We start from the raw sequence: 134,805 nt of genomic DNA on the forward strand, positions 1-134,805 counted from the left end.
ATCAAGTGCAAAGCGGAGCCGGCAACTGTCAAATTATGCCTGTTCATGGCAGCCATTGGCTGAACAATATTGTCAATAACTTGTACAGCCATTGACCGTAGGTTTCCGCAGTGGATGAGCATAGTTTGGCAGCCATCCACATAGTGTGTTTTTACATTTAGGGTGGGCCTCTACTCAGAGGCATAACTTGAAGCTCCCGGGCCCCGATGCAAAACCTAGAACAGGGCCCCCAACTATAATGCTTTACTCATAGTACTGGGTTCCCTATATGGAGAAGAGAGGCCTTATGGGCCCCCTAAGGCTCCTGGGCCAGGGTGCAACCGCATCCCCTGCATCCTCTATAGTTACGCCCCTGCCTCTACTCATGCCCCAGTGCTGTGTGCTTGTCCCCAGGAAAAAATTTGTCAGCCAGCTCCTGGTTCTGATCAGCAATGAGAATAACAAATCTAACACTTACAGTACACTGCACCTTTACTATTCAATGCCATGACAATGTTTGAACGCAGTGCCGTACCAGAGTAAAACATCCTTTGAAATTGCTGATTCAGTAATTTTGTCTCTCTAAAGAAGCACAGCAAACTGTTACATTTCCTCATAGGGGCTTCAGATTTTCCATAGTAAAAGTTTTAAAAAAATCTAACTATTTTTTTATAGCTTGACCTAAATTTTCAGTCACATGAATTTCTAATTTGCATGGTGTAAAGAAGTTATATGATTAGCATATTTTGCATTAAAGCTTTTACAAATTCTATCTATGCCTGTTCCATATCCATACTAATAACTTCTCAATCATGCCTGAAAATACCACCAAATAAACTGAAGAGTCAATATATTATAATCCACATATATAAACCTTCCATTCTGTGAAACATTTCACATGCTGATACTCCAAGCCAGAGGCGTAACTTGGAGATTCGGGGCCCCACTGCAAAACCTGTAACAGGGTCCCCAACTATAATGCTTTATTCATAGTACTAGGCTCCCTGTATGGAGAAGAGAGGCCTTATGGGCCCCTTAAGGCTCCTGGGCCCGTGTGCAACCACATCCCCTATAGTTACGCCCCTGCTACAAGCACGTCAAATATTCTACAGCCACAGAGTTGTGCTGCAGCATATGCACAAGCTCCCTTTATGTTTTACATACAGTATGAATCTACATATAAAAGTATAGTATGTTTGTTAATACATTGCATAATGGTGGTTTTACAGCTGTACATATATAATTATATTCAGGAGATACCCAGGTTATACCACCATGGTCGATATCACACATACAAAGGGAGATAAATAATGTATACCAGCAGTACATGTATATTTAATACAGAAGATACCCAGGTTATACCAGCATGGTCCATATCACACATACACAGGAAGATGTATAACTTATACCAGCAGTACATATATAATTACATACAGAAGATACCCAGGTTATACCAGCATGGTCCATATTTCACATACACAGGGAGATGTATAACTCATACCAGCAGTACATATATAATTACATACAGAAGATACCCAGGTTATACCAGCATGGTCCATATCACACATACACAGGAAGATGTATAACTTATACCAGCAGTACATATATAATTACATACAGGAGATACCCAGGTTATACCAGCATGGTCTATATCACACATACACAGGAAGATGTATAACTTATACCAGCAGTACATATATAATTACATACAGAAGATACCCAGGTTATACCAGCATGGTCCATACCTCACATACACAGGGAGATGTATAACTCATACCAGCAGTACATATATAATTACATACAGAAGATACCCAGGTTATACCAGCATGGTCCATATCACACATACACAGGAAGATGTATAACTTATACCAGCAGTACATATATAATTACATACAGAAGATACCCAGGTTATACCAGCATGGTCCATATTTCACATACACAGGGAGATGTATAACTCATACCAGCAGTACATATATAATTACATACAGAAGATACCCAGGTTATACCAGCATGGTCCATATCACACATACACAGGAAGATGTATAACTTATACCAGCAGTACATATATAATTACATACAGGAGATACCCAGGTTATACCAGCATGGTCTATATCACACATACACAGGAAGATGTATAACTTATACCAGCAGTACATATATAATTACATACAGAAGATACCCAGGTTATACCAGCATGGTCCATACCTCACATACACAGGGAGATGTATAACTCATACCAGCAGTACATATATAATTACATACAGAAGATACCCAGGTTATACCAGCATGGTCCATATTACACATACACAGGGAGATGTATAACTCATACCAGCAGTACATATATAATTACATACAGAAGATACCCAGGTTATACCAGCATGGTCCATATCACACATACACAGGGAGATGTATAACTCATACCAGCAGTACATATATAATTACATACAGAAGATACCCAGCTTATACCAGCATGGTCCATATCACACATACACAGGGAGATGTATAACTTATACCAGCAGTACATATATAATTACATATAGAAGATACCCAGGTTATACCAGCATGGTCCATATTACACATACACAGGGAGATGTATAACTTATACCAGCAGTATATATATAATTACATGCAGAAGATACCCAGGTTATACCGGCATGGTCCATATCACTATATACAGTGAGATGTATGAACCTGTAGAGACCGAATGGGGGAACTTGCGTTCTCACATAATGAGCTTTTCAATGCACATTATGGCTTGGAATCAGGGTCAGCTCATCGTAAAGCTAAAGTAGCCGACTTGGAAGACAGAACTTGCTATAACAATATCAAGTATCAGAGGTTCCCTGAAATAGTGGCTACATCTGAATTACCGCAATACCTGCAAAACCTCATGAATACGCTACTGCCTTCACGTTCCCGGCAGGACTCTATTACAGACAGAGGGCATAGTCTCCCCAGCCCGAGACACCTGGTGGGACATGTACCAAGAGATGTTTTGGCTTATGTTTATTGCTTCCATATGAAGGAGAGGCTAATGGAAGTAGCTAGGAAGAAAGGACAACTCCCTACACCGTATCAGTCAATATCTCTGTATGCAGATCTGTCTGCAGTCATTTTATAGCAAAGGAGGGAGTTTCCTCCCATCACCACAACAGATAGAGATATGTTATGTACCAGTTTTATCTTATGGCTTGCTTTAGCGTATGGGCGATACATTTTAATTGGTAGCTATATAAGCTTATTTATTTGTTAACATGGTGATTAAAGGTGATTAAAGTGCCCACAAAAGATTTATATGGGAAAATCTTAAAATGTTATGCTCAGATTTTTTTTCTGTGTACAAGAAACGCATAGCATTTCCAAAGATGCTTTTTGAACAAAACATCCAAATTCCTACTATATTCCTTTGGCACGTCTCTTCCAAGCCCAGTGGAGTTTTAATAGCAATGAAGAACTTATTCCAACTTCGTCAAGAGAAATACAGATACTCAAGGTAGATATGTTATATTAACCTGCTCTATAAATAATGTGGTCTATACAACTAGCCTCGATTTACGCTCTAACTAAGAACCAGATAGGCTTTGTCCACAAGATTGTATGTATTATCTCGAAATGTAAGCAAGAAAAATGTTAATGTCTCAGACACCTTTATGGATACAATTCAAAAATATGCAGCTACACTCAAACTCTAGGTAACATTTGCTGGAAAGAGGAGCTGTCTGACAGATGGAGGGCATTACATAGCTCTAAAAGAGACTACTCCTTCCATTCATGTGTTCATGACAACTACTCAAGGATTGACATGTCTAATACTGACAAAGAGCCTATCTCGACTTCTATCTCAAGACTCAAGTATAGAAATCATTAGGTGGTCTAACCATGCTGCTATTTCCCTCACAATAGAAAAACAGAATAACCAACCCCCCCAACATACCCATGGCGAAGTAATGATTATTTACAGTCTTATTCTAAGCATAGGGATTGTTTGGAGAGGGATTTGAAAGAATATTTTACAAGGAATGCCCCCTTGGTCACTGGAATGCACATAAATCATACATAAGGGGATTGTTCATCAGGTGAGGACATCAAGTTCAAAAGGAAAGAAATAAACTACTGCAAACCCTGATAGAAGAAAAGCAAAACCCTTGAAACGCAAAGTAAATTAAAACAGTCATTACAATAAGTAGAATTGCTTTTCCATTATAGACAAAAGCTCCGCAGTTGGCTACTTCAAGACTATGAAAGAAAACCAAGACAGTATTATTCACAAAACAATAAGGCTAGAAAAGTTGTCAGCCTCACGTCTCAAGGTTCAACATCTCGAATCCCATACTTGCTGGATCATACTAATAAAGGGAAACTAATTAACCCTATGGATATAGCGAATAGATTAAGAGATTATTATTCGTCCCTGTGCAATGTAAAGGATGATCCTTTTGTGCATCTGAGCACATCAAATAGTATTCAGGCTTTCTTATGTAATATTCATTTTCCTACATTATCGGAAGTTGAATTCTGTTGATTCCCCAATCCCGAAACAGAAATAATGGACAGCATTAGTTCACTACCATCTGGGAAATCACCAGGTTCAGATGGGCTAATAAATGCTTATTATAAGACTTTCCAAGACATCTTGTCCCCACATATGTGCACAGTGTTTCAACTAGCTGTAATAGAGGGGTCTTTTCCTAAGCCGGCTTTTATAGTTACCCTCCCCAAACTGGGTAAGAACCGGGATATCCCCCAGAATTTCAGGCCCATTTCATTTTTAAACTCTGACATTAAAATATATGCAAAAATATAAGCCTCTAGGCTCGCTCCTATCCTGCCACAAGCCCCTGACAATACTAGAAGAGTCATGATTCTATCTTAACCCATTACACAGAAACTATGAAATTTCCATCGGTCCTCTTCTTGCTGAATGTCGTTTGACTGTATTAACTGGTTGTATGTCTTCTTGGTCCTAAGTAAAGTGGGCTTTAAGGGAGCCATTGTCAGAGTTATCTCAGCATTGAATTATGACCCCTCAGCCATTGTGTTTGCAAATGGTGTTCTTTCAGAGGATTTTATCAATAGCAATGGCACCCATCAGGGGTGTCCATTATCACCCTTAACTTTTATTCTATTGCTAGAACTGCACAATCCCTGAGAGATAACACCTCAATTAAGGGAATGTGGATTAGGGACCGAACTCACTGTATTTTGCGATATGCCAATGACGTTATTTTGACAATGGCTGATGCTATCTCTTCTTTGGAAGAGGTATTGGAAGTGATTTAAAAAGTTTGAAAATCTTTCCTACTATAAACTTAATACACGAAAGTTACAGATTTTACCTTTAAGCATTTCTAACAATTAATTATACCATCTGCAGGGCAAATATCCTTTTTACTGGCAACATGAAGGCATCCAATACTTGATTGTAATTAGGCTTTACAATAACTGCCTCAAGTAAAAATCTCTACAAATATAATTTTGAGCCTATGTTAAAATCCATGCAGGCAGAATCTGAAAAATTGCCAAAAGTTGCGATATACCGGTTGGGTAGGATCGCAGCTTTTAAAACGGCATTGCTCCCAAAACTGTTATACTTTTTCAGAACCCTCCCTATTGAAGTACCAAAGTGCTTTTTAGTTGCTATGAAACAAACTGTATCAGCCTTTGTTTTGGTAAATCCTAAACTCCGTCTAGCATATAAACTACTCTCAAAAGGCAAACAAGTGGGAGGATTTGGTATGCCGTATGTCTATAACTATTACCTGGCCACACATATCTCTCAACTAGCACCCTGGTGGATGATTGAGACCCAAAAACATTGGGTTCATATAAAAAAATTCTCTGGCACATCCCATTTCAATCGAATCTATACTTGTGATCCCTCTACAGGATCTTCCCCTGCCCTTATGCCTTCCACGTGACATGTTTTACTTTATATGGTAATAACTTTGGAATACTATTATTACTATTATATCATGTGATTTTGATATTGCTTTTGTGGCAAATTTTACTTGATATCCATGGTAAATACTAATGGGTATTTTTTGATTTTATTTAGAAAAAAATCATAAAATGTTTAGAAAATTTGGAAAAATTCATTTTTTTAAATTTGACATTTTCTACTCATAATACAGATAGTTATTCTACACAAAATAGTTAATAAATAACATTTACTATTGGGAAGACTTGCATATTAACACACAGCCCCATTATGCTCTCCCCAGGGGTTATGTTCCGATAGAACTATTCTATCATGTTGGTCCCATTTGAACACCTTTAACTCAATTTCCTTGGGTATCCTTACTCTTGCACAAATATTAGAGGGCGATTCTCTCCTACAGTATGGAAAGTTGACTGTCTAAGGGGTATTTCTATAAACACTTGCAGAAACCTTTTAGCTACTCGTGAACTTTCAACACTTAGGGGTAACTCAAATGTTTTTAGGATATTCTCAGAAGGAACTAAAGGGCTAATACCAATGTATACCTTGTTAGATGATTATGTGGGTTTTCAAAAAGTATACCCTCTAAAGAGTGTAAGAGCGAGAGTTGGATGAAGAGTTTAGTGATCAGGAGTGGAAACAAGCCTTTCAATAAACACATAAAGTGCTTCAATATAGCTCTTATGTAGAAACCGCTATGAAAATTGCCTTGCGATGGTATTACACTCCAGAATACATAAGTTAGATTTATCCTAACTCTATGCCTGAGTGTTGGAGGGGCTATGGATATAGGGGACAGTTATTTCTCATTTTGTGGGAATGCCTAGCCCTTCTACAGTACTGGCATTTTATCGTTCAACTACTATCCTCCATTTTTGGCCATAACGAAAATTCCTTCCCTAGAATTCCACTGAAGTTTAGAATATTGGAGGGTTTAGCATTATTGCTTTCCAATGTGGTGATGATTAGACATTAAACCAATCTTGAATCTCCCAGCTTAGAAGTTGTTGCATTATTTTAAAATAGTCTTTTAAATACTTGATGCTGATTCTTAGGTTTTCCTTTGTATTCCTCATTCCAAATTATTCCTATGTCATTCATTTTGCGATTCTTGTGTATGATATATGCCTTATTTACTTTTGTATATGCAATCCACTTGTTTTTAAAAATAATTTATTATAAACCATTGATAGAAAAATTGAAAATCTGCAAAAAAAATAAATTTCACATGCACTTTAGTTTTTGTGAAGCAACAAAAGGGTTAACAAACTTCATAAATATAGTTTTGAATACTTTGAAAGGTGCAGTTTTTATAATGGGGTAATTTATAGGGGGGTTTCTAATACACAAAACTGAACTGGTCCCTGAAAAAACTGAGTTTGGGAATATTCTTCAAATTTGATAAAATGCTGCTATACTTATAAGCCTTGCAACATCCAGAACAAATAAAAAGGAAGGATAAAAAATGATGCTGTTATAACGTGGATATACGGTAAATGTTCTTTATTAATTATTTAGTGTGAGATAACTATCTGTGTAATGAACAGAAAATGTTTAATTAAAAAAAATTGGCCTTAGTCACATAGGCCTAAACTGGCTTGGAGTGGCAAGTGGTTAAGCTTCCTAAAGGTACCGTTACACTGGATAACTGGATTTCTTGCAAAACAACAGTCATATAGTGTAAACATGGCCACCGACAGGGTGATAAGCGAAAAGTCGCTGGTCATTTCATCTCAGCTTACCAGAAAAATGGTCACTGGTTTTCAAAAGTCATCTGGTGTTAAGTCAAGGTTGTTGGTCAATTGTTGGTAATTGAACAATTTGCAAAGAATTTGCATGGAGATACCCTGCATGTATGATACCTCGGCAAATAACTAACAAACAATCATTACTCTGTGTAAAAACACGTTAATCGCTGTCATTTGTACGCTTGATTGACTTTTCTGAGCAGCTATGTGAACAATAATTGCTCAGTGTAAAGGTACGTTAAAACACTAATAGTGCTTCCATAGTAATAACTAATAGAACCATTTTGGGAAAACAAACAATTCTGTCATAATTTGATTTTTTTCTACCTCATTTACTTATGAGGGTCAGCAATGGGAGCACAAAGGGAGACCCCCTCCTTATGTTTTTCTCACATAGTTGATGTGGTCACTATTGGCAGAATCATCTAATGGGGTTAAATGGCTAAGATTTGAGTTGTCTCAGTCTTTGTTGTGGGAGGCCTCAATTACAATTTTACATCCTTCAGTCGATGCTGACGGCACAGAAACTGTGCCTGTGCTATCACTATGACATACATCTATGGTGCTAGTCCTTAAGAGCAGGCTTCCAGTGCAATAAAGTATGGTGTGGGGCAAAGGGTTGCGAATGAAACAGGAAAACGGAATCTCCGGCGCCGATGTGAAACCACCCTAATTTGAGAAAATAGATCTGGTAGATTAAAAACTAGCCCAGAGATTGTTATTACATTGTGTCACTCAGGAGTGAGTGTGAAGCACATTCACATTATTACTGTGTGCTCGGACTGTGCCTTTGATGATATGATCTACTAGGCAGATGTTTAGGGCATTGGAGTATGCTTCCACTGCATGGAGGAACATCCCTTCAGTGCATTGAGTGAGAGACGCCAGCCTGGCTACTGAAGCGGTCAGTAGGGAGCATGCTTTCCGTGTGGAGTGTGCACTGAAGCACAATGTGCAGCCAGATTCTGGTCTTTACATAAGTTCCTCCATTCAATAACCAATGAGAAATTTCCCTTACTACCTGGAAAAGTGCTCATTGGTTAATGCAGTCTCAGGTCACAGTCATAACCTATTACTGAGCCTGCAGTAACCAATAAGTGTGTTCCTCTGCGGTGATGGAAAGCGCTCCTGGTTTAGGGAGTGGTGCCCCAGCGGTCTTCATACAGAGACACAGTTGATCACACAGGCAAGTGATCAGCTGTGTTTTTGTGGGGCTGGGGCCACAACTTGTTGCAGCGAAGGCCACAGGTTCTACACCCCGACTCTAGAATTTCACTAATTAAAGTTCTCAATATTAAAATTGTTGAAAAGAAAAATATAAACAGACAAAAAAAAAAAAAATCACAGAGAGCGGCCATATACTTACCAATGTGCTAATAATACAAGAGGGCAGGTACAAAACTCAACATGCAGATAGCCAAACTGCTCAATGGAGAAGCAAGGCACCGATGTAAGCCACTCAACTTCCATATACTGAGGGGGTGGTTGCTTAGTACTATTCTTGCATAAAAAAGGCATATACAGGGTGTCAGGCCACATGGTACGTGTAGTGCATCCTGCAGGCTTACATCCTATTAGTGACACCATATTTTAATCCAGTGGGCTGCCCTGCACCTCATAGGTGAACCACACTGGCACCCTGGGCTCCCGCAGCATTCAAGACCATACTGCATGTTACTAATAAATACAAGGTATTGTTTAATATTTTGGCCAAAATACACACGATTGTATACAATAGGTTGTAAGCCTGCATGCTGCACTACACGTACCATGTGGCCTGGCACCCTGTATATGCTTTTTTTTGTGGCGTTTGTACCTGCCCTTTTGTATCAGTACATATATCAGTAAGTTCTCAGTCTCTGCCGTACAAAACAGTTCCCAGCTCAGAGACCTCCTGGAGTCGGAGAAAAAGTATGGTGCTAGTCAGGCTAGATTTTGGAAGAGTTGACAGTGCAAGCAAGGCAGCAGGCAGAGCACAAACAGCACCAACTCTGCCCACATGGAACACCCTGGCTAGTGCCAGGTGTCTCAAAAACAGGAGCGTACATGTGCCACAGCCCTGCCATTAGGGTCAGTTATACAATTTAAAGGGGTTTGGCATCGGCAGTTGGCTGAGCAGTCAGGTGGTAAGGTCCACCGGGGATCTGCCCGGTCAGGCAGATTGCTAGTCCAGCCTTGTTCCTAATGAATCTTTAGAGTATCTCCTCAGTATTCAGATAACTGACAGAACCCGTCTCATTCTCTTTTCATTCTTATTCTCATCAATGTAATGTGCTTGCCTCTTTGTCAGGAATGAATAGACATCATTATTCAACATGGATATCGTTCCGCAGAAACCTTTTCACATAGTATGCATGTTAACAAAATCTTCCAGATGTTTCAATGTATTTTCCTATTACAATCCACCGCGTTCCAACACACAAATCCCCTTGTTACCATGTCCTATCTGTCCTCATTTATCTTGCCACTTGAATTTCCTTCTTCTTTAGCTGCAGAATCATTTCTTGTACTGCGCTTAGCATGCTATCCGTGCCGGGCATAGCAAGTCACCGAGTACGAGACAGAGCGCTGCTGATTTGCATTATAAGAAATTAACCTACTTTCTCCAGGCATGTTAAAGGCATACGGAAGGCTTTTTATTTTCTTGTTAAATTGCACATTTCATCACTTGACTTCATTTCTTACAAAACAATGCTGGTTTTAGACATCCGAGTGTGTGCAAAGGGTCAGTGCTTAATGGGTTTAGGCCAGAGTTTGTGACCCAGACCTCACTCTAGGATGGTGTAGACAATAACCCAGACACAGCAGGGTTCATAGCTGCACTATGAAGCAAATGGGCAGAGTGGTTACAGTCTCTATCAGAGCAGCAGCATGTGGTTACACATATTTACAAAGGCAGTTTGGCGGTTAAATTTCTTTAACCCATTAGGGACGCGGCCCTTTTTTTTCTCCAATTTTCGTTTTTTCCTCCCCTCTTTTAATAAATCATAACTTTTTTTTTTCCATCCATCGACATAGACTTGTTTTTTTCCGGTAGGAGTTGCATTTTTCAAATGGAACTATTTCATGTACTGTATAATGCACTGAAAAACCTTTAAAAAAATCTAAGTGGAGTGAAATGGAAAAAAAAATGAAAATCCGCCATTTTTGGTTGCATCTTGTTTCTATGGCATATACACGGCAACAAAAATGACGTAATAACTTTATTCTGTGGATCAGTACAATTACTACGATACCAAATTTTTTTCTAGCTGTAGTACTTTTAGTTTTTTTTTAAATATATTAAATTTTTTAATATTTTTCCATCGACAGGATGTGAGACTACATCCTGTAGTTTTTATTGGTACAATTTTGGAGTACATATAACACTTTTTATTGTCTTTTTTCTTGAAGACAGGGTGAGCAAAAAAAAAACGCAATTCTGGCGTTTATTTTTTTTTTCTGCTGACGTTCATTGGGCAGGATAAATAATGTGTTACTTTGATAGATCGGACTTTTACGGACACAGGGATATAAAATAGGTTTTGGGGTTTTATTATTTAGATTCTTTTATTATAAATATGGCAAAAGTTTTTGTTTTTATTTTTATTACCTTTTATTTTTTTTTTATAAAACTTTTTAAAACAAATTTTGACATTTTTTTTAGTCCCCAGGGGGGACAAGAACTTGCGGTAGTTTGATCGCTTCTGCAGTAAGATGTAATGCCATAGCATTACATTATACCGCGATCCGACATGCAATCTATCAAGCCATGCCACAGGCATGGCTTAATAGGCAATCTGCAATGGCAGCTCAGGAGGCTTTTAGAAGTCCCCCGACAACCTGTGATCTTAAGAATTGACAGCAGCATTTAAAGGGCTAACAGCTCTGATCAGCAGCACTGCTTATCGGAGCTGTTGTGGGTGGGTGTCATCTGTAAGAAACAGACAGCACTTATTGTACGAAGCAGAATTAACACCCGATCAGCCTCCATACATACCCCAAATCTCCAGGACGTAAATGTATGTCCTGTAATGTTATGGGGTTAAAGAGTCGATTACTGCTAGCAACAGCAACAGAGTCTTTATATCACAGCACCTTGCTCAAACTCCAATCTGGTTTTGCCTCAGTAGACAGTCTCTCTATCACGAGCGTGTCAGGCAATTTTCCCCTTAGCAGAATTCAATTTAGCTTTTTTGTTTTCAGCATGGCTCGTCTCATACCAGCAGTACAACCCCCCCCCCCCCCCCCCCCCCCAGTATACACTCTCATTCAGGGCGTCTCTGCCCACAGGTGTTCATACGTCAGCACACTATCTAGTCAGCACAGAACAGATCACACTTATAGGGCTTCTTCTGTAGATCATCCAAGGATTCTGTGGGCAGTGGTCCACAACTACTTGCAGGTTTCCTGACAGGTGTGACTCACACTATCTCTCTTTCAGGACTGGTCTCTCACCATTTACAGGTCCAGGGACACTTCTCATGGACGTACAGAATGCCCAATTTAACTACAGTCTCAGAGCCTTCTTTCTTAGCTCCCTGTAGGCTAATTGGGGTGTTGCAGCAACTATTTATGCACAATTTTTTTTTAGGCTGGCGCCCTGTAAGAAACCTCCTTATATAACATGCACCTAGTCATGAGGCTGTGTAGAGCAATCTAAGTCCAACCAAATACCCAGCCAGGATGCTCGCCCAATACATTAAAGGTACAGTTTACAAACATCCTAATCATGATCGCAGTGTACAATATACATTTCTCCACTGACAACCTCCAAATAAAGTGCATATTAGGGCAGTAGGGACATTATTAGCACTGATTACAATGTGAATAGCAACACAATTGTAAATATGCCAACAATCAACTATTCAAAGTTCAAAGATACAGTGATGGGCGTTGGCCTACTGACAGTCCACATCAGCTAAAAACCTACTTTCATGTCTTTGGTCAACAGGTTTTATATATATGATTTGGGTATATCTAAATGTATGTATGTATATACTGTAACTACAGTAATATGAGTGTTAGTCTACATAACGTCATCTGAAAATATCAGTCAACATTAACGAATACAAGTGATTAAAATTGGTTTATTTGTATAATGCAGACAGTCAGACATAATGGACCCCGATTCCCTAATCAGAAAGCTACTTCTTTTCCTACTCTCAGTACACTTGATTTATTGTTGCTGGAATAACTTATTCATGATGACTTTGTTTTGCATATTATGTAATTAAGTCTCTTGAACAATTAATAAAAACCCATTGAAACATAAAATAATTAAAACTCTGTAGTTATTTGCTGTAATTCATGAGATGGAAAGTTTTGTAGCAGAGAATTTTGTTCAAAATGTGTAGGAGTCAATAAGTGCATGAAAATAGTGCAAATGGAGCAACTAAATAGAATGTAGGCTGCGCCCTTCAGCAACCAGCTGTGGTCTGTCAGGGAGCCTTGCAACAAGCGGTTGACCCCTCAATGACTATCTACGTGCCTTTTTATGGTGGCTGTTAAGGGGCTTAATTTTGATGCATAGGCCTTTTTATGGCGCTGTATCAGAAGCGTGGCACGGGTCTCCCATGCCAAGGGGAGCAGGGGCCTGCCCTGCTGTGTCTCTACATTAGTTTTGACAGTGGCCATCAGGGAAAGTCAGGTGACCCCTACAGACAATCACAGGCTGCAGTGTCACATTTCCAAACCCCTGGCATCATCGCACTCAGGATGTGAGCGTTGTTGCCAGGAAAATGGGAAGTACAGCTCTATTTGTTATTTTACTACTGAAATTCCTAATTAAAGGGAAGTTGCTATGAACTTGGTGGAGTCTTGAACTTGGAAAACAATTTAGCCTTGGACTATTGGATAAATGGTCAAAAAATGTGAACTGCAGTTGAATATTTCCAAATATAAAATAATGTTCTTGTAGAGAAAAAATCCTTGGATTGATCATCATTGTATCGGCTTATCTGTGTTATCCAGGACTTCAGAGTAGAAGGGGTACTGATTCTGACAGTTTGAAAACGAGTCCAGCAGCAGAGAAGGCAAGTGGTAGGTTCAGCTGCACAGCAAGAGGTATAACCAGAAGAAAGAGGGAGATTGTGATCCTGCTGTATAGAATAGCCCACATCTGGAATACTTGGTTCAGTTCTGGAGATCTCATCTATAGAAAGACACGGATAAAATAGAACGAGTCCAAATATGAGCTATAAAAATGCTGGAAGGTCTCAAGAACAAAACGTCTTAGGAAAGACTTAAAGAGCTTAATTTGTACAACCTGGAGAAGAGAAGGAAAAAGGGGGACATGATCGAAAGTTTTAAATATAGTACAGATATAAATAAGGTTCAGGAGGGAAGAGTTTTCATTAGGAAGCTAAACACTAGAACAAGGGGGCACAATCTGAGAATAGTTGGAGGAAGATCAGTAGCAATATTTTTAATAAGAGAGTAGTAGATAATTGGAAAATGGTGTAATCATTGCTATTGAAAAAAAACGTTGCCTGTCCAGTGAAGCTCAGTGATATCCAGCAGGTCAATGTTGAGCTGTTCCATTTCATTTTTTAGGATTTCCAATTTGCCCGTGTTCATGCCATGGACGTTCCACGTGCCGATGTTGTGAATCTTTGAGAAACACAAATGAAACCTTTCACTTGGAGCTGCATCAGCAGACCGGCGTCCAAATGGCTTTGTCCTGCCTGCATCATTAATGCCCAAGTTAGTCGAGTTTTGTTCTTGTTCTTCCCTGTTGGCTTGATGGGTGCCTTCCAGCACCATATTTGGACTGGTTTGGTTTTAATCCATAAAAAGTATTTTAGCAGTGGTAGTAGAGTAGTTTGCCATTACTTTCCCCACCCCTCCCCATTTATCCGGGCTTGGGACCGGTGTGCAGCTGTTGCCAACAACACGTAGAGTCGGTCCAAGATTTAATCTTCCTTTGATTCAAAATCGATTGCAACAGGCAATCTGGACCAGAGAATAAGAGACCAATTACACTTGGTAGGATTGCAATGCAAAAAAAGGAAGATATTTGGAAAAGCAAGGATGTTAGCGTTGCAACAAAAAACAGACTGGTCAATGCAATCGTCTTTCCCATAACGATGTATGGTTGTGAAAGTTGGACACTCAAGGAAACAGACAGAAGGAAAATTGATGCGTTTGAGCTATGGTGCTGGACTGCCATGACAATGAAAAAGGTAGTGTTAGATTGCGTCAAACCGGAAATATCACTAGAGGGCAAAATCATCAAACAGCGGCTCTCGTTTTTTGGCCACGTGATGTGGGCGAACTCACTGGAAACAGTACTGATGCTCGGCAAGGTCAGTGGGAAGAGAATATTAACAAAGAACAAGATGGCTAGATACAATCAAGGCCACCATGAACATGTCAATCACGGAACTGAAAGAAGCCGTGAAAGAAAGGAATGCATGGAGAACATTGATCCATAGAGTGACCGAAGGTCGGATGCGACTGAACGGATAATCATCATCTTCAGATACTTGGAACAAACTGCCATCAGACATGTTTGGAGAATGTGACGATTACGATCCAGCAGATAATGTAAACCTGCAGCGATTTATATAATGTACTGCCTCCATCTTTGCAGATTGAATCCCTTCTTCCTCTCTAATGCTTAAATGTATTTTGACTGAGGAGTGATTATCTTATCACATTTTCAGTATTCACCTCCTTCTCAATTATGTGAACCCTGCTGGATAAATCAAGACAACCAAATTAAAAGAGCATAGCTAATTAAATCATTTTAACACTCATGACATTGAGATATCGATGCACTAGACTCATAAAAGCAGCGATGTGTGCAATTGCTTGACTGTTAGTGAGGAAAAAGTTATGGACAATCTTATGATGTATGCAGAAGAGAGTCGAACTGTAAACCTAGCCTGAAAATTAGATGAGGTGCAGGAGCACCACTTGTATGACAGGCTTATTGAATGGTTGCAGCATCAGGATCATTACTGTAGCTTGCTTACATTTAGGACGGAGTTTCAATCATTCAAGGCATTTCGAAGGTTCCGTAGCAGATCCAGCTGAAAATACCAAAAGAAAAGGCGCTTTTTCATCCATCCCAAAACCGGGCAGCGGGGCGGAATGCGGGCGGATGCCATTATAGTCAATGGGGTCCGACCGGTGCTGTTCAGTTCCATTTAGACCTTTCGACCGCGAAGATTCCCCTGAATGGAGCAGGAAAGTGGAATCCCAGCGCAGGTGTGAAAGTAGTCTTATATGAGTTTGTTAAAAAAAAAATGTAAAGACTTGCACGTTGTATATATTTTGTGACTACGGTATAATGCAATGCAGTTATAATGAACATGTTGTAGATATCACTTCTTATTGGTTGATGTTTTTCTGCCTCACTACATTTCTGCTCTTGCATTCAAACTAATTGTCACCTTTAGCTTGCAGGGTATTTGACATGGTGATAGGGCTGATTATAACTGTTTGTGTCTTTCTATCTCGAGCCAGCCTTATAAATATAAGCAGACAATTACAAGACTGTAAAAATCCTCCTGGGAGAAAACCACCTGCAGAGATGTCTCTTACTGCTTGACTGATTTCAGGAAGCAGAATCAATATTTTTACAATGGTCTGAAAACAAAAACCAGCTCTGGCAATTCAGCTTTTCTATACAACACAACAGGTGTTCGTGTGACAGTGCCACAAATATCGTCTTGGATATGCTTGGGGACAAGAAGACAAGCGGTAAAATGCTTCAGGTAAAAGGTTATTCTTTGCCCACATTAATAGAATTGTCTTGTATATTACATGCATACTGGTGTGTGTAATGGAGCTACTACTAGTCCAAATCAAGAGGACAAATAGAGCAATTACTAGAATATAACCCAATAGACAATGCTGCATACATGCCGTCTGGAAGACTGTTAGCAACTGCTGCAAGGAAAGTCTATATGAAAAGAATGGCTGGTTTGATGCTGTAAATCAGGCCTACCCAACTTACGATCCATCGGCAACATTCGGCCCGGCAGAGGATTTTTGCCGGACTATGATATGACTATAATGTCAAAGAGGGTAGTCACTAGCCTCTTGACATCATAGTCATGTCACAGTCCGTGGCACAGTCATGTCATGCTAGTGATAAAGCTTACATTTTACAGCTAGCAGCAGTAGCAGCTAGCGTGACATGACTGTGCAGGCTAAAGGATCTTCGTGAACGACAGTCATGTGACCAGTGATGCTGTGCCGCGTGCGGCCCATCACATAACTATTGCTCAAGTCAGGGAAGGTCCTGTAAGCCCCCAGGAGCGGCAACACAGCTGAATTTTTCAACCTATCCTACAGTATTTGGACTCGTGGGTATATACAGGAAGTGCAGGGTAAAAGTTTTCTTAGGGCTTTTTCTTAGTTTCATAAGTATATATAGTGCAGGAGTGTACACAATACCAGTAGTAGTTTTTCTAAGGTACTTGCATTCACATTCTGTGTCTAAATAGCTGCATAACCAACTGCAGTCCATGCTCATATCTTTTCACTAGTAGACAGGGCATCCTGGGGTTTGCCAAATAGTTTAATCAAACTATAGAATAAGTTTTTAGTGGCTTACGTCTCTTTTACATGGGCCGAGAATCTCACGTTCACGCTTTGGCACATTTCTATATGAAACACTGAACTATCAGTGCTTAAACTGCCCGATGAATGGATGAGCCGGCGCTGAATGACAAACGTGAACCTGTCTTGCGTTTAAACTTAACAATTTCGTTCAGAAACTCGTTCAAACATGTGAAACTAAGCGATAACACTGGGGAACAATAAAAAAATGTTCATGGTGCCTGGTGATCATCAATCCTGTGTGAAAGCAGAGAAGCAACAGTCGGCCATTGTAGAAGGACGCCAGAATATCTCAGAGGCTTTGTAGGCACTGAAGATAAATTGTAATCACAGATCACAACACTGTTGTAATGGAGATGAGCTAAAAGCAGCATAAATAGCAGGTAAGCATCACCTATAGGCACTTGTCACACCTGTTTCCTGGGATCTGTGGTACTGCAGATGATCTGCAGCTTTCCTGCTCAGGTGTGGGGGATTGTGCTGGCTGGGGGGGGGGGTGTCTCCAGTTAGCCAATCACTCCAGGTCAGTGCACATGTAAGCTGTCTTCCCAGGTGTGGTTAGCTTTCTCGGTTCTCGCTCTCTCTCTCTGTGTTGTGTGAGCAGGTTCTATGTGTGGTCGCTGCAAGAAAGGTTTGTGTCTTGTGGCTTTGTTTGGTTGTGTTGCTGGACTCCTGATTAGTGTAGGGACTAGTGGTATAGCCAGGAGCCGTTATGTCGCCCGCTAGCTTCCATATTTTGATCAAAATGTCAACTAATACCTGGCATTTATAGCATTAACATCTGCTACTAGTGTTGGCTGCTGTATTGTGTGATTATGGCTCTGTGTGTCTGCTTACCCTGTCCAGTTGTCCCTGTCAGTAGTGGCATGTGTATGCGTCCTAGCCTGGGTGCGTGGGTTCCTAGGAGCATCTAGGGCCCAAATCTGGAGATCACTGGGCCACCCTTTATTGGGGCGATGTCCGTCTCAGGTAGGTCTGTGTCACTTACCCTAGTAGAAGATAGGGAGAGGTGCTAATCTGTGGTAGTTCACCTGGTGTACCCTATCCTTCTGGGTCACGTTCGTGTTGGCCCGGGGCTCACTTGCCCACATGAACGTAACAGCACTGATGTACATGGCATCTTTGAGCTGAGGACTGGACAGTTGCTTTAATTGAAGAAAAAGATGTGGATTAGGGTGCTTGTAGACGGAACGATTATAGCTCCAAAAATCACTCAAACGAACGAGCATGAACGATAATCGTTAATGCTAAACGGGAGCCAATGACTGAACGACAAACAACAATCATTCGCTTCTAGTTCTTCATTTAGTTTCTGCAGGAAAATCATCATTGGTTCATTCACTTGTCGTTCCGTTTAATCACTTCTCATTTAGGCCTCATGTCCACGGGCTTAAAATCTGCAGCGTTTCTCCCGCACGCGGATCCGAGCCCCATGGGGATGCATTGGACACCCACAGGTAGTTAAATAACTGCGGATGTCATTTTTCCCATCAGGTGCGGATCCGCGTGCGGGAAAAAAATGGACATGCTCCATTTTCGTGCGGCTCTCCCACGGGAACAGCTCCCGCAGGCTTCTATTGAAGCCTATGAAGCCGTCTGGATCCGCGGGAGACCCATACCAGAATTAAACTTACCTGCTCCGGACGATGCAGTTCTTCCCTTCTTCGCGGACGGATCTGCTTTCTTCAGCCCGGCGGATGTGCCAGGCGCATTCGCGCGGCACGCTGCCGGCGTGCCGAGCACATCCGCCGGGCCGAAGAAGAAAGATCCGGCCACGAAGCAAGGAAGATCCGCATCGTCCTGAGCAGGTGAGTTTATTTTGATTTTTAGCCTCATGTCCGCGGGGCAGGAGGGACCCGCTATGGATTCTACATGAAGAATCCGCGGCGGGCCTGATTTTCCCCGTGGACATGAGGCCTTAGTGTTTCTCATAGCAAATGTTAAACACTGAACGAGAAGTGACCGTTTCTCTTTGAATGAGTCAACGATGAATTTGACTGTCTAAACAGGCTGCACAACAACGAATGAGCTGGTGATAACGTCACTAGCTCATTCGCTCATGCAAATTAGATTGTGGCGTCTAAAAGGAGCATTACTGACAAGTTTTAAGTATTCCATTCATATCTTTTTTTTAACAGTTATCTTTCATTGTATTACAGTATACATTAGTAATAGTGTCCAATTCTACCGAACGTAGAATAGCCGTCTTCAAATGAGTGGCACTTGAGCCACTGATGGACATGTTATTGACAATTAATGCTACTAATCGCCATTGTAAAATGGATGATAATAATACAATTACATCTTACTGGGCATCAACAGCTGGCATGCAGAATCTACATGTTACCATTGTTATGTTGTTACCTCGCATTTAGTCATTATGGTCAGTAAGAGGCTGTGATGGGCATGCATTAGGTAAAAGCTTTGATTTCATTTGTGTTTTTTAATTAACGAATACATTTCGAGAGTCGGCATTGATGTCTTTTAGCAGAGCAAACACTCCCTCACTAATCCTCCCCACAACCCCTTAGAGGAAAGGAGAAAGAACAGTTGGAATATTTTATGAATAATTCCAGTGGATAATAATCCATTTATAATACACCACGAAAGACAAATTATTTTTCAAATGTAGCACAGTGTTGGGGAGGACTCCACAAGCTAAATGATTCATAGAAGCACACAGATATACATTAAGCTACTCCCGTGTGTTGAGAAACTAGCGGGATAATGTACTTAGGTCATTAAAGGTACAAAGAATAAAAATAACAATTTTCAGAAATGGATCTGGGGAGAAAAGCAAAAGTTCTCCTTTCTGTACAACAGAAGTGAGGTGGCAAGAATGGTAACTTTTTCTAACTAACTGATGTTTGAGCAATAAAAAAAGGGATATAGACAAATGATACATGAAAAAAATACTGGAAAGTTCTGAGATTCAACCGTATGAGTAGAAAATGGTCCAAACAAAAAAAAAAGAAGGAAAGAATTATAACTAGAGATGAGCGAGCATACTCGCTAAGGACAATTACTCGATCGAGCATTGTCCTTAGTGAGTATCTCCCCGCTCGGGAGCAAAGGTTCGGCTGCCGATGCGGGTGACAGGTGAGTTGCAGCCATGAGCAGGGGGGAGCGGGGGGGAGAGAGGGAGAGAGAGACCTTCCCTCCGTTCCCCCTGCTCTCCCCCGCCGCCGGCAAACGAATCTTTGCTCCCGAGCGGGCAGGTACTTGCTAAGGGCAATGCTCGATCGAGCAATTGCCCTTAGCGAGTATGCTTGCTCATCTCTAATTATAACTGCTTCTTGGAAAAGTCATGTAATTTTCAGACCCAATCACTGAATTCTTCTTGACCAATACACTGTAAGTATAAAGTAACTAGTACTATGTATCAGTAACCAGCAGCATTTCGAACTCCTGCCATCATGGAGCCTGGGATGTGAGTGCTGCACCCTCTGATTGACTATAATGGTCACCTGACTTCCGCTGTACCTGGGACCAGTGCAGGAACTGGTACACGGTTTTCCCGGGGAAGAAATGAGGTGAATATTGTTTCCTTTGTTATTTTGAGGCGCGACCAGATGTTTTATTTATTTTAATTTTTTTTAACTCAGACAACCCCTTTAACATGAGCGTTATTAATTTACTAACCACTTGTGACTCATGTTAGTAACTCTACTGCATCTCTGTAGCTCTCTGTGACTCACATAATCCCATTTTCCTTCCTGTCCCCTCATGTTCCTTGCATTAAGCACATTGGGGTTACTAATGTGAGGTACGTGTGGCTACTTACTTTACAGTTGGTGTTCAGCTTGGACCTTCATCTGTCCCAGGTTAAGTGAAATTTTATTAGAAGTAGTTGACGCAATACTGTATTACAGGATTGCAGAAATCCTATCTAATTTATTGGTATTGTTAAAGAATCACCCCGTTTTTTTTACCTCTCCTACTTTTGTGGTACTCAGAAATATGCATATGGTGCACCGAAATTGTGGACACCAAGAATATTGATGCATAAATGTTTTAGTATGCTATAATGAGGTTTTGTAATGTTTTATAACACTGTATATTGTATTTCAGGTTGTGGCCAAGTCTGTAATTAGTACACTACATCACCTAGCAAGGATGCACAATCTTTTTTGGTGTGAGGGCCACATAGTCATGTTGTTTTACCTTAAGGGGCCACAGTAGAATTTAAGCTGCATAAAGCTCTGATAGTTTACTTAACTCTGTATGTCAATGAGCACTTTACTCAGCTCTGAAATAAAGTGCTCATTGGTGCATAGAGCATTTCCCTTGACAGCATTCATTGCAGCCCCACTGCAGCAAAGCTCGGAGATCTTCAGAAACCCAACTGATCTCACAGACAGGTGATCAGCTATGTTTCTCTCCAGCAGGACAGAGGCCGCGAGTTGTGTACCCCTGACCTAAAGGGTTAATAGTTTTGCAAAAAAGTCTGTAGACACGCACCAGCTGAGGGCTAGACTGGGGCAAGGAGCAAAGCAACACCACCTCAACAGTAGAAGGCACAGAAGCATTTGAGGGCCACTATCTAGAGTGGTAAATAATCTGTATGTCCCATGCCTGGGAGTACAGATGGTTGGAGGAGCCACTAGTATGAAGTCCATGGTCTGAGTGAAGCTGACAACTTCAGAGTAGCCAGCCTAGAGGACAAACAGCCACAACCAGCAAAGAGACTGACGTAAAGGGAATTGTGTCTCCTTTTGGATGTTGTAACCACCAAGCGTTACTCAAGAAAACCATGAGATATGTTTGCTTAACCTGCTTCCTGGGCTACTATTGTGATTTTGCATTGCACCATAACAGCTTACTGGGAAGGAAGCAGTACAGTCAACATCATCAATCGTCCCACATTATTTCATTATGACAGTCTGGTCTGGAGAGCGACACCAGATATGAACACCATGGGGCGGGAAGCCAGCCGCTGAAACACCATTCCCAATCGTCACATTTGCAAACCCTATCATGTGAAATGCCCTGCTGGGAACTTCTCTCATCTGGCGCTTGCAGCTCACTTAACCGCCACACTGATGGCTCCACTTTTCCATGTTATTAGGATAAGGCGGATCACAGAGTTTACTACCTTATTATTATAATGGCCAGTTCTCCAGGTTATCAAGAGGAAACACAGATGTCATGGAGCATGGTGAGATGTGTTGTAACAGTAGCAGAGAGGAAGGATATATCTTGGGAAACCTTAGCATTGTGCTGCTGCATTGGGGAAGCCATGAATGAGATGCTAGTGATGAATTGTTTGATTTCATCAATGCCCGTAATGTGGAATTTTTCTAAGCGTGCCATGTGCACATCCAAGATCATACGGGTGGGGAGGGCCTGCAATAGCCGTTGGAGCTCTTGGAAGATGTTAGTCTGCAGGTATGAGCCAGATATACGTTGGCAGGAGTCAGTGTAGGCATCAGCTATAAGATCCAAGAGCTCGAGGTGCTGTGTTCCAGGGGGCGCTCTGTGGTCTAGCAGTAGGGGCATAAATAACATTGCAAAGTCAGGAGTGGGAAAAGGTTTCTCCGGAGGGAGATGGGTGAAGCCGGCAAAGTGGGCAAAATGTGGCACTTGATTAAGGGTCCCCTTTCCTGCCTTTTGACATAATTGGTAGAGTACAGTATTTGCATTTATCCATGCCTGAAAGCGCTGCGGAATAAGTTGGCGCTATACAAATAAAGATTATTATTATTATTATTGAGTCTCTAGTTTAAAGGGGTTGTCCCGCGGCAGCAAGTGGGTCTATACACTTCTGTATGGCCATATTAATGCACTTTGTAATGTACATTGTGCATTAATTATGAGCCATACAGAAGTTATAAAAAGTTTTTTACTTACCTGCTCCGTTGCTAGCGTCCTCGTTCCCATGGAGCCGACTAATTTTCGCCCTCCGATGGCCAAATTAGCCGCGCTTGCGCAGTCCGGGTCTTCTGCTCTCTTCAATGGAGCCGCTCGTGCAGAATGCCGGCTCCGTGTAGCTCCGCCCCGTCACGTGCCGATTCCAGCCAATCAGGAGGCTGGAATCGGCAATGGACCGCACAGAAGAGCTGCGGTCCACGGAGGGAGCAGACCCCGGCGGCCATCTTCAGCAGGTAAGTATGAAGACGCCGGACCGCCGGGATTCAGGTAGGCGCTGAGCGGTTTGTTTTTTTAACCCCTGCATCGGGGTTGTCTCGCGCCGAACGGGGGGGGGGGGTTAAAAAAATTAAAAAAAACGTTTCGGCGCGGGACAACCCCTTTAACAGCTGAGGTCCTAGAGCTTCAGGCTGATGTCCCTACATCCTAACGTTTTTTTAGCCATATTGTATTGGGACACTGCCATCCACGTTCCTCACTCTACCAGCGTAACCATAAGAAGAACCGAAATTCCATAGATATAGCACCTAATGTTGTCGGACAGGTATGTAAACACTTTTTATAGTGCTTGAATTTAGTCCCAATACTTATATTCTTCTATTTCCTGTTTTGGTGAATTTTTAGGTTTGACTAGTCTGCAGCTTTTGATATAAAAAAAGTAATTATGGGTTATCTAGGTTCTGGAATATGAAAATACTACCATTATTAGTTACATCCGTACGTTTATAAAACCACTGCTTCAGTCATTTACCAGGTGATGCCTTCCATGTAATTCTCAACATCTCACTAGTATCCCAATTTCTATAGGGAGCCTCTGAAATACAGTATCGCTGAGAGGCATTTGAAAGTAAAATAGAAAGATGAATGGAAGGCAACAAAAATATGTTTTCCTAAATACTTAGCCTTTAAAAGACCGCTGAGCCATTACCAGAACAGCCCTTATCAGTATGCAGGGCAGTGACATTTATACTGACTTCCATAGATCTGTCACAAAACAGTTTCCTCCACGCCAGTTTATTCTCTGCAGCTCCTCGGCCTGTGATTGCTTGGGAAAAAGTTTAGAAATAAACTATTTTGAAACTTTTTCTACACATTTCTTTCCACCTGTTCCTGCTGCTAGACAGAACATGATGTATTTTTCTCTCTCTTGCTTGAACTTCTCTTCACATATTCCTTCCTGGATGTGTGGCTTGTATATAATTGAAAGATGATAGTAATAATTTAGAGAGGAGTGCTTGATGCTGCTTAATAACATTTCCTATAATTGAAAGGGGAATTGTGCTTTAATTTTATACTGACTCACAGGAAAACTACTGTAGTATAACATTTTACTGCCTGCACTGGACTGGAGAAAATTGAATTTTTAGTAAGTTGTGATACCAACATGGAAATTATACATAGATACTGTAGCATAAGTGGTTTTGAAACAGTGTGTATTGAATCATTGAAATGTAATTGTTTTATGCATTTCACAAAAAGTATTAAGACACTACTAATATAAAACATTACCATAATATCGGTTACAACATTGACAGGACTGAACATTGACCGAAATACATAAATACAAAAAATGCACAAATAGCATTTCTATAATATAATGTTAATAGAATTGTATGGCATATCACATTCCCTACTCGCTATAGCCTTCTGTAGGATATGAAGGAAAGAGCATGGGGAAGTTGAAGGGTTATCCTCTTTGGACAGTATTTATTAGAAAGGGTCCCTTGTTTGTCAGTATCTTTTCAATTTCACTGCAGTGCTACCATAGGGAAATTAACTATTACACATTGCTCATTTAAATCTATGGGTCTTCTGTATAATACAAGACAGGACAGGTCCTCTGGAGTGAGATAGGCTTTGATAAGCAGCATGGTAGCGTTGTGCTGCTGACTTGAGACAAGGCTGAACCAATAATAGTGGTGATTCTTATATAACGAAACTGTAAGTGAGGCCGGCCTCAATAAAACCATTAGGTGTTCACAGCACTAAGGATATAACTAGTCAAGCAACATGCCTGTTGTATAGTAGGTGCTGCACTAAGGGACTTGGACTATTTAGCAAATTGCCACTGCTCGTAGTTACGGACTATGACAGTGTTATAGGAGAATGTCTCCTTAGTGTCCTCGCCATAGAGTACCCATATATCTAGTACAGCATCTACTTAAAGCAACACAACCGAAAAATAAAAGATAAGACTTGAATCAAGACAGTAGTAGACATATGAAATCTTTAGATCTATATCATAAGTATAGTTTGTATGCATTGTATCCTTCTATGCAACTACATCTGACATTTCAGTTTCTTCTGCAGAAAAGGTTCAATGATTACAACCACCTAATGACCTCATTTTATTTACCATCCACAATATGTAATTGCCATTATTGTAAGAGATATGAATGAGCATTAAAATACCAGTGCTGCTCCTAGACTCATTTAACTTAACTTTTAATAATCAAGTTAATAAAGAAGAAGAGAAATCCTGACAAGAGCGACCCTACTCACCAGCCTCTCCCTGACATGCTCTACACTAGAGGGAAATAAAATCAAACAGGAAATATTTCAAAACATATGGACAGAGAGATCCAGGGCAAGATTTTAAGGCTCAATCAAATCAGTCCAACCACAGAAACATAAGCATTGGCATGGCAAACATCCAAAAGGACAAGATTCCAACCATCAAGCAAAATAAAAATGGCAATAAAAATGAATAGTTTTTAATAAAGTAAAAAAGTCAGTCCCATAATAAGCATAACAAATATCACTTGTTACACAGGTGACCGTGCAACATTCAATCCCATGGCAACTCTTTTATAATGCACAACACGCCATGTGACATTTATTTTAGTGTGTTTTCCTCATTTGCTATGGGTAAATTCAATGGCAGTTGACCTGATATATACTCATGGTGTGATAGCTGACCTAAACTGCATTAATCATAGTCAATGTAGCAGTCACTTATAAAAATTGGCTAGACCACCAGAATATCAACAATCAATAGATAAATATGGCATTTCAATAAGCCTATCATAAACAGTAGATAGCATAACATTTAGCCAAACTGTTGCAAATTCAATTGTTAAATCACACAGTACTTAGCTTGACTGATACAGTCACAATGATGCATCCTCTGGATTGTGACCTATGGTACTGGTGCATCTGTATCGATAGCAGTGCTGCTATAGATATAGACGGACCTGCACCATAGGTTACAATTCAGAGGATGCATTGGTTTGGGCACGGGTTGGTACTATAGACATTCAATGGGAGCTGTGCCTGTAGTATCAAACAGGACCACTGCAATGTTGACAGCACTATCTGTTTCCAGTGCTATCCACACTAACAGCGAGTCTGGAGATCAGCTGATCAGCAGAGATCCCAAGCAGCAGACCCTACTGATCAACTATTAATGGCCTATCCTGTCTGTTTATTAAAATCTGTTCATATTTTTATGACATTTCTATTTTTGCTTGATGATTGGAATTTTATCCTTTGAGTGTATGCCATGCCAGTAATTATTTGGTGGTTGGACTAATTTGATTGAGCCTTAAAGGGTCATTCCACTGATTTGTTTTTTAATTCATCCATTCCCCCCAGTATACATAAGTAAGCTAGTTGTAACGACTGTGGATGTGGAACCACTGTGTCAACCTACCGACCCCAGCGTGGGAGGTAAGATACCAGATGTACGAACCCCATCTGCAGATGAAAACTAGGGAAAGTATCTTGCCCTGAACCAATAACCAGGAGAGGGAAACCCCTGCCTATAAGCGGAGCACTCGTCTCGATAAAGACGGCCCCACGGTCTTCTTTCAGGTGCTGACTGACCCTGACAAGACAGAACACCTATAAAACAAACGACAGAACAATACGGCGGCATACAGGAACAAAGGAGGTACAGGCTGACAAGGATAAGCAGAGAAGCAGAATCACAAGGATAACAGGCAGCAGGATACAGGAACAGAGAACACAGAACATGAGCAGAAAGCAAGGTATCAAGGAAACTGCCGGAGCAGCAGCTAAACATGGAGTTATGGACACGAATCACACAACAACACTACAGAAGCGACTGAAAGGCCCAGGTAAGCTATATAGGAAGATGATTAGAAAAGGTGGAGCAGCTGAGCAGAAGGCCCAGAAGCAATTAACCCTAGGAGTGCTGGAAGAGAATAAATGTAAGTTCAGTGAACAGGGAGAGCAGGACGATGCCCATGCCTGCCAGACACAGAAGCAGAGGATTGTGTCTGAACAGTGCACCTAACACTAGTGTTACTTTGGTTAGTTAGTTCTTTCTGTCTGAATCTTCCAGACTCTTTTTCCTCAGATGGTCATGTGATCTAAATTCTGACCAGCTCAGATCTACTTGGGGTTATTTATTCATTTTCTGGTCAATTTCTCAGTCTGTGTGATGCTGTTACATGTATCCACCACATAAACTACCAAGAAGAGAACACAAGCACTGCTGTCACAGTTACTGATGATGATCACAAAGCTCTTGTCACACAGTTATAATAGATGAGATCGCCACTCATCTTCTTGACTGTATGCTTATGGTCTGTAGCTTATTTAGGTGAATATAGAAAGCAGTGATAATTAAACTGCCCACCTTCCTCTTGCAGTCAAAAATGGTATAGCATTAACTTATGCTGGACTGATGTATCATGGGATTGATTGAAAGTGAAAGTTTAAAAAAACCTCACCATCAATATGGTGTCGGATAAGGGGGCTGCATGGCATGGAAGTGACTGGAATGCAGAGAGGATACCTCCAGGGTGTGAAAGAGAATCAGGTGAGGCATGGAAAAATATGTTTGCACTGGAGTGGCCCTTTAATATCTTACCTTGGATCTTTCTTTCTGTATGCTTTGAAATATGTCCTGTTTTATTCAGTATAGGGTATTCCATAAAGAGGCTGGAGAGTGGGGTTGCTCTTCTCAGAGCAGCTACTCCACTTAGGTAGCAGCACAGCAGTATAATAATACGGTATTTCTTCTTTTTTAACTTGATTATTAAAAGTAAACGTTATCCTTGAAAAGGGTGTACAGTGCGAATGTGAATATGTCTGTCTGATTGCATGTATGTACAACAGGTCTTTATCTGAATGAAATATTTATATATACAAGCCTTGTCACTTCCTATTGAAGCAATATAATTACAAGGCTCCTAATTCCTTTACAACAGACAGATTCAACATTTTACAAGAAGCTGACATTTTCTGGTTAATCTCTGACATTAATTGGTCCCCAACATATTTTAGAATTACAGATGCCAGCAATATCAATAACCTCCTCTATTGTGATAACAAATTACAGAGTGCTACAATGCAAAGCTTATAGTCACAAAGTTAATTAGCAATTCTACTGGGCCATCTAATGTAGCCATGGAGATTCTACATCTCAGCCTCATTCATTTTTATTTTAATTCTCTTGCAGCTTAATCAGGCCTAAGAATGCAAGATAAACTATCTGTGCTCAACTGGATTTCTTTTCTTAACTCTTGATTCTTAAGTCCTTGATAGCAACTAAGGGTGTATTCACAAACGCAATGTTCCGGCTGCTATACCAGGCACAGCTGCTAGTAAATGTACAGAGCTGTGCCTATTATGCCGTAAAGTGGCTGCAGCCCTAACCTGAGGGCCATAGCCACTTCAAACAGCTTGTCAGCAGGGTCCCAAGTAGCAGACCCCCACCAATGTAATTCTGAGGAAAGGTTATCAATATCTTTGTCCCAGAAAATCTGTTCAGTAGCAGATATATATGTAGAAGGGGTTTCTTTACTGTAAGAGCAGTGAGACTATGGAACTCTCTGCCTGAGGGTTCTTTCACATGGCCATAGGCGTTTTTACGTGCGCCACCGGCGCCATAAAGATGTGTGAACGGGCGCACAAATCTAACGTTTGTGCGCCTGTTCAGACACATGGGCCCTGGCGCATAGACGCCGAGCTCGCAATGCCATTGGGCCATCCCCTCGCCAGCTCACCTCCTCTTTCCTCCCATCCGGCTGTGTGTAATGGGAGGGGGTGTAAGCTCCCACCCCTGGTCCGTAGCCATTTCCCATTGCTAACAGCCAGAGGAGAGGAGAGAACAGGGAGGGAGTTTAGCAGTCATGCTGCTAAATTTTCTCCCACCTCCCTTCTCCAGCCGCTGTAATTGGCTCCCATAGGAGCCCATGCAGCAGCTGATGTATTCTGGCCCAAAAGGTAGTTCCAGGACTATCTTTGTGGTTTGGCGTAAAAGCACTCGGCGCTATATTGGCCGGCAGGGCGCTTTCACACCGCGGGAATACGGTCATGTGATCTGATGCATTTGAATCCAATGCATCAGATCGTAGCGTATATCGGCCGGCCGATTATTACGATTGCCAGATTCGAGTCAGGAAGAAATTTTTTCTCTTAAATGGGGAAAATTGGCTTGTACCTCATAGTTTGGGGTTTTTTTGCCTTCCTCTGGATCAACATTGGAGGGTAGTAGGCTGAACTGGATGGACATATGTCTTTTTTTGGCTTTACAAACTATGTTACTAAGCATGGTTATTGATAAAATACAATGCATTTCACTTCTTTACAAAAAAGACAATGATGATTGGGTCATTCAGAGCTTTACTAAGCTGGTCTGTCATCCAGTCAGCATTGCAAAAGTAAAGAGATGAGAATCACTACAAGATAACGTATTAAAGAGGGCAGCTAGCTGAGAATTCATTATTGGTGAAGCATATAAAATACTGCCCCCTCCAGGGTGAATTGGGGGCAGCATGTTACATCATGTTATTTCTTTCCAATTATTATGGAGGAAACAAACCCTGGAACAGTTGAGATGTTAGTAGTGCTATTATTTGACCATATAATGACAATATTCGAAATGATCCCGTCTTGCTAACGATATTATTACCTGGGGCCGATGAGATCATTGCTTTTTTAACACGATTACCGTGTTTTTGGCATTGTTTATCTAGCTGCATCATTGCCTGCAGTACGTAACATTGTCCAATTTTCAGTATCAGTCATCTTGCACGGTGGCAAATTAAATATATTATAGGCCTACCAACTTATTTCTGGGGAAGAAAAAGCATCTCTGCCTGTGTGCCCCAAGGCTACGCAAAGACACCATGAATCTCACATAGCTGTGAGACAATGTTATGGTGCCCCCCACCCTCCTGAAACCACACGTGATGCCTGCCTGAATAATCAGGAAAACGTATCATGTCTGAACTTTAGGAGTCTGATAACTCAGGGCGATGGCGTGATAACCACTACACGGCTATCGCTATCACTTCCCGTATGAACAGAGTCTACAGGCAAGTTAGCATGACTCATCCATCTACTAGTGACACAATGCTTCGCGGCAAATCCAGCATTTGACTAGTGGCTGATGAGCTACCGAACAAGCATCGAGAAGGGAAGATGTATGACCGCACTGCTACTGCCTTCAAACCCTCCGAACAACCATGCTGACTATATATTGAATAACAATATCTGCCATTCACTTGCAATAATACAGTTAGAAGTGGAAGAGCTGATATTCCGAATTAAAGATTTAAAAAATATTTATACCATTTTCTGCAACTGATTTTTCAGAAAAGAATATTTATTTTTAATGGGCCAAGAGAAGTTTTAAAATGTACAGAATTATTAAAGTGAATCTCGACTCATTGAGTTTCCTTTGGTCCGTACTGTGTATATGCAGTAGTTACATTTTTTTTTCTCATAGGTGGTTTTAATTGCTTGCAGTTTATAATCATTCTATCCTTGTTGTGAATAACCCACATATTGTCCACTGACTTCCTGCTAAGCTTGTTCATATACACAGCAGTTAAGCAGTAAGCAGCGCTGCAGTGTAAAGCATGGAGATGAGTTAAGAGCCACCATGCCCGATTCACTTGTCACTTTACTGAATTGGTAAGTGATGAGAAAATTCACAAATTTTTGCCTAAATCCATGATTTGCAACTTTTGTGGTACAGTTTATGACAAAATCTGCAAGAAATTGCTTAATAAACAGAGTTGTGTAGCATATTTAGAGGTCAATTGCTTTAAGTACGGCTAGTTTTCTTTCCAGAAAAAAAACATTCCTGTAAACACTAAAAACACTTGCTGAAAAAAAGGGGTTGTGTCACTGCGAAAACATTTCCTAACAGCTTGGCCTGTTATAAAATAAAGGAAATATACTCACCTGTCTTCAGTCCCCCAGGACACAGCTGAGTGGCTCCCATCAGACCTTGGTGTGTCCAATGGAAGTCAGGTGACCGCTGCGGCCAATCAGAGGCCACAGTGTCACAGTTTGAAACTCCTGCCATCAGCGCTCATATGATGGACTCCATGATGCCAGGAGTTCCAGGCAGTGACTCTGCAGTTCTGATTGGTCGCAGCAGTGACCTGACTTCCGCAGGACATACATCACTGGGCCAAAGCTGCAGGAGCCACTCAGCTGTTCCGGGGGTCTGAAGACAGGCACATATACTCCCTTTTTTATTTTCTAACAGGCCCAGCTGTTAGAAAAAAATGTTGTAGTGTTGCAACCCCTTAAAGGGGTTGACCCACTTCTAGCTGTTTTGCTGCACTAAGCAGACAGCGCCATAAATTATGCAGTGGCCCAGATTAGTACTGCAGGCTGAGTCCTATAGGAGTGAATGGAATCCAGCCTGCAGTACCAATCTGGGCCACTATGCAATGTACAGCGCTGTCTGCTTCCTGCAGCAAAATAGCTAGAAGTGGGACAACCCCTTTCATGATGCACTGTAATTTAGTACTGAATAACAGTGAGTTGTTTTTTGGAAGGGATTTTTTTCAATTCCATACTTCAAAAGCCGCAACTTTTTTACTTTTCTGTTGACATAGCCATGTGAGGACTTGTTTACAGAAATCTTGCCATTGGTTTATGTTTTTCTTTATGGAGTTAACAATGCAATGTAAAGGACATGATAAATTATTAATAAAAACCCTGTGTTTTGAAAAATAATTTATTTTTAGGATTGTTGCATTCAAAGAGCCATATTAGTTTTATCTTTCTGACATGGTGCTGTGCAAGGGCTTGTTTTTTGTGGGATGAGCTGTAATCACTCTTACTATTTTGGGGCATATATGACACTTAGATAATTTTTTATTGCGTTATTTGGGAGATAACATTAAAAAAACAGCATTTCAGCATTTTCACCATGCAGGATTAATAATTTGTTCATTTTATTGTTTGTTTTCTTTTTTTTTTTTATTTAAAAAAAAGGTTTAAAAAAGCCCAGCAAACACGAATTTACATTTTTTTCTCCTTTTTTTGACTTTTAGGCTATGTTCCAGTACGGGACTTGAACATGTAATCTTCTGATTGCTGATATAATACACTGTAATATTTCCACATTGCAGTCTATTATTTAAGTTTACATTCTAACATTCCACACTCATGGAAGAAATGTCAGGCCTCTGGTTGCTATGGCAACCCATCTACCCCCTCCATGATGCAATCATGGGAGATCAATGGGCTGAAATAAGGAGCTCCCATCCTCTTTAACCACTTTGATGTCACGGTCAGTATTGACCACAGCATCTAAAGGCTTACACAGTTGGGACCGGAGTTATCTCCCATCCTTGCCCTTCATGCAGGGTGAAGTATAATACAGAAGGCATCCACAAGTGATGGCATAGGCACAGCTCCTGATGCCACACAATCACTGCTCCATATTATTACATTGCTTTGCAAGAATGACTTTCCAGCAGCGACGTAATGATACAGTGCAGGGCGGGAAGGAGTTAAATGAAATTCATTTATTCCCTATACACAAGATAGGGAATAGCTAGCTGATAGTTGGTGGTCCGGAGGTTGTGTTCAAGTGCTCAGTTATCTCCGACAGTCCAATTGAAATGAATAAAGCAGTGGTGTGTATGTGCGATTATTGCTCCATTCATTTAGAGACAATCTGGACTCCCATTCTCCCAATCATTCGGGGTCCAAGTGGTTGGACTCCGAATAATTAGCTAGGTATAGGTGTGAACCCCCTTAAAACTAATGATACTCATGGCATTCTTTTGTATGTATTTCAAAATGCTAGATAAAAAGTGTGTGAAGAAGGACTTAAAGGGAATTTGTCAGCTTCTATGAATCCCATAAACTAAAGCTATAGGCCCAGAGGAGCTGAATCAGGGGATATGACTATTATACTGGCCCTCCTCCTTGACGTTTCCCACTGTCCTCTTGCTAAGCCGCACCTGCATTTATCCTGCGGACTATATAGACATGCACACAGAATGTCTCATTCCATGTATGTGCCTATGTAGTCTGCCAGATGAGAACAAACAGCAGGGAATGCCGAGGAGGGTAAGTATATAATAGTCCCTGGATTCAGCGTTTTTAGCTCCTATGAACCCATAACTTTAGTTTATTGGACTCATGGGAGCTGATAGATTGTAAAACTCTCAGAGACCCCTTTAAAAACAAATTAAACTAACCACAGAAAAGGTTAAAAAGCAAAACAAGTTCATCACTTGCTAAATCCCCTCCACTTGTTAAATCCTTTGGTGGTCTCTGCTAGTTTCTTTTCTCTTCCTGCACTGGTGACCCGCTGCACATCCCGGTGACCAGATGCAGCCAATCACTGGCCCCAGTGACGATGCGAGCATGTACAGCATGAGACCTCTGAGATTAGTGACTAGCTATAGTGATCACCTGGATAATATCACGCAATCACTGTCGGAAAAGTTAAAAAAAGACAATTAGGGACCACCAGAGCATTGGCACTGAAGGGGTGGGTTTAACAGGTGAATGATCTTGAGTGGTTTCACATCTGCATCGGAGGTTCTGTTTTCCTGCTCCGTTCGGGGAGTAGGAAAGGTGAATCCACGCAGCCGAACAGAACCGTACGGACCCCATTGACTATAATGGGGTCAACTCACTTTCTGGTCAGCTGCCTGGCTTTTAGCTGGAAGAAAAAGAGCTGCGTGCACCCATTTTCTTCTGGTATTTTTTGCCAGATCTGCAATGAAATCTCGGAACAGAAGTTCCAACGCAGATGCGAAACCACCCTAAGGGCTCCTTTCCACTTGCGATTGCGTTTTCTGTTAACGCGATTGTCAATGGGACTTTCTAATGTTAAAAACGCAACGCAATGCACCAAAAACGCAGTTGCGTTTTTTACAATAGAAAGTCCCATTGACAATCGCGTTAACAAAAAACGCAATCGCAAGTGGAAAGGAGCCCTTAGGGCGCCCACCCACTGGCGATTTTTTTCCCTGCGAAATTCGCAGCATTTTTTTCTCTGCAGGGGTCTATGGGGCTTGTAATGTTAAAATCGCGATCGCGCAAAATCGCAATTTACCGCGAAATCGCGATTTTGCGCGATCGCGATTTTAACATTACAAGTCCCATAGACCCCTGCAGAGAAAAAAATGCTGCGAATTTCGCAGGGAAAAAAAATCGCCAGTGGGTGGGCGCCCTTACTTTGTTTTTTATGTAACACTTACTGCAGTTTAGTTTTTAGATCCCTTGGACTGTTCATTTTTAGATAAGTTTACACATAATGGATTTACTTTGCAGCAAATCTGCAGAAATTCACAGGAAATGCAGAGGAGCAAATCCACAGCAGATCATGAGGATTACTCTTTGGTGCAGGGGCGTAACTATAGGGGATCCAGAGGATGTGGTTGCACCCGGGCCCACGAGCCTTAGGGGGGCCCATAAGGCCTCTCTTCTCTATATAGGGAGTCCAGTACTATGAATAAAGCATTATAGTTGGGGACCCTGTTACAGGTTTTGCATTGGGGCCCAGAAGCTTCAAGTTATGTCTCTGTGCAGCATGGTTTAGGTATGGGTACGGGTACAGACACAGATAGAGGGGGGAGGGGGCCAGCTCACGTTTTGCATCAGGGCCCCTAAGCCTTTAGTTACGTCCCTGCTTTGATGAAAAGAAAAGTGCTATCCCTTGGCACTCCACATGTTGTCCTTCTGGTTGACAGTTTTCAGTCCAGGTTTGTGGTTTGTTAGTAAGGTGCTCCACATTGTGCACTCCAGATAAGGTCAGACCAAGCATGGGTTATATCTGCTTATTTCTCTTAGTTTTTTGTCCATTACAAAAAAAAACTTTTTTACAACAATTGGAACTTTGGTTCATTTTTGAAACCTTTATGAACTTTCTCCTGCCCCACGAGCCCCATTAGGCTGCATCTGATCATTGTTCTGTAGATACTATATTAAAGTCAAATTCCCGGTGATTACAAATGATTGCAGCAAATACACATTGATTTCAAGTTACTTTGGTCTGAATCCGAAACTAGGAATTACCTGTAGAGTGCAGCGATATTAGAGCACTAGACATAATGGGGTCTTTTAATGAAAATCTGAATGAAATATAATTGTACTGTTACCCGTAACAACCTATTATTAAACCAAATTTACTATTTCAACAGGCGAAATGACAACTGCAACCGATGACACCAGGATGTATAGCTCAGACCGTCAATTACAGTCATTTAATACCAATATAATTGACCCAGGGAAGAAAATGCACTGCTGATACAGTATAATGTTGTACTGTATAACTGAGGCGCTGTGGATTAAATTAGACGTATGTAACATTTACTGTATCACGCCAGTTTTATACGCAGTGCTTCACACAATTTGTCTTAGCATTGTCCACAGCATTTTTTGGCTTTTTGGGGCTTTAGCACAGCAGACATGTATTTAAAGCCTACAGTAAAATGTAAGAATGTCTACAATGTCTTGCTTTGTGCCATTTTAGTGGCGTTTTTTAATTCAGTGTTTTTTTTTTATGATGTGACATACTTTAGACATTGCTTTATTCTCTATAGAACTTCTAAAACACTCTTAATAAATAGCAGAAGTTTCCAAAACTTTTAGAAAAAAATTTAAAAAAACACTTAGAGGGTGATTTTACTCGACCATGTTTGCACATTCCAAACACAGTGAATGCAACCCATTGATTTCAATTGGTTCCTCCTTATGAGCCTGTTTTTGCGAAAAAGGCAGCACGTTCATCTGTATTACAGACGCAGAATTGCTGTTGGAATCTACTGGTGTGTCACCGGGCTAAGTACATCACATGACCTTATGCATGTTGCATCGAAGAAGCCCGCATCGAGCAGCACTCAGGCTCCCATTTTTGATTTTTTTCCCATCAGGGTATTGTCACATGGCGGAATTCTCCGCTGAATTTGCCACGTGAATTCCAGCCATAAAAACTGTGACAAAATCCACATGTTTCTGATGTGGTTTTTGCCGCGGAGCCACGCGCTGATTTAGCCCCGTCAATAGGTAAAATCCACGTGCAGAATTCTGACATGGAAAATCGCTTTTCTGCGTCAAGTGCCGACATCTGTGATTGGCTGCAGCAGCCTGTGACATCCCATAAAAAGGCTAACTGCAGCTTATTAACACAGTCCTGGAGGAGAGAATGAAGCCACTGCGGGAAGCTGGGAGAGGTTTTTAATTATTTTTATACGTGGGGAGCAGGAATTTTAAAAAAATAACTCGGACATCCCTTTTAACCCTTTCCAATCCACTGTCTGATGTCTTAAGACATTCTGATTGAAGGCTGTACAGCTCTGATGTCGGAAGACGTCCAGCAGGGTATTCTTACTGTATATTACTGGCAGCTCTGTTTTCAGGGGGCCTCTCCAGCATGTCCCATACCGCAGTACTGGCTCTAGCCAGCAGATGGTGCCATTGTATAATGGCAGAAAGAAAAAACTCCTAGGAAACCCTGAATCCAAAATTGGATTGCAAAGGGTTAAGGGGCACAAGGAGACCACTATTACTTTGTGAGCATTGGGGTTATTATTACTTTTCTGGAGCACAAAATGGGCACTATTACTTTGTAGGGGACACAGAGAAGAATGATTTCTATGTGGGGGATAAAGAAGTGTTCTTATAGTGTGAGGGTGCACAGCAGGCATTATTTCTTGTGGTGGTCAATATAGGTGAATTATTACTGTTTATGAGCTGTATAATTTTGTGGGGCACTTTTACTGTGGGAGACGCTGTGAGGGGCATTTGGGGTAGTGGCAGGATGGAAAGTGTGCAGAGACGAGTTGTAGATATAGGAAACTAGAAAGCCAGATCTTCATAGCCGTCTGCACTGAATGGAGAAGAAAAGAGAGGGTGGATGAAACCAATCAGAGGTGACGTGACGTGTGATCACTGGAGGTAACTGCACTGTAATCACTATCACTGTGTAGAACTGGTATCTGACTATTATATGATGGCACTATTAAGAGGTTACTAGAGCTGAGCCATTATGTATATATTATATATATATGATTTTTGAGGCGGATCATGGGCAAATTAGCTGCCAGGGGTGTGGGGAGCAGTGGGAGGCCCAAGCTGAACTTTCGCAACTGGGCCCAAGAGCCTTTAGTTACACCCCCGGTGAATGCCACAGCTTGTACTCATCCCAGCGATCCCACACCATGTCTGGGGTTGGTAATGCTGTTCGCTTCTTCTCTGGCAGTTTCCTTGTCTGTGATGGTCTGGTTCCTGCCTCCCAGGTCGTCGTGAACTTTCTTCTCTGCTCACTATTTTGTGGCCAACAGCTCCGCTAACTCGCTCTTAGACCCAGCATGTTTATGTCCAAACCTCAGCCTATCAGCAAGTATCCCTTCAACATGCTCAGTTCTGCTGAATAAAAAGTTTGTGCAAATTTTGGCACATTTTACAATCCATTTTCAGAGCAAACTTTTAACCCTTTAGGGGTTTGTGTGGTGTTAAACTGTATGACAGTCCCAATAATTGCCTTGTCTCCTGGATCTCCTCTCTCACCATGTTGACTAACAACCTCTGGTCTATCCTATCCAAGGAAGTCGTTAGTACTCTAACAACGCCACCAGCTGGTTCCACAGCAAATTATGTTGTGCCTTCACCTAGGCATGGCTACAGCCTCTATCTCTAGACCTCTCAACTGCCGGTGCTTCTTCTGCGACCTCTCTTTGGTTGCGACTGTTACTGCCCTTACTTCCAGCAGGTCCTCATGCTTATCCCCCCAGTATCAGGATCACTTAGGCGACTAATTCGCACCGCCTTCAGCTCGGGACCAAACTCCTATAATTTCTCCCAAACGACACTAAGTGAAATTATAACAGCCCGGCCATCACGAAACAGGTTGGTATGCTCAAGAAGAATAACTGCTTAGACTCCATGTTCTTTTATATCCGGCAACCATGTCAAAACTTAACAGTCTCTCTAACTTCCAGTTCTGCAGAATATCAACAGTTGTGGCGGTGGCACTTTTGGCAACTGGGTTCACTTGGGCCTCTTTTTGTGTTCTACCCCCCCTACTTCAGGTCTCCAATATGGTGTTACATGACTTTCTCTACCGATCTCCAGGCTGGCTCCGGCTAGACTTGGACACTGCCCTCTGCCCTCACGGATGGTGGAAAACCGTGCTTGACATCCTCTCCAAAGAAACTGCATTGTCAGCAAACAAGAGGGTGAGGAACAGTCATGGAAATGGCATATAGTGAAAAACAAACACAAGGCCCCTCTGCCCTGGCTGGTACCATAATTTAAGACCCATTTTAATGCTTTCCATGTAGACCCCTTCTTTGTATGAACGCCAATGGCTAAAACCTTGTCAATGCATGCAATCCTTTGTACTAATGAAGAATAACTTGACCCCAGAGTCCTTCCATGGAGAAAGGTTAAAGGGGTATTCCAGGTGTCCACCTCTTGGGATCCCCGCCAATCGGCTGATCGTCCGGCTGCTGGCAGTACAGCTGATCTGGACGTTTGCATCAGTGATTAGAGCAGAAAGTGTAATAGAAAGGTTTCTCTCCCATTACAAAGAATGCAAGTTATGCTTTCCATCACACTTCCAGCTTCTCATTGGGGTGAGACCTGGGAGTGTAAGGCTATGTTCACACGGGGTACATTTTACAGTTGCAGCAAAGTGGTTGATATTTTCAAAATTTTGTCCACATGGTGTGGAAAGAATCCACACAAAACCTGTGCGGAAACTGATCTGCGGTGTGGATTTTAAATCGGCAGCATGTCAATTATGCTACCAAATTTTTGGCGTGGATTCCGCCTCCTCAAATGAGAGGGGAAAATCTGCACAAAAACCGGCATTAAAATCTAGGCTGAAACCTATACCAAATAGTGTGCTTTTTCATGCGGATTTTCCACTGCGGATCTGCTGCTGAGTGTCTGCTGTTAATCCATCCCATGTATTTCAATGGGAGCAAAGCCTTTCCATTACACATCGATGTGGATATCCAGCTCGGCTGCACTGACAGAGACTGGAAGATCAGCCGATCATGGAGATCTTGATTGGAGGACCCCAACTGATCAACTATTGATCCCAAGGATAGGTCATCAATAGCAATTGCCTGGAAACACCTTCAAGCCCGAAGTTGGGTTGCTGAGTGTATAACTAAATATAGGAGTGACTGCTAGATAATCCTGTTCTACATCATTGGACCACTAAAAGGATTCCTATTACAATTTGAGCTAGAAGTGCAGATTTTTTTTTTCGTTGTTGCTTGAAAACTTTCCCTTTACTATTACAAAACAAAACGTAACAACTATTTCTATGAAGATGTTAAACAAGACGCGTAATATTTCTCTCCTGCAGTGTATGATTTATCACAAGTATGGCAAGGCCCAGAATTTACAATATAATTTTCTCTTTTCAAGCCAATAAGTACTTCAGAAAACAACTAACTACCATTGAAAACTTTGAAGAATGGTCTGTTTTATTACTCCAATATTTTTGTGTGTAAAGATATGCATAAAAATAAAGGGAGCTACATAAAATTAACAGCTCAGATCAAAGATACAATAAAGCAGAGTGATGCTGGAAACTTGAAAAAGAGATAAAATCTATTTTACCTTCAGCTTCGTATTAAATACAAACCAGATTAGCTTTTAATTCATACGGTTTGACTGAATTATACCAGTTCGAAAACTTTTCTTGCAGTTCTTGTACACTCCTGCCCTCTAGTGGTCGCCCACACCACATGCAAATTAAATTCATTTTAAGGAAAATTTAAATGCCTTGTCATTGCCCAAGTGACATGTTATTTTCATAGATATGATAATTAGCCTGTCTTTTCAATTCCTGACCCCTTTCGTATCCTTGATTATAAAACAGTAGGTTCCAAGACTTTAAATTCTTTCCAGCAATTACAGCACTGCACGATTGCAGTCTTCTCCTGGCTTCCCTGACAGCCCAGAGCTTAAACTATTTTACCGAGACTGACAGTGACTTAAAAGGTGACTAAACCTTAAATTTAATGTGGCAGGCTTATGGAAATGCACAATGCAATGCTGTGATGCCAAGCATAGAAAAATTACATTTTACAATTAAGCTTCACAACTTTTGAAGACGTAAAAAAAGGCTGCATTCTTCAGCAAAGTTTATAGATTGTATGTGTGAACTAATCCATATTAGAAACCAGCAACAGCCTGTGCTTAGGGTTAAAACCTCTGGTTTTGAGGCACCGTCATTTAAATAATAACCCTTTGCAATGCAATTTTGGATTCAGGGTTTCCTAGGGGGCTTTCTCTTTCTGCCATTATACAATGGCGGCATCTGCTGGCTAGAGCCAGTACTGCAGTATACGACATGCTGGAGACTCCCCCAACCACAGAGCGGCCAGTAATATATAGTAAGAAGACCCTGCCGGATGTCTTCCGACATCAGAGCTGTACAGCCTTCAATCAGAATGTCTTTAGATGTCAGAGAGCTGATTGGAAAGGGTTAAGTTACTGTATAATGAGCAGCTTCCTGCTACACTGTGTGGCTACTATGTGGCACGTGATGGTTGTCCATTCCAAAAACATGGGTTTTATTATGAAGTTGGTCCAATTTTCTTTACTTTATGATGTAACCATTTTAGCAGGTCATATTATAGACTTTGTTTAGTCGAAAATGGCTTTGTACTTCCAAAGTAATAAGAATATTTATGCACAACAGAAGACCAGAATCCTTATTTTCCGTGAAAACATGTTCCTGCAATATCAGAGTTATGGGATTTAAACACAACCATTTCAGCTTTCTTTTATGTAAATTAATATTTATGCACCCGCAAAATATAAAATCTACTCCTTCCATTTGCAATTTACATATTTTCTTGAAATACACTGAGAACATTTATGGCACTGTCTAAAAGAGAAACTCATTGCCCATTGCAACCAATCACAGTGTTCCTTTCAATTTGTAAGAGCATTATGAGATATGAAAGCTGCACTGCAATTGGTCGCTATGGCCAACCAAGACAGTTTCCCTTTTAGACAGTTATATAAATCTTCCACTTAGGTTCTGCTTAGGTATATTAAGTGGCAAAGTTTACTCATTCAAGCTGCGGGGCTAATTTTGCTCTTTACTTTGACTTTATTTCTTTTGCTCTGATTGCTTTTCCATTCGTTGATGATAATGGCTGAATACAAGAAATCTTTGGCAAAATATACCTTCCACCAAAAGGATGTGCTTACATGGACAAGCTGAAAGTATTTTCCTTCTTCACACAGAGAAAATCAGCTATCTTTAGATAGATTCAGGCACATGACACTTAGAAGCCTTGAATTGATACAAGGCATAGAGGTAAAGGCCCATTTACAAGGGGTGAGTGTGGGGCAAATGATGCCCGACATTTGTCGCCGCACGTACTAGCTCCCGTGCCCCTGCACGGGAGCTAGTATCGCTGGCTCACAGCGGGGCGGCTGCAGGAGATTTCTCCCCTTGCTCTCCCCCGCCCCTCTCCATTGCCTTAACATAGCGGCTGTTCATTACTGAACAGCTGCTGTTTACACTGAACGATCAGCTCATCGCCCATCGTTTCTGCTGCATGAACGATGGACGATCAGTGTAAGGCCTCATGTCCACGGGGAAAATCAGATCCGCTGCAGATTCTCCATGGAGAATCTGCAGCGGGTCCCTCCTGCCCCGCGGACATGAGCGCTGAAAATAGAAATTTAAAAGCATTTACCTTTCCGTAGCGGGCGGCGAAGGTCAGCTGTTCCTCACGGCCGGATCTTCATTTTCGGCCGGCGGATGAATTCCTGACGCCGGCGGCACGTCGCCGGCACGTCGTCGACGTGCCGCGCGCATGCGCCGGGCACATCCGCCGAGCCGAAGCAAGGAAGATGCGGCCGTGAGGAAGAGCAGAGCTTCGCGGCCCGCTGCGGGTGAGTAAATGCTTTTAATTCCTATTTTAGGTCTCCCGCGGAATCGGACGGCTTCCATAGGCTTCAATAGAAGCCCGCGGGAGCCGTCCCCGCGGGAGACCCGCATGAAAATGGAGCATGGTCCAGATTTTTTCATGCTCCATTTTTTTTTAAATGCCTTTTATTGACGATCCGCGGGTATTTATCTACCCGCGGGTGGTCAATGCATCCCTATGGGGTGCGGATCCGCGCGCGGGAGATCCGCTGCGGATTTTAAATCACATTTTGCCCGTGGACATGAGCCCTTAGGCCGCCTGCACACGAGCGTTCCGGATTCCACTAGCGGATTTTCACGCGCGTATGGTACCTAAATGTGCTTGCGGATAGGTGCGGATGCGTGAAAAATCACGCGCGGATATACGCGGATGTGTTGCGGAAAAAAACGCGCAGAAAAACCAGCAGCCGCCCCTTATTGTAAACCCAACCCCTAGAGAACTGGCCATTCCTTGGAAAACAGCTTAAAAACCAACACCCAGACTCCGTTTTGTCCCTCTTGCTTGTGCGAGCACCGTTAAATTATTGATGTCTTTGTGGGCATGGTTGATCCATGTAACTTTTTTCCGGCGCTTCTCCAGCGTGACTTTATTTCAGTCACTGCAAAAAAATTCACAAGAGGAATTCATTACTACAGATTTTGCATTCTTACATCCTGCATTGGCAAGAAATACTACCCATCTCCCTCTACAAATTTGCCTGTGAAGCTCTGCTGTGTGTTGGGACGCCTTCTACCATGCCTACTTCCTGTAGTCATAGTAACCAGTGACTCCATCGGCAGCTGCACTGCGGATGTACTGCGTGAAAAAACGCACCCATTCACTTGTATTGGAGGCTTCACGCGCAGAATCCAACCCAAATTAGAACAGGTCGCAGATTTTTTCAAGCGCGTGAAAAAACGCGATACAAATCCGTCCATCTGGGGACAACTGCGGATCCTCATAGGAGTATATTGGCTGCGGTCTGGGGCAGATAATGTGCCTAAAATAACGCGCTGGAAATTCCGTTCGTGTGCAGGCACCCTAAATTGCAGCCATTCAGTACTGGACATCTGCTAGGTTATGTCAATGAAGAGGGGTGGGGGAGCAAGAGGAGAGAAATCTCCTGCAGCCTCCCTGTTGTCAACCAGCAATACTAGCTCCCGTGCAGGTGCACGGGAGCTAGTATGTGCGGGAACGAGTGTCAGGCATCGTTTGCCCAACACTCGCCCCATGTAAATGGGCCTCAAAACATGGCTCCCAGTGGGTTGAAGAGTCTTCTGAGGCAATGAGGGTAAGGAACTACCCCTCTCAACATGCTGAAGAGTCTTCTGAACCAAGGGACCTACTGTACATCTCACTCCTGATAGAGAAAGGCACACCTCCCAACGCTCACAAGAATCTTGTACAGAGGCAAAATCAGCTCTCTGGCTGTAGAGTACATCATAATATTTTGAGGGAAACAGATACACCATTGCAATGAAATTTTTCCTCCGAAGGCAACCGAGATTGAGCGCCCATTAATCCACCCAAATTATGCAATGACACCTGCGTGCAAATTAATAGTCTGCAAAACTACCTTATAGAAGCAACTGCTTCTACTGTTTGTGACAGCGGAGAAAATATCTTCATACCAAGAAAACTAATTATCCCTCCAGATACGGTCTTCCAGTTAAACTGGTGCAATCCCATCACAGCACTCATACAAATGCTGAGGGTGACAGGTGTGGATTTGCATTCTCTGTTTTTTGTATGGTCATCTTTATGTGGCGTGCTCAAGGGTAAGCTATAAAAGTAACCTGGATCTCCTCACCCTGGAAGAGAAAACAAAGAAAGCTGGTATATAAATAAACTCTATAAACACAACCAATGCTGTAAGCAAAGGTAAACTTCATTTATTTCAAATTTTAAAGCAGGTGGAGCCATTGGCACAACTAGTGCTCATGGCTGCGGGCATATGACATATGAAGAATGCATGCCTGTGTGTTTTATTTTATGTACCTGTTTTCAAGTAGTTTGGTGGTAATGTAAGGCCGGCTGTCCATGGGTGATGCGAAGTCCTGCGGCAGATCTCCACTGCAGGAGCCGCCACCCGGGAGCAGGGGCCACCGCCGAATCTCCGCAGGTCAGCTCTATCTGATAGGGCATTTAATTTTTTTCAATTATTTTCTGCGGTTATCTTGTGCGCGCAATAACTTTTTTATTTTTCCGTCGATGTAGTTGAGCGAGTGCTCATTTTTTGTAGGACGTCCTGTAGTTTCCGTTAGTACCAATTTGGAATACATACGACTTTTTGATAGCTTTTTATTGTGTTTTTTCTGGGAGACAGGGTAACTAAAAAAGTGCATTTCTGGCATTCTTTTTTTTTTTCGGACGACATTCACCATGCGGGAAAAATAATGCGGTGATATCAAATATGTATTTTTATTTTATTATTTCGATTTTTTAATAATAGATATGGCAAAATGGGGGTGATTTAAACTTTTATAACTTTTTTTTTTTTTAACAATTAAAAAACTATTGATTTTTTTTTCACTTTACTTTAACGTCTCCCTGGGGGACTACAACCAGCGATGCTTTGATTGCTCCTGCAGTATAATGTAATGCTATAGCATTACGTCATACTGCCATTTAACAGGCAGTCTATCAAGCCACCCCACGGGATAGCTTGATAGGCAGTCTGGTAAGGCAGCCCTGGGGCCTTTCAGAACACCTGCACTGCTCCCCCACATCTCACCACGGGGTGGGGGTGGGGGGGTACAGGATCCCCGATCATAGTTCAGGGGGTTTAAATGCCGCTGTCAGTTCTGACAGCGGCACTTAAATGGTTAATAGCCGCGATCGGCCGATAAACAGCTGTAATAAACAGCTGACGCCCGCGGGGCAACCTCTCTTTATACATACACCGCGGCTCCATGACGTACCTATATGTCATGGAGCGGGAAGGGGTTAAGGAAAAGGCCTATTTCGGACCTAAGAACATGACCTTTTCTTTTCAAAAGCTATAACTATTTTTTTTCCATTGACATAGCCCAATGAGGGATGTTCATTGGATGGTGTAGCGACCAGGCACTGGTGCGGAGCCTTGTGTTGCGACCCGAGTGGACAGAAGGAGTGGTTAGTAAAGCCAGTGGTTGCTAACAATAGGTATCCAGGTTGCGTAGTCAGAGGAATGCCAGGGGTCGGTAACGGTAGGTATCAGTTCGGTTGTAGAGGAGCAGACAAGTAAAGGAGCTTGACTATGGGCTGTGAGGCACAATAATTTTGCAATGGTGCAGTAGAAGGGCCAGGCTTATATAGCAAGTCTAATTATGAGCAGGTCGCAGCCAAGACAGGGAACTGGTTCAGGGGTACGGGAACCAAGCTAAGGTCCAGAAAGGGAGCTGTCTAGAAGGCTGGATAGCTCAGCAGGGAGAGCCACCTCTTGGAGCACAGGAGTGCCTTGACGGATGGTGACCTGTAGTTTTTATTGGTACCATTATGGGGTACAGACCTCCATCAATTTGATATTACGTGGCCTTTCCTGTGACTGGAACCCTCTTAGGCCCAATGCACACAAGCGTATTTGCATTGCAGAATCTAGAGTGGGCTTCCGCCTCTGGATTCCACAGCAAATACTGCCCATAGACATGCCATGCAAAAACGCTTTTTCATGTCCATGAGCGGAAATCAATAGCGATTTTCCGCTCGTAGAGGAAAAATCACAGCATGTCCTATTTTAGAGTGATTTCCCCGCGGACAGCTTCCATTAAAGTCAATGGAAGGTGTCTGACCCGCGGCCCGTCCACAATGACAGTTGCAGACGGGCAGCGGAATCTGCATCATTGCCTAGCGACGGCACGGTGTCACCTGTACTGCACATGTGCCAGCTGGCGCAGCGAGGCCCATCCACATACAGATGAGCAGCACTGCGGACAGGTCGGCCCTAACGATCAGGCACTTGGATATTTTTGACAAGCTAGTTCAATGGCAACTGGTCCTAAATTGCGCAGTGTAAGCAGCAGTCGGTCACTTCTGAATGAGCCAGACGGGGAAGAACACTGCCCGCTTGCTCTGCGCTGTGGTCAGTGCCAGCTGGTGGGAAACAGCACGGAAGCGGGCATCACTGGGACAAGTGTGGGCATCGTTTGCCCAACAGCTCGTGTAAATGGGCCTTAACTGCCGACTGGTGGGCTTTCTCCTCCCAGCGTAACCCCGTAAGTCCAATTATACATCCCACAGCTGGGGGCACCTTGTGTCTCCGGAAGAGCAAGAGCATACAGCCCCTCGGCACGCACCCGCTGCGGATGCCCAATTTTGATGCAGAAATGGTGCGGATTTTGTCACAGGCTTTTACGCTGCATAAAATCCTCAGCATCTCCGCTATACCCTAAAATATGAGCCCCCCCATGCATCATATGTGCCTGAGGTAAAAGGGCTCTATGGCTACACTATTTATCATGGTCTCCTTACTGTGAAGCCATATAACCCCACACATGTATTACAGACGCCTGTTGGGGGCGCACTTCGCCTCTATTCACAGCACGGCCGTAAAGTAAGCGCGCTGTCTCCCAGCCGCTCTGCAGTGACACACACAACAAAGTGACCACGCTGCCCGTGACGTCACCGCGCGCCGTCCAATCAGCGGGCAGCATGCGGGCAGTGTCCCCTCCCAGCTGGCCGGGGATTCCTCCGCCCTCTCCCTGCACAGGGGCGTGTGAGTGTAGTGATGCCGGCCACAGCTGCACGGCCGCCTCCATGCACAGCAAGCGCAGCGCACTAACAGGCCGGCTCAGCCGTCGTCACCCCGAGCCCAGCACTATGTGCAGCCATGAAGAGGAGGACTGAGAAGAGCCCGGGGGCAGCCAGGAGGAGGAACCTGGGCTGGAGGAAGAAAGCCCGAGCTGAGCAGTGGGGAGAAGAGGAGGCCGTGGAGGAGGGTGGCGACGACAGCTCCATCAGTGTGACAGGTGAGCGAGTGCAGACGTCATGCATGCTGTGATGTCATCAGGACTGTAGAGAGGGAAGGTAGAGGCTGCAATCTGATTGGTTGCCTTGGGGTAGCCTCGTGCAATCTGCATATGTAAATCGGATTGTATGTGGCGGTAGTCTGGCGTGTTCTGCGCTAACAGCTACATACGTGTTTACGCCACGCTATGCTGAATAAGTAATACGGAGGACTCAATACGTCACCACCGAAAACACTTCAAAAAGGAGAAAAGTTGTTCAATGCGGCCGATCTATAAGAATGGAATAGATGGCCCTTACGGACAGCGACAATCTCCTCTGTAGACGACCATTGGAAGATCCGGAGCTTTCGTACATAAAGTGCGAATGTCTGGGGGAAACGGTCGTGTCCCGCAGAGTAGAGGGGCTGTTACTGTTACTTGGGGTGAGTCGCGTTCGGATTCTCGCCATCCAGAAAAAAGTTGAATGATTATTGTTCAGTGTAAAATCCGGCAACGAATGAGAGGCTGTACGCCCGGGGTGCAGCCTGTTGGGTGAACGTTTCCGTGGGATCTGTACATCCGGGGTGCAGCTTGGTGGGTGAACGTGGCTGTATGGTCTGTACATCCGTGATGCAGCCTGTTGGGTGAACGCGGCCGCAGGATCTGTACATCCGTGGTGCAGCCTGTTGGGTGAACGCGGCCGTGGGATCTGTACATCCGGGGTGCAGCTTGTTAGGTGAACGTGGCCGTACGGTCTGTACATCCGGGGTGCAGCCTGTTGGGTGAACGTGGCCGTGGGATCTGTACATCCGTGGTGCAGCCTGTTCGGTGAACGTGGCCGTGGGATCTGTACATCCGGGGTGCAGCTTGGTGGGTGAACGTGGCCGTGGGATCTGTACATCCGGGGTGCAGCTTGGTGGGTGAACGTGGCCGTGGGATCTGTACATCCGTGATGCAGCCTGTTGGGTGAACGCGGCCGTGGGATCTATACATCCGTGAGGCAGCTTGGTGGGTGAAACGTGGCCGTGGGGCCTGTACATCCGTGGTGCAGCTTGGTGGGTGAACGCGGCCGTGGGATCTGTACATCCGTGAGGCAGCTTGGTGGGTGAACGTGGCCGTGGGATCTGTACATCCGTGAGGCAGCTTGGTGGGTGAACGTGGCCGTGGGGTCTGTACATCCGGGGTGCAGCTTGTGCAGTATAGTTGGTCCAGATGCTGATTTGACTCTGAATTTGTCTACACAAAATTGAAGTCTTAGTGGAATAAAGCCCCACGGCCTGTCCTGTGGCCACTATACTTCTTACAGCCGCAGGCAGCCATTGCTACTATTAGGGTAACAGCTAGAACTGAGCAGTCTAATGGGCGGTCCTATCAGTGACTGAACTGAACAGTCCAGTGGGAGGTCCTATCTGTACACACAGGAACAGCTGTCAATCACTGTCATGTACATATAGCTAGCTGTCAATCACTGATGGCTCCGCCCACTGGACCCTTCAGCTCAGTCACTCATAGCTCCGCCCACTGGACTTTTCAGCTCAGTTGCTGATGACTCCGCCCACTGGACTCCAGCAGTCACTTATAGCTCTGCCCATTGGACTCTTCAGCTCGGAATGTGCATAGATATAACTGAATAAAATACAAGTTCTACTGAATGTTTCCCCATAAACTATGTACAATCTGCTCGGCTCCTCCGACTGTATAGCATGCTGCCTGCAATGTGGACAGCTGTCCTGAGCCGGCAGACTCCCCATTAAAGGGGTTGTCTCGCGAAAGCAAGTGGGGTTAAGTACTTCTGTATGGCCATATTAATGCACTTTGTAATATACATCGTGCATTAAATATGAGCCATACAGAAGTTATTCACTTACCTTCCCTGCGCTGGCGTCCCCGTTTCCATGGATCCGTCTAATTTCAGCATCTAATCTCCTGATTAGACGCGCTTGCGCAGAAGGGTCTTCACCCATCTGTTCGGTCCGGCACGAGCGGCATTCTGGCTCCGCCCCCTTGTACGCATCATCGCGTAGCTCCACCCCCGTCACATGTGCCGATTCCAGCCTCCTGATTGGCTGGAATTGGCACACGTGGCGGGGGCGGAGCTATGTGATGACGCGTAGAAGGGGGCGGAGCCAGAACGCCGCTCGTGCCGAGACCAGAGAGAAGGGAGAAGACCCTTCTGCGCAAGCGCGTCTAATCAGGAGATTAGATGCTGAAATTAGACGGATCCATGGAAACGGGGACGCCAGCGCAGGGAAGGTAAGTGAATAACTTCTGTATGGCTCCTATTTAATGCACGATGTATATTACAAAGTGCATTAATATGGCCATACAGAAGTGCTTACCCCCACTTGCTGCCGCGAGACAACCCCTTTAAGGATGCCATCATTTTTTAACACTAAGAATTGTACAATGCAAAACTATATGAAATTATGTTCCAAAATATTTTTGAGTAAAAAAAAGTGTTTTCTAAAACCATAACTCCGTAATGCCGCAATGTATCTTGGATCCAGGCATGCAGCGACTTTCCATTTTTGGGGGATTTTCATCTGTACTTTCCAAAGGCAACAATTTTATTTTTCCGTTGACATAGTCCTTATGAGGCTGCAGGGTGAGCTGTAGCTCTAATTACAGCCCCAAAATGATAGATTAGGGTTTTCCATATATTTTCATTTTTTGTAAAGATAAAATCTCCTGTAAAAATAAATAAATAAATTAAAAAAAGGATGTATGTGTGTGTGTATATATAATATAAAATATTTATTTATTTTTTGGAGAAATTAACAAAAGAATTTTTTTTTTTTTAAATAGCAATTGCCATGCTGGATACAAGGGTTTTCAGTTAATATTGGTCGTTATTAGAGATGAGCGAACACGTTCGGCTCCGCCCCTTTTTCGCCCGAACACCGAACTTTGCGAACACTTCAGTGTTCGGGCGAAAAAGTTCGGGGGCCGCCGTGGCAGCGCGGGGGGGTGCGGCGGGGAGTGGGGGGGAGAGGGAGAGAGAGAGGGCTCCCCCCTGTTCCCCGCTACTGCCGCCCGCGCCGCCGCGCATCTCCCCGCCCCCCGGCGGCACCCGGACACTTACGCGCGAACACTGCAGTGTTCGGCAAAGCCGGTGTCCGGGTGCGGATGTGTCCGTAACGGACACGTTCGCTCATCCCTAGTCGTTATGGATGTCACAAGACCAAGCATATGGATTTTTTAAAAATTGATTTAACAAACAAAAAAAAAAAAAAGCTGCACATGAAAGGGATTTTAAAAAATGTTTTTTTCCCATTTGGCCAGTTTTAGACAACCGTATAATGAAAACAAGGGTTTGGTACCGTGTTAGCCAGTAGAGCACAATGTGATTGTTCTCAGCAAGAGAAACCAAGTAATCTTGTAGATATGATACCTTTTAATGGCTAACAAAAATACATGATGTTATAGCGAGCTTGCGAACCTCTCGGATTTTAGCCTGATGAAGAGCCCGAGAGGTTCACAAGCTCGCTATAACACTATGTATTTTTGTTAGCCATTAAACGGTATCATATCTACAAGATTACTTGGCTTCTCTTGCTGGGAATAATCACAGACAACCGTATCTCACATCTGTAATATAACTATATTGCATCACCGTTTGTTCAGCATTCGCTTCCATATATTTATTTTCTACTGCGCAAATATTGATGCATATTTAACCAACAGTAAAGAATAGCGATACAGAGGCAAATACGCAAAAATAGGTCATGCTGAGATGAAAAACAGCCATGTGAGCAGATACATAGACTTATATTAGCCCCGTTTTACAGTGTGCAAAACACAGACCCAATACGGAGCTAAGATACTCATCTGAGGGCGCACGAATATCAACCCCATTCTTTAGAATGGAGTCATATAAATGAGCGGTGCAGGAAAAAAATCTTTGCATGTTCTAACTTTTCGCATTCCACGGAACACATCGCCAATTGTATTCAATGGGACAGGAAAACACATTGACACTAGCCAATCCCCTGCTGTGGCTGACAGCCTCGCCGGAGGATTGCTACTTTACCTGAAGTGACAGAAGGCATTTTTAAAGAAAACCGCCTCGCAGCTGTGGGTAAAATCGCATGTTGGCAAGCAAGATAGCGGGTAGAGTTTCACTCACCCATGTGTAAGAAGCTTCAAGGAGACTTGAACCTGGAGATAATACACTGTGGTACTTCTGTACTGCAGTGTATTATCGCTCTTCATTTATATTGGAAGCCATGGCAACCTATTGGTCCTCTGCAATTTCATGAGGGAGGGTCAATGATGTCACAGAGGGAGTTCCCTCAGCACTGATTGCAGCATGTAAGGAGTTAAGAAGGGATTAATATTCTCATTGACACCTGCCATTGCAGTGGGATGCCAGCAGATGGCATGGGCTCTGCTCTTGAGCCACCCTTATAGTGTACATGTATGTCATAGAGTGGGAAGGGGTTAAAGGTGCCATATATGCAGAGCCATTCTTAGCTAAAGGCAATATAGCAGATGTACCAGGCCAAATGCTTCACAGTTTTGGCACACATTGAGCCAGAAATCTAGCGTACATGCCATTCGCAGAATGCTTGTTTTAGAAACTTTTTCCGCCTTACCTGACAATTTTAACCCTTTCCAATCCAGTTTTGGATAAAAGCTTTCCTAGGGGGCTTTCTCTATCTGTCGTTATTAAACAGCGCCATCTCCTGGCTAAAGCCAGTACTGCAGTATGTGAACGTTAGGCTCAGGCAGCAGAGTGACCGACAATATACAGTAAGGCCACTCTCACACATGCCCTTGTAAAAACACAGCGTTTTTTTTAACACAGCGTTTACTGCGTTTTTGACAGCGTTTGACTGCGTCTTTACCACAGTTATAACTGCAATTGCGAGAACTGAAAAAATGCAGTCAAAAACATGGTAACCGCATTCTGCTGCTTTTTCAGCAGCGCTGAAAACGCACCCCATTCATGTCAATGGGCAAAGCATTGAGTTCTAAAACGCAGAAACGCGTGAAAATAGGACAGCGCTTTAAAAACTCTGCGTTTTAGCGCTGGTCTAAGAAGCCCTATTGAAATCAATGGTAGTGATTGACATCGTCTAGCGCTACGCTGGAAAAAGCCCCTCTGTAAGAGCGGCATAAGAATACCTTGTCGGACGTCTTCAGACATCAGAGCTGTGCAGGCTTCAATCAGAATGTCGGTAGATGTCAAGCAGTGGATGGGAAAGGGTTAAAAAGTGCCTAGACAAGATAGTGTGGCTAAGTGGAGTCTTAAAGTGTACCAGATTTGATTGCCTGCGCTAAATATTGGCGTAAAGCAAGTGTGCTGGCGGCTTATGGATGTGCACTTCTAGTTGCAGCCACTAGGTGGAGCCGTTCCCCTGAAGAGAGATGATGGCGTGAGACAACAATCACCTTGCTTCTTCCCCTGGAGACACCGGAAAGTGAAACCTATCAGAAGTTCAGATTTTGCATGAATCTACAAAAGAGAAGCCATTCCATCTGATAAGAGGGCTGAAGCCTGCAGAGACATATATTATACACACACAACCATGGCCCACATCACTATATACCTCTCGCTACGGATGGACAGACTGCGCCCCCACAGTTTTGGGGTTCTCTAGCTCTTGGATTCCATTGAGTACAGGCACCCTCTTTGTTATCACAGGGTACAGTTGATCTATATGGGGTCCACTCGTTAGTCGATGTAGCATACCACCTTTAATATGCTAGTATACAAACTGCGTACAAAAAGAAAAAAACATGCAAAAATCCATCGTGTGGCGCTGTAGGCAACATAGACCTGTAATCTGGCGGTGTGCAGGAGACCTAAGAGTGGGGGGATTACAGGAAAACTTTCTGGCAGCTACACCGCTGTTATTCTCTTCGCCGGCTTCTGGCAAAGAGTCCCATCAAGTGGGCGTGGATCCAGGCAAGAGCTGCAACTGGTTGTTGGGCAACTGGGCAGCTAATCCTCTGGTCTTGGCACCAGCTGTGCCCTCAGCTCGCTCCTCACCACAGTCCCTATTTTTATCCAAGAATTGAACAAAAGTAGATGATTACAGATTTTTTTCTTTTACTCTGACTTTCCAAGTAAAAAAAAATCCCCAAACCCTGTGCATACACCCATTAAAATTAATGGGTACCATCCGATTTTCAGACCAAAAATCAGACACAACCATTGTCCGCGTGTAATTAGCCTACGTGTGGCAGGAATGTCATCTATTTCTTCACATGGAAGCTATTAGAGAAAAGTGCTCCAAGTATTATCTGTCATAGCATACCTGGAAAGCTGCAAATGCTCGGGATGAGGGGTAAGAGGTCACATGGGGGTGGGGGTAATTTATGGATATAAAGGGGTTATATAATAGCCTCTCTGCAGGATAGGACATCTGTAGTATATCAGCAGGTGTCTACCACCTGGGACCCCCACTAATTAGTTGTTTGCTGGGCTGACTTCTGCAGGAAGGAGACAGCCCTATTCTCACTGCAGTAGCCAGGTTTGGTGTTACAGGCAAAGTCCCATTCACTTCAGTGGGAAATTTGCCTGTAATACCAAGCAAGGCCACTGCAGTGAGAACGGAGCTGTCTGCTTCCTGCAGAGATCAACTCTGTGCAGGAACACATCTGATCTGCAGGGATCCCAGGCTGCAGACTCACTGATCTGCTATTGTAGGTCATCAATAATCTACAACTGGACAACCTTTTAAAAGAAACCCTTAAAAGGGGCAGGAAAGGGTTAAAAGCAAAAAAAACTAAAAAGGGATCCAATTCCTGTCGTCAGTGCTGGACTTGTTTTACAGTGATTGGCCCTATACATGTGGTATACCGAATGCTACCACTGCAGTCAGTGTAAACAAGACCAGAATGGGGAGTATACTTTTGTTTTTAACCCTTTCCTGCTCTCACCATTTTTATAGAACTTGAAAAACACCTTTTAAAAAGGATTTTCCACTATCTAAAACTGTTCTGCACCAACTCTGTTCTTCCTGGTTGCTGCTGAGCAGGACATGTGACTGCTGCAGCCAATCACTGCCTATAGAAGATCACTGCTGGGGCCAGTGATTGGCTACAGCAGTCAAAGGTCTTGGTCAGCAGTAACCAAGAAGTACAGAGTGACTTTTGAGCAATTTTGGGTAGTGGGAGAACCCTTTTAAGTTAGGTGAGAAGTAGGAGCTAGTGGTACTACTACAAATGTACTAGGGTAGCCCGCCGGGCCTGTGTTTAGGACTTTGTGTGTAGAGGGGATGGAGGAAAATGTGTCATAAATATGAACTCAATGGGTTGTCCGGAAGTAATAAAATTAATGATTGTCCAACCCACAACTGTCATGCTGAACTTCAGGAATTAGGTGGCTATTATAGTAGCACTTGTGTTTTCCCGACAATTGCCGAGCTGACCTGGCATTCGGTGGTTACAGGAGCGTTAACCGTGCTCATGGAATAGCTCCATTAAAGAGTAACTGCCCTTTTGTGAAACTTTTAACATGTCAAAAGTTTGGATCAGTGGAGTTCCTGCTGCCAAGACCCCCACTGATTGCTAGAACGAGGGGGCTGCAGGGCTCCCCCAAGAGCTGTGCCCTTTCGGCTGTCTTGACTGCTTTTCAGCTCCTCTGAAGCTGTCTCCAGCTGCTAGATCTATCTGCTATAGCCATCCATCAATCCACTGAAGGGGTGCCACGCTTTGCTGAGCGCTGTGGCCCGCTCCTTCTAGCGATCAGCAGGGGTCTCTGCAGCAGTACCCCCACTAATGAAAACTTTTGACGTTTCTCTCAGACATGTCAAAAGTTTCACAGAAGTGCAATTATTCTTTAAGGATGTGGGGGAGGGGGGTTCATAATTTTTATCTCCCGTCTTGGGCACCAAGAGAGCTTGTCCTGTCGCTGGCTGGCAAATAAACTAAACAGTGTATATTTCAATACCAGCTTGACATTTCACCCCTTAGGAAAACCTTTCTTGGGGTGGGTGCAGACGTGGTATCAAAATGCGCAGAAAAATCAGCATGTGCAAAATGCTGGGGATGACCCCACGGATTTCACCCCTCTACATAGAAGGAAAACCCCTCAGCAGAGATGGCCATGTGCAGAACCTGTAATCTAGACTGCAGGTCCATTTCCATGCGGACAGTTTCTGCAGATTGTGGATAAGACTCACTCGGCTCCATCCACGTGGCTGTCATCGGCATCCACTGAGGATTTTCTGCTAAGTGTGCAGTTTACTCTATGACGGAACTAAACTGACACCGGCGGCACATGCTGTACAAATGAGGCACGTATCTTTTAGCTTCTCCCGGATTCCGAGCTGCCGGACAGGTTTGTCAGAAGTGATGCATAAATATTTGTGCAGAGGGTCACCGTGCTGCTATGTGCGAGACAGTACTGTAACAACACAGATGGGATCGACAGAGATGCAGAACGGTTTCTCCATATTTTGGTTAGATCCACTTCTGGCTTTGTCAGAGAAAAAGTGCATTAAAGGGAATGTGTCATCAGAAAATGAGCTATTGGTTAACCTCTTCCTGACGTACATGGATGGCGCGCATCTGGTATCTGTGTATGGAGCTGAGATCGCCACATGTGCAGCAAGTGTCGGACATCTGTGACAGCTGACACCCACAGGCAACCGCTACGATCACCGTTAACGCTGATCGCGGCTGTTAACATTTTAAATGCCCCAAACACCCCTCCCCCACCCCCCAACAATGTGATTGTCATGGCCGCCTGGAGCCTTATAAAGGCTGTTGTGAAAAACTGCCTGTCACAATGCAATATAATGCAGTGCTTTGGTATTGCATTATACTGTATGAGCGATCAAATGATTGCAAATAGAAGTTGCCTATGGGGACATAAAAAGAAAATGCAAGTAAAAAATCTATTTTTCCTAATAGTTAATAAAAAAAATGAGGTAGTAAAAGTTAAAAATTAATAATTTGTTATCACTGCATCTGCAAAAGTCTGAATTCTCAGGCTCACATTATTAATCCTGCATGGTGAACACAGTCAGAAAGGAAATATACGCAATGCCAGAATTGCACTTTTTTGATCACCCCATATTAAAGAAAACATTGTAGTTTTTATTAATACCATTGTGCGATGCATATGACTTTTGGATCACTTTTTATTCAGGTTACTGCTCAAAAACAAGCCCTCGCACAACCCAAATAGAAAAAAATAAATAAAGTTGTGGGGGTGAACAGAGGACAGAAAACAACTATTTTTTTAAAAGTTTTATTACATTAAAGGGGTTGTCTCGCGGCAGCAAGTGGGGTTAAGTACTTCTGTATGGCCATATTGATGCACTTTGTAATATACATCGTGCATTAAATATGAGCCATACAGAAGTTCTTCACTTACCTTCCCTGCACTGGCGTCCCCATCTCCATGGTTCTGTCTAACTTCAGCGTCTAATCGCCCGATTAGACGCGCTTGCGCAGAAGGGTCTTCTGCCTTCGGCTCGGCAGCAGCGGCGTTCTGGCTCCGCCCCTTCTCCGCGTCATCGCGCAGCTCCGCCACGTCACGTGTGCCGATTCCAGCCTCCTGATTGGCTGGAATCGGCACACGTGACGGGGCGGAGCTACGCGATGATGCGTAGAAGGGGGCGGAGCCAGAACACCGCTCGTGCCAGACAGAGCTCATTCCACTGCTCCCGACCCGTCCCGCCTCCTTCCCTTGCAGAGAGGGACAAATAAGCTATTGTTTAACCTCTTCCTGACGTACATGGATGGCACGCATCTGGTATCTGTGTATGGAGCCGAGCTCGCTGCATACACAGCAAGTGTTGGCCATCTGTGACAGCTGACACCCACAGGCAACTGCTACGATCGCCGTTAATGATGATCGCGACTGTTAACATTTTTAATGCCCCAATCGATCTTTGGGGCTGCCAAACACCCCTCCCCACCCCCCAACAATGTGATTGTCATGGCCGCCGGAGCCTTATGAAGGCTGCTGTGAAAAACTGCCTGTCACAATGCAATATAATGCAGTGCTGTTTGCAATGGGACGGAGTGGAATTTGGCTCTGCCCCGCCCCTCCCATTGCAAACAGTGGAGAAGGGTCGGGAGCTCATTGCACTGCTTCCGACCTGTCCCGCCTCTTTCCCTTGCAGAGAGGGGCAGCATATATCGTCCGGGCATGAAAACCTGACTGATATACGCCCGTATGAATAAGCCCTTGGCATCTCCGCATACCTACTAATAGATGGAGTAAAGACAGCATGCCATTGTTACTACATCTTGAACATCGTAAAAGCAAACACCAACGAAAAACTGCGCAGTTGCATTTTTTTTCTATTTCTGCCCACTTAGAAATGCTTACGTTTTACAGTACGTTAAATGGTATCTTTCAAAAATAACAGTTGTTCCGCAAAAACAAGATTTAATGTAGCCATATCACTTTTGGCGCCAGTGTAAAGTTAGAGTCCACCGTTCGCAGAAGACGTCCTGCTTATTTCCTTTTCCGTTTACCCCTGATCTACCAGACAGCTTGTCCCCCTCTATATCCAAGCCGTGGTTCCCGGCTGGATTTTGTTTTTGCTTTTGTGATGTAATTAACCCCGTCTCCCAAGAATTGCTCCCCTTTTATAAACTGTGAAAAAATGTTGGCTATCCGGCTGTTCCCTTTTCCCATTCTTGAAGACCCGCCATCTGGCTCAGGCATGCTTTGGGTCCCTACGGGTTCACAACCCACTGCTTTTGAACAACTCTGTCTTGGAGGTCCTGATTTCAGACCTTTATCCTTTACTCTTTGCCCTCCTCTGGGCATGCATGCAAACATGGCTAGATGCTCCGATGGGAACGATATTTCCAGAGGGAACTACCACTGGCTGCATGGCAAATTATATGGCGCATTATAGCCTCCTCCCCTTTTTTCTGTCTAGTTGGTTTCCAATAATGTTTTTCAGCCATTCCATTCATAGCATTTGTGACACATTCTTTCTTTTTGTGTTGTCTAAGCTTTAAAGACAATAAAAAAAATTAATACCCAGCAACTTTTGCACTTTTTTAAAAAGTTCCTTTAGATAAGTGCCCAACCTGTGCCCCACCCATGTGCTTACCAGGAGCGATAGTCATCCAAGTGCATGGAGGCGGAGTGGGCCAGGATCGTTCCGGCCGGCTCATCTGCCTCCTTTCACAGTAAACAGGAATTGCTCAAATTTTAGTTTCTCGCTCAGTGCCCTGTCGGTGGCAGTTTGTACATGATTATCGCCCAAATTTACTCTGTCCAGCGAGAATTCAGGCCATATTCACCCGGTGTAAAATACCCTTCAGCTTGATTCAAAGTCTGAAGAGAAAAGAAGACTTGTTGTTTGTATAGCGCCAACTTATTCTGCAGCGCTTTAGGTAATTTATGACCCCCTTCGGAAGGATGGAAGGCTGATTCCACCTTGCGTCGGCTACCTGAATGGGGATTGAACTTGAGTGAGAGTGTAGGACTGCATTCTGCTGCCTTAACACTCTGCGCCACATGGTCCTAAGGTCCATGTGTTCTCATAATTGGGCACTCATTGGGTCTGATTGGTACCGGATTGAAAGAATTGTACTGTAGCATCAACAGAATCACTTGGCTCATTGTACTAGTGACATCAGCTGTTCATCAGGCTTATGAAAAGGCTACAATGCTATTTGTTTTATGTAATCAGATGCTTCCTAAAGTTGGATGATGGCAGGGCACATGTTCCTGTAGTTAGATCAACAGACCTCACGTGTCTGCTCTGTGGACCTGCTTATGTAATGTCCTGAATATCAGGATGTCATTAAGTGCCTGTAATAGTGACTACGAGGAAACGTATTATCTGCATTATAGTCCATTGTACAATTACATCAGAGCCGGAGGAATGGAGAATGATCTATAGGAATGTTACCAGACCGTGAGCAAATGGTTAATCACTAGAGGAGTTGTCAGTGCATGTATACATTCTGTTTCATTTATGTATCTCTCTGCATTAGTCGTGTATTATGGATTTGCGTGCGTATATCTTCTGATTGAAGTGCATTTCTGAATGCTATTTTTCTATATATGCGTGAATTATATTATCTATATTTCTGAATTCTATGACTATGTACCTTATTGATTATCTAGGGATTTAAATGAATACATATAGCCGCCTGCAGACGGCCGGGTTGGATACCGCTGCGAAAATTCTCGCAGCGGTTTGTGAGCCGTGCCCCTGCAGTGACCACTGCGCGCTCACCTGCTCTGCCGTCTCCTCCGCTCTATGTGCCAGCTGCCGCCCAGACGGCACATGAGCAGAGCAGAGCGTCAGCGAGGCTCGCACAGAAATAGGACATGCCGCGATTTGTTGACCGCGTGAGTTTTGACGCGGTCAAATCGCGGCTGTCTGCATAGGATTGCATTATCTAATGCAATCCTATGGCAGCGGGCACGTGCGGAAATTCTGCGTTTGTCGTTATTGGGTTAAAGCTATTGTTCGATTGGAATGTAACACTAGTGGTTTCCCATCTATAGTCTAGCATGTACGGGCACACCTCTGCTCCGGCTAGACTTTGGGTATACAGTAGGTGGAAGAATTGACAATGATCCTTTTACAGATATAAGCCTGAGTGCTGGTAGAATGCAAACAGCATGAGAACCAGCGGAGCTGGTCTGTCCGGTCCTGCGGGCTCATACAGTAGGAAGGACAGATCTTCCAGGGCTCTGGAATCCTACAAACGGCTGGATATAGGAAAGCCAAGACCGATTATTAGTAATAAGCTCAGATTTCTGAGCAGTGATGTATTGTATGATCACACGGGTCGTATTCACTGCACAGTGCCAATGGGGCTGATCTGGGGTGGGGATTTACAGAGGGTCTCACACCTAGATCAAGCAAGTTTTTGCAGCTTTGTTTGAAAAAGAAAAAAAAATGTCATAAAGGGTGCATTAATACCCAGCAGATTTTGGTGTGCATCCACAATTGAAGGGGTGAGGTCTGCTGCAGATCCGTGTCAGTCCGCATCAATGGTGCAGGTTTTGACCTGGATGTTGGCGCACATTTTCCACTGTGGTAAATCCGCTACATATCGACGCATCTAGAAACCACTTCAGATATCAGGGTTGTGCTTGAGATTATTGGGGGCAACTTGTTAACAGATAGCACGCAGACGCGTCCGCCTGCTGACTGATACTTGCGGTCCATAAAATACATAGACTGTACTCGGATGGCAAAATCTGGCATCTAAATGGGCCCTAACAGTCAGAAAAATAGTACAACTTTAATGCTGTGCTCACATATGAGGGCAGGTCTGCACCAAAATCTACAGCAAACTTAGCAAGTATGCGGTGCGGATTTTGATGTGGATCTGCAGTAGATTTCATCCTCTTAACTAAAGGGGTGAAGTCTGCAGTGGATTCACATCAGATTCTGCACCAGTCACGCGGTTTTGACGCAGATATTCGTGTAGAGTTTTTTTTATGCGGATTCTGCCGCTAAAAACCACGACTATTCTGCCATGGATCCCTACCTGAATTTAATCGGTGGACAAAACTGGTGTGTGGAATCTCCCCCAGACAGGTGACATGTCGCTGCTTCACGCAGAAGCGTGTCGGATATTCTTTGCCCGCTGATCGGGCTAAATACGCATGTGAATTCACGGCAGCAGTTTAGCCATGGTTTATAAGGGCTGAATCCGCACAGAAAATTCTGCACCTGATTCCGTCATATGAACAGTTATGTTTGGCTGACCGGATGAAGTTGCACACATTGGTATAGTAGGGTAGCAATAACCTGAAAATACTAGATGCATCAATTTAGATAGAAACCCCATGAATGTGATGGAATTGGAAAATGACTGCCATAATAAATGGAGAGGTCAGTTCCGGTATAGTTTTACTTCCAGCATTCCTGTACCAAATCGGAAGTACAAGAAGTGTCATGTCACGAAGTTACAGGTGGTCCCCATAAATAAACCTTTGACCAGAAGTACAGTGGATATAAAGAGTCTACTCACCCCTGTTAGAAGTCCAACACCTTTAGGGCCACGTCCGTGACTGACTCCGTCAGCGGAAAATATCTCAGCGGAGTCTGCCAGAGCACCCCGCAAAACCCCCGCCGGATACTAACCACGCCGGATCCGCCGTACGCGTCCCGCATGAAGGGCCGGCGCGCATGCACATTACACCACATGAAGCATCGGCAGTGCCAGATGGAACGGTGGGCAGGGCTGAGTATTCGCACGATACTTCCGCTGTACTACAGCGGAAGCATCGCGTGACGGCCGTCTTCCATTGACTACAATGGAAGCCGTCAGCGTGTATTCCCGCGGCATTCAGAACATGCCGCGGTTTATGTCACGCTGCGGAATTTCGCAGCATCAGCATTGAGCTATTAGGTTCAATAGAACCTAATAGCTGCGGAGCAACGCAGCGGATTTAAATCCAGCCGTGTGTATTAGCCCTTAGGCCTCATGGCCACTCGAAAAATGCAATCCGCACAGAATCTGCCCGTGGATTTGCTTTAAATGGTATTTTTCTTGCATGCAGATATCCGCACACATTGCTATCAATGTGATAGCAATGTTGCCAATCCGCGCGGAATCCGCAGCAAAATGGAGCATGCCGCGTTTTTTCTCCCACGCGTGAAAAACGCAGTTCTTTTAAAATGCCATCCGCGGGTGCAAAAATCAATTTAATGGACCGTGGATGGCCAATGATTCCCTATGGGCAGAATCCGCAGAGGATTCCGCAATTCCATTTAGCTAGTAGACATGAGCCCTTAATCTGTACAATTCCATTGAAAAACAAATAATTTAGGGTGGAAAAATAAAAACAACAAAGCCAAAATAATGTGGTTGCATAAGTGTTCACACCCTCTTATAGTTGGGGAGGTGGTTGTGGTCAGAATCAGCCAATCACATTGAAATGTATTAAATAGCAGCCAGTACACAGCTGCCATTATTGCAGCAACATGAAGGCCGCCCGCACATGACCGGCTCAGCTTTCGCATGCGGGATACCGCAGCGAAATCTGACCCTGTGCCCGGCCGTTGACCCCCACATTCATGTCCGGATCTGTATTGCGGCGACGCACATGCGCAGTATAGATTAGGCTGCATTGTTAGACGATGCGGATCCTGCGACCTTTCCACAGTAATGATTGCGGAAGGGTCGCAGGGCGGACAGCTTTCATTGACTTCAATGGGAGCCGCATAGAATCGCAGCATGTTTCTCCTTCACGCAAAATCGCAATCTATTTCCGCTCGTGGGTAGAAAATCCAGTTTTGCCATAACATGCTTTGGGCGGCATTTGCTGCGGAATTCGGAGGCGGATACCCGCTCCAGATTCCGCAATGCAAATCCGTCCGCTTGTAGGTGGTCTATAAGAGCTGCAGTAATTTCTGGCAAGTCCTGGTTGAGTAGTACATGTGACAACCATCTCCCGTATTCTTCGTATGTCTGGGCTGTGGGGTAGGGTAACAATACTGGAGGTCTTTCTAGCAAAGAAAAACGTCCAAGCCCGGCTATGTTTTGCCCAAACCTCCATCCAGTCTGCCAGAAGTGTGTGGGAGAACGTGTTCTGGCCTGAGGAGACCAAGGTTCAACTTTTTGGCCATAATTCCAAAAGGTATGTTGGGTGCAAACCAGCACTGCGCATCACCAAAAGAAGACCACCAGACCCGCAGTGAAGATGGTGAAGGCAACATCATATTTTGGGGCTGGTTTTTTTGCTGCTGGAACTGGGGAGTTAGTCAAGGTGGAGGGAATTATGAACCTTTCCAAGTATCAGTCTGTTTCGGCACAAAATTTTAGGCTTCTGCTAAAAAGCTGAAGAGGAATGTCACCTTTCAACATGACAGTGACCCAAAGTATACTTCCAACTCAACAAAAGAACCGCTTCGCCAGAAGGAGGTCAGAGTTTTTGATTGGCGCAGACAGAGCCTAGAGTTGAATCCCGTTGAAGATCATCTGTGGGTTGACCTAAAGAGGGCGCTACACATTAGATGCCCTTGCAATCTGACAATTTGGAGCACTTTTGCAAGGAAGAATGGGCAAAGATTGTAAAGTCAAGATGTGCTGATAGACACCTACCAAAAAAGGCTGAATGCTGTCCTAAAGTCAGAGGGTAGATCAGCATAGTATTACTTTTAGGGTGTGCGTATTTATGCAACCACATTACTTTGGGGGGCGATTTCCCATCCTAAGGCTGCATTCCCACGAACGTATATCGGCTCGGTTTTCACGCCGAGCCGATATACGTCGTCCTAATGTGCAAGGGGGGGGGGGGAGGATGGAAGAGCCAGGAGCAGGAATTGAGCTCCCGCCCCCTCTCTGCCTCCTCTCCGCCCCTCTGCACTATTTGCAATAAAAGGGGGCGGGGCTAAGTTCCGCGAATTAGCCCCGCCCCGTCCCTCCGCATTGCAAATAGTGCAAAGGGGCAGAGAGGGGGCGGGAGCTCAGTTCCTGCTCCTGGCTCCTCCATCCCCCCCCCCCCCCCCCCCCCTGCACAGGAGGACAACGTATATCGGCTCGGCGTGAACACCGAGCCGATATACGTTCGTCTGAATGCAGCCTAAAAGAGTTCGGTTTGTTTTTCTAATGGGATTGTACAGATAATTATAATGGGTCATATTTGGAGATTGGAAAAAAATCTGAAAGTTTTCGTCAGTGATGGATTTTTTTTTTTTTGCATAAAAAAACCATGGCATTCTAACAGGGGTGTGTAGACTTGATATCCACAGTCATTAGCTCTCAACTGCATTATAACTAACACTAGCCTCTAATCACCAGCAGTAACTGATAGGATTGTCTGTGTCCCCCTCTGAAGAGCTTGTGTGGTACACTATGTAATATCACACAGATTAGGATGACTGAGAAATTGATTAGTGTGAGCATTCATAAACCCAAGTACATCTGAGCTGGTGAGTACTTTGATCGCGTAACCACTTGCCTACTGAATAGCCCTTTAAGTCCCGGGAAGCCCCTTTTTAAAGGAGTATTCTTAAAATTGCTCCACAGCCACTCGGTTCTTCCTGGTTGCTGCTGACCAGGACATGTGGCTGCTGCAGCCAATCACAGTCTATAGAAGATCACGGCAGTGATTGGCTACAGCAGCCACATGTCCTGGTCAGCAGCAACCAGGAAGAACCGAGTGGTTGGGATAGTAGTCTGAAGTCTCCAGAATACCCCTTTAACTCTGACATTGGCCTGGTGCGCACAGCTATGCAGGTCCCAGCGTGTAGTTCATTCACAGGGTAATATAAATATAGAAGTGGTTTCATTAGTCTTTCTGGATTACTTAAGAAATCCATTGTAGATTATTGCAGAGTTATGAGCTTCATTGAAGCTGTCAGCCACTTCAGCAGAGAATATGGCTCCTCAGAAACTTAATAGACAACTTTTTCTAATGGAGCTGGGGCTCTACTGCTTCATCAAATTATCTCCTAATTAACACAATACATCTTCCCAATTACCTTGATGTAATTTAATCACTGCTTGACAGATTAGTATGCAGCAGCGCTCGGCGCACATGCAGCGGTGTCCTGTCTCTTCATGTCGATACTAAAACGTTTGAACTATATTAGAATGGAACAGGATGTACCGAGCCTCAAATTGTCTTGTTTCCCAATTGATTATTGGTTAAGTGATGGTCCACCGCACAAGAAAGTCTAGGATCGGCGTCCTCTGTTCCCTTTACCGTTTTATTAGCTGCTGTAATTTTTTTTATGTTGTAGTAGAAAAAGCTGATACAAAGGGAAACTGTCAGGAAGTAGGCTGTTGCAGGTAAAAAATTGTATCTGAATTCTAAGGCTGCGTCGTACCTCGGTAGGGCTGTACGGCGGTGGGAAAACTGTGTGCATTTTTTGTTGTACCATTCTCCGATTGCTGTGGGTTCACTAAGTACAGGTGACGCACCTAAAAACTTTGGGTCTTATTTAATTTGACAGATTTTGGGCTTTTAAACTGGTCGAACTAGCATTTGGGGCACACTTGCTATAATGGCGCATATGATGACAGAAACTTACGCCACCCCCTCTGAAAATAAGACAGGGCTTATATTTTTGCCCTAAAAGATTTTACTTTCTTCCATGTATACCTGCCTGGACACCATTTAAATTGACTTTTTTAAATAACTGCAAATTATTTTTGGGGGGTGGGTAGAGGGGGGGGGGCTTATTTATTGCAGTAGAGCTTATATTTCAAGCATCCTCAAAAATCATGGTAGGTCTTACTTTCAGGGAAACGGTGTCAGGCGGAGTACAGAGGAGTTTGGTTTAGGAGATATGGCATGCGTTTTTAGAGGACACCTGAAGTTTCGCGCGCCAGGGATTGCCCGGATAGTTTGTTCAGTCGTTCTCATTCACTTATACAGTAGACATGAATGAGTGAACGATTTCTTGTTTGAATGAGCCAATGATGGCTGCCGAGTGAACTCTGACATCATAAACTCGTTCACATGACAAGTCGGCAGGTCCAAACGGCCCCTTACTTGCCCTGCGAATCTTCTGCTCCTTCCTCTTGTCTGCTGGGCAGGAGGATCGCTGCATAGACCCGGCCGTGGGGCGAGTGACCGAGCCTGTGTGTCCTCCAGCACTCGGCTCATTAGGGGGATGCGCACGCTCTCAAAACCAGGTGGTGCCGTATTATGTAAGTAAATAGAAGTACTGCTCACTGGATCATCTTCTGAAGAAGTTCAAATAAAAGAATTTGGTAACTTTTGCCCTTCCTGCTGCATCCTTTAAAAAAAATCTTTAACCCTTTCCAATCCACTGTCTGACGTCTAAAGACCATCTCATTGAAGGCTGACAGCTCAGATGTCGGAAGACGTCTGGCAGGGTATTCTTACTGTAAATTACAGGCCGCTCTGTTGTCGGGGGGCCGCACCAGCATGTCCTATACCGCAGTACTGGCTCTAGCCAGCGGATGGCGCCATTGTATAATGGCAGAAAGAGAGAGCCCCCTAGGAAACCCTAAATCCAAAATTGGATTGCAAAGGGTTAAAGGGGTTTTCCAGGGAGAATACTACTGATGATTTTCCTCAGGATAGGTCATCAATAGTTGATCGGCTGGGGTCCGTTGCTCAGGACCCCAACTGATCAGCTGAGCGGGCGCATGCTGTCAGCGCCGCACAACTTCTTTAACTTGACTAAGAGTCAACTTTCTTTTTCTGTTGATAGAGCTGTATGAAGACGTGTAGCAGGGGAGCTGCAGTAGTTATTGGTACCATTTTGTAGGGTAGGAGGGTTTTTTTTTTAATTTAGTTTCTTTACTTTTTTAACTTTAGTTCCCAAAGGGAACTCCTGGCATTTGAGGGGATTACTTCTGATTCTCACAATTCGTCTCTGATCCTGGCAGCTGCACGTGGGTGTCCGCTATATAACAGCTGCCATTCGCCACATATGGAGTGGGCACCGCTCCTCAGCCCCCCTCATTACACCTCTTCCAACGTTATGAAGTTCATGTATGTCATGTCTGAAAGCGGTTACACCTAATATTCCTGGTGTGATATCCCCACTAAACAGGTTGTCTGGTTAAGTTCTCAAATTTAAATATCCGCTCCATCGGTGTGAAAATAAACTCAATGGTAGTGGTTGCAGCCCTGTGGTTCTCCCAGTCTGACTGCGGTGGTCAGCTGGCTGCTGATTGTCAATCAGAGGCTGCAAGGTCACCCACCGTTCAGAACTCCTGGCATCATGGCACCCAGGATGTGAGCGCTGATGCCAGCAGATTGGGCGGGGATGCTGTAGCCTCTGAGTGGAAGGCAGCTGTCATCTGATTTCCATGGTCAGAGAATGGGGAAACCGAGGGACTGCAATGCTGAATGATCAGGGCCAAGGATGGGCAAGTAGTGCTGAATTAGTTACTTTCACACACCTGCAGTTGACATTTACATTTTGCAAAAGTAACCAGACAATGATCAGAACTGCAGTTTAAGGGACCCCGAGCATTATATAAGTTGACACTAAGAATAGGAAATCGGTCGATAGTAGTTGGATGGTAATCTAGTACCAACAACAGTCTGCAAATGTAAAACCGCTAAAACTGTAATAAAAGATGGGCCACGGAAAAATACCATGCCTTTAACAAACTTGTGGCTTGTCTTTTTGCAAAGCTCTATTGATCTACCTCCATGTCACCGCAGATGCTGAAAGTGGTACCCGTTCACTTCTATGCACTAGTGGTTATGTCGCAACATGTTGGCTGATACTGCCTGCAGCTCTTCAGCGATGATGTTGTGGATAGTGCTTGTTTTTTTCCCCTTGAGTTCATGCAGGGTAAGGCCCCCTGCACACGGGCGGAAATTCCGCAGCGGGATTTGCCGCAGAATTTCCTCCCATGGAAGCTGCCCGGCAGCCGGCACATCTGACAGCCGGAGCCACGGAAGCAGGTGAGTGACGTGCTGGTCTCTGCAGGGACTCGGGTCGGGTCCTGCTGCGAGAATTATCGCAGCCGGATCTAACAAGGCCGCCCTATGTGGATTGTTGGCTTTAGATTTTCCCACAGATACAAATTGCGTGCGGACAAGTCTGGGGAGCATGGTGGTCATAAACCCTTGCTCACAGTTTGCTCTTTTCCTGAGCGGGTGCCACTAAATCGTGGGAGGTGCGGTATGTTGTCCCATCTTGTTGGTAAAAGCAGGACATTCTTTCTTCTGTTAGTTGGTCATAAAACTGTTCCTGTCCAGATAAACTGCGATATTCAGTTGATTTGAAGAAAATTGGGCCCACTTCTCGTGTTCCTGACACTGCATACCAAACGCTAGTGTTCTGCTCATGCAGTGGTGTTTCGTTAGGTGGCGGTTTTCAGTAGACCAGTACCTCCTGTTCCATGAATTCACACGGCCTGATAAATGAAACCACAGTTCGTCCATCATGAAGTACAGCGATGGTTGCAGAAGTCCTCCAGTAATCAGTCTGCAACCACGTGCACTAATTGACGCGTTTAGCTTTGTCGGCCTTGAGGTTTTATTTGTGTGCACCAACTTGCTGGGACAGTCTGAGTTGATTTTCGAGGGTTATTTGCAACCTGCTGCTCAATGTCACAGATGGCTTCAGGCATCCAGTCTGATGTAGGCTTCTATTTCTTCATGTTTGTGTCAGACCCAGTTTGGCGCCATTACTGAACCAGGCTCTGAATACAACAGTTGGCAGGTGGTTTTGTACCTGGGTGTTTGTCGGGGAAAGTCTTTTGTGTTTCCTTAATTAATCCGCTTTGCAAATAACCTTCGACAGATATGCGCTGTTGCAGGAAAAACACCATGGGGCAGATTTCTGAAAGATGTCTAAGAGTCCGTTCACATGTAGCAGAAATGGTGTACGATTTTGGCACACAAATCCATATCATAACCACCATTCGTGTGTAGATTTTGAGGAAGGTCTGCAGTAGAGTTCACCCCTTCAATTGAAAAGGTGAAATCGGGGCGCCTTCACACCGGCGAGAAAATCGGGCGATGCAGCGTGAAAAAAAATAAATTGCTTCCAATGGGGCCGGTGGCAGCAGCAGCGCCGGCCCCTTTGAAAGCAATGGGAGTAGATCGCGATTCCCTGCTGCAGCTGTGACAGCTGCACCAGGGGGTTCCTTCAGCCCCGCAGGGATGTGAGGCTGTCACATTCAGAGTTTAACCTTGGCCTCAATGGGGCCGGCGGCGGCAGAGCCAGCCCCATTGAAAACCTGATCTCCTACCAGCAGTGGCAGGGTGTTCAGTGGACTCCCTGCAGGGATTAAGGAATCCTCTGCTGCTGCTGTCACAGTAGAGACAGGAGATCGCAATGTTCTCACTATGTTTTTAATGGGGCAGTGGGCGGTGACTAACAGAATGGTATTTAACAAGGAGAAATGCAAAGGTCTACATCTGGGCAACAAAAATGAAAAAAGCACATACAGGATGGGAGGTATTGAAACAGCGAGGCGAAAAGCCAAAACTGAGATAAACCGCTAGTGTGAATCCACTTTAGCCAGTAGAACAGAACGTTATCGCTCTCAATAAGGGCCTCTTCATTCTCGGTTTGCTGGTCGCTCGATTTCTGTATTTTCAATCTAAGGGCTAATTCCCACGGGCGGATTTCTGCCGCGTATCACGTGGCGGAAATCCGTGGCGTTGCCCTGCAGCTATTAGGTGAACCTAATACCACAATGCTCAGGGTGCGGAATTCCGCCCCGTGAATTCTCCCGTACTCACCCGCGGCATGTTCTATTTGCCGCGGGCGTACGCGCGGACGGCTTCCATTGCAGTCAATAGAAGCTGTCCGTCACACTATCTTCTGCTGTAGCACAGCGGAAGATGGCGTGAAAACGCTTCCCCACCAACCGCGTCGTGTCGCTGTGGGCGTGTCACATGACACTGCTGGCGCGTCATGCAGGATGTCTGGCAGCGGATCCGGAGCTAAGTATGGGGTCTATGGGGGGGGGGGGGGCTGTGATGGGCTCCGCTGCGGTATTCCGCTTGCGGAGCCCGTCACGGCCGTGGGCATTAGGCCTAATTCTGTTTTTCACACTGAAACACAACTGCAGACTGCTATGCTTTTGTTGAGATTTTTTTTTGCATAGTAGTCAATGGGAGACAGGTGAAAGTGGAAAGCAAACAGTTTTTCACTGTGGTGGTTCTTTAATGAATGTGGCTCAGTCGTCGACACTGTTGCAGTGCTGGGGTCCTAAGGTACAAATCTCACCAAGACAAACATCTGCATGGACTTTGAAAAACTCCATACAGTTGTTGCCCTTCATCAGATTTTAATCTAAAACTCCAGCACTGCAAGGCAACAGTGCTAACTACTGAGCCACCATGCTGCTTACTTCCTCTTCCTCCTCCAGATTAAAAAAAAAAGAGTAGGATTGACTTGCAGGAATGCTGCCTTCCAACAGGTAGCGCTGCAGAGGTATTATTTCATCTTCCTATTTGCATACTTGGCAATGACTGTTGCAATAAGGACGGATGGTAATTAGTTATTATGTTGCAATGAGGATGGATGATAATTAGTTGTGCACTTCAGCAGCCTCGTGCAGTGTCTTTGGGGCTGACGAACCACTGAAGTATGTCACTTGGCGGCTTCTGTAGGCTCGGTAGACATTGAATGGGGCACAAAGACGCATGCATTATCACAGCTCCATTCAGACTTAATAGGGGTCATAGCAATCGGAGCAGGTTCTCAGTATAGACCCATGGGGGTCCCACACTCGGGACTCCCGCTGATCAGCTGCCCCATCCATTTCTATGGTTTTCACTTAAACCCGCTGCTGTAAAGTACTGGCCAAGGAGATCCGCACTGTGTGAAGGGCCGTAGGCTGCTGCTGTGTACACTGACCGACCTCGAGGTGTACCCAGTAGTCCTATCTACCTGCCGGAGTCCCAGGAAGCCGCCGTCAGTAGGAGCAGCACACGCCCCCGGCCGCCTCCCGTGCTCGGGCCATTTAAACTTCTGGCCGCTCCCTATTGGCCGTGAGCCGCATTCCTTTTAACAACGGCTGGCGCGGTGGCCAATCATCAGGTACGGATCGGGCAGGGGGCGGGGTTCCGAGTACCCTGTCCTTACGCCTTGTTTGCCTGGTTCGGAGCACACACAACTGGACGGGTGGCTCCGGGGTGCTGGCAGCGCTGCAGTGCCGAGCCTCCCCCGCAGCTGCCCTCCTCGGCGCTGTACACCGCCTGGCACCAATCCTCAGACTGGCACACTGCCAAGTGCGTGCTGAAAAGTTGCGCTCACGTTTTGGGAGGCATCGTGCGCTCCGGCCGGGTCCTGCCCTCCGGAGGCTGCCTGCCACTCACTGCTGGCACGGGGCACAGCGGGATCTGAAGCGGAAGACGTGACACTAGAATCGGGAGAGGCTCAGCGCAAAGGTCACCAGTGCTCTATAGGAGGAGCTGATGGCTGGGGAGGCTTTGTGGCCAGCTTGTCACCCGCATTAACACCCCACTGCTCAGGACACCCCAGCCTTCACCAGCTCACTGCTCAGCATGGGAGAGCAGCACGACCTCCCGCCCGGGGCGGTGCAGATCTGCGATGGTAAGCAAGCCTGTCTGTGCTGGAATCTATGGAGAAGGGGGATTAGAGACACCGGTGTGCCAGATTACTGCTTTCAGAAATACAAGTGCGAATAGTTTAGTTTTCTCAATTAACTAACAAACTGCAAAGTGAATGAACAAAAGAGAAATATAAATCCCATCAATTGCGGTGACCGCCCTCTGCCTTCAAAACTTGCGTACAGTTTTTGATGGAACTTGGCAGGGAGGTTTTCTTCAATCACCTTGGAGAAGTAATCACAGATCTTCTTCTGTCTCTTGCTGTAATCCCAGACAGACTGGATGATGTGAGATCAGCGCTCTGTGAGGCTGTGTCATCGCTTCCAGGACCCCCTGTTCTTCTTTATGTTGTTGTTAATGACGTTGGCTCCAGATTTATTCTGCAGCAGGACAATGATCCCAAACAGACAGCCAATCAGACGCCTTCTATTTTTTGAAAGCATAAACTTTTGCACAGTACTTAATACTGATATATACATATAGGGCCGGCTGCACACGACCCGGGTCGGATTATGCATACGGGAGCCCCCAGCTGGCACCTGTGCGTACCTGTTGGATCTTCTCAGGACTGTGGATGATCCGCACGGCGAGCCGTCAGATATGCGCAATACAGATTTTTCTTTTAAAACTGTCATTGCAGAAGGGCCGCAGATAGGACACCTTCCATTGAATTCAATGGAAGCCGTCCGCACGGAATCTGCGCAAAAATAGAGCATGCTGCGATTTTTTTTTTTTTTCTCTCTGCGAGCAGAAATTGGCAATTGATTTCTGCTCTTATGGAGGGAAAAGCGTTTTTCAATAGCATGTTATGGGCAGTATTTGCTGCGGAATTCGGATCCTGCAATGCAAATCCATCCTATGGCCCCCTGCACATGGGTGGAAATTCTGCGGCGGGATTTTCCGCAAAATGTTCGCCCGTGGCTGATGCCATAGGATTGTATTAGAAAACGCAATCCTAGGCAGACGGCCGTGATTTGTCTGCGTGAAAACACACGCGGAAAACAAATCGCGGCATGCTCTATTTCTGTGCAGGTCTCTCTGCGCATGCATCGGCTAGCCGGCACATAGCAGAGTATAGAGACCCTGGGAGCTGGTAAGCCGCAGGCCTCTGCAGTGACACGGGACTGCATCCCGCTGCGAGAATTCTCGCAGTGGGGTCCGACCTGGCCGTCTGCAGGTGGCCTAACTCTCACCCCCACCATGACTTTTATCACATCGCTGAGGGTAAATGTTCTACATAAAAACGAGAGTCTATACCAACACAAACCCATACGGATGTCATCTGTAGTTCTCCAACTCCCAGTGAAGAGGTAGAAGCTAGACTGGCATTGCTTGCGGTGGCCCCCCTTCTTGTCTATACCTGGGGCCCTCTGCATGTTTCCAGCTTCCTCCACCACTGACTTGTTATGGGTTAATCCAGGGAACAGTCTGATTGCCATTAGGGAGTCGGGAAGGAATTTTTCCCCCAAAAGGGCTAATTGGCTTCTGGCCTTGGGGTTTTTTGCCTTCCTCTGGATCAACAAAGTAGGATAGACAGGCTGGACTAGATGGACATTGTCCTCATTCAGCCTTACATACTATGTTACTATGTTTGTTCCCTTTCTGTTTGTTCCTCCTTTTTACTGAAGGTGTATGGGCTGTCATGTGGTGACTGCGCTTACTAGTTGGGATACTTCTGCACTGAGTGATTTATTGTAATGACCGAGCTCTCCCGTGCAGCCTGCTTATCTTCATCTGTTTAGTCGGTCTGACGGACACTTTATGGATCAGCCCCCTCCCCGCAGTTCTGTTTTGTACGGCTTCTTCTAGTTCACTCATTTGCATGTTGGTGTCGGCTTTGATGGTATCCAGCCGGCGCATGCTTAGGCGGCTGTGGTCGTCTTTTGCCGCTGACCGCTCCAAGCAGTATCGAGGCTTCTAATAAATTCGCTTGCATTATGTCAGCGAAGTATGAGGGTCTCCGTTTCCTAACTTTGCCCCCCAATGAAAACTTTGGTTTGGTGCAGGTTTATACGGGCAGATGTCATCCACATTCACTGTAGTAGTAAGGGGGACGACTAAATGATGGCTATTCACGTGCAGCGATGCGTAAACGAGCGAACAGTTATTTTCATGCCTGCATAAAACGAACAAATGAGAAGCGAGCAAATTCTCGTTTGTCGTTCAGTCGTTGGCCGCGTTCGCACTAAATGATTATCGTTCAAATTTAAACAATCCAGTGTTTTTTGTTTTTTGTTGGTTTTTTTTGTTTTTGTTTTTTTTACTGCTTGAAGAAATTGTTTTGCGTAAAAGCACGTTTAGGCCGGTCTGATAGAGGGGTTTGTAAAACCACATGTTTTTCATAGCTTTCGAGCAGCGTTTTCAACTCATTCGACAGCTTTTTTAAAACCCCCTGTCATTGCCATGGGTGATGAGGTATGTTGAAACGTCCTAAAATAGAACCAACAGCGATCTAGCGCATCGCTCGTCTGAGAAGCCCCATTGAGATGGATGGAGGCTCAGTCCAGCGTCCCTGGCCTTCCGTGGGATCCCTCAGTCAGCGCTGCGGAATGTCTTGTTATGTAACGTTTGTTTACTGATACTGTTGCCAGTTTATGTTCCGGTTGTGTTTCTTGCTGGGAGCTTTGTCTGCAGTTTGACTAGAATATCCCAGATGCCGTTGTACTTGTCCTTCCGAGCCAACAAACTGCTTGTACACCTCTCTCACCTGAGCGTGTCTTGCTGCGTGCCGAGGGCGGATCTCATACGTGCGAGCACGCAGCAATTACACAATGACATGCATACTTGGGTGCTGACAACCCCCATACACTATCTGTACCCCATACACATAATATACGCCACAATAGTGCATGCCATAATCCTTTTTTGCATTTCGCATGCTGTGAGTGAGGCCCAATTGACAGTCAGTATGAGATCGTACTGCGTATTACACGGTAGCATACACTATCTTGTGAGAGGGCCCTTATGGTAATTCAAAGAGGACCTCCGTACTCCCAACTTGCTGGTTCTAGTAAGCACTTGTGTTGACATTAGGTAAGGACGGCTTCACATCATGGAGGATTTGTCGCAGATCTGGCTCAAAATACCGGAAGAAAATCCGGACAGCTCGGCGTAAAGCAAACTGACCCCATTATAGTCAACGGGGTCTGTTAGGGGATTCCTGCTTCCTGCTTCCAAAAGAAGGAAAGCGGAACCCCCAACGCTGATGTGAAACTGCCCTGACAATTGTGGGTCGTGTTTTAAGGTCGTCAATTTGTTGTTCCTCCTTGGAATTTATAAATACAAACTCAGTTGTCAATTTATTCGCACACGTCTACCGTAAGAAGGAGGAGGCCGTCTTCAGACATGGCGGAAATATTGTGGAATTGTTGAAATTCAGCAGCATTTCCAGTTCAAGTCATGTGGAGGAATTTCTGACATCTCCTTGACAAGGAACAGAAAATCTTCACAACAAATGTTTTTGAAAAACACTGTGGATTCTGAATCCATAGTAGGTCAACGCTGCGGATTCGAACCTTGTGAAATACAAGGGTTAATATCCGGCCAAATATGCACCATTTAGGTTCAGGTTTGGCCATTGCTCATTTGCTGCAGATTTGTTGCAGGTTCTTCACTGCAGAAAGCCCCAGCGAATTTGTAATGTGACGGTATTCTTTGGCCAGCCTCACATGGGGCGTATTCGTCCGCAGCGAACACACCAAATCCACATCTAAATGGCCAGGTAGTTAATTGCGGATCTGCTATAGAATTGAACCCTTGTATGGCGAAATGCACATTTTCCGCAGAATTTCCACCTGTGCCCGCTGCCATGGGATGGCATTAGATAATGCAATCCTATGCAGACAGCCGCGATGTCCGCGAGAAAACTTGCGCGGTAAACACATCGCGGCATGTCCTACTTCAGTGCGAACCACGCAAAGGTCCGCACAGAAATGTCTCTGGTGACGCACCGGATCTGCTCTGGTGAGGAGGTGAGCGCCGGGTCACTACAGGGGCACGGCTCTCGTCCCTCTGCGAGAATTCTCGCAGAGGGATCCGACCCAGCTGTCTGCGGGAGGCCATAGTCAAGGGTTGAATTTCCGCAGTATAAATAAACATGCTGTGGATTTAGAATCCGCAGCGTTTTCTCAAAAAACGCTGCAGATTTGTTGCAAAGACATTCCGCACCGTGTGGAGGAGAATTCTGAAATCTCCGTCACATGGCTTGCACTGTAAGCCTGGGTTCACACAGGGCGGATTTGCTGCGGTTCTGCCGCGGATTGCTGTTGCATATTAGCACTGCGGCAAAACTGTTGTGTTTGCAGTGCAATGCAGTGTAAATGTGTTTGGGCAAAAAGCTATACTCGCAGGATGGACTTTTTTTCCGCACTGCCGCAGTGCGGAAATGCAGCAGCGGTGTGGCTTTTTAAGACGCAGCATGTCAATTCTTTTGACTTTTCCACAGCGCTTTTTGGTCCATAGGCCTCTATAGACGCAGCAAAATCCGCACCAAAATATGCTGCAAAAGTTTTAAAAAAAGCGCTGTGGAAAAAACGCTTGCAGATTTTCCACGTGGAAAATACGCAAGACAAAAATAACCTTTGAAGCGGTTTTGCCGCAAAAGCAGTTCTTCTGCGGCAAAACCGCAACAATATTGCCCTGTGTGAACCCAGCATAAATGCTGCTGAATTTCCATGGCGTTCATGGCTTGAGTGAAGCGGGCTTAAGGTTGTGTCCACAGGCGGTGGAATTTGCTGCGGAATGTCCACATAGGACATTCCGCCACAAATCTGAGAATCCAAATCCACAGCATTGGGTGCGAATTTTGACACAGATTTTGCTGCGGAATTCTCATTTGAAGAGGTGGACCCGTACCGCAGATCCGCTGCTAATTGACACGCTGCAGATTTACACTTCCAACCGCATGTCATTTTCTGCACACTTCACATGGAAAATCCGCCCATGTGGATATAGCCTTGCAGAGGAATAGCGCAGATTTATTTCCTGGAGTATATATAATATTGACCCGTAAGGAGCGCTGACTCTATACCGTATGCAGGGGCATCTGGTAACGTCTGCGCTGCTGTTCTCCCATCTCATACACTATGCTGACATCTTTTCCATAGTGAAGCCGGCTCCAGGCTCAGCACTTCTTTCCACAAGAGGTGACTAATAGCTGCCCACAGGATCACATAGAATTTACAATCCTTCTAATGACACGTATTCAGCAAACGGATGAACTGTGTTACAGAAAATTGGGCAGGGGTGAAGAGCTTTCCATGTTACTTCTGCAGAAGTCAGATCAACAACTATAAGTATAGAGTGCCATCTCTAGTCATCCGGTATTGGGTATTTCATGGGTAGCTTCAGCCCGTACATATGGGACATCCGGTAAGGGTGCTGTCACACCCGGGGGAAATACTGCTGTGGATACGCCACGTAATTACTGTACAGGGAAATCCGCAGGAACTCCATGTGTGCAGGGTTACTAGTTTGGTAGGTCTGGGAGTAGATGCGTTATGTTCAGAAAATGCTCCCAGTCCCAAATATGTACAGGGTGTCTGGCTAAAAGTCTTAGATTCAAAATTCCCGTTATTAATTTCCCCTTTGATTAATAACCGATCCGATCCCCGTGCCATAAAGTCTCTGGGTTTATGTAGTGGAGAGGGATGGGAACAAATGGAATCAGAAGCTCCTCAGCCAGGTGGGAATTAATATGCAAATGAATCCGCTTGGGATAGGTTTACACGCATCTCAACAACTGACAGTGTCCATGTGTCTTAAGGCCCTTTTACACGGGAGAATTATCGTTCCAGTTGTTCAGGCGCCTGTGCCCCCACCTCCCCCCGTGGGGTTTTAAACGTGTCCTGTGTTAAATATATGTAATTTTTGGCATCATGGCTACGGGCATGGGTAGAAACCGCAGCGGGATTCCACACTTGGAAACCGTGCGTGCCCGCAGACATGAGGCCTTAATCAGTCTGTAAAATTGCAACAGAGCACTGCCATGGATTTAGCCCTATCGGTGGGCAAAAGTCACATACAGAATTTCTGACGTTTCCACACTGAACCGTTGGCAGGACTAAATCCACGTGCGAAACCGCAGCAGAGCAGCCATGGATTTCTGCCGTGGTTTTACAGGCTCCAACTCGCTTCCTTCCCCTGCACAGTCACTAGGCGATGACTCGGAATCCGCAACCTTTCGGCAATGTCAATAACGTCAATTGCGGAGGGGCTGCGGATCGGGCGGCATCTATTGACCTCAATTGAAGCCGTCCTTGTGGAATCCACACTAAAATGGAACATGCTGCAATTTTCTTTTGCTCTGTGAACAGAGTCAAGGCCCTTTTACCCGCTATGATTATTGCTTAAACGGCCGAACAAATAGACAACATTTTTGCATAAAATTACTTACACCTAATAGTCTCTTTATTTTCCCTCATTAGCTTAAGCAGCTGTTTGCTCAGCTGGGCTTGTGTTTATGCGAGGGATTATCTGGCTGGCAGGAATCCATGGTTTTTTTCCCGACATGAGTAAAATGTGTACTCATTGTGTATGCAAAGCAAACACAATGAATACATTGATTAAAAATTCCTTTTGAGCTCCAAACGATGGTTTAAAAACCTGTGGCTAATGACAAGTGAACAAATAGTGGTGCATGACTGCCAGTGTTTACATAAAGATTATTGCTCACTTTCGTCCCTTTGAACTAATTTTCAGCGATAACCGTTGCATGTAAAAGGGCCTTAAGGCCAGCTGCACACGAACGGCTCAGATTCCGCATGCGGAAGCCCGCAGCAGAATCCGACCCTGACAGAGGCCGGCATCCACGCATGCTTGATTTTTCTTTTATCTGCACTGTGGATGGCTGCCGCGAGCTGCCATCAGACATGTGCAGTACAGATTCTTTTTTTTTTTTCCTTCGATGCTTACTTTTCCCGCGCTAGCCAATGATGCAACTTTTCCGCCATGTCAATAGTTGACTGCTTCCATAGACTTTAATAGAAGCCATCCGTGCGGATTCTGGACTAAAATAGAACATGCTGGGATTTTTCCTCCATTCGCGGAAATTGCAATTTGGTTCTGCGAGTCTGCAGAAAGAAATGATTTTCCATAGCATGTAACGAATGGTATTTGCTGCGGATCTGCGGTGTGGATGCTGACCGTGGATTCCGCAAAGCAAATCCGTTCGTGTGCAGGCGGCCTACGGGCTCATTCGTTTAAGATGAATAGATAGATTATTTATTATTCTGCTATTGTGTTCTGATTTATCCAATTTTCATCCTGATTTGTTACATTTTTTTGTTAAGACTAGCTTTTTTTCTTTTTTCCTGCTCTTTTTGTGATGTTACTGAAGTGCAGATGGTTAAAAATAGAAAGGTGTAACTCAACGCTTTGGCTTCACTTCGTTTGGCGTATTGTACCAGTGTTTATTTGTCCGTTGCCCAAGTAGAACTCCAGGGCCCCCATAGTGGATAAACCAAGGAGTCTATGAAGCTGTAAATTGGGTTTCATTTTCCAAACGGCTCTGACTTTATTGGTTGCCATAGGCACCGGCTCCAGTTTTCGCAGCTTCTTGAAGTCTACGAGGCCAGCAGTGCGTTGCAGAAGTACAAGTGGTAGAGTCCAAGAATCTTCCCTGACCTCCTGAAACTGGAATGTCTTGCCCCCTCAGCTGTGGTGGTTTTCACGGTCACTGACATTTGGGAGTGCGGTTAGGTGTGTCGAGCGCGCGGTATTTAGATTAGCGGTATGCACATTGTTTTCTTCTTAGTGACTGGTACCTTTTCTTGCAGTACATTGTTGATGGGGTGTGTATGGTATGTGGGATATGTGTACTGTATGTCCTCCACGTGAAGAGCTGGAGGTATTGGCGGATACTTGTAGAACTCTTAGATACCATGTAACCTGTATTCCTCTCCTACTTTTCAGAGCGTCTGTACTTCGCCATCCTTTGCGGCAAACCAAAGACAACTCCAAGTACACATTATTTCTCCACCGACGATGAACTTCTGTATGAGAAGTAAGTAAACCGATTCTTTCACACTGCCGTAACCCAGAAGAAGCAGCAGAAACTAGCGAAGGAAAAAAAAATATTATTTAGGAGTCCGGAGTCTGAAAAATTTATGAGCCAAATTAAAATTTTTAGTTGCTCAAAAAAAAAAATATATATATATATATATATATATAATTTTAATTATATATTTCTACATACTTTATAGATAGATCATTCTATTAAGATGTACTGTGTGCAGCTTTCCCTGCTGTATAATTATATTCACCCCAGCAGTACAATAAGGGTGCTAGTACACAAGCGGCGTTAATGCTTGTGTAATAGTGCTTATTGCTGGGCTGAATGTACAAGTGTATTTTCCTCCCCTCCGACACAGTATAATTACTGTATATCTAGTTCCCCACCCCGACACAGTATAAATATATTCAAAAGCTCCACATTAACAAGTGGATTTCCTTCTGGCAAGTTTATAATTTCCCTACCATCCATAGTCACGCTGTTCATCTGTAACCCCTGTAGTCCATAGTCAAGCTACCTACATTTCCCCACTTCATACACAAGCCAATCATCTCAAAGTCCATAGACGGGTCACTGGTCTCTTTCCATCCAGCTTTTCCTGGTCCGACAGCTAGTCAGGAGGTGGGCCATTTTTTGCTGAAGAAACCTCTTTTTCACTACAGCAGGGCTAGCTGCAAATGGCGACAAGACTGAAAAATCTTGTCAACATTTCCAAAATCTTAAGCACATTGGTTTTTATTTTGGTCTTTATCTGGAGCCCTAAACTAGACAATAATTAACATCACCTGTGCTATACTAGTGAAATCATGAAAATCTGACCTGTAGGGGAGGGGTGGGGGTGGAATTTTGGAAACACTGATTTATTACTTCTCATGATTACTGTATTCAGCACATGCCACGCACAAGTTTTGTGACAATCAGTTACGCATGAAATATGTGTACTGCTTGAGTTCCTGAATATTAAACGCAAAGATCACATTGGGGGTGTTAAATGTATTTATTTCTGTTGCTTATATAGGGCCGGCTTATCCTGCAGCAGGGTAGAGAGATTGTCCCTGTCCCAGCTTCTTCCAGAGACCCCCTTTAAATTAAGAGTACTATTGCTCCACATTGAGATCCTACATTCTACGGCGCGAGTCTGAGAGTGTAAGCTTCTCTTGCTGTATTCTGGTGACCAGTGTATTATATCAGGATTACTGCTTACACTTGTCATGTCCATTTTACAAAAGCGGTAATCTGACAAGACAGGTCAGTGCAGGAATGATGGAGTAATACCTTTCCTCCTCCCACTGCTGTTAGTTTCTTGTCCCATGATGCTACTTCAGTTAGTTTGTACAAGTGACACCATTGGCTTGTGATAGTTTGTCCAGACTTCCCAGTTACGCACGAAGGCCATTTTCACGAAAGGAATCCTGAAAGTACGTCTCTGATTTGCAGATACTCTACGAAGAATGTTATGCATAAACACCCTTTTCCTGTCAAGTTTACATCTTTTTCTTCTAAAGTAATTATAATATATGTAAATGAGGGATGGAACAATCCTTCACGGCACCACCTATTGAAGTGGTAGCCACCATAAGATTCAATATCAGATGTTTTAACAGGCCTTGCAGTAGGTCTAGGGGTGTAGGCCAAACCAGAATATCCATGTACATACAGCTATTTCGGTGTTCTTGCCCCTCGTCAGTGTTCAGTAAGGTTCTGGTTTGCGAGTAATTATCAAGAAGGATAGGCAAAAATACTTTGCTCATTTATTGTGATCTCCTGCTCCTCATTGGTCTTGTTCTTTCTCCGTCTCATAGTCCAGAGTGAGAAACAAATTGGTGTGAAGTAGGGAAGGTGTTTCTACTGTTTGTTGTTGGCTGGGAGGCAGCTTGCTCCACCTTTCAGCTGAGGAGACTGGGAGGAGATTTCAGGAGCTTATATAAAATGTAGCATGCTACCAAGGAATGTAGTGCTTTATGTATCTTTTTATCTTGTGCTTATTTATTCCTGTATCTAGTTACACTTTAACTGTAAGCCTGGGTTCACACAGGGCGGATTTGCCGCAGCAGATCCGCCCGCGGCCGCTAATCTCGGGATTAGCCAGCCATGTGGATGAGATTTCTCAGAAATCTCGTCCACACGGGATGGCTAATCCGCTGCGGTAAATCCGGTTGAAACCGCGGCTGCGGCCGCCGCAGCCGCGGTTTCCAAAGATTGAGCAGGTCTGTTTACCTTTCCTTTTTTGTTTATTTACGTCGCGGCCCCGCTCTCCTCTATGGGAGCGCCGGCCGCAACGAAAAAGCATGCGGCCGAGCCGCTTCAAAGCCGCCGCGGCTTAAACCGCGGCGGTTCTCCCGGCGGAAATCTCGCGGTTTTTGCTGCAGCCAAACCGCGAGATTTCCGACGGGAATCCGCCCTGTGTGAACCCAGCCTTAGAAGTTCACTTATCAAAGATTGTATGTTGTCTTCTAGCTTCTACGCTGACTTTGGACCTCTGAACCTGGCCATGTTGTACAGATACTGCTGCAAGCTAAATAAAAAGATGAAGGTGAGTTGCAGAAGTAAGAAGCTGGCAGACGTTTGCTTCTAAGGTTGGAGCTGGGTGTGGTTCTTTCTGGGCCAAGTAGCGGGCTTCTCATCCAGCTTTTAATGTTTTCTCCTTTGAAGCCACCTGTAGCGTCTTGTGATCTCCCTATGGGGGTTGTGAAGCAGCACAGAGATCTGAATGATTACCGAATAGAAGGCTGGAAATGCTAGATATGTCTTCTGCTCGATTCTACTACAACTGTGGTAGACAGGTCTGTCATAGAACTGTTTAAAGAGGACCTGTCACCGCTCCTCACATGTCCCTTTTAGTAGATACTTCTATCCTTCCTGAAGAAACAGAGGCGCCAGGTACTAAGGTATCAGTAACGCTAGATATGTCATTTTGCCCTTCACCACTTGCTACTGATAGGCACTCTGAAGACCTCCTCAATGCCGGACTCCTTCAGCTAAATGAAGTGCTGCCATCTGGCCCTCGCAGTTTGGAAGAAGCGCTGTTTGAGGCTCACTTCTTGTTAATGCTGCTCTTTAGTTCTATAATTATGTCTTCATTTTCCACCTACATAATTCTACATAGTCTCCATCAGCTAAGGCGATGTTCACATCTGCGTTCAGGGCTTCCATTTTCCTGCTCCTCTATTGGATCATTGACTATAAAAGGTGTCCATTTGTTCTCTGTTCAGTTGTCTGGCATTTTACCGGGCAAAAAAATGACTCTTTCTTCCGGCATTTAGTGCCCGATCTGCGACGGAACTCCCGAATCAAGGTTCCTAAAGCAGATGTGGACACAGCCACAAAATAGGAGTTTTGTGTTGAAAGCAACGTAACATATTGTTTTGTTTGTTTAGTCTTTCTCTTTAACGAAGAAGGAGATCGTCCATTATACCAACAGTGACCAGAAGAAACAAGCCAATGCTGCCTTTTTAATAGGAAGTTATGCTGTAAGTACAAATCTCATGTCTCTATATACTTAGTAATGTTTGCTGGAAGTTCATTATAATGCCATATTGGAAATTACTTTTTGCCTTGTACATATAACTCTAACACCTTAAAGGGGTTGTCCCGCGCAAGCAAGCGGTGTTAAGCACTTCTGTATGGCCATATTAATGCACTTTGTAATATATATATTACCGTGTTATGATTGCAGGGTCCCGATGGGTTGCTATGGCGCCCAGAGGCTTGAATATAGCATCTCGGTGTGGCAACTACAGTGGGCTAAGAGACTAAACCTCTGGATGAGCTTCATAGGCTTTCTAATGCACTGCTATACTAAAGTAGAGTAGTGTATTGGAAGAATGATTAAAGGGGTTGTCCCGCGCCGAAACGGGTTGTTTTTTTTTCAACCCCGATGCAGGGACTTAAAAAAAAAAACCGCACAGCGCTTACCTGAATCCCCGCGCTCCGGTGACTTCTTACTTACCGGTTGAAGATGGCCGCCGGGATCTTCTCCCTCGGTGGACCGCAGGGCTTCTGTGCGGTCCATTGCCGATTCCAGCCTCCTGATTGGCTGGAATCGGCACGTGACGGGGCGGAGCTACACGGAGCTGGCATCCTGCACGAGCGGCCCCATTGAGAAAGAAGAAGACCCGGACTGCGCAAGCGCGGCTAATTTGGCCATTAGACGGCGAAAATTAGTCGGCTCCATGGAAACGAGGACGCTAGCAACGGAGCAGGTAAGTGAAAAACTTCTTATAACTTCTGTATGGCTCATAATTAATGCACGAGGTACATTACAAAGTGCGTTAATATGGCCATACAGAAGTGTATAGACCCACTTGCTGCCGCGGGACAACCCCTTTAAAGATGTTGATATTCAAGTCCCCTAGTGGAACAAAAATAAAATAAGCTAAAGTAAAAAAAAATGTTACCTTACTACGTAAAAAAAATTTGGCACATGTGGTATCGCTGCATTCGTAACCCAGAGAAAAGAGTTAGTTAGTACATTATGTAACCCGAACAGTGCACAGAAAGCAGCGACACAAAACACAAAAGTGTTTTTTTGGGTACAAAAATAGCAAAACACAAAAAAAACTGTATAAACTTTGTATCGCCTGTAATCGTGCTGACCCGGAGAATGTTTTGTACATTGAACATTGTAAAAATGAAATCCCAAATGCATTTCCGTAGTGCAGTTGATGAAATACGTAAAGTTTGCGTAATTTTATTTCTTAGATTATATACTTGAAGAAACTCCCAGAAGAGATGCACAGAATTTTGCAGATGGGAAATGTGACTTACCTTCCATTTAGGTAACCATAATGTTGTTTATGTTTAATGTACTGCTACTTTGTAAACCTGTCAGATCTGTTACCATCTCTGGCCAAGATTCTTTTAGGCCTCATGTTCCCGGGCAGAGGACATTTTTTTTTTTTTTTTTTTTACCTGTCCGGGTCTTCTGCGGACCGGTGCTGGTCTTCTCCCTTCCAGGCCAGATTTTCTTTACTGCTGATGCGTTTGGCGTGCTGCCTGCATTACATCTTTTTTTACTTAACTCCTGCTTTCCCACAAGATCCGCGGCACGTCCGCAGTGTCAGCTGCGGATGTGCGCTGATCGGATGGCTTCCATTGACTCCAATGGAGACCCCCCAAATGGGAATCCGCAGCAAATGGAACATGCTGCTTTGTATCCCCGTGTGTGAGATCCGCACGCCTACAAAACAATGAGGTAATTGAAATTCCTGCGGATGCCCAATGAATGTCTATGAGCATATTGAGCTGAGGATCGTCCGCGCAGGTGACCCACGTGGATTCCGCAATTCAATTTGGCCCGTGGACATGGGGCCTTTGGCTCATCACAATTTCTGTTGGTTTTGATATTAAAAAAAACAGTGCCATTTTTCAAATCAAAGCAGTGACTAACCTAGCGGAACCCGTAGGACCTTATTACAAGGGTGGGGATGGTGGTGTCACCAGTTATCACGCAACAGATCCAACATGGTGTTGTCTTCAGTTATAAACTGATGGGACAACGCTTATGTGAGCAGAGCCTAAACTGGCTCATACCCTGTTTCCCTGAAAATAAGACATACCCTGAAAATAAGACATAGCATGATTTTCCAGAATTTTTGAGTATGCAAAATGATTTTTCAGGCTTTTTGAGGATGCTTGAAATATAAGCCCTACTCCAAAATTAAGCCCTGCTAACAGTTAATTGAAAAAGTCAATTCAAATAGTGTCCAGGCAGCTATACATGTAAAAAAGTTAAACCTTTTTGAACAAAAATTAATATAAGACACTGTCTTATTTTCTGGGAAACATGGTAGCATTTAGTTTCACTGCCGATGGCACAACCATTGTTCTACGCAGATCGGATTAGATGTCACATGTAGTATATTTACGTAAGCCTGTTGGGTTGTCCTTACTGGTCCGTACGTTTTTCTACCGTCTCCTACAATGCGTTGTGTAGCACTGAGTACAGTTCACCGTATAGCAGTAATGACTGATTGCTTTCTGTTCTAGGGACGCCTCATTTGGTACCTGTAGCTTTCATTTAACGCTTCTTGACTGTTTTCATGCTGTGCACAAGGTGAGTTGTCAGATAAATCTCCTGTACCGTGACGTTAAGGGTGGCACAGTGATCAGAGGAATCTGTCACATTGGCTCCTCGAGTACAATGGCATTTATAGAGGAGATTTACTGACCTGTTTAACAAGATCTTAATTCGTCTAACATGGCAGTGAATGCTTGGGCTTCCAGGCGAATGAAACAATGAATGTATGAAACGGGTTTTAAAATGATTTGTGGAATATTTGGCTTCATTCGGTGACATTCCGCTATTCCTCACCTGCGCTCCTTTGGTGTCATGTTAGAAAAGTAGTTTTTGTTTTAACAGAATTCGGATGGAATGAACAAAATGCCGCTATCTGTCTTAATGTTTCTCCTTTTTGTATAATACACTTTTTTTTTATTTCCTATATATTTTATTGCAGGCTGTGCAGTTTGAATTCTTTGATTTTAGAACATTTGATCTGGAGGAATACCAACACTATGAGGTGAGTTATAACCCTTTCCTTGCCAACCACGTATCTCCTACGTCTTAACAGGGAAGCACTTAAGTAGCTAAAAGCCTATGAGGCTGTATTTCAGGTATAAAAGTAAAAATGCAAGGTTGTCAGCATATTTTTTGATCAAAACATGTGGCTCATCCGCCACGTCCAGGTGACCATAGTTTTTGGCCAGGTTCTAGTTTTGACAGTGGCATTGAGACTGAGAGCCTCCAACAGAGCCGCCTCCTTAAGATCGCGGGCAGCTATTTGTCATGACAGCCTGAGGCCTTGAGAAGGTCATTGATTTTTGTCAATTAAAGGGGTTTCTGGGAACTTACTGAGAACCCAGCTTGGTGGGGGGTAATAAGTAATAATTACCTGAAAGCGCTGCGGAATAAGTTGGCGTCCGCTGTTCCCCCCCCCACACACACACACACACACACACACACACACCCGCTGTCAGTGAGGACAGAGCTGAAATGTGCCTGCAATAAGAACCCTTGCTGCTTCAGTGTAGACCAGGATATCTGCTTCTCGCTCCGTCACCACTGACAGCGGGCCAGGCAAAAAGCCAATCAGCAGGGATCCGGAGCAGCGGACACCACCAATCAACTATTGTGGTGATTAGGATCTGTCCTAAGGAGAAGTAAAAATGTTAAGTTTCAAAATGCCCCTTTTCCCCAAAAATATTAAACCTCTCTACTGCTACATCTGTAGAAGTCCAATTAATTAAAATATCACATTTCTTTTCGCACATGTTGAACTTCATCAGAAAAAAAATGGCATTGGCGCCCAAATTGCACTTTTTTTGGTCACTCTCTCGACAAAAAAAGTTGCATGAAAGGCTTGCGTACCCCGTAGCACCAATAATGAAAAAAAAAACATATTCCCACCACCCCCTCCCCCGAAAAAGAAACACCAACCTAAAAGGTGATGAAATAGCTTTTCCTCCCAGTTCATCCCACTTAGCAATTTTAAAAAGTTTTCCAATACATTATATTGTACGTTAAGTGGTACCATTGGAAAATACAACTTGTCGACCTGTAGTTATGGCGATGGAAAAATAAAAAAAACAGTTATGGTTTTATTTTAAAGTGGGCATGGAAAAAAAATGGCAAAGACAAAAATAGCTGCAACGGGAAGGGGTTAAAACCAGATTTTCAGTCTCTGCAGTTTTGATGATTGTATGAAGATATGTGCATGTAGAAATGGGCATAAGTGGTGTGTATGAAGTCTGCACACACTGAACTTTTTAGTTTTTAGAAGGTTTTCTGCATCTTATTTTCTGCTTGTCACACTTGGCCACTAATATCAATTTTAAGCATTTTTTAGTATAGTTTAATACAAAATTGCATGAAGGTGTCTGTGTGTGTATAAAGTGCTAAAATGCAGGTTTCTGCTTTCAGAAAATTTATGGATTTGAGGGTTTAGTATACTTTTTTTTATTTTGTAATTTAGGTTTTATTTGTACATGGGAAAAGTGTGAAAATTGTCCCGGGTAGTGGAGGTGCAGAATGTTAAAAAATCCTGGCAATGAAAGGGTCAAAAAAGAGCTTTGCTCAGAATCTGAATTTTCAGTAAATCGTCGTCTGATCGCATGAAGGTTTTGATGAAAACACAGTTTGTTCATGGCCAACACTGTTTTTTTTTTTTCTTTGTCAGAGAGCTGAAAATGGAGACTTCAACTGGATCATTCCAAAGAAATTCCTAGCTTTCAGTGGACCCCATCAAAAAAGTAAAATGGAAAATGGTGCGTAGTCGTCTCCTTGTTTGTTTTGTGGAAAATTTTTGATCTTTCATGTTTCTTGAGAATGCCACTAAAGAAAAGATCTTTGCGTTTACAATGATCTCCTTTATGTTGGGGCAATGCGGTCACGGACATGCGCAGTGTGTTGGGTTTTTTTTTCTAATCCCCAACTCTGTGTTACGTTTGGACAGCGTATCCTATACAGAGAAATGGAGCATAGTTAAACCAGGCTGAACTAGATGGACATTGTCTTCATTCAGCCTAACATACTATGATACACAGTGCCCACACGTCAGTGTGCATGAATCAATGAAAGGCACCTGGGAACTGGCGGCGCTGTTGCCGGGGGCACCTGGGTACTGGCGGCGCTGTTGCCGGGGGGCACCTGGGTACTGGCGGCGCTGTTGCCGGGGGGCACCTGGGAACTGGCGGCGCTGTTGCCGGGGGGCACCTGGGAACTGGCGGCGCTGTTGCCGGGGGGCACCTGGGAACTGGCGGCGCTGTTGCCGGGGGGCACCTGGGAACTGGCGGCGCTGTTGCCGGGGGGCACCTGGGAACTGGCGGCGCTGTTGCCGGGGGGCACCTGGGAACTGGCGGCGCTGTTGCCGGGGGGCACCTGGGAACTGGCGGCGCTGTTGCCGGGGGGCACCTGGGAACTGGCGGCGCTGTTGCCGGGGGGCACCTGGGAACTGGCGGCGCTGTTGCCGGGGGGCACCTGGGAACTGGCGGCGCTGTTGCCGGGGGGCACCTGGGAACTGGCGGCGCTGTTGCCGGGGGGCACCTGGGAACTGGCGGCGCTGTTGCCGGGGGGCACCTGGGAACTGGCGGCGCTGTTGCCGGGGGGCACCTGGGAACTGGCGGCGCTGTTGCCGGGGGGCACCTGGGAACTGGCGGCGCTGTTGCCGGGGGGCACCTGGGAACTGGCGGCGCTGTTGCCTGACTTTCCTAGGATATGTCTATGATAGTTTTGTATTCCTGGCTACTAAAAGTAATTGGCTTCTATAGACTCGGTAATAAGGGAACCCATAGGTAAGGCAAATTACTGTATGGAGTTTAGATTTCCCAGTATATGCTACTGGCAGGTTTTCTGTAGCAAGGGGGTTCTGGTAGGCATCTGTCAGCATCTTTTTGCAGCCCTCACGTGAACGAGTGCGATGTACGGCCGATCGGTGTGCCTGTCTCTACCTTATGCCGCTCTCAGTTGGCTGTAAAAATATGGGGAGAGATTCTTTTTAAAGGGGTTATGCCAAGAAGGGAACCACTGTGTGTACCCTAATGGGGTAAAAACCATAATCGCCGCTTTAGCACAACCTCTTTGAAGCCCCTTCCCCAAGAAAAATCGATATCTGAGCACATTAATCTCGCTCCGTCCCATAAAAGTGGATGGGGTGGCAGTCAAGCATGCACATCGCCACTGAGTTCACATGGGGCATTTCAGTTGTGCCGTCTTCTGAGGATTACAGTGCTTTCACTTCTCTGTAGCATTCCACCTGGGTAGTTATGGGGCACATGATGAGCGCATTGTAGGCTGAACCACATGGGCGTATGTTTGTCTTTTTTTCAATTCTGTGTTACAATGATCCATGTCACAGTGACGAACACAGCTTTTGGCAGAAGCCCCCGAATGGAAAGGAACAAACCGATCGCTGTCATTAGTGAAACGGACACCACCTTGGTCTGTCTGACAGGGTTCTGTGCACTTCTGCTTTATCTGGAGTATAGAATAATGTAGTCAACTGTGCTTTTGTATACTCTAAATATAGCAGAAACTAATATAAACCTTGTCAAACAGACAGCATCGTAGTGTCCGTCTCACTAACGACAGTGAATGGTTTCAGCCCCTGCGACTCACAGACGGAATCCCACAGTGTAGTGAAAACCGCTTTCGCAGACATTTACCCCTGTCCTGAGGATGGGTCATTAGAGAAAACCCCTTTTAATCTCTATTAAGAACAGTATGGCCTCACGGGCGGATATGAACTGTGGAATCTGCGCAGGGCACCCTTACGGACGATCCATAATTCAAGCCGCCCATAGGGAGACATGGGCGTCCGCAGCTTAATTAAAGCATGCAGATTTATTTTGCGAACCTTCTTGTCCGGAAAACATTGCAGCATGCTCTATTTTGCTGCAAATCCTGCACGCACTGCCTCGTTGAAGTTAATGGAAACCGTCAGATCCGTGGCCCGTCCGCAATTCAATTCCTCCGGAAAGCAAGCGATTTAAAGAAAAAATTCATAGCGCATGTGTGGCGGCATGCCCGCACACATCCACAGAAGAGAAAACGAAGACCCGGACGGGTAAGTAGAGAAACTGCAGTGTTCGCTGCCACGGGCAGGGTCAGATTCTGCTGTGGGTTGCCGCATGCGGTATCCGATCTGTCCATGGACATGAAGCTTATAGCTGCATCGCGATTATAAACCGTGGTAAAGGTGGCACAGTGCAGACTTGTGCCAATCAAAGCCTTATATAAGGTGGATTACAGCATGCGGTAATGGCTACAATTTGCACTGTTCTCTTGCACCTGCTACCTGTGGAGGTGATTGAGATAACTTGCTAACAGTTGAAACCCTGCAAGAGCAGAATATATTTTCAGGTCCCTGAAGGAGAAGGCGCTCTTTACATGCAGCTGTCTTTTGTAGAAGGTTTTAGCATTTCTTTAGTACTTTCTTCGCTGGCACTATGGAAACTGTCACTCCGTCTTTGGCATTGCTGAGAAAGGAACCGACAGCACATTTGTTATGCTGATAGTATCGCGCACGGTCTTGTCCCAGTGTTCCAGCTGAGCGCCATTCAGTTAATGCAGGGGGTCTGTAAGTTCGGGACTGGCATACTGACAAGTATAGGAGTCGCTGGAGCCAAAGGGCACTTCAAGGCATCTGCTGTTTAATGTTTGGAACTATGATACAACCCCTAAAGGCTCACGCAGTTTGATGACTCGCCATGGTACCAGTATGAACACGGCCTTAGTAAAGACATTTTTACACTTTTTTTAAAAATGGTGATAAATTATAAAAATTCATGCCGTCATCTTAGCTTTTTATGGGGTTGTCCATTAAACTAAAAACATGGGACAAAGGTGTTTCGAGGCACAGCCTCTTTTTCAGCTATGCTGGGGTAGAACACAATCTGCTATGGACAGAATATTTGATTGTGTCTATTGGCCAACATAGTGGAACACTGCCGGTGCTGGGAGAGGGGCAGGGAAGGGTCAGAATAGCAGATGCTTCTATCTGCAGAAATTCTGTCCATAGCCGATTGTGGTCTACCCCAGTATAGCTGAAGAAGAGGTTGTGCCTCGAACCGCGTTTTTCTTATGGGTTACAATGTTAACTTTTTATATCGTCATTGTTACTTCTTCTACGTGACAGCCAACTGATTATTTTTCTACAGCTGAGGAATATAGTGAATCTGCGTTAGAGAGGAGCCGGTAGTTTGTGTAGGTTTTGCTGTCCTATTCTATCTATGGGGCCAGACGAGCTGGGAACGAGGTCACATAATCAGCAGATGGGAGGTCTTGCCTCAGTGTTTGAACGCTGCACTCTTCGGGGTCCAACAGGAGTCTGACGTATCAATGAAAGATATAGTATAATTGGTCAATGGATAGTATAAAGCCCTCAAAAACATTGCCCCATATTTTTAGTTCAATCCCTTTTAAATACAGCAGAATGTATAGAAGGCCTAACAAATGAAAAGGCACCCGGAAGAAACAACACTACGCAGACTTCCTTAGCCTAAGGCAACATACAGATGGCGGTAATATGGATCTGGAAAGCAGCCGTATATTTAGTGCCAAGAATGGGATAGAGTGCCGATTAGAACAAAGTGAGAATGGCCTTCCTCCCATGTTGTAATATCACATCAAGGTGCGCAATGGGAAAATCATTGTTTTGGGATGAAGTGCCATCCAGGATTAAGAGCTGCCTACTGTCTAGAATTGGTCATGTTACTAATGCTATGCGTACCTCTTGTGTAGGGTACCCTCATCACGCTCCAGAAGCTTACTTCCCCTACTTCAGAGAACACAGCGTTTCTACAATCATTCGTCTGAATAAAAAGATGTACGACGCAAAACGATTTACAGATGCCGCTTTTGAACACCATGACTTGTTCTTCGTTGATGGAAGCACCCCAAGTGACTCCATCGTGAAGAAGTTCCTGAACATCTGTGAAAACGCAGAAGGCGCTATTGCTGTACATTGCAAAGGTAGGTGTGTGCCGAGGCTCCAAGTTACAGGCTACTTACCACACTGTGTTTGAGAATTGTATCTGTTGCACGTTGCACTTCTGTCTTGCTTCCTCGGTGAGTGCTAGCTAGAAGATGAGCTTTTCTGTACGGTGGTTGGTCATAAGCTTTATTTATACAGGAGCTGCCATCGTAGACATTAAAGGGGTTGTCCCGTGAAAGCAAGTGGGGTTATACACTTCTGTATGGCCATATAAATGCACTTTGTAATATACATCGTGCATTAAATATTGGCCATACAGAAGTTATACACTTATCCCCTCCGGTGCTGGCGTCCCTGTCTCCATGGCGCCGACTAAAGCTGCCTTCTCCCTGGATTAGACGCGCTTGCGCTGTCTGCCCTCTTCTGTTCGGGTCCGGCTTGCTCGCGCTGCAGAGGTCTTCTGCGCATGCGCAGAAGACCTCTGCAGCGCAAGCACGCTGGAGCCGGACAGAAGAGGGCAGACAGCGCAAGCGCGTCTAATCCCGTCAGAAGAAGCCTTCGGTCGGCACCATGGAGACGGGGACGCCAGCATCGGGGGGGAGACGGGGACGCCAGCACCAGGGGGGTAAGTGAATAACTTCTGTATGGCCAATATTTAATGCACGATGTATATTACAAAGTGCATTAATATGGCCATACAGAAGTGCTTAACCCCACTTGCTTTCACGGGACAACCCCTTTAAAGTATTGTTTTTGAGAGTTTGGGGTATGTTTTTGCTGTTTTTCAGCTGGTCTGGGGAGAACAGGAACGCTGACAGCATGTTACATGATGAAGCATTATAGAATGACTGCGGCAGAAGCCATTGCTTGGATCCGAATATGTAGACCCGGCTCCGTTATTGGACCTCAGCAACAGTTCCTGGTCGAGTAAGTTGTACCAATAAAAGAAGTTTCCAATTTATAGACCGTTATCGGGGGGGGGGACTACCTGGCATTAACGTTAGAGAAAGTAAAGACCGCTCTTAGGACAGCTGCCTGGCAACTACCATTTTTTTTAAGGCACCGTTTACTTCTTGGGGACATAAAACCCCTGCAGGCGTGCTGTGGTTAAATGCTACATGAAACCCCGCAGCCATGAAAAACGGTGTTGCCGACTGTCTTCCCAAACATGAAGTGATGGTAACAGCAATGAACTCAATATTTTTTACTAAAGGCTATCCGGGGACATACTTCTGTTCAACAAGCATCTGTCTACTGCAGTAAAATAGCAGCTCTTCTTCGCTCCTCCGCTGCTGCCGTCCCGCTGGCTCTTCGGTTCCCAGTGAACTTTGCTTCCCGGTGTAGGGAGTCGACGATGACATCCCCAACAAAAGAGCCATGTGACCGCTGCAGCCAATCACCAGTTCCCATCAGCCACTGAATAGCTGTGACCCAGTCTTAGGTCGTCATCACTCCCTTCCAGGAAGTGAAGTTCAGCGAGGAGCGGAGATACTGCCGTAGTGGCAAGCGTGTAAAGGGGAGCAAGAGCTCTGTTAATTTACTACTACAGACTGAAGCCTTTTTTTTTTTTTCTTTCTTTCTTTAACAGAACTATGTGTTTGGGTTAATAGCCCCCTCTAATTACACAAGATTTTATAGTCTCTTCATGCAATGCCAATCTTTCTTAACCCCTTGAGGACTGATAAAAATGTTTGGATTTTTGCGTATCCTGTGGTTGCAACTTTTTTTTTTTACTGATGAAAACTGTTTTTTGTGATATAAATGTAAGTTGGCATTGAATTTATATTCAGAAAAAGGATTGCTTGCAGTGTAAAGAGGTGGGCAGCAGAAGCTGTTGGGGTTCTGTCTTGGTTTTTGTTGTGATTTTCCTAAAATTGCTGCAAAACAGCCATGTTTTGACGCAATATTGGAAAAATTGCAGCAAACGCAACGTGATTGCAAGTTGTGAATAAACCCTTAAAGCACAACACAGCTATGATATGTCAGCTGTGATCATACAATGTCAGCACAGTAATGCATCAGTGAGCGACAATTCGCTACTGCGGATGACTTAGTACTATGGCGCCGAACAACAAGGGGATAAGCTCAGTGGTGCTTCAGCCAAATGGTAAACTGGTGTTTTCTATACATGTTGTAATGTACCATTTGCACACAATCAGACCTCCCCGGTATTGCTGGTATGTAACTACTGTATTGTGTACTCCAAATGCACTCGTAGATAAAGGTGAGCTGATCCTAATTTGTGTTTTACAGCAAGCAAATGAGCCTTTGGAATGAAGGCGACATTTATCGCAAGAAGAGGAGAGAGCAAGAAAATGGCAACAAAGTAGCCGTCACCTTTATTCTCTCCGGGGTGGATGATATTTCACTTCATGATGATCTGGACAAAGCTTCCGGCAAAGAAGACATTGAGGTGGTAAATCTATCGAAAGCATGTGCGTGGCAAACGTCATGCCACTCCTACACCCGTCTACATGTTTAGTAATGACAGAGTCCATTCTATTACTCGTGCGAAGTCAAATGCCACCACACCGCCACCTGGCATGGCCCTGGCATGGCGGAAATCCAGAGTAAAACTAGTTCATTGGTCAACCTTTTTGAGGATGAATCGGGCTTTTGTTCAGGTTTTTAAAAAAAAAATCATCTGTAGCACCAAAAAAAGGGATGCACCTTTTACGGTGCAAATACACCCCCATGATGAAATGTACCAATCACTGCATTATCTAATACCCACCTTAATCTCCTCCTAAACAGTACACCGATGATGATGAGACCATCGGCGTGACACAGGGGGATAAACTCCGTGTCCTGAAAAGTAAGAGACAGACGAGGACGTCATCTGCATCTCCACTGTCGTAAGTAAACATTTATTAACTTGCTGTGGTTGAGATTTCTGACCCCTGCACACTGATGGGTGAGTCATTAACCTATTAAGAGAGATGCCCTTTTTTACATTTTTAGTTTTTCCTCCCCACTTAAAAAAAAATTGCAGCTCTTTCCTTCTGGTTAAATGAAAACAAAATTGCCATCTTTAGGGAGGTGAGGGGGTACCACTTTGGAGGACATGCTACTTTTTGATCTTTTTTTTTTTTTTTTCTGGGAGACTGGGTGGCCACTGTGACATTGTGTATTTTTTCCCCTCAATAATGCTTCATTTTGATAGTTTGGACTTCTACAGATGCAGCAATGTGTTTTTTTGTTTTTTTTTGTTTTTTTAAATTTTTTTATTATTATTATTAGAGTAAATAGATGTAAAGGGTTTAAATAAATATATAATTTTTAACTCCTATAGATATATATATTTTTTTAAGTTCTCATAGGGGACTTGAACTTGCATTATACCACAATCTGACAAGCAGTCGATCCAGCCATGACAGTGTTGGTGGTCTTCAGAAGACCCAGGCTACTGTGGCAGCTGAAGGATGTTCAGGACCCTGCAAAACTGATCAGGGAATTTAAATACCTCTATCAGGACTGACCGTGGCATTTGCAGTGTTGCTGGCGGGTGTCCGCTGTGTGAAACAGCTGTCTCCTGCACTGTATGGAGCGCAATCCACTACCATACAAACTCCAAAGGCACAGGACATAAATGTATGACCAGTGTTGTTAAGAGGGAAATCGCCCTCTCTTAGCTCAAATTTTTGGTGGTTTACAGTCATATAGGAAGGAAAATTAGTGTCCGGGTCTGCCATAGCCTGTGATCGATATGAATAGATAATACACTGCAGTACTTCTGTACTACAATGCTTTATTAACTGAGCGATCATAGGATCACACATTCAAGTCCACTACAGGGACATAATGTTATGTAAAAAATATACATATAAATATGGTTAGAAAAAGTTCAATATTAGTAGCAATAAAAGTTGGGGGTTTTTTTTGAATACTTTCCCCACCTTTGTTAAAAAAAAACAAAAAACGCACGTCAAAAAACCATCATCACTTCCATAACGATCCGTAAAATAAATTAAACACACCTCCAAAATAATCAATAAGGGATCAAAAAAGCCATATGTACCCCCAAATTATACCAATAAAGACTGTAGCCTGTCACATGAAAAGTATTAAAGCTCCGTCAATGGAAAAATAAACAGGGTACGGGACTTTAAATGCAATGATGGAAAAAAAAGAATTAGTCTCCAGTAGAGATGAGCGAGTCTGCTCGGATATTGCGGTTACTCCAGCGAGCATCGCTCTTCTCGAGTAACTGCATTCTCATCCGAGCAGGGGCTCAGGGGGGCGGCGAAAGGTAGCGGGGGGTGGGGTGGGAGAGAGATCTCTCTCACTCTACCCCCCCCAAACCCCTTCACCGCTGCACCCCCGAGCCTGCTCGGATGAGAATCCAGTTACTCAAAGAGCGATGCTCGCTGGAGTAACTGCATTATCCGAGCAGGCTCGCTCATCTCTAGTTTCCAATAAAAAGGTATTAATTGTGCAGAAGTGTGAGAATTTTTATTTTATTGTATATTTTTGGAATCGTACCAACCTGGAGAGAAAATGTATCCTGCCATTTATGCTGCACAATAATGCTGTAAAAAATACCCCACAAAAAACGCAAAATTTACGTGGTGGTTTTTTTTTTTTGTTTACTTTTTTGAGGCCAGAGAGGAAAAACAAAACAAGTTTTCATGCAATACGGTATATGTACCCCAAAATAGTACTGGTAAAACCTACAGCTCGCCACACAAAAACAAGCCCTCTTATGGCCATGTTGACGAAAATCCCCCAGAAAAGTGTGGCATCCTTAGGTCCAAAATAGGCCTTGTCACTATGGGGTTAAAGAGCATTTCCACCCAGAATGTTAGGCTTTGTTCACACAGTGGAATCTGACGTGTATTCTGCTTCCAAAAAACGTGTCTGACATCCGTGGCTATGGTGATGGTGAACTTTTATTGATTTGATTTAAAACCCATCCCAGTTTGGGCCCAAAGTTCCTGTTAATGTCCAGCTGGCGCTTCACCTTTGTAGTACCAACCCTTCCTTCCCAAACCAAGAACAGATCAGACTCCTTTTCTTTGGGGGTAACCACCTGCTTCGTACGCTTCACCTGTCCAGATAGTAATTGGGAATGTTGTCATGTGATATCTGACAGCGGGGGAATGTAATATTTAGAGTTTTTGATTCTCATAAAGGGTTCTGAAACCAAAAATATAAATTGGTACATATATGAAATTGCTTCTAATGACCCATTTGCTGTTTACAAACTCGATCTTGTTATCGATCTGCTGTTTGGCTATTAATCATATACGGTCAGTTCATTAGTGTCTTTATTACGGGGCCTGGGTGTTCAGACTTGCAAACCTTACATAACAGACAGCATCGTTGTTGCATGGGACACAATACCTCCTACATTTTGGTCCCCATTGGCAATCCCACAAAAGCCAGTAGAGGACTATCAGACTTGTCCGATGTCCTTTTCTTATGACATTTGTAAGTCAGAATGTTAGAAAATTATTTCAAAAACTTTTTTTTTTTTTGCCATTACATTAATCCATTAGGCCTTATATGTACTGCTCAGTCATTACATTAACATCATAAAAGTGATGGCACACCTCACAACTCAGAGGACTCTTATGGTCTTCTGCTAACGTCTTGGTGCCAGATGACACAGGGCATCGCCTTGCACCCTTCATGCCCCAACCGGTCAGCGCGGTTTTGGCTGCCTGAGGACTATCTCCACCATACTAAGCCGCTGGGTGTATTCTGACTGATCAGTGTACTGAGCCGTCTTGTAGCACACATTTCTTGTTTTTGCATCTTACAATGTTTTTGTTTGACATGGCTCTGTTTACACGGCCATCAGGACCAATCCACTTTGATCACATGGACTTGAATTTGTCCTTTTTTTCTTTCCATTTCTGTTATTTTTATTTATTTTTTGTCCTTTAATTGGAGAGGACAGCACATGGCGCTTTACACTGTTATGCCCCTTAGAGGGCAATAAAAACCTGATATTATAGAGCCTCAAAGCCATTGTGAATGGGAGCTTTAAAGGCAATGGAAACCTTTGTACATGTAAAATCACCTATTTTACGAAGTTCCTGCAGAAAAAAATGATGCACTTATCTATTTTTTATTTAGCATTTTTGTTCTCATGCACTTAAAATGCCTTACACGTGAAACTTATGGCTGGGGCATTCCCAGCACTGATTAGCATAAACATGCCCCCCTCCCCTCCCATCTCCTCTGTAACGGCCCTGTTGAATAATCTTTTGAATGATAATCGCTTCGCGTAACAAAAGTTACCAATAATCGTTCAGTCTAAACGCAGCCATTCAGTCGTTCTCAGTTACCTATACAGCGAATGTGAACGACTTAACGATTTCTCGTTTGAACGAGTCAACGATGTATCTGCCTGTATATACAGGCTGCCTGAGCGAACTCTGATATCGTTCACTCGTTCAACAGATAACACTAAAGGGACCCTTAGAGGCTTTGTAGCCACATCCACTTTATGCTATCTCTCGTATACTATTTACTAATGGGAGATAGCTTGGCAGTGGTGGAACAAATAAGAACTATGTAGTTAATTACAGCATAGTGCTATCTCTAGATCAAATGACAAGCTGGTGGGAGCTGAGCCCCACTAAAATAATTGTACTATCCTCTGGATGGAGAGAAGAACATAACAAAACTGTACTAGAAGGTGCAGCATGCTGGGGCATGTGGGCTGGTGAGATGTTCAACATCTGCCAGCACCGTCATACAGCCCTCTGTAATAAGGTCTTTTTCCTTCGGATATATCAGTTGATACTTTTTTTTTATCCTCTTTTACTACTTATAACTTTAGGTGAATGTAATAAACAATGACATATCGCCTTTCTATAGATTGCACTTCCCAGTGTGGAAGACTCACATGAACCTACAAATGATTATGTGCTAATTTATTCTTGTCGCTGCAGGAAGCCCTTGAGGTGTCATGTCTCACAAATGCCTTGCTGTGTAATGTGTGTCCCACCCACCCTCTCACAACAGCTCCTTCACAGATAGGCTAGGGGAGGGGCTGAGAAGCAGCTATCAGTTTACGCTCACTGACAGATTTTGCAAATATGTCAGCCCTCCAGATTGCAGTGCCTTGGAAAAGAATACAAGCATAGAAACCAAATAATCAGAAACTTGTAGTGAAAAGTAATTACAAAAAAATCTTCATTTCCAAAGAGACATTCATTAAAGAAAAAAAAAAACAGTACAAAGGTGTGCAGTCTTCAATTTGCACAGATGTACTACAACTCAGTAATATTTCTCAGCAGCGTATAAACTACGTTAGATATAGTGTAGATCTAGATCGCTTTCAAACTCTCTGACTGAACATCTCAATATCAGAGAGGCTTTTCGTGTCTTCTGGATGGTCTGTCATTCATAGTGTGCTAATAAGCACAGTGATGCATAACCGTATGTGCATTCTGCAAGACCAAAAAGTCTGAGTATTCTTGATTGATGTTTGATTTTTGTTGGCTGATAAAGTGGCATTAAAGTGTTTCTCAAGGCCGGTGATTTTTTTTTCTCATATTTTTTATAATACTATAAAATAACTAAGGAGTGATATGCACTTTGCCATGACAAGACTTCTAGAGCAGGGGTCCCCAACTCCAGTCCTCAGGGACTGCCAACAGGTCACGTTTTCAGGATATCCTACAGTAAGAACACCTGTGACAATGTCTGAAGCACTGACAATAATTACATCACCTGTGCAACACTGAGGAAATCCTGAAAACATGACCTGTTGGTGTTCCCTGAGGACTGGAGTTGGGGAACACTGTTCTAGAGTCTCCCACCAGTCTTGCTGACTTCTTGACTTACAGGTGATCAGTGCAGCCAAATATCGGTCTTTAACATATAAGGCCTAAAAGCAAAGTTTATAGCAGGCTACCCAAGGCAGCGACGTTTCGACACCTTGAGGCTTGAGGAAGACTCTATAAGAGCCGAAAGGTCGCTGCTAGTGATGAGCCAGCATACTTGCTAAGGGCAATTGCTCGAGCGAGCATTGCCCTTAGCGAGTACCTGCCCGCTCGAGAGAAAAGGTTCAGCTGCCGGCGGCGGGCAGGGAGAGTGGGGAGGAACGGAGGGGTGATCTCTCCCCCGACCCCCCCCCCCCCCCCCGGCTCCCCCTGCTCACTGCCGCAACTCGCCTCTCACCCGCGCCGGCAGCCGAACCTTTTCTCTCGAGCAGGCAGGTACTCGCTAAGAACAATGCTCGCTCAAGCAATTGCCCTTAGCGAGTATGCTCACTCATCTCTAGTCGCTGCCTTAGATTTGCGTCATCTAACCTGAAATGAGCTTTGCCTTTTGGAGAAACGCCGACGTCCATGTGCCTATTTATATATCAAAGCCTTGGATGGTTTCTTGGGCTACTCAATCAGGATGGACTGTTGCATATTTCAAATCTGGAGGTTTGGTACTGCTTCTAACCTTTTACTACCTGGTCAATTAGCAAAAGTCCAGTAGGGGAACGCATTCAGTTTGGAAGTAAAGTTGCATGAGGGTGAATGACTTTGCCTTTCTTGTTCACCCTCTGCCCATGGTTGGGGTCTGGTATGGGTTTGCTTTACTCAGGAAATCTTGTACAGCACTTGTACTTCACAGTTGTGCTGTTGCGTTTCTGTATTCCTTGGAGCATGGTCCAGTGATAAAGGATGCTGCATGACCTCTGAAGCCTGTGATCCGTCGTAGGACCCTGCCGTTGTGTGTGTGCTGTAGCCTGCCAAGCATTGCTTCTCCATTTTTTTGCTTTTTTTTTTGTTCATCTTCTCCCCTTCTTTTAGATGGGCCCTAGCTATGCTGTTCTCTGCATTGTGTGCCATTGTCACCTGGTGGATTGTATGTGGCTCCCCTCTACCCTTCGTGCTAATCTGTCTTGATGGTTTGAGAGCATTCTAGCCTTGAGGACCATGGCCGTTGGCCAGTGTAAGTGTCTTGTCATGTTCTGTGTTTGGTGTGGAAGTGCATGGGCCGTGTCTGCTGCTACTCCCTGGTTTGCTGTGTTCTTGACCCAAATTTAGATTTCATGAAAAAAGTGTATTCTGTTTGTAAATCACTCCAATTGTAAAACTATATGTGCTTTTATTCCTTTATTTTATGTCTTCTGCAAAGTACAATTTGAGAAAATTCTAATAATGCTATTGGACCCGCTGCCATAATACGCCTACAGTAGGTTTTTGTGCTTGCATGAAGCTTCTCAAGTATGGAGACGTCAAGTATAGCTTGGAATCTATCTTGAAAAGGGTTATCCCAAAATCTAAAGTTATCCCTGTGTTACACGATAGGTGATAACTTTATGACTAGTGGGGGTCTCCGTTCTGAGGAGGAGATTCCCAGTTTCCCCCTCTTCTGGTCAGAGGGGTCGCTTTTCCCACCTGCAGTGACGTCAGACTGAATGGAGTGCTGCTCCATTCATTTCAGTGGGGCTGTGGGAATTGCCAAGCACTTGTCCTCGGCTATCTATGAAAGTGAATGGAGCCGCACCGCACGTGCTTGACCGCCGTTCCATTCAATCACGACCTTACTGCGGCCGATGCACTAAGTTTACAGTGAGGAGGAGGGATACAGGACCCCTGTTCTCGGGATCTGTGGGGTGGGTATGGAATAACTTTTAGACTATAGAATACCCTTTAAATCCTCTGTAAATTCTCTTAAAAGCTTGTTCCCATCTGATGAAGTGATGGCCTGTCTCTAGGCCATTCTGTCACTTTGTGATCAGTGGGGATCTGAAGTCTGGGACCCCCCAACCAATCCTTAGAATGAAGGGGCTGCAACGCTAGTTTAGTGCTATGGTCTCTTCGGTGTTTTTACCTGCCCAGCAGCAATCTGGGCACCATCTGTACAGGAACCCCCGGCTGGAGCGCCGCTCTTGACGGGGATGCATTACTGACTAGCACACAATCCCTTTGTTCTCAGGATTGTCATGGTCCCTGAGGTCAAACTCCCACTGATCAGAAAGGGATTGTATGGTCAGTTTAATAATGTTGTTCCTCCTTCGTCAGCTGGGAATAATGCATTACTTGTTCATCTGGTGAGGGCGGTATAGCTTTAGTCGAAGAAAATTTTATATACGGCCTTCCTGGATTTGGTAGATGGAGGGGTTTGTGTGCTGATTTTTTTTTTTTTTTTTTTTTTTTTTCGTGTTTGCATAGTTTTGAAGTGGACTGACATTTGCTCGTTTGGCCATTTTTGCTGGTTTTAAATTTTATCTTTCTTTTCCTGCCACATTTCCTCTCCTTAATAGTGCATGACATGGAGAGGTAATTAAATGGTGTGCTTTATTCCTTATGGGTGATAGGACATGTTTGGCATCCGTGCCAATTTCCTTTCTTGGTTATTGCAGAGAAGGCAGGCAACGTCCTAAAGGTAAAGCAAAACACATAGACCTAAAGAATCATTGCCATTCAGAAAGTGGATGGAGAAATATGTGCCACCCGGACTGCATAGACAGAAGGGCCAGGCAGGTTGGCCATTAAGCAACTTTTAGTGTCTACACGTTTTCTCTGCCGATGCTTCACCAGGCATGTGAGCAGCTGGTTCTGCTTGTAGTGTGGGTGCGGAGTTCTAAAATAGGCTTCCCATAAGCTATAGAGAAGGGCCCTTTGGTCATAGATTGTGCCTGCTACATAGTTCTAGCCCATGGCAGGCACCTGCTGCACCCCGTCTGCACACTGCAAGGTGAGATCTGATTCTGAAACTCAGGGAGAGCCATTACATTGGCGATGTCTATTCCCTGAACGCGCTGCAAACTCCGAGCGGGAGGCCATGCTGAAACAAAGTAGAGCTTGGGAACTACAGCCCCCCATTGCAAAAAAAAGTTGGAACGCTGTGTGAAATGGAAGTATATGTAAGGGGAAAAAAAGAATGCAATGATTTGGAAATCTCATATAACCATATTTTATCCACAACAGCACAATATTACACATATTGGAAGGTAAGAGGGAGACCTTTTTTCATTTCATTTAAAAATTAACTCATTTTAGAAACTGGTGGCAGCAACAGATCTCACAAAAATGGGCTAGGGCCGTGTCTACCATTGTGTTGCATCTCCTTCTTTTTCCAAGTCTGTTTACATCTGGGAAGTGAGGAGACCAGTTGCTGGAGTTTTGGGAAAGGAATGTTGTCCCATTCCTTTCTAATGTAGTATTCTATCCGCTCGACAGTCCTGGGGCGTCTTTACGGGATTTTTCTTATCATAATGCACCAAATGTTTTCTATTGGTGAAAGGCCTGGACTGCAGGCGGCCGGTTCAGCACCCGGACCCTTCTTCTGTGAAGCCATGCTGTTGTGATGGATGCAGTATGTAGTTTAGCATTGTCTTGCTGAAATACGCAAACCTCCCTTTTAAAGAGCCGTTGTCTGGATGGGAGCATATGATGATCTAAGACCTCTATATACTGCTCAGCATTGATGGTGCCTTACAAGAAGTGTAAGTTGCCCATGCCATAGGCACTAATGTAACCCCATACCATCAGAGATGCAGGCTTTTGAACTGTGTACTGATAACAAGCTGGATGGTCCCTCTCCTCTGGAGTCCGCAGGACAAAACATGCTTTCCAATAAGAATATCAAATATTGTTTCATCTGACCACAGAACATTTGTCCATTTTAAATGAGCTTTCGCCCAGAGAAGATGCTGGCGTTTCTGAATTATGATGATATATGGCTTCTTCTTTGCATGATATAACTTTAACTTGCATTTGTGGATTGTACGGTGAACTGTGTTCAAACTGCTTTCTGAAAGTATTCTGAGCCCCTGCAGTGATTTGTCTGCCTGTTTTTAATGCAGTGACGCCTGAGGGCCTGTAGATCTCAAGCATCCAATGTTTACTGTCATCCTTGTTCCTTGTGCACATGAATTTCCTCAGATTATCTGACTATTTTGATATGTACTGGAGATGGTGGGGTAGTTACATTCTTCAACAATTTTATATTGAGGAACATTTTTCTGAAATCGTTCCACAATTTCTAGATGCAGTTTTGCACAGATTGGTGAACCTCTGACCATCTTTACTTCTGAGACACTCTGCCTCTCTAACATGCTCTTGTTATACAGTCACGTGACTTAGTAGATTGACCCTCCCAGCTATTTTTATTAATATCACATACTTTCCCAGACTTTTGTTACGCCTGTCTCAACTTTTTTGAGATGTCTTATTGATGCCAATTTCTAAATGAGTGAATTTTTTTTAAAACAAAATATAAAAAATGTCTCCCTTTCACCTTCTGATGTGTTCTATATTCTAATGTGAAAAAGATTTCCAAATCATTGCATTCTTTCTTTATTTACATTTTATACAATGTCCAAACTTTTTTGAAGTTGCTTATATATTCCCTATATACATAATATATTCTCACATCTACATGCCGTAAATTGTGCCAAATCTAACCCCTCCATAAGCCCCATTCACATATTTCTTTCCTTGGCCCTTGTGGCTCACCCCCTCTACTGTTCCTCCAGCCTCATTAATACAGCCATGGAGCAAATGATTTGGGATCTGCTCACAAGAAGGCACTTATTGCACGTGAATTCATGCCTCTGGTATTGAGCTCTAGAAGAGTGGGTCAACAAGTGGTTTTTATAAAAAGCGATTTCTTAATAGGTGGAGGTCCTCCCTTTTTGATATCGGGGTACAGTAAATTACGTTTATATCCTAGTGATAGTCACCGGAAAAACCCTTTTGAAACTTGGTCCTCAAGCACTGTGGCTGGAACGATAGACCTACAAAGTGCAACAAAATTGGCCAACTTGACCATAGAGGTCTATACATGGTGCAATATTCTGCACTAACAAAAACTCTAGTAATAAGTCCATGATAAACAATCGTAAAGATTTAAAAACCTGATGATCCCAACTTGAAATTGTAAAAGTGCCTGTATGGGCAGGTTGAGCATTTTTAACCCTTTCCAATCCACTGTCTGACCTGTGAAGACATTATGATTTAAGGCTGTACAGCTCTGATGTTGGAAGACGTCCGTCGGGATTCTCTTACTGTATATTGCCAGCCTCTCTGCTGTGAGAGCCAGGCTCTGCTGTGAGAGCCTATTTAACATGTCACCTCATGCAGTACTGGCTTTAGCCAGCATATAGCGCCATTGTATAATGGCAGAAAAAGAGTAAGCCCCCTAGGAAAACCAGAATACAAATTGGATTGGAAAGGGTTAACCCTTTGCCTTTTGGCAATAAGTGACCTTGTTAAGGCGACCACTTGTATGACTAGAAGAGCATGTGGGTCATCGCTTGCCACACTATGCAGCTGGTGGTCTTTGATGGCTTGCCCATTCAATGCAAAGTTAGTGGTGAGAAGTAGCCGGGTTGTTACCACCGATCCGGCTTTCCTTGCCGCTGGATTCTACCAACTCTGCTGTATTGCTGCAGATGCAAAAGGGAAATGTATTCAATCCTCCTGCTTGCCCACCGTGTCACTTTATTTCACCAGTGCTGCATCTGTCTGCTATTTGTTTCTACAAGTGCAATAGTCATTTAGGGGTACCTGTACTTTTTATTACAGGGCAGTTATGAGGAATTCAGATTCCCCACAACTGCTGGAAACATTTTGATAATGGTGAAGGGGAAAAATATATATTTTTATTTTTGTAAATCTCAAAATTCAAAATGTCCCCTGCTGAAGAGTGCAGAATACAGCCGCATTGTATTATACAGTAAAAAATAAAAAAACACAAAAAACTTCATAAATGAATAGGGGAGTTAAAAATGGACTCATGTCATGGATCCCCACTAGCAAACTCCCCACACTGGCGTCAACAGTGTCTTCCAAAAGCTGTTTGCTTTGCCGATTTTCTGTATTAAGCAACAAACTGTTTGGCTTCTGGAAAGTCGAACCTTTCATTCAAGTAAGACTCTGGGCAAATTTTCATAAATAGTGAAGTGAATTGGAGCTACTGGGGTCACTAATTATTTCACTCTGGTCCAGCAAATACAAGCTTCCAAGGTGTTCTCTGTACAATTTAGCCCTTTAACTAAGGCCTTGTTCACACAAGCGGGGTTTTAGCGCAGTATAAGCACTAAAAATTACGTGAACGGGCGATTTCCAGCTATTAAGTCTTGAGCTTCATTAGCAGTGAAATTGCCCGTTCATGCAATCAGGAGCTGCGTGGTGCTTGTTATCCAGCTTCCGTAGGAGTCTATGGAAACTCCTGCACAGCACGCATCAAAGATAGGTCAGGTCCTATCTCTTCTCGCAGCACGGACCTTAGACGTGCATTGCAGTCGCATGTCCTATCTTAGATGCAAGCTTTTTGCGCAACTCAAATTCCTTCATGTGAACGTTTCTATAGGAAACCATTGGTTCCATTAGACGTGATCTTTTCATGCACCTATACTGCGCTAAAACCACGCTTGTGTGAACGAGGCCTAAGGCAAAGACACAATGGCTGCCTGTTACTGAGCTGAACAGGAGAACTTGCCAAAAAGACTGCCTCTTCTCTGAATTGACTTGCTGCACCTCACTGACTTACTGTTGCATATAAAAAGTAAAGCCCTCCACGGCCCCTGTTCTGTGAGCCCATAAACTGAGATAATGGTGTGTTTAGCACATGACCGCTTCCCTTTAATATATTCATACATGGTTACTAGGTCATCGCTTATACCAGTTAAAAAAATCCTGTTTTTCTAGGTATTGTAGTCCGCCCATTCCTTATATTACTTTAGTTGCCCGCCTTTGTACCCGCTCAAGCTATGATATTCTAACCCAAAACAATATTTTATGTGTGGTCTGACCAGTGACTTGTAAAGAGGAAGAGCAATGCTCTTCTCATGTGCCCCTAGACCTCTTCTGATGCACACCATGATCCTATTTGCCTTGGCAGCAGCTGCCTGACACTGGTTGCTCTAGTAAAGTTTACAGTTAACTAATACCCCCAAGCCCTTTTCCATGTCAGTGTTACCCAGTAGTTTCCCATTCAGTGTGTAATGGTTGGTGACATGTATTTCCTCTGCCAACGCACAGAACCTTACATTTATCAGTGGTAAACCTCATTTACCACTTTTTTACCCAACTATTCCTTATTTGCTCAGGTGGTCAGTAAAAGGTGCAAAAGTCCGTATTCAATAGAAGTACAGAATCTTGTCGCACACATTCTGATCTATGCTGGAACCAAGAATCATTACATTTTTCATACACATATGTTTAGATATAATGGGGTTCCTTTTTTCCCCACAAGTTGAACTCTTGGGATTTTGGGAAATGTGAACCTTGTAAATACTAGGACCGTATATCTTGCCATTAAGGTTGACTAATTTATGTAAAGTCTCCTTAATGTAGAGATCAAGTTAAAATACCATCCTAGCTAATGCTGCTTTTATATTGGCTACATGGAGAAGATTGATCGGGATTGGCGATCCTCCATGAGCCCAGCAGACCACCTCCGTTAGTTAGGATGACATGTGATGTTTGTGTTTGGTCGTTGATGGCGATGTGTGTATTTAATGGAGACCACATCAATCTATTCTATTTTGAACTCTTTCCAGAGTAATTCTGCAGTCCAGTGTGCAGAATCCCAGGTCAGAGTTATCTGAGGGCTCATGCATTACAAAAAGGACAACCAGGTCTTCTGCAGGCGGCAGCACACTGAGAGGGTAAGCTTGGACCTCCATCCCTAGTTTGTTACAGTAAAGACCTGCTCATGTACTGGGTGTATATGTAGAACCATGAAGCACTACACAAGGGTCCGAGAGCTCCATGGTGGGCACTTCTGTAGGCACAACACCCTCTTAAAGGGGTTGTGCCAAGTTATAAAGTGGTTATTCCCTATCCATAGGATGATGATAACTTAATCAGTAGGGGTCCGGCTGCTGGGCCCCCCACTGATCCCAAGAACAAGGGTCCGGTCAGTTCTTGAGTGAATGGAGTGGAGGTCATGCAGGGATGCTGCTGCTCCATTCACTTTAATGATGGCGCCAGAGATTAGAGTTCAAGCACTTTGCAATCCCTGGAGTTGTCATTGACGTGAATGGAGCAGCGGCACACCTACACGACCTCCGGTTAATTCACAGCAGCTGGACCCACATTATCGAGGATTGGCAGGGGTCCCAGTGGTTAGAACCCCACCATTCATGAAGTTATTCCCTAGCCTGCGGCACAACCCCTTTTAAGTAATAGATATTACAAAAGGCAGTTGATCTCTTAGGTCTACTTAGTTATTTGGGCTGTATAGTATAGAGGGGAGACACTGATTATAGGGAAATCTAGTTTTCTATCATTTGATTCAGTATTTTCATGTAAAGGGTAGTAGCAGTGTAATTGCTGCCAGCAATGCGGTCCTAATCAGAGAATTTTTTTACACACAGGTTCTGTTCCATAGGTTATGCAGTACAGATTTTTCCGCTTATGGATTTGAAAACTGGCAGTGCCAGAAAAAACAATTAACATGCCCAATATTGATGCGGATTGTGTGACAATCTGTGTCATGTGAAAATGAAAAAAATCTGCATCAAATGTGCATATTTTTGAGATCTCCATTAATTTTTTTTATGCAGATTTCATATTGTGTTAATGAGGCCTTAAGTTCCTTTCATACGGGGCGAATATTGCTGGGTGTTATTATTGCTCTTGTCAAAGGGTTAAGGGCTAGAGATGAGCGAGCGTACTCGCTAAGGCAAACTACTCGAGCGAGTAGTGCCTTATGCGAGTACCTGCCCGCTCATCTCTAAAGATTCGGGTGTCGGCGGGGAGGAACGGAGGGAAGATCTCTCTCACTCTCCTCCCTGCTCACTCCCGCAACTCGCCGCTCTCCCCCGCCGGCACCCGAATCTTTAGAGACGAGCGGGCAGGTACTCGCATAAGGCACTACTCGCTCGAGTAGTTTGCCTTAGCGAGTACGCTCGCTCATCTCTATTAAGGGCCCTTCAGTGCCCAGCAGTGATAATTGCCCCTGTGCTTTCACACCTGAACGAGGATCGCTCAGCGAATGGAGGCGAAGCGAGCCGGAGATCGCTTCACCCACCCGCCTCGGTTCACCGCAAACAGTCCGATCGTCTTTTGATTTTTATGCATGCAGAAACTGAATGGCAAGCGAATTATCATTCAGTCGCTGCCGACACTTACACTGAGCCATTAGTTAAAGAGATTCCCACAATCCAGCGAGAGCCTGAATGATTATTCAGTGTAAAAGGGCCTTAAGGACCAATTCCTAACTGGTAACACTGAGTTGTCAATGTATTCATACATTTCTAGGAGAGTTTAACACCAGAGTATGCAAATAAGTCAGATGCAATAATACCTCCACAGTGCCACCTATTGGAAGGCAGCATTCCTTCAAGCCTTCAGTAGGTAGCACTGTGAAGGTATTATTGCATATCCCTTATTTGCATATTACCCAGAGGAGTGTGCATGGCCTTTTGAGTCTCCTCACTCACAGTCTAGATGCTCTCCCTAAGGAGAAAAGATAGCGTTTCTGACACCAGAGTATGAAACGCCTCTTAAGTAACGAGTCTTAATAAATTCTTCCCCAGAATTCTAAGAAAAGCTGTTCCATGAAGAATAGAAGCATTTACTAAAATAGACCTGTCCGGAGAATGGGCCGGTCCCCAAAAACTTACCATATATATATATATATATATATATTATATTTGTAATGTTTTCTAAAGTGCCTTTTATAAAGTGTGTTTTTAGGATGCTTTCACACCCGCGCTGGGGATTCCGCTTTCTTGCTCTGTTTGGGGAGCAGGAAAGGGGAATCTCTGCGGCTGAGCGCTTTCGTTTCTGGACGGAACCAAACAGCCTTGGGTGACCCCGCCCCCCCCCCCATTGACTATAATGAGGTCTGCCTGCTTTCCTGATTTTGGGCCGGAAGAAAAAACGCTGCATGCAGTGCTTTTTCTTCTGGTAACTGTTGCCCGAATCCACAAAGGCACCTCCGCCTGATGGTTCTGACTCTGATGTAAACCCGACTTTAGAAGGCCTTCTATGCTGAGATATGATTACTGAAGTGGTTGATGTAATGAGCTCCTGGGAGAAAGGGATGACATTTCTGCAATCTGCTTGCCAGTTGGCTTTAGTGTTGGAAGCAAGTTATGAATATTGATAGTTTTGGTGAACCCATAGAGGTTCTCATGACCGCACCTTGTCTGATGGAAGTTGGACAAGAACTGCCGGTAGAACCTCTATGGAGCTGCCGCTCTCTACCATTAGTGAATCTTTGCATAGAATATCCCAAACCAGTTTTCTCCTTTTTCATGTATAATAAAGAGCGTTTCTGGTGGGTCTTTAGATCCGAGAGAAGAGTTCAGCAACCTATTTAGTAGCATTAGACATGTGTAGGAAATATCCCCTCTGTAGTGCTGATTAGGGTGATCTCCATTAAATCCTACTAGCGATTTGCCATAGACTATGTGGCGGTAATAACAGCCAGTCAAGATTGTGCTTCTTGTGCCTCATGCCTTTATCTTTAATCATTCCTCTTCTAATCCCTCTTGCTTGTTTCATTACTTGTTACCATTCTTTCTACTTTCCCCACAGCGTGATTCCTGAGCGGAAGAAAAGGATTGCTTTGCACCAAATGCGCTTAATGAGATTCTGGTACTCCCTGGGCTTCTGCTGCTACTTTGCCTGCAAATCGTGCTTGACCAGCTCTTTCCGTCTTCTTAAAGCAACCTGTCTGTACCGCTTTCCCACTAACCCAGCACGCCCGCATTGATCCGCAACAGACACATCCGTGTCCTGGCTGCTTTCATTAGATATTTATGCTTGCTTGCCCAGTGTGTTGGTTTGGTGTGCGTGTTTTACTTTATCTGTTTTTGTCTGTGAAGTCACAAACTTTTTGATGTATTTTTTGTTTCCTTCCTGTATATATAATTTCAGGCCGGTTTCTTTGACTTTAATCTAACGTGTTGTTGTTTTTTTCTTTATACTAGTCACACGGTTCCACGGACGCGGACGGTGCTGCGGTAAACAGTTGGAACAGAACGTTGCCTTCCCAGAAGGATACAGAGAGAGAAAATGGAATTCTCAAAGAGAATGAAACCTCGGTCGGCCTTTATCCCACCTTCTGGGGGAAAAAATGAAAAACAAATCTTGAACCTTGTTTCACCGTCTGTTTTGCCTCTTCACCAGCAGGAAGAGAAATAATCCAGATTAACACACTGCAGACTTGCGTCTGGTACCCGCAGGCTGAGGCGGTCTTGTGCATGCAGCAGGTGATGCCTACTGGGCATGTACATTGTGATGGCAATCATTTCATGAGGACGGAGCACTACACTTCCAGGGGTACAACAATAACCTACGTAGGACATCTCAGTAAGACTTCCACCATCACCCCATGATAATTTTCCTTGTTTTATAAGGAGACTTTCCATAGAAACTTGTTTCTGTATATATGTGTGTAGATGTATAGTAGGTAACCCAAATACTTTATAACTCACAATACCAAAGGGTAAAAAAGTTTTCTCTTCATTGAGGTGGAAGACAGAAGATGAGGAGCTCAGATTTAACTGGAACCACTTTAGTTCATGTGTAGTTGGCTATGCTGGGCTGTTGAGCAAAGGGTGAGCTTTTATTCTTCCAGATGGATAACCCCCCCCCCCCCCCCCCTTCCCCAAGTCTGCTTTACTTCTATTGGGGGTTATAGAAGTAATTAACAAAATGAAGAAGTTTCAGATTTTTTTTTTTTGGTACAAATTAAGTAAAACGTTCTTGTTTCTTTTTAATTTGATTTTTACATTGTTTTTATTTTTTGCATTCTCTCATAATGCAACAGCTTTGGATGAAGTGTATTTGGGGCTGCATGCCGTCTGTGTTAATCCACGGACAACACACAGCCCCATTGTAATGCTAGGAGGCTATGCACACTTACGGTTTTCTTCACGTGGATCACATGCTATTGCGTGTCAATGTGCTGATGGCATTACAGCCATGTGGAATAGTGTGAGGGCCCTTTTACGCGGAACGATTACTGATGGAACACCGGAATCTGAAATATCATTCAGTGTAAATGCAGCCAGCGCCTGACTGAAGAAGGATTGGTTCACTTATCGTTATCTCTATTTGTTATTTTCTCACAGCCCCGCCTGCCGTTAAAGTTGGCTTTTATCTTAAAGGGGTTGTCCGGTTACTTTTTAAAAATTTTGTTTCGGCACTGAAAATGTTAGTGTGTGTGTGTTTGTCTTGAAACAAGTGAGATTTTGGCAGCTTTAGCAGCAAATCCGTGATGTACCTTTTTGTGTGCAAGAGAATGTACTTTTAGGGCACCTGCTCCGCAGACGAGACCTACAAAGCAGGTTGTAACCCACATCAGGCAAGAATAAGCGTACCATGCTGACGGAGTAAGATGAGATCACTGCTTTTATTTTTCATGGCTGTTTGTAATGCAAATTTAGCAAGAGCTGCATGACGTGCATGCGAAACAATATCTGCAGAATGTTCAAGTACCAACAGTATTACTAGAAATGGACTGCAAAAATCAGTAGCACAAAGAGAATGACCCCCTCGCAACTTAATACAAAGTAAAAGCTTTCAGCCAGGTGAGCACAAGTCCTTAGAAGGGGTTTACCCTCTGCAACAGTGTCTGGTGTATAACTGCTGGCTTCTTTTTGCCTCCCTTAAATAAGAAAAACGGCCCTTATCCAGCACTGCTGGAATCAAAACGCAACTTTCTGAACGGGAGTGAGCCTGTTTTGGGGTGGAAAAGGTGCATTATTGCTGCTTCCAGTGAATGAATCCCACAAATACTGATGACCTATTTAATTGAAATGTCCTCGACACGTCTGTTGAAGAAAGCCATTTAAGTAGCCAAATTGAGTCTATAAATCAGCTGTCCAAAAAGTCATAAGTGCTTTTACAGATGCAACAGGGCTGAATTTGTCATTTAAAGGGGTTGTCCCACTTCTAGCTGTTTTACTGCAGCTATCAGCTAGCGCCGTACATTGCAGTGTGGCGCAGGTTGGTACTGCAGGCTGAGCACCATTTACTTCAATAGGACTCAGCCTGCAGTACCAACCCACGCCACTGGAGAATATATGGAGCAGTCTGCTTCTTGCAGCAAAACAGAAGTGGGACAGCCCCTTTAACTCTTAGGTTCCTCTTACAAAGAGCGATAAATCGTTTGCACAAGCGAACAATTAGTTTTCTCATGCAGCGTGTTTATACAGGGTGATAAATTGTTTCGGATTTACATTCACAAATAGTTTGCACGCAACGACGTTAGTGTTTCGCCGTTCAATTGTTGGCCACGTTTACACTGAACGACTTATCGTTCAATTTTGCACTTTCCAACAATTCTGTGAACGATAATCGTTCCATGTAAAAGGGTCCCTAGTGGAGGTGCATTTACCGATGCACCTTGATAAGTAAACTGCACGAGTCCCCTGCAGCCTTGACCAAATAATACACTGGGATTGGGCGAAGAGGAAGACTCCTCTCTGCTCCATCTGTATCGGACCGAGAAGCTGATACTTTAAAAGAAAGCATTGAGAACATTGAAGGGGCAGGGAGACTAGTCCAATCTACTGTATTGATTCAGATTAGCATTTTCCAAACTCCAGTCCTCACAACCCTCCAACAGATCATGTTGTGACGATATCCCATAGAGAGAACGCCTGTGGCAAAGTCTATGGGTCTGACTATTATTACCTCACCTGTGCAATACTATGGAAATCCTGATCTATTGAGGACTGGGAAACGCTGATCTAGATAGAGGAAGACAAAAAAAAATACCCTCCCGAGGCGAAAGTCAGATTTCCTCATCTTGAGGTTAAAATCCTTCCAGACTTGTATACGGTTTTAATGTAAATTGACATGAAAACTCGTCAAATATATAGATTCCAAAGCCGCATCCCCTGAAAATGAGGATGAGTGTTCCTTCTGCTACTTACCTGTAATCAGCATTGTGTCACGGGATTGGAAATATAACTTTTTCCAACTTTCGGTTTTTTTCTAACTGGACAATAATTTCCTCAATGAGAAACTTCAGCATTTAACCCCTTAAGTGGCACGCCCGGAAATTTTCCGGGACGAGCTCCACTGCTCATAGCAACATAGCCCGGAAGATTTCTGGGCTATGTATCACTATGGGAGCTGCAGAGCACAATGCCACAAGCTGTGACATTGTGCTCTGCCTGCACAGACCCACAGAGAACAAAGCAAGGGCTTTGAAAAACCAGCAGAAGGTATTGCCGATATTCCGGCAACCTCCTGCTTTGTTTACAGGTTGCCATAGAGACCATCGGCTTTTCAGAAGCAAGCCGATGGTCTCTGTGGCAGGGAGAGCTGGTTGTTAGCTGTCAGAGGACAGCTAGGTACTAGCTCTTACAGCAGAGATCAGAGAAAACCTCCGATCTCTGCTGTTAACCCTTTACATGCTGCAGTCTGTGACTGCAGCATGTAAAGGGCTGTCACTGCAGCATGTAAACGGCTGTCACCATCAGACCCCCGGAATGTGATCAGGGGTCCTGATGGGTCCCTGTGGAAGTCCCCTAAAGGGACAAAAAAAAAAAAAAATTAAAAAATTATAAAAAAAATTATAAAAACACTTGTCTCCCTTTACTTTGTAAAAAATCAAAAATACAATCACACATGTGGTATCCCTGCGTCGTAATGACCCAGAGAAGGAAGTTAATACATTACTTAACCCCTTAATGACATGGCCCCTTTTTTTCTTTTTTCCCCATTTCTTTTTTTCCTCCCCGTTTAAAAAAAAAATCACAACTTGTCCCGCAAAAAACAAGCCCTTATATGGCCGTGTCAATGGAAAAATGAAAAAGTTATGGCTCTTGAGACGCAACTGCAAAATTAGTTGAAATTCAATGATTAGACCATTTAAAAAAACCTGCCCTGGTGGGCACGACAGGGTGGTAGGAAACCTGCCACTCAAGGGGTTAATACTCAATATATATAATGCATGGGAATCTTCAGAAGTGAATATACTGTGGAGACATTGTTGCTACCTCCAGCAAGTCCTATCCTATCTAATGTAAGAAGAAAAAACAGACAGAAATCTAGGTTTGTATCCAGTTAACCCTTTCCAATCCACTGTCGCCTTCCTACATTCTGATTGAAGCTTGTACAGCTCCAATGTCAGAAGACGTCCGACAGGGTATTTTTACCGTCTATTACCAGCCACTCCGCTGACTGAGCCTCTCTGGCGCGTACACACTGGCTTTAGCCAGCAGATGGCACCGTTGTATAACAGCAAAAAGAGAGCCTTTTAGAAAACCCTGAATCCAAAATTGGATTGGAAAGGGTTAATGAGGGCAGTGTAAAGCATGAGCAACTCAAGCCTGAAAGAACAATCTAATGTCCTGTACATAGGTGCACAATACCAAAAAATAGACAAGTAATAGTAATCCACATTTATTGTATCTTCTATGGTTTGCGGAAACTTTTTTTTTTCAATACAGTAATTCCCAATAGATACTCAGGGATGTGATGAAGAGTTACAAAAGGTTATATAGAAACTGTTTAAGCTTAATTAAGCTCACTTTTTTGTGTTTTTCTTCTGTTCTGCAATCGATACAAACTGATTGTATCCAAATTTGTCACAAGGTTTTTCAGCATTCACATTAGGCCTCATGCAGAACAGTACAAAAGCACATGCAGTATCTGCAGCTTGCTACGCCGCCTTATAGTACTCCATACAGGGCCATATGTACTGAGGATCTTCCCTAGAAGCCATGCTCCCACGGGGGAAGGTCTCCATACATATGGGACCCAGCGGATCACGGCATAATTGTTATTGTTGAATTCACACGGAATACAACAAAACTCTGAGATCAGATACAGTAAGGCCCCATAGAAGTCTGTAATATTGCCCTGTACAGCATGCAGGGGCCAAATGATAACGACGTGAGACTGATATATAGAAACCAATGTGGAAGTGTATGTATATGTAACGAGCCTGTGAGCAGTCCGTGTATAGAAGTTTTGTAATGTTGGGAATGGACCATGCACCTTTATCGATCGCCCTTCCCCATTGCTGAGATGCCGTTGGTGTCTGTGCCTTTTTGTGTTGACTCATCATTTCAGAATGTCGAACCCGCTGTATAAACATCTTGACTTTTAGTAAATTGTATATTTGTAATCCTATTTTTCTTAAAACTGAACAGAGCTACTGAGAGGCTGAGAACTTGCAGAGGGTATTTTTGTTATTAAAAAAAACTTGCAAAATTCACTGTTTAATATGTTCTAAGTTGTATAAATCCCCATTTCACATAAGTGTTTTTATACAATCCCTCGAATACTTGTAAATGTATGATTCAGCAAAATAAACTAATTCATCCTTTCTACCCAGAATTGGTATTGTATATAATTTATACTGCTTGGTTCTACTAACTATAGACCAATAGATACCTATTGTATTATATATGCCGCTAATCTGGGTCTTTTTCTTTTAATTTATAATTTTTTTTTACTAAGAAGGCTAGGGTTTACAATAAAACACGAAAGATGGTCAACAGACTATAAAACCTGCATGTGATGCGAGAACAGGCAGGGTAGACCACTGACGCTAATAAAGAGTTAAAAAATACTTGGAAATCTGGATTATGAAGACTTCTTTAAATGTGAGGTTAGCCTCTTAGTGACCAAGTCTGTTTGCGCCTTAATGACCCAGCCAAATTTTGGAAATTTGACATGTCTCACTTTAACGTAGAATAACTCTGTAAAGGTTTTGCATATCAAAGTAATTGTTAGAGATGAGCGAGCACCAAAATGCTCCCGTGCTCGTTACTCGGGACGAAATTATCGCGATGCTCGAGTAACGAACCCCATTGAAGTCAATGGGCGACCCGAGCATTTTTGTATTTCGCCGATGCTCGCTAAGGTTTTCATGTGTGAAAATCTGGGCAATTCAAGAAAGTGATGGGAACGACACTGCAACAGATAGGGCAGGCGAGGGGCTACATGTTGGGCTGCATCTCAAGTTCACAGGTCCCACTATTAAGCCACAATAGCGGCAAGAGTGCCCCCCCCCCCCCCTCCCAACAACTTTTACTTCTGAAAAGCCCTCATTAGCAATGCATACCTTAGCTAAGCACCACACTACCTCCAACAAAGCACAATCACTGCCTGCATGACACTCCGCTGCCACTTCTCCTGTGGATAGCCATCTGATAAATTTTCGCTCTAGACCTACAAGGAAAATTCCTAAGACCTATAATAGTCCCTCAATAGAGTGGAAAGAGGATTCAAAGACCTATATTAGTCCCTCAATAAGGTGGTCACTAAGTCAGAGCCTTAATAAGCAAAAACTGAAATCAAACAAATGAACAAAACGGCGGCATGTCAGCCCTGGTGGTGGACTGACAGCATGCGACAATAATCTATCTAGTAATATAATCGTCACCAGTGGAAATGACAGTTCTACTCTGATTGATCCCTCTATATCCAGTGTGTCATTTATTTGACAGTGCTGGACATTTTGAGGCTTCATCAATTTTTTATTTTTGTACCACTATCCGATTTCTGACTGGGAGTCATTAAACCAGTAAAGTACCATTTTTTTGCGTATTGAAACCCCTGATGAACCCACGTTGTGGGAGAAACGCGTTGGGTTACGCTTACAATTTTTAGTGGTCTGGCATAGCTTATTTTCTCGATGTGAACGACGTATACATTACCGAACCTGATCTCTGGAGTTTGGGTCGCGTTCTGTAACATCCAACTGTCGGACTTATGTCACTTTTTCATCTCCTGATTAGGTTGACGTGTATACAATAGATTCTGATAATCCTGTCAGATTCTGCAAAGAGACCGAATACACTAATTGGCTGAGTCATAACGATACTCAGACTGACCGGTCTATTACTGTTTATGGACAGTGGTATCAATATATTTTTATCGGTTCCATGGGTTTTCCTGGATCTAGATTTATGTGTGTATGTTCTTCCTTTTAGTTATTTCTTTAATAAAAGCTATATTTTATTATATTTTTCGGTCAAGGGTCCACATAGTCAGTTCTTTCCAAACTAGTTGGACTTCACTGCCTCTGTTAAATTGCCATTTCAGTAATAGTAGCACTCAAGACAGGCCCCAGTAACATTCCCATTGCAGCAGTTTAGGGAGATAACAGTCTCTTTCACATTTCAGTAGCTGCAGTATAGACAAGGCCCCAGTTACATTTATGTAGCTAAAGTGTAGGCCAACCCCACACACCTTTCTGTACCATGAGTGCAGGCGAAGAACATAGAAATTACTATGATTACACTGTAGGTGAGGGCCCAAAAAAATTGGTGTACCAACAGTAGTAATGTACCTCAGAAAAAATTGGCCATGCCCAACCAAGATGGCAGGTGAAACCCATTAATCGCTTTGGTTAATGTGGCTTAAGTGGTAACTAGGCCTGGAGGCAGCCCAGTTTAACGAAAAATTGGTTCAAGTTAAAGTTTCAACGCTTTTAAGAGCATTGAAACGTATAAAAATTGTTTAGAAAAATTATATGAGTGAGCCTTGTGGCCCTAAGAAAAATTGCCCGTTCGGCGTGATTACGTGAGGTTTCAGGAGGAGGAGCAGGAGGAGGAGGAGGAGGAGGAGTAGGAATATTAGACACAGATTGATGAAGCAGAAATGTCCCCGTTTTGGATGGTGAGAGAGAACGATGCTTCCATCCGCGGGTGCAGCCTACGTATTGCTTAGGTATCGCTGCTGTCCGCTGGTGGAGAAGAGAAGTCTGGGGAAATCCAGGCTTTGTTCATCTTGATGAGTGTAAGCCTGTCGGCACTGTCGGTTGACAGGCGGGTACGCTTATCTGTGATGATTCCCCCAGCCGCACTAAACACCCTCTCTGACAAGACGCTAGCCGCAGGACAAGCAAGCACCTCCAGGGCATACAGCGCGAGTTCAGGCCACGTGCCCAGCTTCGACACCCAGTAGTTGTAGGTGGCAGAGGCGTCACCGAGGACGGTCGTGCGATCGGCTACGTACTCCCTCACCATCCTTTTACAGTGCTCCCGCCGACTCAGCCTTGACTGGGGAGCGGTGACACAGTCTTGCTGGGGAGCCATAAAGCTGTCCAGGGCCTTAAAGACTGTTGCACTGCCTGTGCTGTACATGCTGCTCGATCTCCGCACCTCCCCTGCTACCTGGCCCTCGGAACTGCGCCTTCTGCCACTAGCGCTGTCGGATGGGAATTTTACCATCAGCTTGTCTGCCAGGGTCCTGTGGTATAGCAACACTCTCGAACCCCTTTCCTCTTCGGGAATGAGAGTGGAAAGGTTCTCCTTATATCGTGGGTCGAGCAGTGTGTACACCCAGTAATCCGTAGTGGCCAGAATGCGTGTAACGCGAGGGTCACGAGAAAGGCATCCTAACATGAAGTCAGCCATGTGTGCCAGGGTACCTGTACGCAACACATGGCTGTCTTCACTAGGAAGATCACTTTCAGAATCCTCCTCCTCCTCCTCCTCCTCCTCAGGCCATACACGCTGAAAGGATGACAGGCAAGCAGCATGGGTACCGTCAGCAGTGGGCCAAGCTGTCTCTTCCCCCTCCTCCTCATGCTCCTCCTCCTCCTCCTGAATGCGCTGAGATATAGACAGGAGGGTGCTCTGACTATCCAGCGACATACTGTCTTCCCCCGCCTCCGTTTCCGAGCGCAAAGCATCTGCCTTTATGCTTTGCAGGGAACTTCTCAAGATGCATAGCAGAGGAATGGTGACGCTAATGATTGCAGCATCGCCGCTCACCACCTGGGTAGACTCCTCAAAGTTTCGAAGGACCTGGCAGATGTCTGCCAACCAGGCCCACTCTTCTGAAAATAATTGAGGCTGACTCCCACTGCGCCGTCCATGTTGGAGTTGGTATTCCACTATAGCTCTACGCTGCTCATAGAGCCTGGCCAACATGTGTAGCGTAGAGTTCCACCGTGTGGGCACGTCGCACAGCAGTCGGTGCACTGGCAGATTAAACCAATGTTGCAGTGTCCGCAGGGTGGCAGTGTCCGTGTGGGACTTGCGGAAATGTGCGCAGAGCCGGCGCACCTTTACGAGCAGGTCTGACAAGCGTGGGTAGCTTTTCAGAAAGCGCTGAACCACCAAATTAAAGACGTGGGCCAGGCATGGCACGTGCGTGAGGCTGCCGAGCTGCAGAGCCGCCACCAGGTTACGGCCGTTGTCACACACGACCATGCCCGGTTAGAGGCTCAGCGGCGCAAGCCAACGGTCGGTCTGCTCTGTCAGACCCTGCAGCAGTTCGTGGGCCGTGCGCCTCTTATCTCCTAAGCTGAGTAGTTTCAGCACGGCCTGCTGACGCTTGCCCACCGCTGTGCTGCCACGCCGCGCGACACCGACTGCTGGCGACGTGCTGCTGCTGCTGACACATCTTGATTGCGAGACAGAGGTTGCGTTGGAGGAGGAGGGTGCTTTAGTGGAGGAAGCATACACCGCCGCAGATACCACCACCGAGCTGGGGCCCGCAATTCTGGGGGTGGGTAGGACGTGAGCGGTCCCAGGCTCTGACTCTGTCCCAGCCTCCACTAAATTCACCCAATGTGCCGTCAGGGAGATGTAGTGGCCCTGCCCGCCTGTGCTTGTCCACGTGTCTGTTGTTAAGTGGACCTTGGCAGTAACCGCGTTGGTGAGGGCGCGTACAATGTTGCGGGAGACGTGGTCGTGCAGGGCTGGGACGGCACATCGGGAAAAGTAGTGGCGACTGGGAACTGAGTAGCGCGGGGCCGCCGCCATCATACTTTTGAAGGACTCTGTTTCCACAACCCTATACGGCAGCATCTCAAGGCTGATAAATTTGGCTATGTGGACGGTTAACGCTTGAGCGTGCGGGTGCGTGGCGGCGTACTTGCGCTTGCGCTAGCGACGGCTGGACGGTGCGGTGCGAGACATTGGTGGATTGGGCCGAGGACAGCGGAGGTGAGGGTGTGGGTGCAGGCCAGGAGACGGTAGTGCCTGTGTCCTCAGAGCGGGGTTGGATCTCAGTGGCAGGTTGGGGCACAGGGGGAGAGGCAGCGGTGCAAACCGGAGGCGGTGAACGGCCTTCGTCCCACCTTGTGGGGTGCTTGGCCATCATATGTCTGCGCATGCTGGTGGTGGTGAGGCTGTTGGTGGTGGCTCCCCGGCTGATCTTGGCGCGACAAAGGTTGCACACCACTGTTCGTCGGTCGTCAGGCGTCTCTGTGAAAAACTGCCAGACCTTAGAGCACCTTGGCCTCTGCAGGGTGGCATGGCGCGAGGGTGCGCTTTGGGAAACAGTTGGTGGATTATTCGGTCTGGCCCTGCCTCTACCCCTGGCCACCGCACTGCCTCTTGCAACCTGCCCTGCTGCTGCCCTTGCTTCCCCCTCTGAAGACCTGTCCTGAGTAGGCGTTGCAAAGCAGGTGGGGTCAGTCACCTCATCGTCCTGCTGCTCTTCCTCCGAATCCTCTGTGCGCTCCTCCCTCGGACTTACTGCCCTTACTACTACCTCACCGATAGACAACTGTGTCTCATCGTCATCGTCCTCCTCACCCACTGAAAGGTCTTGAGACAGTTGCCGGAAGTCCCCAGCCTCATCCCCCGGACCCCGGGAACTTTCCAATGGTTGGGCATCAGTGACGATAAACTCCTCTGGTGGGAGAGGAACCACTGCTGCCCAATCTGAGCAGGGGCCCGAGAACAGTTCCTGGGAGTCTTCCCGCTCCTGAGCATGTGTCATTGTAGTGGAGTGAGGAGGCTGGGAGGAAGGAGGAGCAGCAGACAGAGGATTCGGATTTGCAGCAGTGGACGGCGCAGAACTGTGGGTGGACGATAGGTTGCTCGAAGCACTTTCTGCCATCCACGACAGGACCTGCTCACACTGCTCATTTTCTAATAAAGGTCTCCCGCGTGGACCCATTAATTGTGCGATGAATGTGGGGACGCCAGAAACGTGCCTCTCTCCTAATCGCGCAGCAGTCGGCTGCGATACACCTGGATCAGGAGTTCGGCCTGTGCCCACACCCTCACTTGGTCCTCCGCGTCCTCGGCCGCGTCCACTAGGCCTACCCCTACCCCTCAGCATGCTGTATTACCAGTGATTTGATTTCCCAGCCAGGAAATAAATTGGCGCAAGCCTGCTGTTAAACTTAGCTGGCTGCGTATGATTTTTGTTTAAGTTCTCCACCCAGCACACACGTACCCAGAATGCTGAGGACTGTCAGAGGCAGGCCAAATAGAATAGTTGCCCTTTTTTTTTTAAAGGAAAGGCCCACTGCGTATATTCAATCAATAATAAATGTGTTGTGGCCCTGCAGTGTGTCACAGAACTGCAGTGTTGCACAGTTATTAACTACAGCAGAGCGGTGATTTCCCAGCCAGGAAATAAATTGGCGCAAGCCTGCAGGCCAAATAGAATAGTTGCCCTTTTTTTTTTAAAGGAAAGGCCCACTGCGTATATTCAATCAATAAAATGTCTTCTGTCCCTGCCTACACAATTCTGTCCCTGGAGTATTACTGCAGGGCGCAATGCTCTGCACGGCCGATTTGGGAAAAAAAAAAAATGTGCAACACTGCTAACAGCAGCCTCCACAGTACTGCACACTGTTAGATGTGGCCCTAAGAAGGACCGTTGGGGTTCTTGAAGCCTACACTAACTCCTAACACTCTCCCTGCCTAACCACCACTTCTGTCCCTGTAGTATTACTGCAGGGCGCAATGCTCTGCACAGCCGATTTGGAAAAAAAAAAATGTGCAACACTGCTAACAGCAGCCTCCACACTACTGCACACGGATAGATGTGGCCCTAAGAAGGACCGTTGGGATTCTTGAAGCCTACACTAACTCCTAACGCTCTCCCTATAGCAGCTCCGGCACCAACAGCACTGTCCCTCAGCTATCTCACAAGGCATCTGTGGCGAGCCGTGGGAGGGGCCGACTTTTATACTCGGGTGACATCTGATCTCCCCAGCCACTCACAGCAGGGGGGTGGTATAGGGCTGGAACATCACAGGGGGAAGTTGTAATGCCTTCCCTGTCTTTCAATTGGCCAGAAAAGCGCGCTGACGTCTCAGAGATGAAAGTGAAAGTAACCTGAACATCGCGTGGTACTCGTTACGAGTAACGAACATCCCGAACACGCTAATATTCGCTCATCTCTAGTAATTGTCAGTTTTTTCGCCACATGTTGTACTTCATTTAGGTGGTAAAAATAGCTGATAGAATTTGTCTGTTTATTAAAAGCGTGAAATTTGAGAACATTTTGGAAAAAGTCACATTTTCAACTCTGTCAAATATGTGCTAACATACTGTACAAACATTTGATGAGATGCATTTGCTTACTTTATTCTGGAAGCACATTTGAAAAGAATGTGTGTTTTTTTTAACCATTTAGTAGATGTACAAACTTAACATTTGTTTTCCTGCACCAAGCCAAGATCACAAAGGCTTATAGGTGTCAGAATGATAGATACCCCCACAAATGACCCCATTTTAAAAAAATACACCCCTTAATCTATTCACTGAGGGGTTTCAGGAGTATTTTGACCCCACCGGTTTTTTCAGGAGTTAATTCAATATAGACAAGAAAAGTTAAAATTTCATATTTCAGTTTGTTTTTCGTTTTTTCTATAGTACACGTTAAAGTGAGGCCTTGCACCCTAAAATGGATACCCATGTTTGCCCTGTGTTCAGAAAATACCCGTTGTGGCCCTAATCTTATGTCTATATGCACAACGGGACCCAAAACGAGAGGAGCAGCCAGTAACTTTTTTAGAACTGAAAATTTAGCTTGAAGGTGTTTCAGGCCCCATTGCACACTTGAGCAGAAAAAACAATTCACTTTCCAAGAAGAATGACGCTCTGTGAACTTTCGTAGCTTACTGAAGTGCCAGCGACCTCACACACAAGAGGCGCTCAACAAGCTGCTCATGGAAATGCAGGAAAGTGTGCGTCCCCTGGGACTTCTTCTAGAGTATGTAGGCATGATAGTGATCTACCTTATTCAGATAGCTACCTATCTTTTTATACCATGGAATAAATGTGATCGGGGACTACTCACCGGGGCCTTTGGTCACTGCTCCAGGCTCTCTGCTACCTTTTGGTAGCTGGGAGCAAGGGGATTTTTAATTTTCTGGGCCCTCTGCGGATGCATTTTGCTGGTGGACTTATGCGCAGAAGCCAGGAAATGTCTTGCCTCCAGTAAGAAGTTTCATCTCTTTTCACCGATCAAATCGGTGAGGGGAGATGAAACTTTAAACTTTTACGGTAGCAGGGAGCTGTCACACTCCCCAACCCCGGGGCTTTACTCTACAGTTCCGTAAAAACATGCTGGCCCTGTAGAATAAAGGCCAGACACTCAGGATGTGAAAACACATATGGGTGGTCACTAAGGGGTTAAGGCAACAGAAACAGTAGAGGGTAACCATCAAAACAAAGAGAACAGGCCAAATGACACTGTTGCAGAATTCACTGTCACCGCTTGAAGAAAAGGTGGTCGGGCAGGTGATGTTCCATCTTCTCTAACTAGGAACCACACACACACTGACTCCACACTGGTACAGCTCTTGCAGTTCGTTTTATGGCTGGCAGTACCGTGCAGTAGTTTATGGCAACTGATATCACTGCTGTAGCACATATGTCCAGCGATGAAAACTGCTGTCTGTGGTGATCTCTTACCACTGTTACCAAATTACTACTGACTCCATTCTCGAGTCTCTGCTCTGCTGTTTTTCAACTACATAACTTTTCGTTACATGGTCCCCACACAGCAACCTAAAATCACTAATGGACAGCCCTTTCTCAAGGGCATGTTTCTATGCGAGAGGTCTTCAGTATTCCTACCACATTATTTGCCACAGGCACCACACTTTGACCCCTTTGCATGACCTTTGGTGGATGATTTGGGTGTCATTAATTTGTGACCTCACCGCCACCGTAAAATTATAAAATTTGAGTTTGATACATTGAGAGACCTGTCAGGCAAGGTCACAGTTTCTATGTTAAGTCTAGTGGCGCAGTTGTGCTTCAACCAACAGTGCCACTAAGTGACGTTCATATCAAGAGTGCTTACCAGTTTGACTCTTGCCATGTCCCCAAAACGTGGAAGACCAAGCCATGGACTGCGAACAGTTCCAAGCAGAATCCTCGGCTCGACAGTTCTTAAAACACTTCCAACCATTCTTCGAAACATTTTATGTTTGCGTAGCGAACCTAAGGTCAATCTCTTAAAGAGCAGCAGAATATATTAAATAGGCTAGATTAAAAAATTTGACCATGGTTTGAGAGATTTTGGAGGTCAGCCTTTACTTTTTTAATTGGATATTTTAATTGGGTCCGATAACCCCTCTGATCTTGATCCCCTCGGCATACAAGCAGCCAGTTTGAATTTCTGTGGATCTGCATGTAGAATTGGGCCCTGATTAAGATAGATGCGAGCAGGGACGTTCCATAGGTCCTTTCGCATTAGGTTTATGGTCCAATCCAACCTATTCCTTTTCTACTACCTTGGGGGAATAAGAATGAGATCTGTATTTTCCTGCTGCTGCTTTTGTGGTGGTCAGGGAAACGGAAACCTATTCCAGGTAAAGACAAACTAGAGCTGAGCCAAGACATCCACACGAGGTGGCGATCTCTTGGATTTAGGGAGTAGTTCTTCGCCTTTCAATTTTTTCTGATGACAAAAGACAGTCTTATCTACAGGAGGTCCCATCTGTCTAATATCAGGAGACCATCATTGCATGACCAAAGTGATTCCTACTCAAAGTCCATCTCTTACTATGAGCGGTGTAGCTGTAAAGGAGGGACAGTGGGTTTCTGCCCATCTGAGGTTAGACTTAAGTATTGGATATCCTGTTCCTCCTTGTTGACAAAGAAAAGCTACGGTAGTCATGTTTGTTTGGTTTTCTCATAGCAGTTGTACCTTTTCAGTTATTAAAAGACAATTTGGTTGTTCTAGAAGATATACCTGTCCCACGACCCAGGTATGCAGAGTGGAAACACGCTGTAAGTCTTTCACTAATAAAAGCACATTGGATTATATATGACAGGCCTCTAATGACTGATGGAAGCTTATTATTGGCTGTATAACAAGCTGTGCCATACAGCAATGAACCTATTGGAGTATATTCTGTGATCAGAAGTTTGTAGACCACCTTCTCTAAAACTATCTGAAGATTTTTTTGGAGGGTTGAAAGGTTAGAATAAATGTCTCTTAAGGGTAGAAGATATATATTTTTGTAGTAGTTTCTGATGGCATTTTCTATCTGTAGATCTTGACTCGCTGGACAAGCCTTTTTTTAATCTCTCTGAGGGGGCCTACCCACTAGCAATATTTTTTCTTGCAATGCGAGAGCGATGATTTATAAAACCAATGATTTTCAATTGTTTCATACTCATTTGCGATTTTTTTTTATTTATTTATTTTTTACTCGAGCCTGGCAGCGCAGAGGAAAAAAAATCTACGATATCGCTCACTGCTTTGAACAGGGGCAGCAGCAGCTCCAGCCCCAATGAAAATGTAAGGAGTACATCACAGACTTCTGCCACAGCTGTGAACACTATGGCAGAAGATTCCTTCATCCCTATGGCGATGAAGAAATCCTCTGACACAGCTGTGGTAGAAGTCCATGATGCTATCCCATTGCTTTCAATGCAGGCAACTCTCCGCAGCAATGATTTTCAGGGAAGGGCTTTAAATAATAAGCTCTTCCTTGAACATCATCCCTAGCTGTAAAAATATATATATATATTACACAGCTAGAGGAGTCAGATGGCTCTTCTCTCCTACATGGCAGTCTTGTGTCCTGGAGGCCGGGGACTGAAAAATTCCTGCCCCCAGAAAGCGCTGGTCTCATTGGCTGAGCGCTCACCCAATCACAGGCAGCGCTCAGACATTGAATGACAGCTGAGTGGCACCTGTGATTGGCTGAGCGCTGTGACCAATCACAGGCAGCACGCAGCAGTCCTTCAATGGCAAAGCGCTCAGCTATGCGACCAGTGCTTTCTGGGGCTGGGGATTTTTCAATCCCTGGCCTCCAGAACACAGAAGACTACTGTGCCGGAGAGAAAAGCTCTTCTAGGTGAGTATAATTTTTTATTTTTTTTTATTTTACAGATGGGGATAATTTTCAAGGAAGGGCTTATATTTCAAGCCCTTCCCCGAAAAATCATCGCTGCGGTGGTTGCCTGCAACCCACTGCTTTCAATGAGGCCGCAGCAGTGCCGACCCCATTGAAAGCAATGGGATGGCATCACGGTCTTCTGACACAGCCATGGCCGAGGATTCCTTTATCCCCGCAGGGATGAAGGAATCCTCTGCTATCGCTGTCACAGCTTTGGCAGAAGTCCGCAATGTACTCCCAATGTTTTCAATGGGGCTGGTGCTGCTGCTGCGGGCCCCATTGAAAACAATGAGCGATATCCCAGTTTTCTCTGCGCTGCGAGGCTCTCGCATCACAAGAAAAAATATCGCTAAGGGGTAGGCGCCCTTACTCAGACATAATTGATCTGTTGCCAGTCAGGGAGAGTAAATGGAGCCCCGACTTCTACCACCTTTTGAGTAAGACAAGCTGCTGGACTTTCACTTTCCTTCTTGAGGGTGGGCTTTTAGTTATAAAAGGGCCATTTACACTTAATTTCTTGTCTCTAGTAAGGTCTGTGTCACACGGGTATACTTGCGAGTGGCAATACACAGTTAATAGAACACATTGCTTTCAATGGGTTTGTTTACATGCGCATATCTTGCATGTGCAATTCTAACACAAAAAAAAATAAAGTATGGTCTATTTTCCTGCACATTTGTGCAGGGAAATAGAAGATATGACACTAATTAGCCATCTCAATGTATGGGACCGTGGCTGCAGCGTTTTCTTTGCATGTAAAAAGTACAGTGAAAACTACAGCACAGTAGTTGCACTCATCTGACACAATCTTAATTGACCCTCTAGTCTTGGGCAAAGATGGCTGAACCACTTCTCTGGCTAGCAGAAGCTCATTGTGCATAACATGACATAAGTTTTTTTCTACATATCTTTACATTGTGCATAACATGCATCAGTAGTCTAAGACCCTACATACTGCTCCTATTGGCCAGCGCTGTTCATATGGGCACCACTGCTCCATTAAACCAGGTGCTAAGCTTAGGTTTTGAAACTGTATCGACAGTCCAGGCTTTTTACCATAGTGCTCTGTGAACTGTATTAGGGCTGTGGATTTCAGTCTTCACAGAGGTATCCATGATGAGACCTGTGGTCTTTTGGAGCAACAGGAGCAGATCTCTGGCAGTACAACATCCAAGAGGAATTTCAAGTTGGGGACCCGATATACATGAATCTGGCCAACAAGGTCTGGCAATGGTCATCTTAAGGGAGGAGGTAGCAGAGTCCCAAGTTTTTTGTATAAGATCCCTTAAATTGGATGAACTCCTGAAAAGGTAGATTATACCTACCCGATAATCGGGGTTTCAGGAGTCTCCACAACAGCACCACCTGAGATAGCCTCCTCCTGATAGGTTAAGAGTTCCCCCCTCTCCCACCTTCCTCAGTGATTTCTAACGAATTGCCGGGGGTAGGAGCTTTAACTAAGATAAAATACCAGGCTTGGTAATAATTTATGTCTTCATAAATGGAAATTGAATTATAAATTTTCCGGTGGGTGGGGGATGTACAGGTGCGGTCGTGGAGACTCTTGAAAACCCGATTATCGGGTAGGTATAATCCAGCTTTTCCCAGTTGTCTCCACGACAGCACCATCTGAGACGTACCAACTAAATGAATTTTTCAGGGTGGGATCGCCACTGAAAGGACCTTATGACCAAAGGCCAAATCCTCATCTAACCACACGTCTACCCTGTAATGCTTAATCAACGTATGCAGCCTTTTCCATACTGCGGCCTTACAAATTTGTTCTACGGACGCTGCACTAGGTTCAGCCCGTGAAGAGGCTACTGCCCTTGTGGAGTGAGCTTTAAGTTCCGACGGGACCTCTATCTAATGCTTTATAAGCTTCTGTAATAGCCAGGCAAATCCATGTGGCTATGGAGCTCTTTGCTGCTTTTCTACCCTTGTTTGGACCAAAAAATTGGACAAAAATTGTCGTCCTGTCTCCAGTAACTCGTGGCATCAATATATCGCAGGACTGCTCTTCTAACATCCAGACAGTTAAACTCTTTTTCCCGAGTGTCTCTAGGTTTATCGAAAAACGAGGGAATCACGTTCTGCGCCCTATGAAAAGGTGACACTACCTTAGGCATGAAAGCGGGATCAGATTTAAACACTATTTTAGTATTTGTGATTTTAAGAAAGGGGTTGCGGACGGATAGAGCTTGTAGTTCGCTAACCCGCCTGGCCGAAGTAATTGCCTCTTTATCGTTCGCATTCTTATCGGGAGTGATTCTAATGGCTCAAATGGTTGTGAAGACAGAGCCCTGAGAACCCAATTTAGCTTCCAGTCGGGGAATAGATTTGTGGTTCTTGGCTTCAACCGGTCTGCCGCTGTCAAGAACCTACTGACCCACTTGACTTCGGATAATTTGGTGTCGAACAGGACACTAAGGGCAGCTATCTTGATCCTCAATGTGCTTGGGGAAAGGCCCATATCCAGGCCTTCCTGTAGAAATTCCAAGATTGTGGGAATGTCTAGAGAAGAAGCCTGCAATTTCCTCTCCTGACCCCAAAGAATATACTTCTTCCAGACCTTCTGGTAGATACGGTTACTTGTTACTTTCCTGCTAGACAGAGTCTGGGTTACTTTTTCAGAGAATCCCTCGCCTAACAGTATGGATTCTTCAAAATCCATGCTGCCAAGCGGAGCCTGTATGTTTGGGTGGTTTAGGGGGCCCTGCGTTAGTAGATCCGCTTGGGTAGGAAGGAGAACTGGATCCTGTAAGCTTAAGTGTTTAGAGGGCCGAACCAGCTCCTCCTCGGCCAGAAGGGAGCCACTAGTATTAGAGTACATCTGTGGGAACAAAAGTGCTGGCGTACTCTCAGGATCAAAGGAATTGGCGGCAATGCATAGACCAGCCCCCCCGCCCCAGTTCTGGTTTAGGGCATCTACTGCTCTCGGTTGATCCCCTGGCTTGAGGGAGAAGAAGTTCTCTACTTTGCGGTTTTCTTTTGTCGCGAACAGGTCGATCCGTGAGGACCCCCACCTGACCGTCAGAGTCCTGAAGGCTTCCTGCGATAGGGACCACTCTCCGGGGTCTATACGCCTTCTGCTGAGGAAGTCTGCCCTCTGATTCAATGCACCCTTTTGGTGTGTCGCTGAAATTGACAGCACTCGAGCTTCGCCCAGTGGAAGATTTTTTTTTTGTGAGACTTTTTGTAAGGCTGAAAACCTTGTTCCTGCTTGATGCCGAATGTGGGCTACTGCCGTGGTATTGTCTAATAAGATTTTTAGATGCTGGTTGTATAAACTTTCTCCTAGACGCTGAAGAGTCTCCCAAATCGCCTGGAGCTCTCTGTAATTGGATGATTGACCCTTTACCCCCGAGGGACATGACCACTGCAGACATTGGTCTCCTATATGAGCATCCCCAGGCACTCACGTCTGTTTTTTTTTTTTTTTTAAATCAAGTTTTATTGGCAATTTTATCTCACGTCTGTTGTGACGCAAATAGCCAGATTCTAAATCCAGTGAACTCCCCTCGACAGGTTCGCAGATGACATCCACCAGCGCAGAGACACTTTCACAGCATTCTCTAAGCGCATCTTGGTCCCTAGAGAGGACTCCCTCTTGTCCCAGGCTGAAAGTATTGCGTTTTGAAGAAGTCTGGTGTACGCCTGAGCCCAGGCTACCCCTGGAATGCAAGAGGTCAGGCTCCCCAAAAGGGAAATGGCTTCTTGGATTGTGCAGGTTTTTTTTGCCCAGGAATTTTTTGACCAGTAGCTTAATTCCCTGGACCTTTGATTCTGGAAGGAAAGAGCAGTGGCTCTCTGAGTTGAGCATGAAGCCTAGAAACAATTTTTCCCTGCTGGGATTTAGGCCGGATTTCTCCCAATTTATTAACCAACCTAGAAATTGGAGCAGATGAAGGGTCGTTGCCAGATGTTCCACTAGGAGTTGCCTGGATTCTGCTATGACTAGGAAGTCGTCTAGGTAGGGTACGATCGAGATTGATTTCTGTCTTAAGTGGGCCCCTAGTTCTGCTATGATCTTCGTGAAGATTTGGGGGAATGATGAAATCCCGAAGGGGAGGCATCTGAATTGAAGGTGTTTTATCCATCTCCCCATGTTTAACGTGAATCTGAGGAATTTTTGGGAATCCGTGTGGATTGGTACATGGAAGTACACATTCTTCAGATCTATGGATGCCATATACACCCCCTTTCCTATAAGCCTCACCGCTGAGGATATCGACTCCATTTTGAATCTCCGATACCTGATGTATGCGTTCAGGGGTTTTAGGTTGATGATCATGCCTCCTTTATGAGAAACAACCTGGAGTAATGACCTTTTGATTCCTCTTTTTGAGGTACCGAAGACACTGCTTTTAAATGTAGCAGATCTCGAACCCTGTTGGAGTAAACGCAACTGATGTGATAAGCCCCTCTAGTTAGAAACTTTCTTTTGGGATGGGATACCAGCTCTATTCTGTATCAGTGTTGTAGGATTTCGGGGATCCAAGAGCTCTGGCAGATTGGGGCCTATCGATCTGCGAAGCTTCCTAGTCTCACCCCGACCGGGATGGCGTCAGGGATTCTGCTTGGCGGGGTCCCCCTGGTAAGGGTTGAAGAGGAAGCCTCTCCTTTTACCCCCTTTAGGGCAGCTCCATCTGCCCATCTTGCCCTTTCCCTTGTAGGGCTCAGAGTGTTGCGCTAGGGCGCGAAAAAGGTCTTCCTTTTCTGCTGCTTTTCCTCCGGGAACCCTTTTTTCTCTCTAGGATCCGAACCGAAAAGAAATTGCCCATGGAAAGGGAGAGAGTATAGTTTGATTTTAGAAGTTAGGTCACCTGACCACAATTTTAACCACAGCACCCTTATAGCGGAGTTGGAAAGTGCCATTGTATGTGCTGAGAGCTTCACCGTCACCACTGATGCGTCTGCCAGAAAGTTCGTAGCCATCTTTAAGATCGGGAGTGAATCCAGGATCTGTTCTCTTGGCGTTTTGTAGGACAAATGAAGCTCTAATTGCTGCAACCATACCCCTAGGGTTCTAGCCACACAGGTGGCCGCTACCCATGGCCTGAGCAGACTAGCGGCTGCTTCTTACGTCCGGTTTATTCCATTCCTTCTGGATTAATTTCACTATATTTTCATGGACTGGAAAAGTATGCCTACGCCCTTCCGCTAACTCTCCAAAGATTTCGTCCTGAATTGTGCGAGGCCTCCTAGGGTCCTCCATCTTGAGCGTGGCCCTCACTGATTTTATGAGTTCCCAAAGGTCCTCCTGGTGAAACAAATATTTTTTATAGTCGTTTTTGTCTGCGGATTCCTCGGGCGCTGGCTGCTCCTCAAAGTCCGAAATTACCAAACTTTTTTAGAAAATCATAATATCTTTATGGACTATAGGGGCACCTATGGCAGACTCCTCCTTAACTAACTTGGCTATGCAAGCCCTGCACAGCAGTTTAGTGAACGTGGATGGCAACCTCTTTTCGCATTCTGTGCATTTTTTTGGTTTTGTCTTGGGAGGGGCATCTTTCTTATCCCCCTGGCAACAAACAGAGGTATACCACAATAAGCATAACAATACCTTTGCAACAAGTATGTATATGCTTTTTGCTTACAACCCTCGATGTTGCCCCTCTGTCTGGGATGGCCGGTGCTGGAGCACTCATACTCGTCAAGTGCTGCACTCACTATTGAGACACTAAGCCTACAGCTGCAAGGCTTATCTTAATGTCCAGCAAGTCTGTCCATTCTCGCAGATTCCTTTTTTTTAAAATTTGGCGCCTTTTGCACCCTGGCCACGCCCCCTACTCGCGAGACACTGACGTCATCACGCCGGTCACGTGACGACGCCCTTCGTTCCTCAGTGCTTAAGCCTGAGATCGTCGCGCCGGCCCCTATGCCAGCACCAGTCTTGCAGGAGCCCGCACCTGAACGGAGGAAGAAGCCATGGCCCCCACTTTGAACCCCCCATTGGCCGCTGTGGGAGGAATCTGGCCTGGGTAAACTACCCCATGTGGCGTCCGGGGAGACGAGCCTCAGGAAGGGAGGGCAGGCAGGCTGAAGCTCACTGCCCTCCAATCCATTGTAAGTCTTTTTTTTCTTTCTTGCTGCTTCTCCACCAGCACCTCTCAGTGATCCTGCCTCCTTTCCGGACAGGAACAACACTGAAGGAGATGGGAGAGGGGGGTGCTTTTAACCTCTGTGTGTTTCCTGTCCTATCAGGAGGAGGCCATCTCAGGTGGTGCTGTCGTGGAGACAACTGGGAAAAAGGGCAATACCATCTTTTTAGCAACTTTTACTACCTCTACATCCCTTTTAATCACATTTCCTACTATTTTCCGTACGTGGTTCTTTATCTTTTTGGAGAACTTTAGCTGCCTCTCAGAATCCTTCCACTCCAGTTTCTTAATGTTATGAAGAGGAAAGGCCTTCTTTCTGAAGTCTAGTCTTTACGTGGCAGAAATGTTCATTCAAAACGGACACCAAAAGCAGTGAATGTCATTGTGCACTTTGATCCAGAAGAGCCTGAACGAACGACTGCTGCATCCTGAGATTATGTGCCTGGGGATGAATGGGATTGCCTGATTCGTTGTGCCAGAAGGCTGAGGAAGTGTGCACCGGGACCGCGCAGCTTAAACCATCCAAGGAGCACAGTAGAGCTGTCCAGTCCCATCTCCAAATATTGCTCACCAACAGCCTGAGTGGGAGGGTGAACGTTTCCCCAACCATGGCTGTCTGACTAGAATATGAAGAATCCCAGAATCCTTTTAACCTGCCTCATCAAGTAATCCCTTGCTTGTTAAGTCTCCACAAGGTCTTCCTGAAATTGTTCAAAGATAGAAATTGCCACGAGGAAGAAAAAGGATGACTCCTGCGCTCAGTAGGACCCGTGCAATATCAAGTGTGACTGCCTAAAAAGACATGTGTAGGTGTGTGGACCAGTATAGTCCGTGGTGACACAGTCCTCTGTGGTAAAATAAACAAATTCATACAGAACTCCAGCAGCCAGTGCAACGCGTTTTGGAGCTGCGACGCTCCTTTCTCAATCACAAAATAACGGGGCCCGTATCGCTCTAGTGTCAGACAGAAACTGAGGGGCTTTTAACCAGCAAAAAAATTCCATGCAGGAAAAAGTGCCATCCACGCTTGCTTGCAGAGTAAAATTTGTAATCTTCCTTTATTTAGTCATATTTAAAATTGCCAGGTATACACATCTCTAACCAGATGCGTATGGGCTTCACAGAGCCTTCATCAGTGGCTTTTAACCCTTTCCAATCCACTGACGGCTGAAGACATTATGATTTAAGACTGTACCGCTCCGATGTTGGAAGACATTTGTCGGGGTTCTCTTACTGTATATTGCCAGCCTCGCTGCTGTCGGAGCCTATCCAACGTGTCACCTCATGCAGTACTGGCTTTAGCCAGCAGATAGCGCCATTTTATAAAGAGTAAGCCCCCTAGGAAAACCAGAATACAAATTGGATTGGAAAGGTTTAAACCCTTGTCTGCTCTATTGTTACAAAGGCCAATAATCAATCTCGGTGATGGCGATATAGGCGATGATATGGGGGAAGAAGAGGGGGTGGGTGGGCTGCTGTTTTTTGAGGAATAGTACCAAATCTGTTGCTTGGTTTTCTGATACTGCAGCAAGAGAATGGAGCTAAGCTGCAAAACAAGACTCAGGGCATGGGGGACAAGCATTGCACCGTTTCAGGAAATTAACAAGACCATTTTTTCTAGTCCTAAACAAAGCCTTTTAAATACATTGGAGTAAACCGACTTTTCTCTGCAGACCTCTCGAAAACATTTCTTATGTAATTACTGGCATTTAACTGACAGAAGTTACAATTGATAGTAAAGGCTAGCTTTGCAGGCTTCTCTAACCCCCCCCCCAACTTTCACACTGTTCCTTGCATACATATTTATTTTAAAAAGGGAATTTCAGAGACAAAACCAAGAACGCAGCACTACTTACCAGTCAAGTGGCCCCGTCCTAGCTGCCTCCCCCTTCACACTTTGTTCCCAAGAGTTCTTTCAGTAGTGATTGAGTACACATAGCGATATCACTGCTATGCACACACAATTTTGTAGCGCCAGTGATGGGTTTTTTTTCCCCTTAGGAAAAATGTAGCATTGCGTCGCTGCTGCCCACGATTTTATAGCAAGAAAGTTAATAAAAAGTTTCTAAAGTTAAAATCACAATGCATGAAAATTGCAAGTTCCCGCTATGCGATAAGCAAGGAGGCTCCATAGGGAAACCTGGGCTACAAAGCATAGCAAATCGCAGCTGTATAGAGCATGCTGTGATTTTATATTCTCGCAATGTAGCGGCCTATAAAACATCGCTAACGTAAAA

General features: G+C 44.5%; 1 protein-coding gene across 7 annotated transcripts; it reads left to right on the forward strand.

Moving 5' to 3' along the window:
- Positions 1-46,933: 46,933 nt before the first annotated feature.
- On the forward strand, positions 46,934-111,031 carry CDC14B (cell division cycle 14B). Of its 7 annotated transcripts, none has more exons than XM_066604066.1 (14): positions 46,934-47,158; positions 78,978-79,068; positions 81,535-81,610; positions 82,455-82,547; positions 83,779-83,855; positions 85,066-85,132; positions 85,536-85,598; positions 87,255-87,342; positions 91,316-91,546; positions 92,297-92,435; positions 93,762-93,921; positions 94,263-94,363; positions 106,978-107,085; positions 109,967-110,352. In XM_066604066.1, exons 1-14 carry the CDS (start codon positions 47,020-47,022, stop codon positions 110,142-110,144), a joined length of 1,611 nt encoding a protein of 536 aa, XP_066460163.1. In that variant the 5' UTR covers positions 46,934-47,019; the 3' UTR covers positions 110,145-110,352. The 7 variants fall into 7 exon arrangements, with proteins under 7 accessions (XP_066460163.1, XP_066460166.1, XP_066460165.1 ...); XM_066604069.1 differs by lacking the exons at positions 106,978-107,085; positions 109,967-110,352 and adding exons at positions 100,271-100,412; positions 110,362-111,031 and having other exon boundaries at positions 46,935-47,158; XM_066604068.1 differs by lacking the exon at positions 109,967-110,352 and adding an exon at positions 110,362-111,031 and having other exon boundaries at positions 46,937-47,158.
- Positions 111,032-134,805: the final 23,774 nt, after the last annotated feature.

This window comes from Eleutherodactylus coqui, chromosome 5 (genome assembly GCF_035609145.1).
Source record: "Eleutherodactylus coqui strain aEleCoq1 chromosome 5, aEleCoq1.hap1, whole genome shotgun sequence".
In the NCBI taxonomy this organism is placed as follows: Eukaryota; Metazoa; Chordata; class Amphibia; order Anura; family Eleutherodactylidae; genus Eleutherodactylus; species Eleutherodactylus coqui.

Coding starts and splice junctions, on each gene's coding strand:
- CDC14B (XM_066604066.1), top strand. CDS start 47,020: ATGAAGAGGAGGACTGAGAAGAGCCCGGGGGCAGCCAGGAGGAGGAAC. Junction 83,856..85,065: donor GTGACTTACCTTCCATTTAG/GTAACCATAATG, acceptor TTTCTGTTCTAG/GGACGCCTCATTTGGTACCT. Junction 87,343..91,315: donor AAAAAGTAAAATGGAAAATG/GTGCGTAGTCGT, acceptor CCTCTTGTGTAG/GGTACCCTCATCACGCTCCA.